A 137,560-nucleotide genomic window follows, 5' to 3' on the forward strand; every position below is an offset into this window, starting at 1 on the left:
GTTAATATGTTTGGTTTTGTTCTCTGTCTCCCCCTTCTAGACTGTGAGCCCACTGTTGGGTAGGGACTGTCTCTATATATTGCCAACTTGTACTTCCCAAGCGCTTAGTACAGTGCTCTGCACACAGTAAGCGCTCAATAAATACGATTGATTGATTGATTACTACTCTATTTACTTGTACGAATCTATCCTATTTATTTTATTTTGTTAATATGTTTGGTTTTGTTCTCTGTCTCCCCCTTCTAGACTGTGAGCCCACTGTTGGGTAGGGACTGTCTCTATAGGTTGCCAACTTGGACTTCCCAAGCGCTTAGTACAGTGCTCTGCATACAGTAAGCGCTCAATAAATACGATTGATTGATTCCCAGAATGAGCCCCTTCCTTCCTCTCCCCCTCGTCCCCCTCTCCATCCCCCCATCTTACCTCCTTCCCTTCCCCACAGCACCTGTATTTATGTTTGTACATCTTTATTACTCTATTTATGTATTTTACTTGTACATATCTATTCTATTTATTTTATTTTGCTAGTATGTTTGGTTTTGTTCTCTGTCCCCCCCCCCTTTTAGACTGTGAGCCCACTGTTGGGTAGGGACTGTCTCTATGTTGCCGACTTGTACTTCCCAAGCGCTGAGTACAGTGCTCTGCACACAGTAAGTGCTCAATAAATACGATTGATTGACTCCAAAGCCCGTGCTCTTTCCACCGAGCCACGCTGGCACAGTGGAAGGTGTAACTGAATCCGTGGGTTTTGGGGTGGTAGGTGTAACTGAATCCTTGGGTTTTAGGATGGTGTTAACTGAATCCTTGGGTTTTGGGGTGGTAGGGTGTAACTGAATCCTTGGGTTTTAGGGTGGTGGTGTTAACTGAATCCTTGGGTTTTGAGGTGGTGGGGTGTAACTGAACACTTGGGTTTTAGGGTGGTGGTGTTAACTGAGTCCTTGGGTTTTAGGGTGGTAGGTGTAACTGAACCCTTGGGTTTTAGGGTGGTAGGTGTAACTGAACCCTTGGGTTTTAGGGTGGTAGGTGTAACTGAACCCTTGGGTTTTGGGGTGGTAGGTGTACCTGAACCCTCGGGTTTTGGGGTGGTAGGTGTACCTGAACCCTTGGGTTTTGGGGTGGTAGGGTGTTATTGAACCCTTGGGTTTTGGAGTGGTAAGTATAACTGAACTCTTCGGTTTGGGGATTGAAGGGTGTAACTGAACCCTTGGGTTTTGGGGTGGTGCCTGTAACTGAACCCTTGGGTTTTAGGGTGGTAGGTGTAACTGAAGCCTTGGGTTTTGGGGTGGTAGGGTGTAACTGAAAGCTTGGAATTTAGGGTTGGTAGGTGTAACTGAATCCTTGGCTTTTGGGGTGGTGGTGTAACTGAATCCTTGGCTTTTGGGGTGGTGGTGTAACTGAATCCTTGGCTTTTAGGGTGGTGGTGTAACTGAACTCTTGGGTTTTAGGGTGGTAGGTGTAGCTGACCCCTTGGGTTTGGGGAGTGGTAGGGTGTAACTGAACCCTTGGGTTTGGGGGCGGAAGATATGATTTCAAGGTGGTTTTCGGGACCAGGCTTGATGAAACCCCCTCCATTTGGGTGTGTCAGGTCCGAACATAATCAGCCTGGGGTCGGTGGGCCATTAGCCCCCTTTTTACCCCTCGAACCGGGCAGGGCTGCCCCGGGGAACGGCCCCTTTAAAAGGGCAGGGCCACCGGGGATTGGGCCTGGACAGGCCGGGCCCGGCCGTTCACCAAGGAAGGAAGGTGACATTGACATTCAGAGCTCCCGACACAAGTGTTACTCGTCACAATGGAGCCATTACTCGGCAGGGAGGGAAACAGACATATAACAAGGGGTGTGGGCGGGGAGGGGAGCAAGGGGACCACAGGGGAAAGGTGTCTTCCTCGAGAAGGTGCAGAAAAAAGGCCCTGAAACTGGGCCTCGATTACTGACTGTGTCACCTTCAGGATTTGGAAAGTGACCGCCACTCGTTTTAATAAGAAAGTTAATTAGACTGATAAAAAATGACTTGGCTTCTCCTTCTGTTTGGGGAGAAATCATCGTTTGTCTTTTAAGTTCGGCACAAGATGTATTTTAATATCGATTTTTCTTTTTTACTAAAGAGAAAATCCAGTGAAGGATTTCCTGGTAATACAAAGTACTCTTCGAGAAGTTTCATTTTCAGTTTAGGTTAAAGCTAATTGGAAAGGGTGGAGGGGGAAGTACAGTTTTTGAATTCATGTTTGTTAGCTACAATAAAGTTTTCTTTTTTATAACTATTACTGTAGTGATTTTATTTATCACAGCATTTTGCTCCTAATGCTGGTGTTCTTTCGGGGTTTTTGGACAAAGCACTGCTAAACTGGGGTAGATAGAAAATCAGATTGAACACTGTGATCTTTAATTCATTCATTCAGTCGTATTTATTGAGCACTATATTATTGAGCACTTACTGTGTGCAAAGGACTGTACTAAGCGCTTGGGAAGTACAAGTCGGCAACATATAGAGATGGTCCCTACCCAAGTACGGGCACTTACTCTAAAAGGGGGAGACAATCTGAAGTGGTAATACACAACCTTAAGTTGTCTCTGCCTCAGCACTTAGAATGGTGCTTGATACATCGCACTTCAATACCATACGAATGATCATAACAGAAAGGAAATTTAGTACTTATGGTTCAGATTTAAACACCTAAACCAATACTTCCAAACTGCAGAATTTACATAGCAATGTTTCTTTGGTCAAGTGCTTGGTACCTAAACATCTCAGAGTTCCAAGTAGAATATGGCTGAATTCTCAATATCCTGAAATGTTACAACTCCTTTTGTTGCCCAGAGGATTACAAATTCCTTGTGCTGCTCTTGTCTTCCACCTCTTCACTCTTCCATTAAGTTATATTTTGCCCTAATAACAGTGGTTTTTTAAAGTTATTCTGAAAAGATCCATAACCAATTTTGACCAGATGAGGGCAGTTTGATTTCCTTATCTTGGAAGAAAATTTGGGTGTTTGATACATTACGTGGGGTTTTTTTAATGGTATTTGATAGGCAGTTACTATCAGACTCTGTACTAAGTGCTGGGGTAGATACAAGCTAATCGGGTTGGACGCAGTCCCTGCCCTACATGGGGCTCACAGTCTTAATCCCTATTTTACAGATGAGGTAACAGGCACAGAGAAGTTAAGTGACTTGTCCAAGGTCACACAGCAGATGTGACAAAGCCAGGATTAGAACCCTTCTGATTCTCAGGTGCACACTCTATCCATTAGACCACACTGCTCCCCGTGGGCAGGGAATGTGCGAGCCACCTCTCTTTTATTGTTCTCTCCCAAACGCTTGCTCCACACCCAGGAAGCTCTCAATAAATATGATTGAGAAGGAAGCATCAATTTTGCAGTCTTAAGCAGTCATGAAATTTTGCACGTTTTTCTTTTCGTGGCTAAATCTTTAAACCTCATTTCAGACAGCTAAACTGTATTCTACTAGGTTATAGTTTGGCTCTTAATGAATGACTCAGGTGAGCAGTTGTAGAGACGATTTTATAATTTATAGCTGTACTACTTTCCCCATAAAGTCATTTTGCGAATATTCAGTTGAGTGGGGATATTTAAAATGCTGGTAAAGGTAACCAAGGGATTGCTTTTCATAAGTGCTCAGGAGAGAGTTTTAGCAAAAATAGGACCACAGTTGTCCCAGCTCGTCCTCTTCCCCCAAATATAGCTTAGCCCAGACCTCTGAGCACAGGGATCCGGTCCACTTCGTCACTTGTACTCTCCCAAGTGCTTAGTACGGAGCTCTGTGCACAAAAATGCCCTATAAACTACCGTGGGTTTTAATTGAGGAACAAATCAGTGAATTACTATTTTGGCAGGTTCATGATAGGGCTGGGATTAGATTTATTGAAGCTTTTGTGCTTCACAGGGATATTAGCATTTATATACACTGTAAGCTCGTTTTGGGTAGGGAGCTTGTCTGCCAATTGTGTTGTATTCTCCCAAGTGCTCAGAATAGTGCTCTGCATATAGTAAGCACTCAATAAATACCATTAATGATTTAAAATGAGGCAATTCTTGAAATGCAATACTATGTGATCAGTTCAATATGTGCAGATCTATTGAAATAAAGTGCACCATGCACTGTATTAAGATACGACTGGCTGTTGTGGGCAACATTTCTGTGTTTTTCAGAATCTTGTTGGGTAGCAGAAGATAAAAGCAATTGGAAAACACATTAAAGAGAAAATATTGTTACGTACCATCGGGTAGTTTCGAATTCATAGCGACCACAAGGATGTACTTTCTTCAGAGCGCCCTGTCCTCTGCCATAATCTGCAACATTTCTATCTTTTCTTCTGTTGTTGTTATGGTCTCCGTCCATCTAGCTGCCAGTCTGCCTCTTCCTCATTTTCCCTGGACTTTTCCCAGCATTAGTGTCTTCTCCAGAGAATGAATCCTCCTGATTATGTGTCAAAAATATGCTAATCTGTCGACTCATTTGGCCTTCCAAAGGCCACCTTGGCTTAATTTGCTCTAAAATTCATTTGTTTGTTTTTCTGGCAGTCCATGATGTTTGTAAAAGCCTTCTCCACCACATTTCAAAAGAATAGATGTTCTTTCTATCCTGCTTTTTCACTGTCCAGCTTTCAGATCCATACATTGTCACTGGAAACACCATAGAATTGACCATTTATATTTTAGTGGCAATTGTTACATCAGTACATTTCATGACTTTTTCCAGGCTCTTCATAGCAAGTCTCCCTAACATTAATCTTTGGCATTTTTCTTGGCTACTAGTTCTTTTATTATTATTATCGATCCCAGGAGAGAAAAATTGTCAACTATTTCAACCTTCTCTCCATCTACTACAAATGTGTTAAAAACTTCCAGTTGTCATGATCTTTGTTTTCTTGACATTCATATGTAGGCCCATCTATTTGCTCTATTCCTTAACTTTTAATAAGCCCTTCAAATCCTCTTCACTTTCTGCTTAGTAGGGTTGTATCATAAAAAATATGAAACTTAAAGTATTATTCAAAAATCGTAATATCCAAATATGAGTGTTGTTGAAACTGGTAGTATTTGTTTTTGAAAAGTTTGAGAGGACTCAGGAATCAGTTGCATTTATTGAGCACTTGCCGACCAGTACACAAAGTGCATGGGAGAGTGTGAGTGTCAGACAAGATCTCTCTAGACTGTAACCTCATTATGGGCAGGGAATGTGTCTGCTAATTCTTCTGTATTGTACTCTTCTCTAAGTTCTTAGTACAGTACTCTGTACATAGCACTCAATAAGTGCAATTTATTGATCCTTGACCCTCAAGATCAATAGTATAGAACAGTTGTTTTTCCATTTTAGTTTTTGTGGCGTAGATAGATAAACTTGAAATATTTGTATATATTTCTGTTCTCATGTCCTTACCAAGTGAGGAGGGGAAAAAAACCTCAACTTCCAGAAGTCATTCTTCTTTCTTCGAGAGCATTGGATTATTGGCTTTTGGCCATAGGATGACTGCTGCATGTGAAGGAACAGCTGTTTGATTGGTATGAAGCCAAGAGTCCAAACTGCTAGGTCAAGCCATTTAGTGACTTCTGCCCCCTCTGGATCCATCATTTCAGCATGTCATCCTGTTTGAGATTTACCACTCTTTAACATGAAAAAACCATGGACGCAAATACTGAGCCAAGTTAATTACGGACCTGGCAATTCCAAGATATGTAATCGTTTTAAATCACAATCACAACCCTAACCAAGTGTCTGGGGGTGCCCTAAATATAGTAAACACTGAGGAGGTTTGTTCAATTCCTGTGTCCCTCCCCCAACAGAATAATAATAATAATAATAATAATGACATTTATTAAGCACTTGGTGCAAAGCACAGTTCTAAGCACTGGGGAGGTTACAAGGTGATCAGGTTGTCCCACGGGGGGCTCAAAGTCTTAATCCCCATTTTACAGATGAGGTAACTGAGGCACAGAGAAGTTGTGACTTGCCCAGAGTCACTCAGCTGACAATTGGTGGAGCCAGGATTTGAACCCATGACTTCTGACTCCAAAGCCCGTGCTCTTTCCACTGAGCCACGTTGCTTCTGTAACAGAAGAACATGGAATGCTGTCTTAGGTTCTTGATAAATGAAAAATTCAGCCAACAGATAAGAAAAGTTACATTGGGTTGCGAATCTTGGGCAACTATGCTTTTCTGGAAGGATTGAGGGAAGACAAAACTGGGAATGTTTTTAGTCTATAAAAAGAGTGGTATTTAAGTGCTAACCAGGTGCCAAGCACTGAAGGAGATAAAAGATAATCAGTTCAGACATGGTCCCTGTTCCACATGAAGTTTACAGTCTAAGTAGGAGGGAAAACAGCTATTTAATCCCCATTTTACAGATGATGAAGCCGGGGCACAGAAATAAAGTCTTTGAAGAATGAAGTTGGGATTATTTTGTCCCTCCCGTTTTATAGCATTTTTTTGTAATAATATTTGTTGAGCGCTTCCTATGAGCAGGCACTAATAATAATAATTGTATTTGTTAAATGCTTACTGTGCCAGGCACTGTACCAAGCACTGGGGTGGAATCAAACCAAGCAGGTTGGACACAGTCCCTGTCCACATAGGGCTCACCCTCTCGATCCCCATTTTACAGATGAGGGAACTGAGGCACAGAGAAGTTAAGTGACTTGCCCAAGGTCACTCAGCAGACAAGTGTCAGAACAGGGCTTAGAACCCAGGTTCTTCTGACTCCCAGAGCCGTTCTCTGTCCACTAGGCCATGCTGCTTCTCTACCAGTGTTAGTTGATTCCCCTGGCAGTTGTCAGTTGTATAGTGCTTTCTGGAAGAATAGAAGGTTACTGGTGTCAGGGTCCATCTCACAATTCAGATTTAATTTGTTCACCTTGATTTGTAAGTTCAGTTGCGGGTGTCCTTAGACTTTTCTTTGTAAAGTTGTCCTTAGAAGCTTGAAGCCCTGTTGTACACACCATTTCATAATTCTGTCTTAACTATGCACATTTTGGTTTCTCGATACCTTAATTGTGAGTAAATGTCTGAATACATTTATTTATTCATTCAGTCATATTGAGTGCTTCCTGTGTGCAAAGCACTGTACCAAATGCTTGGGAGAGCGTAGTATAGCAATTGACACATTCCCTGCCCAAACAAGTAGTTTGAAGGGTTTTGGTTAAAGGTTTGGTTAAGTGTTCCATTTTTAGTGGTTTTGGAGATTAGTCTGCCGTCTTAATAATAATTCTCAGTAACAAGTGCACTACCAACTCTGCCCATTTGCCCCATCCCAAAAGGGGTGAATTTCAATTCACCCATTTTATGCAAGATTTTGGGTTGTCCATTCGAGTTCTTGGACTTGAGTTCATTGCCTGTCTTATGTAGCTTCTGACAAAACAAAAATGAGTCTGTCCCAAAGAGCTGTCCATTAATTTATCAAGGCACTTAAAAGAAAACAGACCAGCTAACCCAAGGTGGTAAATGGCATTTATTAAGCTCCCATGTGCAAAATGCTATGGACCATGGGGTGAAAATTAGACATGATCCTTGGTTCGCCAAGGGGATCACAAGATGGCCCAGTGTATTTTAGAGAAATGGGTACAGGTATGTTTGTTGTGGCAGAATAAAACCAGAGTTTGGCACGCTGTAGGTGGGAAATATAAAAAAAAATTAGGGTTCAGAATCAGATTGGGGGTTGAGCTACCTAATTCAGTTCTAAACATTTTGTAATCTCAGAATTTCTCTCTTATGCCATATACCAAGTTCTGGAAGAGCTGGAGAGATAGTACAGAGAAGGTTGGTGGTTGGGAAGAGGTGGGAAAGCAGCAAGAAAGACTTGGCTCGTTCAGGGAGATGAGTAATGAGTCTTCACTGTTAGGGCATACTAATATGGTGGGCTAGGAAACAATTCTGGCATTTTCAACAAATCCACTGTTTCCAATTCATGACTCAGAAACGGGATCTCTACCTAAATTATGAATATTTATGCCCATCGTGACTATAAAAAATAGAAGCAAAAGGCCTAATGTATTTTTCTCTCACTTTTTGTGTTCTTTCTGTTTAGCTGTTCAGACAGCTCGTTGCTATTCCCATGGGTCACATGAGACAGATGAGGAGTTTGATGCTCGCTGGGTGACATACTTCAACAAACCAGATATTGATGCCTGGGAGCTACGGAAAGGTATGGAGGCATGGGAAGGGAAAACCACATCATCTAGGATTGCAAATTGAGTTTGGAGGGGTGGGGGTTTCTATACAATCTTGACCCAACAGCTTCCAAGTGGTTGGCCTGGAGGAAAATACCATCATGGTTGCTAAAGACTACGAGGATGAGAAGCTGAGAAAATAAGTAGCTGAGAACTTTACATGTGGCTACTTGCCATAGAAACCGGTCGCTGCATTTTTTTGGTTTTGTAGTTTTTTTTGTTTTGCGGTTTTTGTATTTTGTTGTGGGGTTTTTTTATGGTATTTAAGTGCTTACTATGTGCCAGGCACTGGGGTGGATACAAGATAATCGGGTTGAAGACTGCCAATGCCCCACCTAGGGCTCACAGTCTTAATCCCCATTTTACAGATGAGGTAACTCAGGCACAGATAAGTGAAGTGAGTTTCTCAAGGTCACACAGTAGACAGGTGGCAGAGCCAGAATTAGAACCCAGATCCTTCTGACTCCTAGGCTTGTGCTGTATCCACTAGGTCAAGTTGCTTCTATCTTGACTTGCCTTTGGTTGACATGAAACCTCGGATTGGAGTGCATTACTTCTAAATCAAAGAAGTCACTCTCTTTTCAGCCCGGGTAATTTATCTTTGGCACCGAGTCAAGGACTGTGTATTTGACATTATATCAAGTTCTTTGAAGAAACATTTGAGACTTCTGTTACACCCCAGAACCAATCTGAGTGGGAATGAGTTTTCATTCCAATAATCTTAATGGGTTTTGTCTAGTGCCAAAGTGCACAATAACTTGTGTAGAATTTGCTGTTTCAAGAGCCATAAATGAGACCTAAGAGTTCATTTACCGCCACTTACAGTAATGTCATAATGGCTCCATTTAAGGCCTAGCAGTTGTGGTTAGACTCAAGTTAGTCTGACCTGACTGGTGTTCTCTAGAGGGTAAAACTGCTTGTATGAGAAATTAAAAGGATATGAGGTTGGGATTGTAAATCATCTTGATTTCTCATGAGGTGTAACTACTTGGGGAGGTTAGGGTTGAAATGACCTTCAAAGATTGTACAAGAGAAGAAATCAAGGACTTTTGTTCTGGACTTCTTAAAAATCTTGTTATATTTAAGGCTTATTTGATGTCAGCAGAGGTGCCTGGAAATTAAAATAGAGATGATTGAAGCCTAGAGGTAGTCACTCTTCAATTGTCCCTCTTTTACATCCAACAGGTATGAACACGCTGGTTGGTTATGACCTGGTTCCAGAGCCCAAAATCATCGATGCTGCTTTGAGGGCATGCAGACGGTTAAATGATTTTGCTAGTGCAGTCCGCATTCTAGAGGTTGTTAAGGTCAGTGAAATGGATATGCTATCGGGGGGCTTTTCATTGGATGGTGACTTAATGGGAGAGTGCAGCTTGTAAAATAAGCTTGTAAAAGCTTGTAAGGGGAATACCAGAGTTTCTTTATGGGAGAGAACAACAGATTGTATAGAATCTGTCAAACTCTGCCGTTCAGCGCTAAGGCATCTTAGAAGTCAGCTGTCCCTGAAAAGACTTCAGTGACATTTCTCAAGAAGTTCACAATCTGTAGGGGAAAGAACATGTAATTGCGTAATTTTAAGTGGAGGAGGTAATTAAGGGATCTGTGGAGTATCAGTCCATTCAACACTGATGTTAGTTAATTGAATTTGGTGCTTGAAATTGGAGGGAAAATGAAAATACTTTTCTTCAAAACCAGTTGTTGATAGTGATTGCTGGCAAATTTGACTGCTCTCACAAGCTGTCTTTTCTTCAGTCATTCCCTTATTCGCCAGTTAAATAGCTTTGAATGGTGAGGTTTTTTTTTCATCTCAGGCGAGGTATATTCTGAATGGCGAAACTATTGATAGGATAGAGCAAAACGAGTGGCCATTAAATAAACATCTTGAAAAAGCACCAAAATATTGGTTTCTACTTTGAGACCATTTATTAAGATCATTCAGAAGCAGATTGGGTTGTCCTAGTGCTATGGAAGATGGAAACTTATGCTCTGCGTGCAGAAGATGCGCAATAGATAGTAATTGGTTGATTGGATGTTCTGGAGTGTGTTGAAAGACTAATTTGGTTAATGTGTATTGGTTCTCATTTAATTAAGTGTTTTTTCCCCTCTTACATCAGGACAAAGCAGGACCTCATAAGGAAATCTACCCATATGTTATCCAGGAACTTAGACCAACTTTAAATGAATTGGGAATCTCCACTCCAGAGGAATTGGGCCTGGATAAAGCATAAATATCAGGGGTAAGGCATAGAGAACGAGATAAGCAGTTCTCCTACAGTGGCACATCATAACCTGAAGTTGGGCTTGGCAGTCTTTTCTTTGCAGAAGGGCCTAATGAAATGAAAGATGTATGCAGAGAGCATTATGATGTATGTCCCCTCCACATCACATGGAACATGGTAGCAACAACTGTTGCCAACAGGGAAGGGAAAGGGGTGGCAGATCATTCATTCATTCATTCATTCAGTCGTATTTATTGAGCACTTACTGTGTGCAGAGCACTGTACTCTGGTGCCCCCCCACCCCACCCCCAAAAGCCCATGAGATGGGGCCCATGGCGGTTACCTATTTAGACTGCACTGTGCTGGCCGGAGCCAGCAGCTCCGTTCTTTGTGCTAGACAGTGGCAACAGTGTTGTGTAGGGCATCTGGCCCAAAGCACTGCTCAGGAAACTCACTTATCTCCAAGAGGAGCTGGATTTGGTTCTAAAGCCATGGGTTGTAGAACTCTGCCATAAAATTCATTCACTCATTCATTAGCATTTATTGAGCGCTTACTATTGACAGAGCACTGTACTAAGCGCTGGGAAAGTACAATTCAGCAACCGAGACAATCCCTACCTTAAAATATCGTGTTCGTACTATGTATCACTGTAAATATGCGGAAATCACCTCACGGGACGGGGTCTAGACAAACACATTACATTTGCTGGACTTATAAGTAAAAAACAGAATAGGGTCTTACAGTTCCCTTTCTAGGATGGGGCTTTGATGGGCAAAAATGGGATTTGAAGAGGGGCATACCAGATTTTAAGAGTGATAATTGCTCTTCACTTGCCGTGATGTGTGAATTAAACTGCATATTTAAATTTGAAGGAATTAAACTGGGTTTTTACAAAAATGGGAGCCACTGAAATGACTAAAGGAAGCATTAGTTGTGTCATAAAACGTCTTCACTACATGCTTTGTTTAGAACAAGATTAAGGGATTAGGAAAGTTCTTGGAACAATGCGACTTGAAAAATCCTTGCAGGTAGGGAATGTGTCTACTAATTCTGCTGTACTCTCCAAGCAGTTAGTAAAGTTTCTGCACACAGTAAGTACTCAATTAATACCACTGATATTTGGGCAGATTTGGGCTCAGAGTGCCATGGGAATGTCTCCCTCTTCCTCCTTTCACCTGGAGAGATCCTGGGGTGTCTTCCCATTTCTTAGCCCACTATACCTCCTCTTTGTTTCTGCTGTCAGCATCACTTCTGCCCTCTACAAGTACGGATAATCTAAAGTTGACTCTTCTTTATTACTTCCATTCCATGTTCTCGCAGGAGGCTGTAGGGTAATGAGCCCAGGTCTGGAAGTAGGAGGACCTGGGTTCTAAATCTGGTTCTGTCCCCTTGTCTACTCGGGGACAAGTCACTTAACTTCTCTCCCTCGGTTTCTAAATCTCTTTCCTTCTTAGGAAATAAATCCCTTTTAGGACAGGGACTGTCCAGCCTGATCATCTTGTATCTATCCCAGTTCTTAGAACAGTGTTCGACACTATTATTATTATGCACTTACCACATTATTATTATTATTATTATTATTATTATGCACTTACTATGTGCCAAGCCCTGTTAAATGCAATGGGGTAGATGTAGATACAAGTCAATCAGGTTGGACACAGCTCCTGTCCATATGGGGTTCACAGTTTAAATAGACAGGAGTAGGATACTACCCCCATTTTTTAGAGGGGGTAACTGAGGCACAGAAAAGTTAAGTGACTTGCCCACAGTCAACACAGCAGACATATGGAGAAGCAGCGTGGCTCAGTGGAAAAAGCCCGGGCTTTGGAGTCAGAGGTCATGGGTTCAAATCCCGGCTCTGCCAATTGTCAGCTGTGTGACTTTGGGCAAGTCACTTAACTTCTCTGTGCCTCAGTTACCTCATCTGTAAAATGGGGATTAAAACTGTGAGCCCCCTGTGGGACAACCTGATCACCTTGTAACTTCCCCAGCACTTAGAACAGTGCTTTGCACATAGTAAGCACTTAATAAATGCCATTATTATTATTATATGGCAGAACTGGAAATAGAATCCAGCCCCTCTGTCTCTCAGGCCCATGCTCTTTTCACTAGGCCACCCTGCTAAGCATTTAATGAATGCTATTATTATTTCCTGACCAAAACCCAAAATTTCCAGTTAATAAGTATAGCTGCTGTAGTGTCCTTACTGATGGTTAGAAGGACAAAAATAATCTCTGGGGATTTCATATTGAACGAAGCTATTTAGAGGTCAGAATTAAGGTGGGCAGTAGTGGATCATTTCTTTAGGATGTATTATGAAACGAAATTTGGAAATTGGTGATAAAGTTGCTGGAGACATTACTGAATGACTGAGGAAAATGTGCTCGAAGTAAAGAAACTGAAGTGCTGACACCATTCATATTTAAGCTAATTTCCAAAAATGTGCTCGAAGTAAAGAAACTGAAGTGCCGACACCATTCGTATTTAAGCTAATTTCCATTTTTTTCTCTTCATAGACGGGCTTCTGAAGGATTCTCTTGTTGTTGCTACATGACTACACAATCACCTGGAGATGCTGATGACAAATTATTATCTTATTTGAACATGTTTTCCCTTATTGAGACCCAATCTCTGTAATGTTAACTTGGACCTTAATAAAAAGGGGAAACTGGTTTCAACTGAAATTAGCCATTTCTACCTGAGCATTGAACAATGAAGCAGAAAATGCACTATTTCAGTCAAGGGAAATGACTGGTTAAAATATGCATTTCCACCTCTTTTGGATTGAGGGCTGCGTTGTCTGCCCGAGTCATCTGACAAGAAGACAGATTGTTAAATTTAAGTACCCAAACGCTTAATAATGTCTTTGGATGCTGAAAGTGTCCCCCTAACATATTGCAAAGCTCTCTTTATTTCCTCCTTAAATATTGGGCCTGGCTCCTCTGTGTAAGGTAGGATTTTACAAATCTAGTCCCCTTGGACTCACCTTCAGTTTTAATCTGCCTTTTGTCTGATGCCACTATTTTTCCATGATATGGCGTAGCCTTCTCAAAAAAAAATGATTTAACCCTTCCCTATTAAACTGCAATTTTTAAAACATCCCCTCACTGTTGATTTGGAAGAGCTGAGTAAAGGGATTCCCAAAAAAGTACTGGCAAGTTTACCAGTGCTGGTAATGAAATACAGCTGATCACCCTGAAAAATCCAGATATATAGTTCTGTTGATAGGTTGAATAGAGAGATAAAATAAGCATGAGACAGAAGTAGAGGCTTTGAAACTATTTCTTTTAGCTAGTCATGTTCATTCCATGTCACTCCCCCCCCCCCCTTTTTTTTCCTGTTATGTCTTCTCCCAACACTTCTTCCTTCCCTACCCTGTTTGGGTACATACTTCCTTCATGTTTTGAATCTCATTCTTCTACTTTTAGTCAGTAGAAGAAAAAAAAAGGGAAGAAAGTTGGCACTAGAAACCTATCCTAAAAGTGTGGACCTTATGGGGAGGAAGTGAAAAGGAAATTTCCAGTGGTGACTGTCCAAACCCTTGTGTAGGACTTCTTTGTAATGAAATTGTACCTTTTAAATTGTTGCCCCGATTTTTAATTTTAGCAGTCTTCAAATACCACTATACTATTCTACTGTAATAATGTTTGTACTATGTCCCAAGAGCTGGGGTAGATACAAAATAATATGATCGGACTCCGTCCCTGTCTTACATGGGGGGGCTCAGTTTACGGGGGAGTAAGAACAGGCAGCAAACCACCACTTTATGAATGAGGAAACTGAGGCATGGGAAACTCACCAGTCAGACAGTAGGATTGAAACCCAGGGCATCTGATGCCCCGGATCTGTGCTCTTTCCAATAGGCTGATCTCTAACGTGTAGAATTAGTGCTTAGATTACTAACGAAATGTTTCCTTCAGTGTCTCCAGAGTTCCACATTTTTAGTTTGTGACTGGACAAAAAAAAAAATCTGTCTCAAAGCTGTTAAGCTGGGAATTTTGTAATCACGGTAGTATCATCACTACCAAAAAAAACTGTGATCCATGGCTGAACTCTAGAGCCAAAGCGAAATGCAGGGTGGTGGTGAAAGATTATAAAAGTCAGTTTAGGCAATTTATATCTTTTGGGAGGCCTCTTTCTGAGGCCTCTATCTGGGCTTCTGGGGATGGCGATAACAAGGATCTTCAAAAGCTAAGCACACCTGTTCCAAATCTGCTCTTGAATAGCAATTAATTTCGGTTCTTTCTGTTATACTTCCCGTTCCTGTTCTTTTCACTCTGGGCGATTCTAGCATCAGCAAAATGGCAAAAGGGTGGACAGTAGGGGAGATAGGTAGCATGGGGTCTGACAATCCAGAAATTGGATTCAAAGCTTTTGAATAATGGAGAGTGATTTTGTATTTCTAGAACTTGGTGGGCATTAAGATCACCCTACTGGAGCAGAATGTCACTGGTTGATCATTTCCCTCTGCCAGAGTACAGAAACAGAGTCCTCCTCATAATAATGATGGCATTTACTAAGCGCTTACTATGTGCAAAGCACTGTTCTAAGCGCTGGGGTAGATACAAGGTAATCAAGTTGTCCCAAGTGGGGCTCACAGACTTAATCCCATCTTCCCTGCTGAGACTTTAGGCCTCACCTCATTCAGCTTTTAGACTGTGAGCCCACTGTTGGGTAGGGACTGTCTCTATATGTTGCCAATTTGTACTTCCCAAGCGCTTAGTACAGTGCTCTGCATACAGTAAGCGCTCAATAAATACAATTGATGATGATGATTCAGCTCCTTTCTCTCCCATCTGCCCATTGTTCCTGTTGGTTTTGGCATTTTCTGAAGTGCCTTCCAGCTGGAGGCCATAAACTGAAAGCACAGTTATTAACAAGACATTGCCTTATAGCTGCCGTAAGCCCATAATGGTACTGTATTTCCCTGCCGGTGTTCTTGAATTGTTGAAATTTTCCACAGTTCACCAGTGTCAGTCTACTGCTGCCATTTTGCAGAGAAGTTATCCAACTGCTTCTGTTCAGTTGATCATTTATTGAGTACCTACTGGGTGCAGAGCACTGTACTAAGCACTTGAGAGAGTTCAAGAGAGATGGTAGACATGTTCCCTGCCCACAAGGAGCTTTCAGTCTAGCTCTTCAGTCCATCTCTTTTTCTGTAATTGGATGGGATGTTCTGGTTAAAGCAAAATCACTCTTCTCCCTTTTTGCTTCCCAGGCCAGAGACTAGAGTGGCCATCCATCCAGTTTTACAACAGTCTAGCCCACAGCAGGTGTGCCCTGTATTTAATATGAAGACAGAACCAGGTTCCGTTATGTGCAGGATTTTAATTTTCAGTGCCCATTCTCCCTTACCCTGTAACTCCTGATGTTAAGCACTGTTCTAAGTGCTGTGGTAGATACAAGTTAAAGGGCCTGTCCCCTCTGGGACTCACAGTCAAGTAAGAGAGAGAACAGGTATTGGATCCCCATTTTATGGTTGAGGAAACTGAAGCACAGAGAAGTTAAGTGACTCACCCAAGGTCACACAGCAGGCAAGTGGCAGAGCTAGGATTAGAACTCAGGTCCTCTGGCTCCCAGGCACATGCTGTATTCACTAGGCCACAATCCAGGCCCATAGTTATCAGTTTAAATAGACAAAAGTTTCATTACAAGAATAATGCATTTGTGTAGCTTTAAAAAAAAATGCACACGGCAAGAACTTAGTAAATAGAATATTAGGCTCTTAAAAAATATATAAAAGTAAAAGATGATCCCTGCCCTCAAGAGACTTAAAATATGAAGGGGTGATTGAGTGGGCTGCTGATAGATAAAATGCCAATATAGATGAGTGAATGGGGGCAAATAATAAACACTAGTGGGAAAGGGCAAGACAGTGATATTTTTTCTTAGGAGAGCTTTTGAAAGAAACATAGAGAAGGGCACTCCAGTAGGGGACAAGGGCATCAAGCGCTTAGTACAGTGCTCTGCACACAGTTAAGTGCTCAATAAATACAATTGAATGAATAAGCAACAGGAGAATCAACAGCCAGGTGCAATTTGAAAGAGAGCTGAGTGTAGCAATAGAAGAGTGGGTAGGAAGAGGCAGTTTATGCCCATAAGTTCTATGCTTGTTCAGACCCAAAGTGTATTGAAAACACTGGGCCAAAGTCCAATGCCATGCACTACAAAATGACTAGTTTCTTGAGAAGCATGATGAATTTTGACAGTTTTTCAAGGGAATGAGTGTAGATGGAGTAGAAGGGGACCCAGGACTGAGCAGGCATGGGGCTCCCACCATTAGTGGGTGGGAGGCAGAGGAAAAGTCCATGAAAGAGACAGAATGAGCAGCCAGAGAGATAGGAGGAGAATCAGGAGAGGACAGTGTCAGTGAAGCCAAAGTCGGTTAACATTTCCAGAAGGGGTGGTTGTCAGTGTCAAAGACAGCTGAGAGGTCAAGGAGGAGTAGGATGGAGTAGGGGCCGTTGAGACCAGGCTTGGGAGTCAGAAGGACCTGGCCTCTGCCACGTGTGACCTTGAGCAACTCACTTTACTTCTCTGGGATTCGGTTATTTCATCTGACAAATGGGGATCAAGACGGGACAGGAATTGGGTCCAATCCAATTTGCTTGTATCTACCCTAGTGCTTACTCTAGTGCCTCGCTCATAGTAAGCATTTAACAAATACCACAATTATTATTTGGCAAGGAGGACATCAACGGTGACTTTTGAGAGTGCGATTTTGGAGGAATGAAGGGGACAGAAGCCAAATTAGAGGGAGTCAGGATTGTAGGAGAGGAAGTGGAGACGGCGGGTTTATGGGCAAATTACTCAAGGAGTTTGGAGAGGAATGGTAGGAGGAAACTAAGCCAAGTTGCCTGAGTTCTGAGCAAATAAGGGAAGAAGTTTAGTACCCAAGGATACTCACAGTAGGCAATGGGCAGAGCTAGGTTAAGAACCCAAGCCTTCTAACCCCAGGCCTGTGCTTTTTCCACCTAGTCCATTCTTTTTTAGCAGTTTTTGCATTGTTACCGTAACCCAATTTGAAGCGGTGGAACTCGGTAAGGGATAGATTTGGGGATTTTTCCCTCCCATTCCCCTGGCATTACTGCACAATGGGCCAACAGCTCCTTGTTTATCCTTTACAGCTGTCTCCTTTTCACCCAGTCACTTGCCGTCCGTGGGCTACTGAGCCCTGATTTGATAGCCTCGCCATCCAGCTGCTGCTGCCCCAGAAAGGGTGGCCCGGACACCTGGCACCCCTGGAGAGTTCAGGGGAGAGAAGTTGCTCCAATTCAGATTCAGGGCAGCCGTTCGTTCAAACTGGATCATAACCTGGCCTATAATGTATCTGTCAATCAGTCAACCAGTCCATTTCTGTATCCCTCTTCTTGCCCGGCCCCAGTCCCGCATCAATACTCCTGCTGGACTCAGGGGCCTGGTAAAGCAGGGCTGGTCCTGTTGTCTGGACTGCCGGGGTCATGTCACCCAGAGGGCAGCCCCTCAATCAACACTATTGACAGAGCACTTCGTGCAGAGTTCTGTACAAAGCATTTGGGAGAGGATAATATATTGAATTAGACATGAAGTCTGCCCTCAAAGAGCTTACCCTCTAGTCCAGCGCTTTGTACAAAAGCAGGAGGCAGACTGATATTAACTCCAGGTAGGGAGAAGCGATGGAGTGTAAAGGTAGTACCCAAATTCTTAAATGATGTGAAAATGCTGAAGTGGCAGTCGGGCGTGTGGGTGGGGTGGGGGAATAAGCTGAGGATATGGGAAATTATTCGGGGAAGGCCTCCGGGTGGAGATGTGATTTCTGAATCAATCAATCAATCAATCAATCGTATTGAGCGCTTACTATGTGCAGAGCACTGTACTAAGCGCTTGGGAAGTACAAATTGGCAACACGTAGAGACAGTCCCTACCCAACAGTGGGCTCACAGTCTAAAAGGGGGAGACAGAGAACAGAACCAAACATACCAACAAAATAAAGTAAATAGGATAGAAATGTACAAGTAAAATAAATAAATAAATAAATAAATAGAGTAATAAATATGTACAACCATATATACATATATACAGGTGCTGTGGGGAAGGGAAGGAGATAAGATGGGGGGATGGAGAGGGGGACGAGGGGGAGAGGAAGGAGGGGGCTCAGTCTGGGAAGGCCTCCTGGAGGAGGTGAGCTCTCAGCAGGGCCTTGAAGGGAGGAAGAGAGCTAGCTTGGCGGAGGGGCAGAGGGAGGGCATTCCAGGCCCGGAAAAATATGGAACGCTTCACGAATTTGCAGATGTGAAATGGGAAGGGAATTCTAGGCAGAAGGGAAAGTGTGATGGGTCAGCAATGAAAGCAAAGGGGAATTAGCAATAGTGAAAAGATTGGCATGAGAGGGGCAAAGAGTGCCAGCTGGGAGTGTAGTAAATTCCTCACTCGGCTTCAAAGCTTTCCATGCCCTCGCCCCCTCCAACCTCACCTCCCTTCTCTCCTTCTACAGCCCAGCCCGCACCCTCTGCTCCTCTTCCACTAACCTCCTCACTGTGCCTCGTTCTCACCTGTCATCATCATCAATCGTATTTATTGAGCGCTTACTATGTGCAGAGCACTGGACTAAGCGCTTGGGAAGTACAAATTGGCAACATACAGAGACAGGCCCTACCCAACAGTGGGCTCACAGTCTAAAAGGGGGAGACAGAGAACAAAACCAAACATACTAACAAAATAAAATAAATAGAATAGATATGTACGAATAAAATGAATAAATAAATAAATATATGTATATGTCCCATCGTCCACCCTTGGCCCACATCATCCCCCGGGCCTGGAATGCCGTCCCTCCACTCGTCCGCCAAACTAGCTCTCTTCCTCCCTTCAAAGCCCTACTGAGAGCTCCCCTCCTCCAGGAGGCCTTCCCAGACTAGCCCCCCCTTTTCCTCTGCTCCTCCTCCCCTCCCCATCGCCCCTTCCCCTCCCACACAACACTTGTGTATATTTGTACATATTTATGACTTTTATTAATGATGTGCATATAGCTGTAATCCTATTTATTCTGATCAATCATATTTATTGAGCGCTTACTATGTGCAGAGCACTGTACTAAGCGCTTGGGAAGTACAAATTGGCAACATATAGAGACAGTCCCTACCCAACATTGGGCTCACGGTCTAAAAGGGGGAGACAGAGAACAAAACCAAACATACTAATAAAATAAAATAAATAGAATAGATATGTAGAAGTAAAATAAATAGAGTAATAAGTGATGGTATTGACACCTGTCTACCTGTTTTGTTTTGTTGTCTGTCTTCTCCTTCTAGACTGTGAGCCCGTTGTTGGGAAGGGACCGTCTCTGTATGTTGCCGATTTGTATGTTCCAAGCGCTTAGTGCAGTGCTCTGCACACAATAAGCGCTCAATAAATACGATCGAGTGAATGAATGAAACCGGGGTTCGGTGAATCAGCTCCTGGTTTTCCCAGCCCTGGAATGTCATCTTTGATCTAGGGCCTACTCAACCCCAAAGCCCCAGGAGCGGAAAGGGATTCTTGAGGCAGGCACCAAAGCAGCATGGCTTGGTGGAAAGAGCCCGGGCTTGGGAGCCAGAGGTCATGAGTTCTAATCCCTACCCCACCACTTGTCAGCTGTGTGACTTTGGGCAAGTCACTTCACTTCTCTGGGCCTCAGTTCCCTCATCTGTAAAATGGGGATGAAGACTGTGAGCCCCACAGGGGACAATTTTGTTCTCTGTCTCCCCCTTCTAGACTGTGAGCCCACTGTTGGGTAGGGACTGTATATGTTGCCAACTTGTACTTCCCAAGCGCTTAGTACAGTGCTCTGCACACAGTAAGTGCTCAATATGATTGATTGATTGACAATTACCTTGTCTCCCCCCCAGCGCTTAAAACAGTGCTTGGCACATAGTAGGCGCTTAACAAACACCATCATTATAAGCAGCCTAAATTAGTGGAAAGAGCCCGGATTTGGGAGTCAGAGGTTGTGGGTTCTAATCCCAGCTCTGCCACTTGTCAGCTGTGTGACCTTGGGGAAGTCACTTAACTTCTCTGTGCTTCAGTTACCTCGTCTGTAAAATGGGGATTAAGACTCTAAGCCCCATGTGGGATAACCTGATCACCTTGTATCCCCCCCAGCGCTTAGAACAGTGCTTCGCACATAGTAAGCGCTTAACAAATGTCATTATTATTATTATTACTACCTTATATCTACCCCAGCGCTTAGAACAGTGCTTGGCACATAATAGGCGCTTAACAAATACCATCATTATAAGCAGCCTAAATTAGTGGAAAGAGCCCGGACTTGGGAGTCAGAGGTCGTGGGTTCTAATCCCAGCTCTGCCACTTGTCAGCTGTGTGACCTTGGGGAAGTCACTTAACTTCTCTGTGCCTCAGTTACCTCGTCTGTAAAATGGGGATTAAGACTCTAAGCCCCATGTGGGATAACCTGATCACCTTGTATCCCCCCCAGCGCTTAGAACAGTGCTTTGAACATAGTAATTGCTTAACAAATGTTACTATTATTATTATTATTACCTTATATCTACCCCAGCGCTTAGAACAGTGCTTGGCACATAGTAAGCTCTTAACAAATACCGTAATTACTTTCTAGACTGTGCGCCCGTTGTGGGGTAGGGATCGTCTCTATCTGTTACCGAATTGTGCTTCCCAAGCGCTTAGTACAGTGCTCCGCCCACAGTAAGCGCTCAATAAATACGACTGAATGAATGACTAAGAGAAAGCACCTGAGCCAGGCGGGGCCATAGAGGCCGACGCCTAGAAGGGTCCGTTGGAGGCCGGCATTCCGTCACGCCGCTCGGGTCTGTCTAGCTGACTTCCGGCGGAGGGCGCCAGCTCGCCTCCTCCGGCGCGAGGAGGGCGTGACGTCAGCGGGCGGGGGCGGGCACGTGGGGGTGAAGCCCCGCCCCCTCCCGCGCTCATTGGTGATGCCGGGGAGGGGAGGGCCGTGCGCACGCGCGCGGGGCGGGGCCGGGCCGGGTCATGGCGGCCGCGGCGCCTGAGGCGGGAGGCGCCGCCGGGACCCTCGTGGCGCCGCCGCCGCCTCCGCCGCCTCCTCCTTGGCGGCCCCGGGCGGGCAAGGCCCCCGGCAGCGCGGTGAGGAGACGCCCCTGACCCTGCCCCTGCCCCCCTGCCCCTTCCCCCCTGGCCCGGGGGCTTTAGTGAGGAGGCAGGAGCGCGGGGGAGGAGGGGAGGAGGGGAGGAGGCTGGCTTTGGGCGTCACGGGGACAAGATGGCCTTGGGTCTGTCAAAAGGCTCCAGTCCTCATATCCTGCCCTCTCCCTTCCCTTCCCTCTCCCTTCCCTCTCCCTTCCCTTCCCCCTTCCCTTCCCCCTTTTCTTTTCCTTCTGTTCCCCCTTCCCTTCCCCTTTCCTTTCCCTTCTCCCTTTTCTTTTCCCTTCCCCCTTCTTTCCTCTCCCTCTCCTCTCCCTACCCTCCCTTCCCTCTCCCTTCCCCCTTTTCTTTTCCTTCCATTCCCCCTTCCTTTCCCCGTTCTCTTCCCCCTTTTCTTTCCCTTATCTTTCTCTTCCCCCTTTTCTTTTCCTTCCCTCTTCCCCCTTTTCTTTCCCTTCCCTCTTCCCCTTCTCTTTTCCCTTCCCCTTTTCCCCTTTTCTTTCCTCTCCCGTTCCTTCCCCTTTCCCTTTCCCCTTTCCCCTTCTTCCCCCTTCCCCTTCCCTTCCCCCTTCCCCCTTCCCTTTCCCCTTCCCCCTTCCCTTTCCCCTTCCCCCTTCCCTTTCCCCTTCCCCCTTCCCTTTCCCCTTCCCCCTTCCCTTTCCCCTTCCCCCTTCCCTTTCCCCTTCCCCCTTCCCTTTCCCCTTCCCCCTTCCCTTCCCCCTTCCCTTCCCCCTTCCCTTCCCCCTTTCCCCTTCCCCCTTCCCCTTCCCCCTTCCCCCTTTCCCCTTCCCCCTTCCCTTTCCCCTTCCCCCTTCCCTTTCCCCTTCCCCCTTCCCTTTCCCCTTCCCCCTTCCCTTTCCCCTTCCCCCTTCCCTTTCCCCTTCCCCCTTCCCTTCCCCCTTCCCCCTTCCCTTTCCCCTTCCCCCTTCCCTTTCCCCTTCCCCTTCCCCCTTCCCTTTCCCCTTTCCCTTCCTTTCCCTCTCCCTTCCCCTTTCCCTTCGTCCTCCCTTCCCCTTTCCCTTCGTCCTCCCTTCCCCTTTCCCTTCGTCCTCCCTTCCCCTTTCCCTTCGTCCTCCCTTCCCCTTTCCCTTCGTCCTCCCTTCCCCTTTCCCTTCGTCCTCCCTTCCCCTTTCCCTTCGTCCTCCCTTCCCCTTTCCCTTCCTCCTCCCTTCCCCTTTCCCTTCCTCCTCCCTTCCCCTTTCCCTTCCTCCTCCCTTTCCCTTTCCCTTCCTCCTCCCTTCCCCTTTCCCTTCCTCCTCCCTTTCCCTTTCCCTTCCTCTTTCCCTTCCTCCTCCCTTCCCCTTTCCTTCCCCCTCCCTTCCCCCTTCCTTTCCCCCCTCCCTTCCCCTTCCCGTTCCCCTCCCTTTTCCCTTCCCCCTTCCCCCTCCCCTTTCCCTTCCTCCTCCATTCCCCTTTCCTTTCCTCCTCCATTCCCCCTTCCCTTTCCCCACTCCCCCCCTTCCTTTTCCCCTTCCCTTTCCCCCTCCCTTCCCCCTTCCCTTCAGTGTCCACCACTTCAGAATCCAACCTTTGACCTGGAACCTCTTCTGGGAAAAGATCCCCAGCAGGCCTTTCCCAAACTCGACCCCCTTCCTTAGAACAGTACTTGGCACATAGTAAGTGCTTAGCAAATACCATCCTTATTATTATTATTATTATTATTATTATTTCGCAGGACAGGGTTGCATAAAGCAGCTTGGCTTAGAGAGAAGTAACATGGCATAGCGGAAAGAGCCTGGGCTGTGGAGTCAGAGGTTGTGGGTTATAATAATGATTATAGCATTTGTTAAGCGTTTACTATGTGCCAAGCACTGTTCTAAGCGCTGGGGGAGATATAAGGCAATCGGGTTGTCCCACGTGGGGCTCACAGTCGTAATCCCCGTTTTCCAGATGAGGTAACTGAGGCACAGAGAAGTGAAGTGACTTGCCCAAAGTCACACAGCTGACAAGTGGCAGAGTTGGAATTAGAACCCATGACCTCGGACTTCCAAGCCCGGGCTGTTTCCACTGAGCCACGCTGCTTCTAATCCCGGCCCCGCCACTTGTCACGTGTGTGACTTTGGGCAAGTCGCTTGACTTCTCTGTGCCTCAGTTACCTCATCTGGAAAATGGAGAGCCCCACATGGAACAACCTGATTACCTTGTATCTACCCCAGCGCTTAGAACAGTGCTTGGCACATAGTAAGTGCTTAACAAATACCAACATTATTTAGAGAAGCAATGTGATTTATTGGAAGGAGCACCAGCTTGGGAGACAGAAGGGCTTAGTACAGTGCTCTGCACACAATAAACGCTTAAATTCAATTTAAAGAATGAATGAAAGGTCGTGAGTTCTAATCCTGACCCCACCACTTGTCAGCTGTGTGATTTTGGGCAAGTCACTTAACTTCTCTGTGCCTCAGTTCCCTCATCTGTAAAATAGGGATTAAAGTGAGCCCCACGTGGGACAACCAGATAACCTTGTATCTACCCCAGCGCTTAGAACAGTACTTGGCACATAGTAAGCTTAACAAATACCATTATTATTATTCCACTTTCCTTCCAGAATGGCATAATGGAAACAACTCAGGATGGGGAGTCAGGAGGCCTGAGTTCTAATCCCGGCCCTGTTCCTTGCCCTCCCTTGGATGAGTCATTTAACTTACGTGCCTCAGTTTCCTCCTCTGTGAAATTGGTATTAAATACCTGTGCTCCCTCTTCCCGAGGCCGAGCCTCATGGGGGACAGAGACTGTGTCTGATCTGATTACACTGTATCTACCCTAACGCTTAGCTCATACTAGGTGCTTAACAAATACAATTGTTATTGTTTTCCCTTCGCCTTCCACTTCTGCCGTGGTTTCCGAAGGGATGCCCCAGAGGTTAGAGGACAGTTTGGAAGATCATCATCATCAATTGTATTTATTGTGCGCTTACTATGTGCAGAGCACTGTACTAAGCGCTTGGGAAGTACAAATTGGCAACATATAGAGACAGTCCCTACCCAACAGTGGGCTCACAGTCTAAAAGGGGGAGACAGAGAACAAAACCAAACATACTAACAAAATAAAATAAATAGAATAGATACGTACAAATAAATTAAATAAATAAATAGAGTAAAAAAAATATGTACAAACATATATACATATATACAGGTGCTGTGGGGAAGGGAGGGAGGTAAGATGGGGGGTTGGAGAGGGGGACGAGGGGGAGAGGAAGGAAGGGGCTCAGTCTGGGAAGGCCTCCTGGAGGAGGTGAGCTCTCAGCAGGGCCTTGAAGGGAGGAAGAGAGCTAGGAAGATGAAATGAATAGATACCTGTGGGGGAGAGCTGGCTCTGGAAATACACCCAGATCATTGGCATCAGTCGAGTTTCTAGTTCTGGCCCCTTGTAACTCTTCCCACCTTGCTGCTTCTTTCCCTGGCAGACTCAGAGACTGGACAAGGCAGCGGCCGTGGAGAAAAGGGGACCGTACATCATGGCCCGGCCACCTTCCATCCATGCCAAGCTACGTGAGTGTTGGCTGGGCTCAGACTTCCGTTCTTCCTGGCGTAGAGCCTCCAATACCACCAATTAATCAGGGTCTTAGGGAGCTTGTGAGTTGCCCATGTAATAAGGGAGAGGGACTTGGGCTTGTTCGGAGTGAGCACGTGGGCCTCTCGCCCTCCATAGCCTTAGCTTAGCTGGAAATAGGGCCTCCGTTTTCACCCCCAAAAAGAGGATTATAGAAGAGAGCTCTCACCCAGGCCGTGTGTGCTGCCAGAGCTACATAAATCCAGGACCACTTCTGCACTTTGAATCTGATCTCTCCCTCCATTTAGTTTGCCAGGTGCTAGAAAAGTTGAGCTCAGACCCTGTTTATTCTATTTCAGTTCAAATTTCACTTCTCTTGTACAGAGGCGGCAAAACATACCCAAGGCCATTTTGGGTGTTTTTGCCATGCAGGGTGAGCTGGGAATTAGTTCATAAGCGGCCCTCCTTAGGGATAAAGTGAGATTTCAGTGGGAGGGAGGGTCTTTCCATTGACTAATCCTGCCTCTTTTGGTTTTTCAGAGAAGCACCGGGACCTGGCGAAGGCTGCCCTGCGGAGGAAAGGAATATTGGGAGGTGCCGCTCCATGCAATCCAAAATCTTCAGGAAAAAGGTCCCAACAGACTCCTGGTTTGCTCCACTTCGAAGCTTCCCCTCAAAATGTCAAGGGTCTAGTTAAAAAAAAATCAGAAGACTCGGGTTCTGATTTGAGGCTCTGTCACTGATTACGTGGCCTATCGGTGCCTCAGTTTACCCAAATGTAAAATTGGAGATAATCAGTAATTTTTTTTATGTCTGCTCACTCTATTGATGGTATAACAAATACTATTATATGGAGAAGCAGCTTGGCTCAGTGGAAAGAGCACGGGCTTTGGAGTCAGAGGTCATGGGTTCAAATCCCAGCTCTGCAAATTGTCAGCTGTGGGACTTTGGGCAAGTCACTTAACTTCTCTGGGCCTCAGTTCCCTTATCTGTAAAATGGGGATTAAAACTGTGAGCCCCCCCGTGGGACAATCTGATCACCTAGTAACCTCCCCAGTGCTTAGAACAGTGCTTTGCACATAGTAAGCGCTGAACAAATACCACCATTATTATTATTATACCCTCCCAGCTGCTTTGTACAGTGCTCTGTACAGAGTAAGCACACAATGATTACCATTAATTGATTACTGTGTGCAGAGGACTATATTAAGCACTTGGAAGCGTACAATAGAGTTAATAATAATAATCATTAGTATGGTCTTTGGTTAGTGCTTACTATGTGTCAAACATTGATCTAAGCGCTGCAACAGATATAATTTGATCAGTTTGGGCACAGTTCCTGTCCCAAATGGGGCTCACAGTCTAAGTAGAAGGAAGATCAGATATTGACTCCCCATTTTATAGCTGAGGAAACTGAGGCCCAGAGAAGTTGAGCGATGTGCCCACTTGCCACGGGAGGCAAGGATGGGAGCTGGAATTAGAACCTAGGTACTCTTTCTGCTAGGACATGTTGCTTCCCTAAGAGTTAGTGGACACACGCCCTGCCCACAGGGAGCTTACCATCTAGTCAGGGAGACAGACACTAAAATAAACTACAGATGTGGAGAAGCAGCAGAGCATAAATTCACCAGGAGTGGATGTGAGCACCAAGGGCTTCTCCCCAAAATGCTGAAGTGGCATTTGGGGGTGATATAGGTTGGGAAGATCAGAGATTCATCAGGGCAGGCCTACTGGAGGAGATGTGCTTTCCAAAGGAGTTTGAAGATGGGGAGAGCTGCTGCCTGCCAGGTGTTTAGGGGGAGAAAGGGAGTGAGCAAGAGGTTGGTCGATGAGAATGAGGCACAATGAGTAGGCTGGCTTAAGAAAAAATGGGCAAATTGGGGTGAAGCGGGGGAAGAAAGGATAAGGAGAGAGGATAAGAGGTGGGGAGAGAGAAGATTGCCGACCTCCATGTCACTGGGATAATGGAATGAGATGATAGATGTGAGAGCCCTTTGGAATCACAGTACTAAAAATTATAATGATTTCTCTAGCAGGTCAAGGAGGAAAGGAGCTGCAGGTACTGATATTTCCTTTCTTGTGCACTTGATACTCACCCCCAACTCCACAGAACTTGTGGACATATCCTTATACTCCTGTTTCCACTATCTGTAATTTATTTTAACATCGCCCCCCTGCTAAACTGTTGACTCCTTATGGGCAGGGGTGGTTTCTACCAAAACTGTAGAGTATTCTCTCAAGCGCTTAGTACTGTGTTCAGCACACAGGAAGTGCTCAATAAATAAATGGCTCGATTGACTGTGGGTCAGGGTGGAGACTTTTTGCTGGGGGAAGTTGGGGAAAATTTTTTTCTGTTACTTTCTGTACTTAGGTGTCCCTGGTTTGTGAAAAGGGCTGAACTCTCCAGGTTTGGAAGTTTTCCCGGAAGGCGGGATACTCTCCTAGCCTGGGAAAGTTCTCATTGGTGTCTAGATCCTGGGGTCCAATCAGTTGTCTGACGGTAGTCCAGGGGCAGGTTTACGCGATAAGGCGATGGAGTGGGGCAGAGGAAAATACGCTACAGTCGATCCGCCGGGGTCAGCACGCTCAGATTTTGGCCTTTCATAGGTTTCGACACCGTTTCATATTGCTGTCTCTCTTGTCCCTCTGTCCCCTCAGGTCAGTGAAGTTTAACAAGGGCTATGTCCCTCTCAGCCAGAGTGCAGATGAAAACCTGGTGTCTCTCGATTCAGACAGGTGAGCACCGGTGGAGGCTACCACAGTCCTGTTCGTTTGGGATCGAAACCCAGGCTGGGAGGCCATTTTACTGAGACTTCTCCTGAGGTCAGACCCTTTTAACACAGTAACTAGGTCTGATAATACAATAATTGTGGTTCTTAAGCACTTACTTTGTACCAAGCACCAAATTATGCGCTGGGGAGGATGCAAGATAATCAAGTCAGATACGGTCCCTCGTGGGGTTCAAAGCCTAGAGTTCCTCAAGTCCTGGTGGGTAACTTCACTTCCTGGGCCTCAGTGTTCCCAGCCTTATCCTCTACTGATATCTGAACCATGTGATTGTCACGCAAGATTACATCCTTAACCTGCCAGGGCTAATCTATATCAAGTGAGAGAGTAACTCTGAGTTCCTCTTTAATTGGTGCCCAGAGCACAGATGAGTTGGTGATTTGGTCATCATCTTTCCTGAATAGTCGAATACCCCTATGCTTTAAGATTCTCTCCCCTCTCTTCCTAGCATCCTCCATTCAGCCGCAGTTAGTTACTCCCTCCCACACCCTACCCCTGCTCACTTTCCTGTTCTTCTCCTAGTGACGGGGAGCTGGAATCCAGGAACTCCTCCGGTTACTCCTCTGCTGAGGCAAGTCCAGAGTTTCTTTCTGTGCTTAGTTCCCTTCCCCGGCAGAACTCTGCCTCTGTCCTTGCTTCCAGCCCCTTAGTGTCTTAGCGTTCCCTGGAGGGTGTCTACTCAGAAAGGGTGATAGGGAACCATGGGCACCAGGAAAAGTGGAAAATGGATGTTATGAGAAAGGAGAACTCAGGCCCTAGGAATCTCTGTCTTGTACTTCTGTTTTCCTGGTCATCGAGCCTGTGACACACTCTCAAGAGAAAATAGGATGCATTAGAACAAAAGAAAACGTCATTTTTTGAGGTTCCTGTCTTTAGAAGGGGAAAAGAGGATTTTAAGAAAGACAATCCAAAGGGCTAACTCTACTTCTTGGTCTCCTTGGGTGTTTCTAGTGTTTCCCTGGGTGCCATTCACGTGTATGTGGAAATTATTTTCCTCAGGGGATGGGGAGATAACTTTAGAGTGGTGAAACTGTAGAAGACCATGGGCTATGGGGAGCCACATCCTTTCCTTTTTAGTGCCTCCATATGGCATGTTTACATACTGCCTTTTGTTTAAAGGTACTTGTGAAACCTGGCTGGCAGGTTTTATTCTCATGTTCCTTGGGTTTCCAGCAAAAAGGAGAAAGTTTCCACTGTAAAAAAAAAAAAAAAAAAAAAACAAAATAAAGAGGAGGAGGCAGGGACACTTTCTCCTCTCTTGGTTCTGTTGATGGGACATCCTGGCCTAGTGGAAAGAGGATGGGCCTGGGCATCAGAGGACTTGGGTTCTAATCCTGCATAATAATAATAATGATGGCATTTATTAAGCGCTTACTATGTGCATAGCGCTGGGGAGGTTACAAGGTGATCAGGTTGTCCCATGGGGGGCCCACAGTCTTAATCCCCATTTTACAGATGAGGTAACTGAGGCACAGAGAAGTGACTTTCCCAAAGAGACAGCTGACAATTGGCGGAGCCAGAGTTTGAACCCATGACTTCTGACTCCAAAGCCCGTGCTCTTTCCACTGAGCCATGCTGCTTCTCTGCCACTTGCCTACTGTGAGACCTTGGGCAACTCATGTAACCTCTCTGCCTCAGTTTCCTCAGCTGTAAAATGGGATTCGGTCTCTTTCTCCCCCCTAGACTGAGCGCCCAATCAATGTAGGACAGGGACTTTGCCCAACCTGATTAACTTGTATCTACCCCAGCAGTTGGAATAATACTTGACATATAGTAAGTGTTTAGCAAGTATTATTATTAATATAATTATATCAGTGTAGCAATGCATTGTATTAATATAAAGCATATTATTAAAAATAAGAACTATTGTTCATTTCAGTGCAGGTATTGAATCCCTATTTTACATTTAAGGAAACTGAAGCACAGAGAAATTAAGCGACTTGCCCAAGGTCACAGAGCAAGCAAGTGGCAGAGGTGGGATTAGAATCCAGGTCCTCTGACTCTTTTACTTTGCTCACTTAAGTAGTTGACTTTCTCCTCCACAGGCCAGGTAAGAAACACCCCATCTAGAGTTAGAGGTGGCATTCAGAGCAGCAATCAGGCAGTCGAGGCACTAATTAAGGGCACCTCTGCTGCTTTGGGCTGCCTCGAGCTCTCACCCTGACAGCCAGGGTGCTGGGAGGTGAAAGCACTTAGAACAGTGCTTTGCGCATAGTAAGCGCTTAATAAATGCCATTAAAAAAAAAAACCACCAGGTCACCCCTTGTAGGTTCCCAGGACCTCTTGTGTCATCGAGGCAGCTGGCGATCTCTAATGACCGAACAGCCCCGGTGATGGGCTTAGAACCAGAGATGGCAGGGTTTGGGAGCCGCGGTTCTGCTTAGGCAGCGGTCATCCCAGCCAGCTTCCAGTCCATTCACCTTTGTTCCTCTTCCCTCCTCTCAGCAGGTGAACCAGGATCTGAGCCGGCAGCTGCTTCAGGACGGGTATCACCTGGATGAGATCCCAGATGACGAAGACCTGGACCTCATTCCCCCGAAGCCCATGGCTACCGCCTCCTGCCCCTGCTGTGGCTGCTTTGGAGAGTCCTTCTCCTGCTCCATCCAGTAGGCGTTGCTGGGTAGGGTGGGGACGACCCAGGATGGGGGCCGGCCTCTCGGCAGGGCCCGAGAAGCCCTGGCCATCTCCTTCCCCGACCTGTTTCAGATCTCTCGGTGGGGACGGCTATTAATACCAATCTCATCCGGAGCCAGAGAACCCAAAGAGGCCAGTCAGAGTGCTGCAGGGAAATGGCTTCATGAGGCCAAGAGCTTCCAGAGCAGAGCTGGGAGCCTCGGTACCTTGTGTGCATAGGGTATATCCCTTCACTACTGCACCTGAGGTGCGGGAGGCCTTTCCGTGGTTCAGCAGGTTTAGGGAGCTGCAAGGACGTGAACTAGAAACCCTTCCAGAAGGCACTAAAGATAGCTCATATTTCATTTGAGTTTCATTAACCAGTTGCTTAGGGTGTTGGGGAACAGGTTATCTGGGGGGCAGTGGTTAGAGCACCCGGGCAAACGCCTTTGGGGACCCCATTTCAAAGGAAGCTTCGCTGTGCTTCCTTCCCACTTGGAGTCTTGGAGTTGCAACTTTGGTCTGCAGCAGAGATGTGCATTCTGCCGTAGCTGGGCTCTGCCCCTTCCTCCACCCCCAGGTTTGACGGGGACGTTAAAGCGGAATGTTTCGGGGAACACGCTCTTCCGCGCCCCCACATTTCCTTGACTCCCAAAGAGTTTGAGGTGGTTTCAGATCCATTAGCTCTGGCATTTCTGCGGAATAAATTGCTTAATGGTTTTGACTGGAGTTCCGATGTCAGTGCCTTTCAGGACTGACAAAATCATGCTGTGACTTCTATCCCCGGAACACCTAAATTACCGCCGGCCTCCCATTTCCTCCTAAGAGGCTGGCTTCCAGGAGTCAGCCTGGCCCCTTCCCCTGCAGTTCCTGGAGATCACCTAATTGCCGAATCCTGGGATTTTTGATTGATTGATTGTTTCACCTGGTCACTTTTCTTAGCCTGGTTCTTGCCTTCCTTCCTCAGTTTCCTTTCTAGGGAGGCAGATAGCACATGGGGTGATCAGCAGGAATGCAGTTTCAGGGGGGAAGCAGTAAAGGGAGCCTCAGGGAACCACTCAATCCCGTGCCCTAAAATGGGTCGTCCCCACACAAGTAGTAGAAAAATAATAATGATGGCATTTAAATGTTTACTATGTGCAAAGCACTGTTCTAAGCGCTGGGGATCATAACCATCATCATTAATGGTATTGCATGCTTTCTATGTGCAGAGCGCTACACTAAGCGCTTGGGGGAATACAGTGCAACAGAGTTGGAAAACAGGTAGTAGTAATTCATTCAATGGTATTTATTGAGCGTTTACTGTGTGCAGAGCACTGTACTAAGCGCTTGGGAAGTACAAGGTGGCAACATATAGAGACGGTCCCTACCCAACAACGGGCTAGTGATAGTGTTTATTAAGTGCTTTCTATGTACACAGCATGCAGTGGGAAATCAGATCTATCGAGGGTCTCCCGCTCTGTGAATATTGGTGGGGAAAGTCCTGGAAGGACATTTTTATGCTGCTTTGTGGACTTTGGCCTAACCGTAGTTAGCGGACCCGGACCCAGAGAGGGTGGATTAGGGGACCTGGCTAGCCGGGGTCTGCCTCAGCCTCGGTCCCCGTCGTCTGGTGCCATGCTGCCTGACTCTCTCCCGGCCGGCTCAGCACAAGCCTCCCAATTTACGCAGCACCGGGCTCTGCTGCGGGCCATCGGAGCAGCTCTGAGGCCAAAGGCTCCATCCAGGGGACCTTGTATAATAATAGTACTAATGGCATTTATTAAGCGCTTACTATGTGCAATGCACAGTTCTAAGTGCTGGGTATAAGAGACCAGTAGTCTGGTTCTGCAGGAGCCAGGTTTGGGAGACCCAAATGGACCCAACCCGAGCCTGACGAGCCCTGAAAAAGTCCGGTTGCCATCTACGTGCATCCAGGTTCTTTTGAGAAGCAGGCCGGGGAAACTGGACTTTGGTTTTGGACGCCGTGGCTGCCCTGCCGGCCCAGCCTGGTGCCGGCCATCGCAGGGAGATAACAGATTTATCTGTCCTCTGCTTAGTGGAGATTGCAATTCAGGTCCCTTTAGCTTTCATGTCTCTCCCAAGCCCCCTGCTTTCTCTTGCTGCTTAGCCCCAAATGAGGCAGACAGGGGGCTGTCCAAGCCAGCCTGAATCCCCAACTAGACTCAATTCTGTGCCGGCCCACCCCAGCTCCCAGGCTTGGGTTCCTTGGGACAGAGTGGACCCAAACCAGAGTGGCCGTAAACTCTTCCAGTTGTCCCTTGCCGATCGAGACAGCACTTTAGAAAACCCAATTGCTGCTTACCCTCTCTCTGAGTCTCCCGGAAGGGCCTGATCCCTTCCTGTGGTTTTTCCAGCCAGCTAGTTGGCAGCTCATGGGATCCGGAACAGGGCAGGATGTGGGAAGTCCAGTGCCCACTGAAAAAGGAGAGCATGGGCATGCACTGCAGGCTAAGAACCTAGCAGGGCCCGTTGGCACTTTACACCCAAGTTGTGAAGACCCCTGGGGCTTCCTTCAGTTCCGTGTCCTGCCCTTTTCTTGGGAGTCCACTCATTCAGCCTGCTACACAGATGGTCCCTTCAGCACCTGCCAGTTTCTGGCTACTCCCAGCCGAGATGGTGGTCAGATAGAAGTCAAAGTCCATTTCTTCTGAGGGCAGCCGTGACTTGATGTACTGCTCCAAGGCCAGAGCTCTGCCAGAGAAGCTTGTCAGATTCCGGGATGAGGAAGAGGGGCTGGGAAAGAGAGGGCCGTGGAGACTGGGGAGGGCCAGATGGCAACAAGCCTGCTTGTGGGACTGTACCCTTCTCTGGCCCCAGTTCTTTTAAGAGCTTATTTCTCCAGTCAAAGTATCTCCAGTTCTCAGGTTGAAAAGAAGCAAAGAAAGCACTGGTGTCTGCTAGGCGGCTTTGGGGACTAGGCTGGGCAGCTGGGTTGTAACACCACACTAGTGACTTAAGATGTGGGGAACCGGTCTTGACACTACTATAACACTTAAAGAACTCCGTTCAGGTTCTTCTCGGGCATCTGGTGACTGGTGGAACCCCGGCTCCAGCTTTGAGTGAAGGATTGGAAACTTGATTTTCCCTTTGGGTCTTAGCCAGAGCCCCTCTGGAGGGTAGTCTGTACGGAGCTCTGTCACCGGGGTCTGGGCAGGAGGGCCCCGTTTTTGGGTTCCATGGAGAGCTGGGAAAGGGGCCAGGGAAAGGAGGGCAGCAAATGGGCGGGTAAAGAAGCCGCAACCAGCTGCCTTGAGACTCGTTTGCCCCCTTATGCTGGAGATGAGGGGTGTAGGAAAGGAGGAGTGAATAATGGGAGATGAGGGGAAGTTTCAGAATGGATGCAAGCAGAGGCACATGCTGAAGGATTCCACTACTAAAGAAAGCTACCCGGTGGGGGGCCGGCCAGCCAGCCAGCCCCCTGCTTAAACTTATCCCTGGGAGTCAGGCTTGAAGTGGAGGCATCGAGCTGGCCCAGGTTGTGTTTGAAAGCGGACACTGGAGCATCCTCCTGCAGCCATGTCATCAGTGTGGTGCTTGTTGATCGCTCACAAGGAGCCAAGCACTGTACTACTAAGTACTGGGGCAGAGACAAAATCATCAGGTCAGACACAGTCCGTGGAGAACCCATTTCATGAACAAAGCCAAGAGGAACCCAGTGGTTGTAGGAAACTAGCCCAGTGGCCAGGGCGGGGTGGACTTCAAGAAGACAGGGGAGGGTAAGCACTTATTGAGCGCTGGGGCCAGCGGGATGCCAGCAACTTGGAGCTAGTGCGACAAAGGATGTGTCCACTAGCCGCTGTAGCTCGGTATGTCAGCAGGGTGCTGGGAACTGCAAGTCACCAGTAACACAGCTGCCTTAAGTCCCACTGCCTCTCAGGCTCTGCAGATGACAATCAGCACACAGAGAAATGAAGCTATTTATCTCAATTAGATATGGCACATATATATGTAGACACGTATGTCTGTGATTGGGGTCTGTGAGTACTGTATATATTCAGAGACATGTACGGCTTAAGTTTTCTATTCCTGGCAGAGTTTATAATATATTATCAATAAATTTTCTAGTGCTACAGAAGCATGTTTCTTTCGGTGCCGTGGGGGCTGCCGTTCCCTGGGTCGCAGGGAGAGGCTTTGAGAGGCCTGGACGTGAAGGTCTCTGAATAATGAATGTTGCAGAGAAGCGGCATGGTCTAGTAGAAAGGACATGGGCCTAGGAGTTGGGCCTTGGGCTGTGTGACCTTAGGTAAGTCACTTCATTCCTCTAGGCCTCAGAGTCCTCATCCGAAAATGATGATTTTCCCCTTCTTGTTCTCCCTCCCCCTTAGTCTGTGAGCCCCATATGGGGTAGGGACTCTGATCCGATTTTATTGGGCCTATCCCAGCATTTAGCACAGCACCTAGTAAGAGCCTAGCAAATAGCACAATTGTAATTCCTCGAACCCAAGCAGAAGCAGCTTTTCTCTTTTGATTCTAAAATCTGGAGACTAAATTCCCTCCTATGACTCAGTTTCTTTCTGCTTCTGTACCCATTCCCTTCACAGAACTGTCAGCCCCGGCCTGCTCGGCAACATTCTCTCCCCTCCCCACCCTCGCTGGTAAATTCTTCAGAGTTTGGAGCATCCCAGAATGGGAAATCCCAAGACCAGGGAGGTGGAGGAGGGACTGTCCTTTCCTTCTTAGTTTTTGGCATAATCTAGCTGTGTTTCAGAAATCCCAGCTCATTTCTCAAACCAATGGATCAGCTTCTTTTCTTTAAATTAGCATTAGTGCCCCACATGCCCCCCAGGCTCTAAGTGAATTTTTAATAAAGCACTAGATTATCCCATGGTCCTCCCCACTCTCGAAACGCAAAGCTATTAGAGTGGCTGTGGAGTGCACCTATCGTGTCGCTTTTATCACCACCTAAATTTGCGATACTGGGCCCTTAGCCCTGGAAGCTGAGCAACAGGAAGAAATAATAATCGTGGTTTTTGGGAAACACTTCCTGTGTGTCAAGCACTATACTAAATGCTGGGGTAGATAGAGGATCATCAGGTCCCTTATGGGGCTCAGTCTAAGCAGGAGGGAGAACAGGTATTGAATCCCCATTTTGCAGATGACGTCGCTGAGTCCCAGAGAAGTGACTTGCCCAGGGTCACTCAAAAGGCAAGTGTCAGAATCAGGATTAGAACTCACGTCCTCTGATTTTCAGCCTGTGTTCTTTTCATAAGGCCACGCTGCCTCTCACTGTCATTGGGGTGTGGAGACCTGGTCTACCCAGACCAAAGTGATCTCACAGAGGCCACTGGCTTCAACTCCCCTAATAATCAACTCAAACCTTTGGCCCTTCCAGCCTATATCTAGCAATCTGACTGGAGATGAGGAGGCAGCCTATGGCTCAATATCTAACAAAAACTCTTTTCCATTGGCTTTAAGGCACTCCAGTCAGCTCTTCCCCACCTTCCTCACCTCACTAATTTCCTATTAGAACCCAGCCTGCACACCTCACTCCTTTAAATGCCAACCTATTTCACTGAACCTCCATGTCATCTATTTTGCCACCAACCCCTAACCCCCATTATCCCTCTGGGCTGGAACTCCTCCCTTTATATCCAACAGACCACCACTCTCCCCCCTTTTAAAACCCTCCTAAAATTATATCTTCTCCAAGAGGCCTGCCCTAAAAGCCCTCATGTCCCCTCCCCTCTGCATCATCTACGCACTTGGCCATGTATCCCATAATTAATACATGGTTCTTGCTTATCCCATAATTAATACATGCTTGGGAGAGTACAATGCAACAGAGTTGGTAGATATGTTCCCTGTCCTCAAGGAGCTCATTGTATTATGAATTTTGAAGTTCACCCTAATAATTGTGATGTGTTAGACACTAACAATGTGCCAAGCACTGTACTAAGTCTGGGATAGGATAATCAGGTTGGACACAGTCCCTGTCCCACATGAGGCTCACAGTCTAAGAATCCCTGTGTGGCAGGAACAGGCGGGAAAGAAATTGGGGATTGCAAGGTCACACTTCAAACTTTCTCAAGGGAGAAACACCATTGGTGTTAGTCCAAAGGAGTCTGGATTCAGACAAGGTATCTACACAGCTCTTTACAAAGTGCAGTTCTCAATTTATAGAACAGAGGAACCAATGTTCCTTCCAAGCAACATGTCCTACATCTAGAGGAAACCTGATCCGATGATCCAGGAGGATGGGAGTGAGTTTCAATCGTGTCCTTGGAAATGAGCCCCTACACCAAGGCTAACCTGGTGGTAGTGTTTGACTATCTTTCCAAACTTCCTGATAAAAAACTTAACTGTAATCATTCAATCGTATTTATTGAGCCCCTACTCACTGTACTAAGCGCTTGGGAAGTACAGTTCAGCAACAAATAGAGGCAATCCCTACCCAACGATGGGTTAGTTCTGTAAATAACAGAGCTCATCAAGTGAATGGTCAGTAGCTGAAATCAGTTATCAGTGGTGTTTAGCCTCAACTGGAGTATTTTCTTTTGGCCCTGACAGGTACCTCTTTCCTGACTTTGGGAGCGAATGAGGCAGTTGGGCTCTTTCCAGCTTGGGCATTTCCTTGTTATAAATCTACATGCGCATAACAACCAGTCCATCAATCAATGATATTTATTGAGCATTTACTGTGTGCAGAGCACTGTACTAAACACCTGGGAGAGTATTTTACAACAGAGAAGACAGACATTATTCCTGCCCACAATGAGCTTCCCATCTACAGATCAGTCCACATTCTTTGTAACCCCTTGTTATAAGCTTGAGGTTCTCTGCCACCAAGCTAAAATTGTTTTTTTACATCAAAGATGAGAGTACATTTAGCTAGCACCATTCACCTTGGGATTTCCTCACTTGATTTCTACCTAGAGGGAGAAACTGAGGTAAACAGGAGGCGACCGTGCGCAGCAACTCGGGGAAACGTCGCCTGATTTTCTATTCAAACCTACATCTTGGCAGGCTCAGGCCTGGCAGGGGTACCCTTGTTGAGGTCTACAGATTAATCCTAGGGGCAGAGGCCCAAGATGCTCAAATGCTGGTTCTGGAGTGAATAAGTCTCAGGAGTGTGGCAGAAGGGGGAGAATTGAAGGAAAACAGGACGGAGGCTGCTATTATTTCGATCGGCTCCTGTCAGATCCAGGAGTCCCTGGAAAAGACTGGAGACGGAAGGTCTATAAGGAATAGGTGTGATCCCTTTAATTTGGGCTACCTAAGGCGCAGTCCTGCCGAGACATGGGGGCGGACAATGTCTCTCCAGGTAGTCGCTAGGCTCTGAGCTCAAATCCATCCTACCGCAAAATTCAAATAAGGTTTCAGGTTGATGATAAATAATAATAATATAGTGGTATTTTTTAAGCACTTACAACATGCCAAGCACTGTACTAAGCGCTGGGAAAGGTACAAGATAATCAAGTCCCACAGGAGGCTCACAGTCTAAGTAGGAGGGAGAACAGGGATTGAATCTCCATTTTGCAGATGAGGTAATTTAGGCATAGAGAAATGAAGTGACTTGTCTACGGTCACATAGCAGGTAAGTGGCAGAGCCGGGATCAGAACCCAGTTCCTCTGCCTCCCAGCCCCTGCTCTTTCCACTTGGCCATGTCGCTTCTGTAATCACGACTAGGCCAGAGGGGCGAAAGGACCTGCAGACCCTTCTGCAGGGCTCAGGAAAGGATGGTGAGGAAGGTGGGGGGCAGGGGGAAGGCTTTCAGCGGGAAATAGGACCCACCCATCCCTGTTTCCCACACAGGCCCAGGGACCAAGCAAATCTCAACCAGAGGAGCCAGGCACTTGGAGAAACCTAGTCCCTTAATCCCTAGAGACTCTTCCTCTATTCTCCGTCCTTTCCCCGATGCTTTCCCAGGGAGGTGAGGTCTCCAAGATGGCGCAATGAAAACCAATGCCAAGATGCTTCTACGTCTCCTATTCCACCCCAAGGCCAATTGACCCAGGATCTCCAAAGCGCTTGGTACCGTGCTTATTAAATATCACTGACTGATCAATTGGTGACCGGGACCGGGTGCGGGGACCGGGGCTGCCGCTGCTCTGAGGCACTTGTCTAAGTCCTGGTCATGGGGACATACCACCCGAGGAGGGGGGACATCTCCAAGGGGGGCAGGGGCGAGGACACGGAAGACTACAGCAAGCAGCAGGCCCGGAACATCAGCAGGCTGCCGGATGAGGTGATCTGAAGAGAGACGCTCTCGTTGGCCGCGATGAAGAGCACCACGCCGCGTCGCAGGGCTAGCTCGGACTGGGCCGCGGTTGAGGTGCCCACTGCTTCTCCCCGCACCACCAGCAAGATGCTGGCGGAATCCAGGGCCGAGACCGCGTACGGTTTGGCGGAAGCGGGGACCTGCCGGGGGAAGACGGGAAGAGCGGCTGAGCTGGGTTGGCGGGGCAGACTCCTCCTCAAACACTTGTTCCCTTTCCTCGAGTTTGCCAGTGACCCCGATCCAGAAGGATAATAATAATGGCATTTATTAAGCGCTTACTATGTGCAAAGCACTGTTCTAAGCGCTGGGGAGGTTACAAGGTGATCAGGTTGTCCCTCGGGGGGCTCACAGTCTTCATCCCCATACAGATGAGGGAACTGAGGCCCGGAGAAGTTAAGTGACTTGCCCAAAGTCACACAGCTGACAACTGGCGGAGTTGGGATTTGAACCCACGACCTCCGACTCCAAAGCCCGTGCTCTTTTCCACTGACCCACGCTGCTTCTCTATAAAGGAGGCCGCTCAAAGCGACAGATTCCTCCTAGGCTCCAAGGCCAGCACCCCAGGACCTGGGAATTCCCTTCGCTCTGAGGCATGGAATTGGGAGAGACAACTCTCCCTTGTCGTCTGCTGCTGGTTCAGTCTCCTGGCCAGATTTGAGGGGAATCCTCCAACTTCATATGTGAGCAAACTGCTACGCTATGTACTAGGCGCTTGGGAAGTACAAGTTGGGAGGAACTTGTACTTGAATGAGAGGAATGGCAGAGATCCTACAGAGTGATGGGTGATTGAAGAAGATAGTCTGCCCACCTGGCTCCCCTTGTCCTTTCTCTGAAGGCCAGGGTCCGTGAGCTTTACATACAGTAAGCGCTCAATAAGTACGACTGAATGAATTCAACCTCCTCCAGTGACTCTTGACTCCCGCTCAGCCTGCCGGGAGCAAGCGCCTCATGGTTGGCCTCATTCTGGCAGCAGACCGAACCGGTCCCAACTGAAACCTCTCCAAATCTTTCTGCTTTGGAAATTTTGGTGGAAAACAGTAGAGAGCTTCCTGTCTTCCCCTGACTCACACTTAAATGGTCTGCGACACTGAGTGGAAATGATTTTCTTCCAGCTTTTTTCATTTTCTCCCAAGTTTCATTGTACTGTGAGAGGAATTAAGGAGGAGGGGAAAAAGTCTTCCCATCAAGCAGGGAAGGGGGAGAGAATATAGTTGCTGGCAGAACAGGCTTTGGCTTATCTATCTCTAGTTCAAACTGGAGTAGAAGGAACTGAGAAGCCAGGAACAATATGTCTTCAGCTTGTGCTGCCTCCCTCCAGCTTAATCACTTATCTTTCCTCGGAATTTTCTCTCCCACCCTTTCCCCCCTGGACTCCTAACTTACTAGCTGGGCCTTGCTCTCTGCAAAAAGAAGGGGAGATAATAATAATAATAACGGCATTTGTTAAGCGCTTACTATGTGCAAAGCACTGTTCCAAGCGCTGGGGGGATACAAGGTGATCAGGTTGTCCCACGTGGGGCTCACAGTCTTCATCCCCATTTTACAGATGAGGGAACTGAGGCTCAGAGAAATGAAGTGACTTGCCCAAGGTCACACGGCAGACATGTGGCGGAGCCGGGATTCAAACCCATGACCTCTGACTCCTGGGCTCTTTTCAAGCCAAATAGTACCCCCCTCACCACTCGCTTTTCATTTTTTTAAGGAGGAATGGAGCCCCTTATGTGGGAATTGTCATTTTTTCACTCTAGCCATTGCTGTCACTGTCGCAAAGATCTCTGTATTGGAAGGAAAATACTTACAGGTCCCAAGGAGAACTCGCTGGAAGGGAGCAGTGAAAAACTACTAATGCCTGGTCGACACCCTACCCTTGCTGCTTAAAATCAGCTTGGAGGCTAGTGCTTTGGGGGCCCGTGGCTAGACAGACTGCCTAGCCATGGGGTCCCTGGCTCGGCTCACCTCTATCTTCATGACGGTGAAGTCGGGCACGGGCGGATCGTAGGTGAAGACGCAGGGGTCCAGGCGGTCTTGCACGGGGGTGAACAGCTTGGCACTACTGGGGGCGGGCGTGTAGTTAAGCATCTCGCAGAGAGTCAGCACGTCGATGAACTTGGGCGTCAGGCCGGCCCGCACCGTGTTGTCTGAGCAGGCCATGCACTCCACGCAGTCTGTGAGAAGGAGGTGAGAGTGAGGGTGAGCACATCGACCCGAGCTGCCCTGCCCCAATCCCAACTGGGCCCCCCGGTTGCCGCCAGCCCAAAGACCACATCTCCTCCAAGAGGTCTTCCCTGATTAATCCCTTTTTCCCCCAGCTCCCTCTCCCTTCTGTGTCGACTGTGCACTTGGATCTGTGGCCTTTGAGCATTTGACATTCCCCCTGCCCTCAATCCCACAGCATTTATGAGACTAGAAACGATACATTATAAATTATTTATTCATATTAATGTCTCTCTTCCTCTCTAGACTCTAAGCTTATTGTGAGCAGGGGACACGTCTACCGTCTGTGAACTGTACTCTCCCAAGTGCTTAGTACAGTGCTCTGCACAGAGTAAGCGATCAATAAATACCACTGATGATGATGAAAAACCCTCCCATCTGGCTTCCTAAAGGGGACCCCTAAGCCCCAGTGACCTGAGATGGTAAACAGGTTGGTCAAGATCTATGGTGACCTTTCCCTAGGGTCTCCAGGCTTCTCTGCTCGATTTTCCTGAATCCACAACAGGGAAAAGAGGGAGAAAGAACTGAGAAGGTTAAAACCCTTTACGGACAATACTAATGGCAGCAAAAATCAAATGTTAACTTGGAAACTTCCTGGGAGAGACAGAGAGGTTATAGAAATAAATGGAAGGCCTGGGCATTCCTCCCGGGAGTACTGTCCAGCAATCCGAGGTGCCCAAGGCCCCTCCATCCACTTTGGTGTTGGGTGGCGGGCGGCAAGAAGCACAGGGGACTTCCCAATTCCTGGACTGGGCGTGGGGGATAATGGCATTTGTTCATTCATTTATTCATTCATTCATTCATTCATTCAATCATATTTATTGAGTGCTTACTGTGTGCAGAGCACTGTACCAAGCGCTTGGGAAATACTAATCAGCAACATCTAGAGACGGTCCCTACCCAACAACGGGCTCACAGTCTAGAAGGGGGAGCCAGATGACAAAACAAAACAAGTAGACAGGTGTCAGTACCATTTGTTAAGCAGTTACTATGTGCCAAGCACTGTTCTAAGCACTGGGGTAGATTCAAGATTATGAGGTTGTCCCACGTGGGGCTCGCAGTCTTAATCCCCATTTTACAGATGAAATAACTGAGGCTCAGAGAAGTGACTTGCCCAAAGTCACACAGCTGACAAGTGGCGGAGACGGGATTAGAACCCATGACCTCTGACTTCCAAACCCGTGATCTTTCCACTAAGCCACGCTGTGAGGGTAAGGGTCGGTGGTAATGTCTTAAAGTTATTTTTCTGTGTCTCGTCTCCCTGGATTTTAAACTCCGTGACGGCAAGGGCTGCCTTCAATTTAAATGCTTTCTGTATAATTCCAAGGGGTTAGTACAGTGTTCTGCACAAAGTGGAACTCAACAACAATAATAATGATAACTGTGGTTTCTGTTTAGTGCTTACTAAGTGCTGGGTAGATACAAGACAGGTTGGGCGCAGTTCCCATCCCTCAAGAGGCTCACAACTCTAAGGAAGAGGGAGAACAGGCTAAGTTACTTAATTCTCTGTACTTCAGTTTTCTCAACTGTAAAATGGGGATTAGATACCTGTTCTGCCTCCTATTTAGACTGTAAACCCCATGAGGGACGGGGATTGTGTCCAACGTAATTAACTTGTACCTACCCCAGTGCTTAGAACAGTGTTTGACACCTAGTAAGCGCTCAACATATACCATCAAAAACAAACAAAAGCAGATATTTTCAACCCCATTTCACAGATGAGGAAACTGAGGCAGGGAGAAACTGCCCAAGGTCACCCAGCAGATGGGGGGCAGAGCCAGGATTAAAACCCACGTCTTCTGAATCCAAGGCCCATGCTCTATTAGTCCACGTTACAAATATTAATAATAATAATGAGTATTCCTTCATTCAGTCGTCTTTATTGAGTGCTTACTGTGTGCAAAGCATTCTACTCAGCGCTTGGGAGAGTACAACAATAAACGGGCACATTCCCTGTCCACAACGAGCTTACAGTCTACAGTATGCAAATGGGCTCAGGGAACACCACATCTAGGTGAGGCCTTGGAGAAAATGTTCAGGAAAACCACGGACCCCGCGGACGGAGCCACCCGTTCCAAGCACCTGGCTGTGCCGGAGAAGGACTCCCTCCGACTCGCAGCCCCTTCCCATCTCACCTCCGTTCAGGTAAGCGTGGGGCTCGTTGGCTTCCAGGAACATGGCCTCCCCCGGCCGCAGCCTCATCAGGTTCAGGAAATAGATGGCAAAGCAGCCAATGTCGCCCGGGTACTGAGTGTGCAGCTGCAGCAGGAGCTCCCCGTTGCTGGCGGACACATTCTCTCCGGCGGCCACTGTCCGGGGGAAGTTGGAGGATGAGTCGGACTGAGGCAGGCCGTAATAATTATGGTATTTGTTAAGCGCTTACTATGTGCCGAGCACTGTTCTAATCGCTGGGGTAGATACAAGGTAATCAGGTTGTCCCACGTGGGGCTCACAGTCTCAATCCCCGTTTTCCAGATGAGGTAACTGAGGCACAGAGAAGTTTAGCGACTTGCCCAAAGTCACACAGCTGACAAGTGGCGGGGCTGGGATTAGAACCCACGACCACTGACTCCCAAGCCCGGGCTCTTTCCACTATGCCACGCTGCTTCCCAGCCATCTCCCACCCCTGCGACTTCCAGCCCCCACCAATGGGCCTGAGGTCTAGGCGAGAGGAGAAAAGGAATCCGCTCGGGTGCGAGCCCATGGTCAACGGACTATGGAAATGGAATGCCAAGTGGTCCAGCTCTGCTTAATGCCTGACTCCTCCCTCACCCCAAGGAAAGGGACCACAAGGGAGACCCGGGCCCCCTCCCGCCCCTCCCCAGGCTCACCTTCCTGGGAGATCCGCCTGACGAGCTGATTGAGCTGCTCCACAAACACCTTCTTCTCACTCTTCATCATGCTGGTGAAGCAGATACGCAAGGCGGAGGCCACCCCGCGGGGATCATCCCCCACGCTCCGCTCTAACTGTTCGGCCGCCGCGTTGCCAATCAGGGCCCGGAATTCAGGCACCTCTGCGGGGGGACAAAGCCGGGCTCACTCTCCCACCGGGGCTGGGCCGGCCGGGCCATCTGCCCTCCTTTCCCGCCCACCTACCGCCTGGGCCAGTGTTCCCTGTACGGGGCTGAGGGGCGCAATGCCCTGACCCTAGTTTCAGGGAGTTAAGGCTACGAAAAACGGGAGGCAAATGAGGTACTTTCCCCACCACAAATCGAGTCGTCCTCTGTCAATGGAAAAGATCCATCTTCCTCTTCCTCTTATTGAAGCTTTGCAGAGAAGTACGAACAGCTACCTATCCATAGGCAATTTCCCTTTCAGTGCCCAACTTATTTACCTACCTAGCCGAGACATAGAGTCAATATAATCAAGGCCACATTCCTTATTCTTCCCTTCTACACATTGTAATGGGCTCAGTACAAGGTAAGGCATTTCTGGCTCCTCCCCGCAGCTTCCCCTTCTAGAAAATGGACAGAAACACCACCTGTTTCCTCCCTGCCTCACTCCAGCTATCCTCTTCTCTCTTTGACACTGCTTTCCTCTCCATGCCTTCTCAGCTTTCTCCTCACTCCTCTCCCACTATAACCCAGCTCACACACTTGGCTCATCTGATAACTTACTCCCTCACCCTCCCTCCGGCCTGGAATTCCCTCTTTCTTCCCATTCAACAGACCACCATTCTCCCCAACTTCAAAGCCCTACTAAAATCACATTTCAGGAAACCTTCCCTCATAATCTCTCATCTCCCCCTCTATTTCCCTCCCTTCTACATCATCTGTACACTTGAGTCCTCACCCCCTAAACATTTAGTCACCCTTTTTACCCACAGGAAGTTGCTTCCCCTATCTTTAATTTTTTTTACTGTCTGTCTCCCTGCTAGATTAGAAGCTCATAGAGGGCAGGAATTATGTCTATTTATTCTATCACACTGTCCCAAATGCTGAGTACCATTGATTCAATCAATCAATCAATCGTATTTATTGAGCGCTTACTGTGTGCAGAGCACTGTACTAAGCGCTTAGGAAGTACAAGTTGGCAACATATAGAGACAGTCCCTACCCAACAGTGGGCTCACAGTCTAAAAGGGGGAGACAGAGAACAAAACCAAACATATTAACAAAATAAAATAAATAGAATAGATATGTCCAGGGATTCATTCCCTGACTGACGCTGGCATGAAAAGTGACAAAGAGAGGAAAGTCAATTATCCAATAGTTGATTTTCCCAAGGACCAGTTAACCAAGGCTAGTGAGAAAAACCCCGAATAAAAGTTTGTGTAATACTAAAATTGGGCCTGTGTCTTTCAGAAAGAGCCAGATCATTTTTCGTTTGTTTTTTAAATGGTATTTGTTAGGTGCTTACTATGTGCCAGATACTGTACTGAGCTCCGGGAGAGATATAAATTAATCAGGTTGGACAGAGTCCCTGGCCCACGGAGTGCTCACAGTCTAAATCAGAAGGAGGAGGATTTAATCCCCATTTCATAGATGAGGTAACTGAGGTACAGAGAAGTTGTGACAAGCAGCAGAGCCAGAATTAAAACTCAGGCCCTCTGGCTCCCGGGCCCTGCTCTTTCTACTAGGCCATGCTGCTTCCCAGTTGTATTTTTTTTATAGTATTTGTTAAGCGCTTACTATGTGCCAGAGACTATACTAAGCGCTGGGGTAGATATAAGGTAATCAAGTCGGACACAGTCTTAATCCCCAGTTTACAGATGAGGTAGGTGAGGCATGGAAAAATGAAGTGATTTGTCCAAAGTCACACAGCAGATAAGTGGCGGAGCCGGGATTCTGACTCCCAAACAACTTTCAGTTATTTGGACTTTCAATTTTATGAAAAAGCCTTGGCTCAATTTACAAGTTTCAGTTCAAAGGAAAACTCTGCACAGCAGGCGACAACCATATGAAATTCCGCATCGTAGGAGGAAAATATCAGTAGACTCAGAAGGGTTTGGATAAACCCGTGGATGAGAGGTCCACACGATGGAGGCGGCATGGCCTAGTGGAAAGAGCATGGGCCTGGGAACCAGAGGAACTGGGTTCTAATTCCAGCTCTGCCAATTGCTTTCTGTGCGATCTTGGGCAAGTCACATAACTTCTCTGTGCCTAAGTTTCTTCAACTGCAAACTGGGGATTCAATACCTGTTCTCCCTCCTACCGAGACCATGAGTCCCCTATGGGACAGGGGCTGTGTCCAACCTGATTAACTAGTATCTACCCCTGTGTTTAGACCGTGTTTGAAACATAGCAAGTGCTTAGCAAATACCATAATAAAAAAATAAATTAAGTGGGAAAATTAGGGCTGAGAGGGAAAAAGTTAGGGATTTTAGGTGGCACACGTCAAAGATGGCTACAAACACCCGTCTTTTTGACGCTGTTGGAGAGGGAATACTGGGATGGGGAGACCTCAGGTCTGATCTTGTGTGACATAACCTGCCTTCTTTTGGACAAATTCCAGGCATTCTTATTATCAAAGTCCTCACACTCCTTCACTGTGGGTCATTCACTGACACCAACCAAACCCCCGCAACGTTTTGCTTCCACGCTTCCTCCTCCCCACGAGTCTACCCATCCCTCCGGAGCCCGGCCCCACCTTACTTTGAAGAAACTCCACGATCTCCTGAACAGGCCGGAAGCCACAAAGGCCCTGGAAAGGGGTGAGGGCAATGGCTAGCTCGGGCTTATGGTTGGCATCTGGATAGTGTTCTGGGGCCTGAGCGTGCAGCTTCTCTGCCAGCTCCTACCAAGGAGGAAGAGAAAGGGTCACCGTTAGGTCTCCCAGGCATCCCTCTGCCAAGGTGCAGGACCCTTAGTTTAGGAATATCCCTGACCCACCTCGGTGGCACCAAGAGTTTGGGGCCCAAGTGGATGGATCCTTAAGTTTTGTTTCCCAATTTATTCCTTGTGCCACATGTGTGGTTCTGTGTAAAGTCTCCTCCCTCCCACCTGGGAACAATCCTGTGGCAAAGAGGGTACTGATCAACAGGGCCTTGGGGCACTGATGGGGCACATGCTCAGCTAACAGCCTGCCTACGCCCGGTCGGATCAAAGACGATGGCCTGTAAAACTTCTCACGGCCTCCCAGGAGCTTACTGGAGCACTCCAGCTGGGAAGTACTACCCTAGATCCCACTGGGGGTAAGAACTGAACTGGGGCAAGCACCTCACTCTGTGCCTAGCAGAGGGGTGCAGCAACGGGTTGGCACAAGAAGAGTTTGCCCAGGCCTGCCCATTCTGGCTGGGCAGGGTTCCAGGGGCTCCAGGGCCAAGAACAGCCTTTACCAAGACACAGTGAGAAACTTCTGTGTTGGTCTGCCTTGGCACCACGGCCCAGAGAGGACAGAGAAAGGCAGATGAGCTCATTATTGGGACAGCTCATCAGGGCCGTACAATATGCTCAAAATGCACAGCCCAGAGAGGACAGAGAAAGGCAGATGAGCTCATTATTGGGATAGTTCATCAGGGCCATAAGATTTGCTCAAAATGCATCTGAGCTTAGGAGAGAATCTCCCTTCTGAATCCCTCAGCACTGTGGCCTTGTCTGCTGTGTGGTCACTGGGGGAGACAGAAGGGAGCAAATGACAAACCAAGGTCCTTAAGGGTCCAGAGCAGCTACTGGGGATTGCCCTGGTGCCACGCGGGGCCTTCGCTGCTGATGACTGAGCTTTGCTCCTCCCAATGGCAGCGCCCACTGGCAACCTCATCCCAGCTGCCAGAACTCTGAGATGGGTTCAGGAGGCAGGTGAAAGGATGCTGGGGTGATCAGGGCAGCCCCAAAGGACAGCCCAACTGACACGACTCAGCCGCATTCCTACCGAGCCGCCCAGGCACTGGGGCTCCTGACAGGCAAAGTCTGGCGGGGGAAAGCTAAATCGGGAGTTGTCAAATAGTTCCGGATTTAGCTTCGGGCTCAAGTCTGGGGAGGGGCTGGGGCCACCAGGAGAATCCAGAGTGGGATGGGGAAAAGTGAAAAGAGGAAGGGAAAGTTCCAAGGCCAGGACACTCACTACATAGACCCTAAATCTTCTCGATTGACTGAAGACCACCCTTTCCCCTTCTCCTCCTCGGGTCTCATCCCCTTACCTTGTTGGGATGCGCCTGGATGGATAGGGCTGTGTTGACTGACAGCACTTTGAACAGGAAGGGCAGCTGGCTCTGGAAGGCATCTTTGACCTTTGACCCCAAGCAAGTGGGGTTGTCGGAGATCCACTGCCCTAAAGTCTTCTGGGCGATGCGGTTGTCAAGGATCACAGCGTCCCCCCGGGGGTGGGTGCCCATCCAGAGCTGGCAGGGGTAGAATCATCAACCAGATAACTAGTACCTACCCAATGCTTACCACAGGGCTTGGCACACAGTAAGTACCTAACAAATACAATTCTAACAATGATACCATATTAATAATGATAATCATCCGCTGAGCCGGAAGGTCTAGGAAGACCAGTAGCTTTGCCAGACGGGAGACAATCTTTCCCCAGTCCAGACCACAAGGGTAGGGGGAATTCAATCCATTTACTTAAATTGAACTCAACAAAAATCACTTTCTCTGCTGAACTGGGATTCTCTCCTCCTCCCTGTTACATCCCCCGAGAAGAACATGGCTGGGCAGGTCCATTCCTGCATATCCCGGGATTCATAAAATAAGAAGCACTGACAAGTCACGGGCTGGTTGCCCCCATGACTATATTTTGTCCTCCTCTGCAACTGGTGCCACACCCCAGAGACCCAGGGGAGAGAGAAACCAGAATACCCAACTTCCTGAACAGAGTCACCCCCGGGGGATTCAACAGATTCTCCTTTCCCCAAGTCTTGGGTCACAAGTAGCTCCCTTCCCTTAGCAAGATGTGGTCTCGGGGGAGAAAAAAATATGCGCCCAGCAACGTATTTTATGGCCCTGATCTGATCCCTGAAAACTGTTTGGTGCCTCAGTATCACCCCTCTCAAATAATAACAAATAATAAGAATAATAAAAAAATATAAATACTATATATTTATAGTCATTCATTCAATTGTATTTACTGAGCACTTACTGTGTGCAAAACATTGTACTAAGTGCTTGGAAAGTACAATTTGGCAACAGATAGAGACAATCCCTACTCAACAACGGGTTCACAGTCTAGAAGGGGGGAGACAGACAACAAAACAAGTTACATATACTTATATTTATACTTACAAATATAAATTTATACTAATAAATACATGCTATATTCATACTTATGAATATATTCGTATAATATATATATTATATAAATATATGCTATATGTATACTTATGAATATATTGATATACCATATTATATAAATATATAATATATTTATATACTAAAATACTATAATAAAAATACTTTCTATGTGCCAAGCATTACTCCAAGTGTTGAGGGAGATACAAGATAATCAGGTTCCACTTTGGGGCTCACAGTTTAAGTAGGAGGGAGAACAGGTACTGAATCCCCATTCTGCAGATGAGGGAACTGAGGCACAGAGGAATTAAGTGACTTGCCCAAGGTCACACGGCAGAGAAGTGGAGGAGACAGGATTAGAACCCAGGTCCTCTGACTCCCAGACTCTGGCTCTTTCTACCTGACCACACTGCTTCTCTGCGAAGAGAACAATCTTTTCCCGTCCCCATTTGATTGGGCTGGGGTTGGTATGTTTGGTTTTGTTCTCTGTCTCCCCCTTTTTTGACTGTGAGCCCACTGTTGGGTAGGGACTGTCTCTATATGTTGCCAATTTGTACTTCCCAAGCGCTTAGTACAGTGCTCTGCACATAGTAAGAGCTCAATAAATACGATTGATGATGATGATGACCAGCTCCGTAGGGACTGTCTCTATATGTTGCCGAATTGTACTTTCCAAGCGCTTAGTACTCAGTACGAGCTCAATAAATACGACCGAATGAATGAAAAATGGTAAACCAGAAATCTTTCTGATGTTTATTTGCCTTACACCCCCAACTACTTTATTATTAAACATTCCCCTACCCTGCCCGCATTGAGTAAAATGCCTCCTGTCCTTCTGCAGTTTTGGAATTACACTGCACGCTCTTAATGTCTGTTCAGATTTTCTATCGGTAACTGCATATAGAGATGCTTAGCCTAGTCCATATGATATGACCGACTGACTGTTGCCAATTTGTACTTCCCAAGCGCTTAGTACAGTGCTCTGCACATAGTAAGCGCTCAATAAATACGATTGATGATGATGACCGTTCTTCAGATTAACAGCTGGCCTGTCTAGTAATGAAAAGAGAGCCCAGGCGCAGGCAGGAGGGTAAAAGACGGGAAAAGTGACTGGATCTTACCTCTGCATATGGCTTGTCTTCCTCAATCTGGGCCAGTGGATCACCACTGGTCAGCAGGTGGGCCACCTCGCTGTCGGACCCCAGTTTGCCCCACGCATAATGCTGCACCTTGCACGACAGCGGGAAGACTGCATGCAAGACACGGAGTTAGGGGACTCCTGTGGGTCTCATCTCCCCACCCTATTTCCCCTCATCGGCACCCCCATAATCAATCAATCAATCAGTCGTATTTATTGAGCGCTTACTGTGTGCACAGCACTGGACTGAGCGCTTGGGAAGTCCAAGTTGGCAACGTATAGAGACGGTCCCTACCCAACAGTGGGCTCACAGTCTAGAGGGGGGAGACGGAGAACAAAACAAAACATATTAACAAAATAAAATAAATAGAATAATGTAGAAGTAAAATAAGTAGAGTAACAAATACGTACAAACATATATACATATTTACAGGTGCTGTGGGGAAGGGAAGGAGGTAAGGCGGGGGGGATGGAGAGGGGGAGGTTGAAAGGTTTTGTATTTTATCCCATACCTCCTAAGCACCTGCGTAGACCGGGCTGGGTTTCTGTCCCTCTCTTTACATTCCCTATATGTTGCTGAATTGTACTTTCCAAGCGCTTAGTACAATGCTCTGCACACAGTAAGCACTCAATAAATACGATTGAATGAATTAATTCTCCTGCTTCCTCCTACCCTTAATTTGTTTTAACGTCTCTCCCCAGCTAGACTATAAACCCCTTGGGGGGCAGAGATCAGGATCGACTACTGAACCCTCCCAAGTGCTTAGTGCATTCATTCATTCATTCAATCGTATTTGAATGTACTAAGTACTGAGTGCTTACTGTGTGCAGAGCACTGTACTAAGTGCTTGGGAAGTACAAGTCGGCAACACATAGAGACGGTCCCTACCCAACAACGGGCTCACAGTCTAGAAGGGGGAGACAGACGACAAAACAAAACATGTGGACGGGTGTCAGGTAGTCAGAACAAAAAGAATTAAAACAAAATGCACATCACTAACAAAATAAATAAAATAGTAAATATGTACAAGTAAAATAAATAGAGTAATAAATCTGTACAAACATATATCCAGGTGCTGTGGGGAGGGGAAGGAGGTAGGGCCTACTGAGAGCTCACCTCCTCCAGGAGGCCTTCCCAGACTGAGCACCCCCCATTCCTCTCCCCCTCCCCATCCCCTCCGCCCTACCTCCTTCCCCTCCCCACAGCACCTGGATATATGTTTGTACAGATTTATTACTCTATTTTACTTGGACGTATTTACTATTCTATTTATTTTATTTTGTTAATACGTTTTGTCTGTCTCCCCCTTCTAGACTGTGAGCCCGCTGTTGGGTAGGGACCGTGTCTATATGTTGCCAACTTGTACTTCCCAAGCGCTTAGTACAGTGCTCTGCACACAGTAAGCGCTCAATAAATACGGTTGAATGAATGGAATGAATGAAAATGAATGGAATGAATGAAAAAAGGGGGCTTTACTATGTGCAAAGCACTGTTCTAAGGACGAATGAAGGAATGGAAGGCCTCCTGGGGGGTAGGAACCGTCTCTATAGGTTACCAACTTGTACTTCCCAAGCGCTTAGTACAGTGCTCTGCACACAGTAAGCGCTCAATAAATACGATTGAATGAATGAAAAAGGGGGCTTTAGTATGTGCAAAGCACTGTTCTAAGTACAAATGAAGGAATGGAAGGCCTCCTGGGGGGTAGGGACCGTCTCTAGATGTTGCCAACTTGTACTTCCCAAGCGCTTAGTACAGTGCTCTGCACACAGTAACGGCTTAATAAATACGATTGAATGAATGAATGAAAAAGGGGGCTTTACTATGTGCAAAGCACTGTTCTAAGTACGAATGAAGGAATGGAAGGCCTCCTGGAGGGTAGGGACCGTCTCTATAGGTTACCAACTTGTACTTCCCAAGCGCTTAGTACAGTGCTCTGCACACGGTAAGCGCTCAATAAATACGATTGAATAATCATCATCATCAATCATATTTATTGAGCGCTTACTATGTGCAGAGCACTGGACTAAGTGCTTGGGAAGTACAAATTGGCAACGTATAGAGACAGTCCCTACCCAGCAGTGGGCTCACAGTTAAAAGGGGGAGACAGAGAACAAAACCAAACATACTAACAAAATAAAATAAATAGAATAGATATGTACAAGTAAAATAAATAAATAGAGTAATAAATATGTACAAACATATATACATATATACAGGTGTTGTGGGGAAGGGAAGGAGGTAAGATGGGGGGGATGGAGGGGGGACGGGGGGGAGAGGAAGGAAGGGGCTCAGTCTGGGAAGGCCTCCTGGAGGAGGTGATTGAATGAATGAATGAATGAAAAAGGGGGCTTTACTATGTGCAAATCACTGTTCTAAGTACGAATGAGGGAATGGAAGGCCTCCTGGGGGGGGAGGGACCGTCTCTATGGGTTACCAACTTGTACTTCCCAAGCGCTTAGTACAGTGCTCTCCACACAGTAACTGCTCAATAAATACGATTGAATGAATGAAAAAGGGGGCTTTACTATGTGCAAAGCACTGTTCTAAGTACGAATGAGGGAATGGAAGGCCTCCTGGGGGTAGGGACCGTCTCTATAGGTTGCCAACTTGTGCTTCCCAAGCGCTTAGTACAGTGCTCTGCACACAGTAAGCGCTCAATAAATACGATTGAATGAATGAATGAATGAATGAATGAATGAAGGGTGCCGGTGGCCCCCAGCCCCCTCCCCACCCCCCAGGCCTGGTGGCTAGCAGGGGAAGGCTCACCTCTCTGATCCGCCATCCTGTCCCCTGCCCCGCAGGCCACCGTCCAGGCCGGGCACCGTCAGCGGTCACCTGCCCGCACACCGGGCATTCCGGGAAATGAAGTCCTAAATTAACGAGGGCATTTTTATTAGGCGCTTACTACGTGCAAAGTACTGCTCTAAGCGCCGGGGAGGTTGCAAGGTGATCAGTTTGTCCCACGGGGGGCTCAAAGTCCTAATCCCCACTTTACAGACGAGGTCACTGAGGCCCAGAGAAGTGAAGTGGCTTGCCCAAAGTCACCCAGCTAATTGGCGGGATTTGAACCCATGACCTCTGACTCCAAAGCCCGGGCTCTTTCCACTGAGCCGCAATGCTTCTCTTCAATTGCCACCCTGGGGGGAGGAGGAGCCTGCTAATGTGTCATATTGTCCTCGCCCAAGCGCTTGTGATAGTAGTAATGATGGGATCTGTCAAGCGCTTACTATGTGCCAGGCGCTGGGGTGGGTAATAATAATAATAATAATAATAGTAATAATAATAATAATGATGATGGCATTTGTTAAGCGCTTACTATGTGCAAAGCACTGTTTTAAGTGCTGGGGGGGATACAAGGTGATCAGGTTGTCCCACGTGGGGCTCCCAGTCTTAATCCCCATTTTAATAATAATGATGGCATTTGTCAAGCGCTTACTATGTGCCAGGCGCTGGGGTGGGTAATAATAATAATAATGATGATGGCATTTGTTAAGCGCTTCCTATGTGCAAAGCACTGTTCTAAGTGCTGGGGGGGATACAAGGTGATCAGGTTGTCCCACGTGGGGCTCCCAGTCTTAATCCCCATTTTAATAATAATGATGGCATTTGTTAAGCGCTTACTATGTGAAAAGCAATGTTCTAAGCGCTAGGGGGGATACATGGTGATCAGGTTGTCCCACGTGGGGCTCACAGTCTTAATCCCCATTTTCCAGGTGAAGTAATTGAGGCACAGAGAGGTGAAGTGACTTGCCCAAGGTCACCCAGAAGACAAGCGGAGGAGCCGGGATTAGAACCCATGACCTCTGACTCTTGAGCCCGTGCTCTTTCCACTGAGCCATGTTGCTTCTCATTTGTCCGCTGTGTGACTCTCGTCGAGACACTTAACTTCTCCGTGACTCAGTTACTTCATCTATAAAATGGGGATTAACACTGTAAGCCCCATGAGACAGGGACTGTATCCAACCTGATTAGCTTGTATCTACCCCAGTCTTTAGTACAATGCCTGGAACATAGTAAGCGCTTAATAAATGCCATAAAAAATGGGGTTGATAGGCCCCATCCCTGCCCATGAGGAGTCTATTGGGGGAGACAGACATTAAAATAAAATGCAGCTAGCGGAAATAGTAAAGTATAAGGTCATATACATAGGGGCTGGTTTACCAAAGTGCTTAAAGGGTGGATAGCCAAGTGCAAAATGTCAGCTCAAAAGTACAGTCCTAGTTAGGCTGATCATCATCAATCGTATTTATTGAGCGCTTACTATGTGCAGAGCACTGTACTAAGCGCTTGGGAAGTACAAATTGGCAGCATATAGAGACAGTCCCTACCCAACAGTGGGCTCACAGTCTAAAAGGGGGAGACAGAGAACAAAACCAAACATACTAACAAAATAAAATAAATAGAATAGATATGTACAAGTAAAATAAATAAATAAATAAATAGAGTAATAAATATGTACAACCATATATACATATATACAGGTGCTGTGGGGAAGGGAAGGAGGTAAAATGGGGGGGATGGAGAGGGGGACGAGGGGGATCCACTGATCCACTGATCCACTGCAACACAATTTGCCAGGCGGTTATCTAATTAATTAATCGTGGTATTTGTCAATCACCATGTGCTAAACCCAATACGATCAGATCAGACACAGTCCCTGACCCACAGGGGACTCACAGTCTAGGGAGGAGGGAGAACAGCTACTGAACCCCCATTTTGCAAATGAGGAAACTGAGGCCCAGAGAAGTCGGGCGATTTACCTAAATTTAGACAGCAGGCAAGAGGCAGAGCCGGAATTAGAACCCGGGTCCTCTTTCCAAAGAAGCCTTGCTTTTTAGACTGGGGATTTTTGTATTTCGATTAAGGTAGCATTCATAAAACGTTCTACACTCGGTCCCAAGATGCTCCTTAGCTAAAGGACATCAGGCAAAATAATTTGCCGCTACAATCTATGTCGCTAAATGCTGATGAATTCAGGTTTCAGTCTTTCGAGTAGCCACACACTGAACAATAATTTCTGCCATCTGAGAGTTTGCAGATGGAGGGTGGCAGTAAGTTTTCAAAAGTTTGAGGGCTATGGGGGCTTTACACCCATTTACATAACCATCGAGCTATTCTTCCTTTTGATTTGACTAGTCCGAGCTTCGGAAACGTCGCTAGCCTTCAGGGTCATAATCAAGGACATAAATCAAGAAGTTGGTTAGGAGCCAAAAGGGGAAGTTGTATTCTGCCCTGCGAGTCTTTCGCATCGGTAAAAACAGTTGCGGGGCTGCAATTTACCAAACAACTGGCCTGTCAATCAAGCCCAAAGGGGCAAAATGCCTGCCTCACATAATTTTTGGGGAGAAAGGTGTGAGGCAGAGCATGAATGGGCAGGTTGAACCCCTGGGGAAGCTGTGTGACCTTGGGCAAGTCACTTCACTTCTCTGTGAAGCACCTCCGCGTGGTTTAGTGGAAGGAGCCCGGGCTTGGGAGTCAGAGGTCATCACTTAATAATAATAATGGCATTTATTAAGCGCTTACTATGTGCCAAGCACTGTTCTAAGCGCTGGGGTAGATACAAAGTAATCAGGTTGTCCCACGTGGGGCTCACAGTCTTCATCCCCATTTTACAGAGGAGGGAACTGAGGCCCGGAGAAGTGAAGCAACTTGCCCAAAGTCGCACAGCTGACAAGTGTGGGATTTGAACCCACGACCTCTGACTCCAAAGCCCATGCTCTTTCCACTGAGCCACGCTGTCACTTGTCAGCTTTGTGACTTTGGGCAAGCCCCTTTACTCCAGGCCTCAGTTCCTTCACCTGTAAAATGGGGATTAAGACTGTGAGCCCCAAGTGGGACAACCTAACTGCCTTGTGTCTACCCCAGTGCTTGGCACATAGTCAGCACTTGAGAAGCAGCATGGCATAGTGGAAAGAGCCCAGGCTTGGGAGTTAGAGATCGTGGGTTCGAACCCTGGCTCTACCACTTGTCAGCTGTGTGACTTTGGGCAAGTCACTTAACTTCTCTGTGCCTCAGTTACCTCATCTGTAAAATGGGGACTAAGACTGTGAGCCCCATGTGGGCCAACCTGACAATCTTGTATCTACCCTAGCGCTTAGAACGGTGCTTGGCCCATAGTAAACGCTTATCAAATACAATCATTATTATTATTCAGCGCTTAGAACAGTGCTTAGCACATAGTAAGCGCTTAACAAATGCCATTATTATTATTATTATTATTTCTCTGGGCCTCGGTTACCTCATCTGTAAAATGGGGACTAAGTCTGTGAGCCCCATATGGGACAAACTGATTACTTTGTCTCCACCCTAGCGCTTAGAACAGTGCTTGGCACATAGTAAGCGCTTTAACAAACATCATCATCATCATCATCAATCGTATTTTTTGAGCGCTTACTATGTGCAGAGCACTGTACTAAGCGCTTGGGAAGTACAAATTGGCAACACATAGAGACAGTCCCTACCCAACAGTGGGCTCACAGTCTAAAAGGGGGAGACAGAGAACAAAACCAAACATACCAACAAAATAAAATAAATAGGATAGATATGTACAAGTAAAATAAATAAATAAATAGAGTAATAAATATGTACAACCATATATACATCATCATCACCTCGGTTTAAGACCCCTCTGTCCTCCAAGAGCTTGGGGGAGGAGGGAAATCAGGTGTGCATGCGTGTATATATATATATATATATACATATATATATATATATATACACATATTTATTACTCTATTTATTTATTTGTTTACATATCTATTCTATTTATTTTATTTTGTTATGTTTGGTTTTGTTCTGTCTCCCCCTTTTAGACTGTGAGCCCACTGTTGGGTAGGGACCGTCTCTATATGTTGCCAACTTGTACTTCCCAAGCGCTTAGTACAGTGCTCTGCACACAGTAAGCGCTCAATAAATACGATTGATTGATTGATTGATTGATTTAAAGGGGAGGGAGCAGCGAATCAATGAAACCGCGCATGCGCCGAAAGACGGGGGCGTGGAGAGGGAGGAGCAGTAACTTGATGAAACTGCGCATGCGTCGAAGGACGGGGGGCGCGGTACCTCGATGAAACCGCGCATGCGTCGAAAGACGGGGGGGCGCGGGGAGGGAGGAGCGATACCGCGATAAAACTGCGCCCCCCCCATCTTTCGACGCATGCGCAGTTCCATTAAGTTACTGCTCCCTCCCCACGCCCCCGCCTTTCGGCGCATGCGCGGTTTCATTGACGCGCCGCTCCCTCCCCTTTCAATCAATAAAACTGCGCATGCGTCGAAAGACGGACGGGGGCGCGAGGAGGGAGGAGCCGTACCTCGATGAAAGTGCGCATGCGTCGAAAGACGGGGGGGCGGGGAGGGAGGGGCGATACCGCGATAAAACTGCGCATGCGTTAAAAGACGGACGGGGGGGCGCGAGGGAGGAGCCGTACCTCGAAAGTGCGCATGCGTCGAAAGACGGGGGGGCGGGGAGGGAGGAGCGATACCGCGATAAAACTGCGCATGTGTCAAAAGACGGACGGGAGGGGGCGCGAGGAGCCGTACCTCGATGGAAATGCGCATGCGTCGAAAGACGGGGGCGCGGGGAGGGAGGAGCGATACCGCGATAAAACTGCGCATGCGTCGAAAGACGGACGGGAGGGGGCGCGAGGAGGGAGGAGCCGTACCTCGATGAAAGTGCGCATGCGTCGAAAGACAGGGGCGCGGGGAGGGAGGAGCGATTCCGCGATAAAACTGCGCATGCGTCGAAAGACGGACGGGAGGGGGCGCGAGGAGGGAGGAGCCGTACCTCGATGAAAGTGCGCATGCGTCGAAAGACGGGGGGCGGGATGAGCGTTACCTCGGTGACGTCACAAAGCCCCGCCCCCAAGCGCGCCTGGTTCCTGCGCAGGGCCGAGGGCCTCCCGGAAGTAGCGTGAATCCCTGGGAGGTGGCGGAGCGCGGGTGCAGGGGGGCGGCAGCGACCCCTCAGCTCGTCGTGTCCTCCCTCCCCGAGCCCGCCCGCCCGCCCACCATGTCCGCCTTCGACACCAACCCCTTTGCGGACCCGGTGGATGTGAATCCCTTCCAGGTACGGGGACTCCGCCCGGGGCGCCCCTTCGCGGCCGCCGCCGCCCGGGCCTCAGCCTCCGGGAGACGTGGCGCCGGAGGGACGGGGCCGCCGGCCAATGGGAGGGCCGGGGGGCCGAGCGCCGGCCAATGGGAGGGCCGGGGGGCCGAGCGCCGGCCAATCGGAGCGCGCGCGCGGGGGGGGGGCGGGACCGCCAACAGGTGGCGCGAGAGAGGCGGGGCGGGGGCAGCAGTTGGGGACACCCCAGTGGGAAGAAGCCTGATGATTATCATTAATAATAATATAAAATAAATATAGAGAAAGCAGCGTGGCTCAGTGGAAAGAGCACGGGCTGGGGAGCCTGGGGTCGTGGGTTCTAATCCCGGCTCTGCCGCCTGTCTGCTGTGTGACCTTGGGCAGTGCTCAATAAATGCGATTGAATGAATGAATGAATGTACATATTTATTACTCTATTTATTTTACTCGTACCTATTTATTCTATCTGGTTCATATGTTTTGTTGTCCGTCTCCCCCTTCTAGACTGTAAGCCCGCTGTTGGGTAGGGACCGTCTCTAGATGTTCCCAACTTGTACTTCCCAATCAATCAATCAATCGTATTTATTGAGCGCTTACTATGTGCAGAGCACTGTACTAAGCGCTTGGGAAGTACAAATTGGCATCACATAGAGACAGTCCCTACCCAACAGTGGGCTCACAGTCTAAAAGGGGGAGACAGAGAACAGAACCAAACATACCAACAAAATAAAATAAGTAGGATAGAAATGTACAAGTAAAATAAATAAATAAATAAATAGAGTAATATGTACAACCATATATACATATATACAGGTGCTGTGGGGAAGGGAAGGAGGTAAGACGGGGGGATGGAGAGGGGGAGAGGAAAGAAGGGGCTCAGTCTGGGAAGGCCTCCTGGAGGAGGTGAGCTCTCAGCAGGGCCTTGAAGGGAGGAAGAGAGCTAGCTTCCCAAGCGCTTAGTCCAGTGCTCTGCACACAGTAAGCGCTCAATAAATGCGATTGAATGAATGAATGTACATATTTATTACTCTATTTTATTTATTTTACTTGTACCTATTTATTCTATTTGGTTCATATGTTTTGTTGTCTGTCCCCCCCTTCTAGACTGTGAGCCCGCTGTTGGGTAGAGATGTTCCCAACTTGTACTTCCCAAGCGCTTAGTCCAGTGCTCTGCACACAGTAAGCGCTCAATAAATGCGATTGAATGAATGAATGTACATATTTATTACTCTATTTTATTTATTTTACTCGTACCTATTTATTCTATTTGGTTCATATGTTTTGTTGTCCGGCTCCCCCTTCTAGACTGTGAGCCCGCTGTTGGGTAGGGACCGTCTCTAGATGTTGCCAACTTGTACTTCCCAAGCGCTTAGTCCAGTGCTCTGCACACAGTAAGTGCTCAATAAATGCGATTGAATGAATGAATGAATGTACATATTTATTACTCTATTTTATTTATTTTACTTGCACCTTTTTATTCTATTTGGTTCATATGTTTTGTTGTCCGGCTCCCCCTTCTAGACTGTGAGCCCGCTGTTGGGTAGGGACCGTCTCTAGATGTTCCCAACTTGTACTTCCCAAGCGCTTAGTCCAGTGCTCTGCACACAGTAAGCGCTCAATAAGTGCGATTGAATGAATGAATGTACATATTTATTACTCTTATTTATTTTACTTGCACCTTTTTATTCTATTTGGTTCATATGTTTTGTTGTCCGGCTCCCCCTTCTAGACTGTGAGCCCGCTGTTGGGTAGAGGACCGTCTCTAGATGTTCCCAACTTGTACTTCCCAAGCGCTTAGTCCAGTGCTCTGCACACAGTAAGCGCTCAATAAGTGCGATTGAATGAATGAATGTACATATTTATTACTCTGTTTTATTTATTTTACTTGTACCTATTTATTCTATTTGGTTCATATGTTTTGTTGTCCGGCTCCCCCTTCTAGACTGTGAGCCCGCTGTTGGGTAGAGGACCGTCTCTAGATGTTCCCAACTTGTACTTCCCAAGCGCTTAGTCCAGTGCTCTGCACACAGTAAGCGCTCAATAAATGCGATTGAATGAATGAATGTACATATTTATTACTCTTATTTATTTTACTTGTACCTATTTATTCTATTTGGTTCATATGTTTTGTTGTCTGGCTCCCCCTTCTAGACTGTGAGCCCGCTGTTGGGTAGGGACCGTCTCTAGATGTTCCCAACTTGTACTTCCCAAGCGCTTAGTCCAGTGCTCTGCACACAGTAAGTGCGCAGTAAATGCGATTGAATGAATGAATGTACATATTTATTACTCTATTTTATTTATTTTACTTGTACCTATTTATTCTATTTATTTTATTTGGTTAACATGTTTTGTTGTCTGTCTCCCCCTTCTAGACTGTGAGCCTGCTGTTGGGTAGGGACCGTCTCTAGTTGTTCCCAACTTGTACTTCCCAAGTGCTTAGTACGGTGCTGTGCACACAGTAAGTGCTCAATAAATGCGATTGAATGAATGAATGAATGTACATATTTATTACTCTATTTATTTTACTTGTACCTACTTATTCTGTTGATTTTATTTTGTGAATATGCTTTCTTTTGTTGTCTGTCTCCCCCTTTTAGACTATGAGCCCACTGTTGGGTAGGGACCGTCTCTATATGTTGCAAACTTGTACTTCCCAAGCGCTTAGTACAGTGCTCTGCACACAGTAAGCGCTCAATAAATATGATTGATTGATTGATTCTCTGTGCCTCAGTTCCCTCATCTGTCAAATGGGGATGAAGACTGTGAGCCCCACGTGGGACAACCTGCTTACCTTGTAGCTACCCCAGCCCTTAGAACAGTGCTTGGCACATAGTAAGCGCTTAACAAATACCAACATTATTATTATTATATTGAGAAGCAGCGGGGCTCAGTGGAAAGCCACTTTAGTGTTAATATGTTTTGTTTGTTAATATGTTTCGTTTTGTTGTCTGTCTCCCCCTTCTAGACTGTGAGCCCGCTGTTGAGTAGCGACCATCTCTAGATGTTGCCAACTTGTACTTCCCAAGCGCTTAGTACAGTGCTCTGCACACAGTAAGCGCTCAATAAATGCAATTGAATGAATGAATGAGCACGGACTTGGGAGTCAGAGGTCGTGGGTTCTAATCCCGGCTCCCCCACATGTCTGCTGTGTGACCTGGGGCAAGTCACTTCACTTCTCTGGGCCTCAGTGACCTCATCTGTAAAACGGAGATTAAGACTGTCAGCCCTACGTGGGACAACTTGATCACTTTGTTTTCTCCCCAGTGCTTAGAACAGCGCTTTGCGCATAGTAAGTGCTTAAAAAATGCCATCACTAATTAATTATTGATAATATATAATTAAAGTCTACTAATATTAGACTTTTGGCTAACAAAAGTGGTAATTGTAGTAATAAAAGTAATAAAAAAAAGTAGACACCTGTCTACTTGTTTGGTTTTGCTGTCTGTCTTCCCCTTAGCCAGTGAGCCCATTGTTGGGTAGGGATTGTCTCTATATGTTGCCCATTTGTACTTCCCAAGCGCTTAGTCCAGTGCCCTGCACACAGTAAGCGCTCAATAGTAATAATAATGATGATGATGGCCTTTGTTAAGCACTTTGTGCCAAGCACTGTTCTGAGCACTGGGGCAGATACAGGGTGATCAGGTTGTCCCACGTGGGCCTCACAGTCTTAATCCCCATTTTACACTGGAGGTAACTGAGGCACAGAGAAGTGAAATGACTTGCCCAAAGTCACACAGCTGACAAGTGGCAGAGTCGGAATTAGAACCCATGACCTCTGGCTCCCAAGCCCGGGCTTTTTCCACTGAGCCACGCTGCTTCTGCTTGTTTTGTTTCATTGTCTATCTCCCCCTTCTAAACTGTGAGCCCGTTGTTGGGTAGGGACTGTCTCTGTTGCCGATTTGTACTTCCTAAGCGTTTAGTCCAGCGCCCTGCACACAGTAAGCGCTCAATAAATACGATTGAATGAGTGAATGAATAGTAAGAGGGTGGAGGGGTCCCCCTTCTCTAGACCCCCCTCCTTAACATGTCTGTCTCAACTGCTATGGTCTGCCTGCAACCTCAGTGCTTAATCTTCCTCATAGTTCTCTTTTTTTTAATCAAAAAAAAGAATTTAAGAGTTGACTATGTGCTAGACACTGCATTGGGGTAGGTACCAGGTAATCATATTGGGCACATGTTAGTATTGATGTCATTTGTTAAGCGCTTACTATGTGCAGAGCACTGTTCTAAGCGCTGGGGGGGATACAAGGTGATCAGGTTGCCCCACGTGGGGCTCACAATCAATCCCCATTTTATAGATGAGGTAACTGAGGCTCAGAGATGTTAAGTGACTTGCCCAAGATCACACAGCCGTCATGTGGTGGAGTCGGGATTCGAACCCCTGACCTCTGACTCCAAAGCCCGTGCTCTTTTCACTGAGCCACGCTGCTTGGTGCTTACTATGTGTCAGATACTGTTCATTCATCCAATCGTATTTATTGAGCGCTTACTGTGTGCAGAGCACTGTACTAAATGCTTGGAAAGTACAGTTCAGCAACAAATAGAAACAATCCCTGCCCACAACGGGCTCACAGTCTAGAAGGAGGAGAGACAGAAGGAGAGCTTAATTCTAAGCGCTGGGGTAGATTCAAGACAATTAGGTTGGACACAGTCCCTGTCCCATATAATAATTATAATTATGGTATTTGTTAAGCATTTACTATGTGCCAAGCACTGTTCTAAAACCTGGGGTAGATACAAGGTAATCAGGTTGTCCCATGTGGGGCTCACAGTCTAAATCCCCATTTTACAGGTAAGGTAACTGAGGCCCAGAGAAGTGAAGTGGTTTGCCCAAAGTCCGACAAGTGGCAGAGTCGGGATTAGAACCCATATCCTCTGACTCCAGAGTCTGTGCTCTTTTATTCATTCTTTCAATCGTATTTTTCAGTGCTTATTGTGTGCAGAGCACTGTACTAAGCGCTTGGGAAGTACAAATCGGCGGCATATAGAGAGGGTCCCTACCCAACAAAGGGCTCACAGTCTAGAAAGGGGAGACAGACAACAAAACAAAACAGGTGTCAATACCATCAGAATAAATGGAATTATAGCCATATACACATCATCAATTAAATAAAGTAATGAATGTGTACAAATATACATAAGTGCTGTGGGGAGGGGAGGGGGGTGATGGGGAGGAGGAGGAGAGGAAGAAGGGGGGGCTCAGTCTGGGAAGGCCTCCTGGAGGAGGTGAGCTCTCAGTAGGGCTTTGAAGGGAGGAAGAGAGCTAATTTGGCGGATCATCATCATCATCAATCGTATTTATTGAGCGCTTACTATGTGCAGAGCACTGTACTAAGCGCTTGGGAAGTACAAATTGGCAACATACAGAGACAGTCCCTACCCAACAGTGGGCTCACCGTCTAAAAGGGGGAGACAGAGAACAAAACCAAACATACTGAAGCTGAGAGTGAGGAGTTTTTGCTTGATTCGGAGGTTGATAGGAGATTTTTTGAGGAGGGGAGTGACACGCCCCAAACGTTTCTGTACAACTTGCCACTGAGCCACACGGCTTCTCATAGCCTGAATCCCCATTTTACAGATGAGGTAACTGAAGCACAGAGAAGTTAAGTGACTTGCCCAAGGTCACACAGCGGACAAGTGGCGGAGTTGGAGTTGGGATTAGAACCCCTGACCTTCTGATTCCCAGGTCCATGCTCTGTCCACTAGGCCATGCTGCTTATGTCGCATAGGGCTCACAGTCTTAATCCCCATTTTACAGATGAGGTAACTGAGGCACGGAGAAGTGATTTGCCCGGGGTCATTCAGCAGACAAGTGCAGAGCTGGGATTGTAACCCAGTGCTTTTTTCACTAGGCCATGCTGGTTCTTTGGATGTTGGGGTTCTAACCTGCCATGATCCAACTGTCCCCCCCAGGTCGCAGCCAATCAATCAGTTAGTGGCATTTATTGAGCACCTAACTGCATGCAGAGCACTGTACTAATTGCTTGGGAAAGTAGAGTTCATCATCAATCGTATTTATCATCAATCGAGTTGCACAGCTCTCTGGGACAGGAGGCACATCTTTTAACGTCTGTCTCCCCTTTAAGACTGTAAACTCCTTGTGGGCAGGGAACGTATCTACCGATTCTGTGGTATTGTGCTTAATTCAGTGCTTTGCCCACAGTAAATGCCCAATAAATGCCATGGATTATGGAAGAGAGCGGGGGCAGTAAGCCGTGAGTTCTCCGTAACTAGGAACCCGGCTCTGGTAACACGATGTTATTAGTAATTGCAGACATGAAGACACTCGTTTGAAATCTTCCCCCTTTGTTCTGATAGCACCCAAAACTATTATCTTAGGACTGTGGGACAAGTTCCTTTCTCTTGTTGGCTTAGTGGCTTTCAGCTTAAAGTGATGATCTCTGGTCACTAGTTCGGATCCAGTTCTAGGAGAGTAATGGCATCGTGTGGGGTGAGGCACTGTCATTCAAGGAGACTGATTCGGGCACGCCTCACAGGGGACTCAATCTAGAAACGGGGGAACAGACTCATAAGGGAAAAATAATAGTGCTCTCTTCTAGGAACGGTGCGCACTTACTGTTTCCAAGGCCCTGTACTAACCGCTTGGGAGAATACAGTACAACAGAGTTGAGACAAATTCTCTGCCCTCAAGCACTTACAATCTTGAGAAGAATAATAGTCAGGACCCTCACCAACCCATTCAATCAATGGTATTTATTGAGCGCTTACTGTGTGCAGAGCACTATACTAAGCACTTGAGAGAGGACGTACATTAAAGTTGGTAGTCATGATAATTTTTTTTTTAATTGGCATTTGTTAATAATAATGATGGCATTTGTTAAGCGCTTTCTATGTGCCGAGCACTGTTCTAAGCCCTAGGGGTTTACAAGGTAATCAGGTTGTCCCACTTAGGGCTCACAGTCTTAAACCCCATTTTCCAGATGAGGGAACTGAGGCATAGAGAAGTTAAGTGACTTGGCCAAAGTCACACAGCTGACAAGTGGTGGAGCCGGGATTAGAACCCATGACATCTGACTCCCAAGCCCGTGCTCTTTCCTCGGAGCCACGCTCCTTCTCTAAATGCTTGTTAGCATTTACTGTCAGGTTGGACACAGTCCCTGCCCCACATGGGGCTCACGGTCAAAGTAGGAGGAAGAACAGGTAGTTAATCCCCTTTTTACAGGTGAGAAAAATTGAGGCACGGAGAAGTTAAGTGACTTGCCCAGGGTCACACAACTGGCCATTGGCAGAGTTGGGATTAGAACCCAGGTCTTCTGACGCCCTGGCTCTTTCCTGTGGGCCCACACTGCTTCTCATCCCTGCATACAAGGAATTTACAATCTAGGCAGGGAGGGAGGCATTAAAATAAATTACAGATAAGGGAAAGGGCAGGGCAAACATTGGTCCAAACTTGGGAAGCTTTTCCAGTTCACTACAGGTATTCTGTTTTATTAGCCATCCAAGGGCTCTGTAACTTTGGAAAGTTCACTTTCTGTGTTTTCTGTGGTGTCGAGTCTTAAAGCCTTGGCTTCTCAGAAGTCTCCTCAGACCTTAAAGGGAGCTTCTGGGGTTGTCGACAGAGCTGTCCTTCAAGGGGACTCCAGATTTAGGCCCTGGAGGCCTAGTATTTTCTCAACTCCCAGCTTCCCTGTTCTCAGCCCCTCTCTGAGGTGCAAAACTTTCATTCCTACATTCATTCAATCGTATTTATTGAGCGCTTACTGTGTGCAGAGCACTGTACTAAGCACTAGGGAAGTACAAGTTGGCAACATATAGAGACGGTCCCTACCCAACAACGGACTCCCAGTTTCAGAACTTTCGCTACCCGGATCAGTCAGTCTACTTTAGCAAAGGGAGGAGGAAAACATCTCATTCTCAATTTCGGACTCAGGCAGTTTACTAACAAGAAACTGCTCATTCTTAAAGGAACATTGTGGCTCACTTTATCTTCTAGTCGCTCGGTATTGTGAGAGTGCAGTGCATTTATCCAACATTTTTTGGCAGATTTATAAAAATAACCTTGGAAATAGTCGCTCACGCTTCCCAAAGCGAAAAATGGGGCTTTGCCAGGCAAGTAAAAGGTTGCCGCTTTCATTCGTTTGCCTATCACGGTATCTCTCTCTGAGACAAATTTATGTGAGCTAGTATATTTTTTGTACTTGGTTACCAGAGTGCTCCTCAGTGTCAGATTTTGAGTTGCCTTTTTAGGAGGGTGGGACCAGCCAGGGAGTGATAAAGTGCGATGATCCGGTTGATTTGTTTGTTAGTCGATGAGGTATGTTTAGAAAGAATTGTTTCCTGTTTTTGAAAAGCTGGCTGACCAGAGACACAAAGCCTTCTATTTCTGGTCTCGGTGGTGGGCATGATACGGAGGGGCAGACATCCGCCCATCTCTGGATCCCACCCCGTGCAGGCCTTAGAGACATGATTCCCCCCCTCTAGACTGTAAACTAACTGTGGACAGGGACTATGTCTGTTTATTGTTATATTGTACTCTCCCTAGCGCTTAGTAGAGCACACAGTAAGCGCTTAATAAATGCGATTGACGATTCCTGGATCCCAGAAGACTAATACTGACTCTGACATTTGTGAAGCACTTACTGTTTGCTAAGCACTGGGGTAGATACAATGTAGTCAGATCAATCAATGGTATTTATTGAGTGCTTACTGTGTGCAGAGCACTGTATTAAGCACTTAGGCAAGGAGAGTACACAGAGTGGTAGACCCTCCTGTCAGCCGAACACAGGCCTTGTCCAACGACAGCTTACAGTTTAAGGGACTAGACCGGAATCTTAATCATGGAGACCACTGGCCACTGACTTTAGGCGGCTGCATTATCCTGAGAAGCTGGAAGTCATCTTCCCGTTGGCTGTGCAAGTGTAAGGAAGAGCCAGCCCGGGATAGGAAGTGAGGCCAGGCAGGAAACACCTGGAGTGTTGTGGACGTTAGCATCTAGCAGGGACCCTGCTCTGCAGACAAGAGAGTTCTGGGTTCCAAGTCTTAATGTCTTCATCCATTTGGGTTTTGATGAGAAGCTCAATCAGTCCCCAGCCGGGCAGTCCTGTCCCTCTGTCCTTTAGGTCTGCTCTCCAAGACTGTGGATTCCTCCACTTTCCCTTCGCTGCCAAGATTATTCTGGCAGGGCAGTGCCGGGCTAAGGCACATTTACTCAAGGTGTTGGCAGGCAGCTCATAGTGAACAATTAAACTCTGACCTTGAACGACAAAATGATGTTCAGGCCGAATTCTTTGAGTTCTAATCCCGGCTCTGCCCCACTCCCGCCAGGTAACTTTGGGCAGGCAGTCAATTCGTTGGGTATTCGTTGGGTCCTTACTATGCACAAAGCCCTGTACTAAGCACTTGAGAGAGTACAACAGAGTGTGTAGACACCTTTCCTGCCCACATCAGTTTACAGTCTGCGGGGGGAGACAAGCGTTAATATAAATGAATAATTTTTATGTCAGAACTTCTCCATGCCTCAGTTTCCTCATCTGTTAAAAAATAGGGATAAGCGGATTGTTCGTCCTTCCCTGTAGACTGTGTCTGACCCACATATCTTGTATCGACTTCAGTGCTGGGCTCATAGCAAACACTCAACAGATACCACAATTGTTGGTTTTTCTTCCCTAGGCAACATGCAGTGATAGTCTTTGGAGAATGAAAAATTTTAAACTTCCTACTCCCTTCCTCTTTTACTCTCTGGGGGCAGTGTGCTTTTACAACCCCTTCCTCAGTTGCTGGAGTTATTAAAAATAAAAATAATAATGGTAATTCTGCTATTTGCTAAGTGCTTACTATGTGCCAAGCACTATTCTAGGGGATAGATGCAAGCTAGTCAGGTTAGACACGGTCCCTGTTCCACATGGGGTTTACAGTCTTAATCCGCATTTAACAGATGAGGTAATTGAGGCACAGAGAAGTTGAGTGGTGTGCCCAGGGTCACCCAGCAGACAAGTGGCAAGGCCAGGATTAGCACCCATGTCCTCTGACTCCCAAGCCTGTGCTCTTTCCACTTAGCCACGCTGCTTCTCATTGGAAGTCTTTAGGCAGAGGAGGAAAAGATTACTGTGGAGTAAAATTTGGAGGCATTGTGGGACTCCAATTGTGGGGCTCCGGTGTCGGGTAGGAACCGTCTCTATATGTTGCCGACTTGTACTTCCCAAGTGCTTAGTAAATACTATTGAATGAATGAATTAACTCCAAACTAGAAAGGAAGTTGCAAGTAACAGGGTGAAGGTTTCACAATTCACGCCCTGGACGCGAAGTAATCACTCCTTTAGTTACAGCTCCCTGCTCGTGTGTCCCATAGTCCCTTCCCCCCTTGTCATTTTTTTCCCCCACCCCGACAGAGTGGAAGACTTCTTTGGGTTGAATGGGGTTCCTTTGCTTGTCTAATTCCCACTCAGGTGACATTCAGGGCGCTGCATTGGCTTGAATATCTGAGAAATTTTTTTTTTTCCAGTAAGCAAAAACAGTTCGGGTCACCCAGCCCGGAGCTAGGGCCCATTTTTTAAAACCTAATGTTCCTGCTAGACTGCCCCAGAAAGCTGCAGCCTCAGTGAAACAGCCTGAGGTGGGGGTGGAGTCTGTCCTGAATAAGTAATGCTCTCAGATCCTCCACATCGTCAACATCATATCCTTTTCTCCCATTCCACCCTCACGGTTCCGATCATTTCGGTCCTGGCTCCGTTCTCGAGGGACTCGAAACGTTTTCTCACCACAGAAGCCACGAGTGGCATTCCTTGGGGAGGCGAATAGCGAAACAGTTTCCTGTGTCCGACGCGTCTTTCCGGAGAAGTTTTGGCTTCCGTCAAGCTGGCCGGCCGGTGTCGAGTGAGAGGAGAGGCCCTGCCCCGGAGTTTGAGAACCAGGGGACTCTGGGAGCGGATTAGCCAACCCCGAATGTAAAATTAACCAACAGTTTCTGCCCAAGTGAGGTGTGGAAATACGTTCTTTGGTGTGAAGTCTGTGTGTCCCGGGTACGTCCAGTCATTTTCGATGTTGGAAGGTACCCGGCAGATTTCTAAACGCTCCGTGGCAGTGAGTCTGCTCTCCTTCAGCTTCCTCTTCGCAAACTTCATCCCCCAAAATCATCATCGTTGTCGTTCACACCCACACATATATTGAGTGTTGTGAGGGTCTTCCACGGTGGGGCTTTCCATGCCCAGTTGAGACAAGGCCGGTTTTCCCCATCAGAGAGATGGGGTTCAGGAGTGCCGACCATGTTGGTTTATCTTATTCACACCCACGCTTCACACGCTACTATCATGGATAGTAATAACTATCATTATACTTATATAATGATAAGTATTAACGTATTAATGTTTTATAATGTATAGTAATGTGGTGTTTAAGGATGTACTATGTACCAAGGACTCGGGGAAATACAATATAATCAGATCAGGGAAGCAGCGTGGCCTCGTGGATAAAGCATGGGCTGGGGGGTCCGAGGACCTGGGTTCTAATTCCGGCTCCAGTATTTGCCTGCGGTATGATGTTGGGCAAGTCACTTCATTTTTCTGTGCCTCAGTTGCCATAACTGCAAAATGGGGGTTCGACACCTATGATCCCCATATGGGACAAGGTCTATGTTTGACCTGATTAACTTAGATACCAGTGCTTAGAACAGTGCCTGACATGTAGTAAGCGCTTAAATGCCGTATTTTTGTAAAAAATCAAATATCAGACACAGGCCCTGTCCCTCAAGGAACTCACTGTGGAAGAAGGGAGGGAGTCTAAGTATTTAATCCCCATTTTACAAGTCAGCCAACTTGCCCAAAGTCACACAGTTGGCACGTGGTGGAGCTGGGATGATAACCTAGGTCTTCTGACATCCAGTTCCCTGCTCTTTCCATTAGGGAAAGCCACTTGATGTAACTGTCCTTGATAGCCGAGGGTTTGGTAGTGCGACATCCTTGAATCTGGATTTCTGTTGCAACAGTGAAGACAGCCAGGCCCTCCCTGGCAGCCTTGAGCTCTGAAAAGCAGCATGGCCTAGTGGAAAGAGCCCAGGCCTGGGAAGCGGAGGACCTGGGTTCTAATTCCAGCCCCGCCCATTATGTTATGTGATCTTGAGCAGGTCACTTTCTCTGGGCCTCAGTTCCCTCATCTGCGAAATGGGGATTCAGCCCCCGTTCCCGTGTGAGACCTGCTGATCTTGAGTCTATCCCAATGTTTAGTGCGGTGCTTGCTACATAGTAAGCACTTAACAAGTACCACAGTTATCATCATCTTCATTATTAATTATCATTATTCCTCTTTCGCCTCTTGCTGGTTATGTTTTCCTCGGAGCTGGGTCTGGGGATTACCTTGGAGAAGATTATCCCTCGACAGGGGCACAGAAGTGTTTAACCAGGAGACACAGACAGGAACTGGTTCTTATCCAGAAGAGGTGGAGCGAGGGCGACGTGAGGGCCCTCTGACCGGGTTTTGGCAGGACTCGACTGTCTACGTGGTTTCCCATCAAGTTTCTGCTCAAGGCACCAGGCCTGCGAGACTGAGCTTTCAGAATGTTCTTCCCACCTCCTGGCTTCTTTTTTTCTTTTCATCTTCCTCCCCAATGACTTGACAGCCTGGGCTTGGTAATCCAAAGGCCTTCTCCCTTTTTAAGTCAGCCAGCCAGAGTCTTTCATCCTCCTTGAAGAAATTCGTTGGTTTAGGTATCTTACTGTAATGCCCAAGGCCCTCTCTGTGGACCAGACCAGAACCCCATTTGGCTGAGTGTCTATAGAGCCCTAGTGCCAAGCACTGCTAAGTGCTGCGGTAAATATATGACAATCAGCTCAGGCACCATCCCTATCCCACAGTCTAAACTGGAGGGAGAACAGGTATGTAATCCACATTTTACAGACGAGGAAACTGAGGCCCCGACCAGTGAAGTGACTCTCCCGAGGTCACGCAGCAGACAAGGGGCTGAGTTGGGATTAGAACCCAGGTTTCCTGAATTTCCTGATTCCCAGGCCTGTGCTCTTTCCATTAGGCCACTCTGGCCCTCCTTATTCATTAGCTTTCGCAGAAGCGCCTGGGGGAAAGGAGAGACAGTCAGTCTTGACGGGATTCATTTCAAGGCTTTCTCTCCTTCATGTCCCACAGTCCTCCTTTTGGGTAACTCCTTCACGAGGAGAAATAATGCTAAATGCTGGTAATGTTCAGTGCTTGGAAAGCCCCCTGACTTCATTCATTTTAATCAATCAGTCATATTTATTGAGTGCTTATTATGTGCTTAGAAGAGTGCAGCAGAGTTGGTAGGAAGAAGTTGGTGCCCACAAAAAGCTTAGTGTACAGGGGGAGAAAGATATTAAAATAAATTACAGTTAGAGGAAATAGTAGAGTATAAAGATGTGTATAGAGTATAAAGATTATACTAGCAGCATGTTATATTGTGCCTAGAGCACAGGCTTGGGAGTCAGAAAGCCATGGGTTCTAATCCCGGCTCCGCCACTTGGCTGCTGTGTGGCCTTGGACAAGTCACTTCATTTCTCTGTGCTTCAGTTACCTCATCTGTAAAATGGGGATTAAGACTGTGAGCCCCAAGTGGGACGGGGACTGTGGCCAACCGATTTGCTTGTATCCACCCCAGTACTTAGTACAGGGCCTGGCGCACAGTAAGCGCTTAACAAATACCACAGTTATTGTGTAGAAGCAGCATGACTTAGTGGAAAGAGCCTAGGCTTGGGAGTCAGAGGTCATGGGTTCTAATCCTGGCTCTGCCACTTGTCTGCTGTGTGACCTTGGGCAAGTCACTTCTCTGTGCCTCAGTTCCTTCATCTGTAAAATGGGGATTAAGACTGTGAGCCCCATGTGGGACAACCTCATTACCTTGTATCTACCCCAGCACTTAGAACAGTGCTGGGCACATAGTAAGTGCTTAACAAATGCCATCATCATCATCATTATTATTATGTGGACATAAGTGCTGTGGGCCTGGGATGAGAATCAAAATTCTTAAGGGGTACACAGCCAAGTGAGTAGATGACACAGAGGGGTGGGTAGGGGAAAGAGGGCTTAGTCAGGGAAGGTCTCTTGGAGGAGATGTGATTTTAGGAGGGCTTTACTCCCTGGGACCCTTCTGTGACACCACTGGAGGAGATTTTGTGGGCTGGTCATTTTTGGTGTGTGTCTATTCGCAAGGCTCCCTTAAATGTGCAACCTCAGCATCCTTCCAGGGGTCAGGTGGGGACCCCCATCCCAGGAGGTGATCAGAAGCAGTGCTCCAGACCGAACGTCCAGCAGGAAGCACCGTCACACCCAGGGAAGCGGCTTCTTCTGTTTGGAAGAGGCGCACATCTCTGGAATCTAGAGTCAGGCAACTCCGCCCTGTGAAAACCAAGGAGGGCCTGCTTCATGGCCTCCACCTAGGGGCCCCTTTCCTGAGGAATTCAGGCCTCTGGAAGCAATCTCTCTAAGACCCCTCCCTCCCCCCAACTGACCTCCCACCCTCTCCATAAACCCCCACCTTTTGGGGCAGGCTGACCAGGCTGAAAGCATGCTACCTGTCTCTTCCCAGGGTCAGGAGGCTTCCGCCCCGCCCCTCTAACTCACTCAAGTCCTTGTGAGTCAGGAAGCTAAGTAGCAGGGTGGAGGATGACGGGTCTTCGGTGCCGCAGCCAGATTCCTTGGCATCATGGACTCTGGGAGCAAAGCTGAGCAAAGCAAAGCTTCAGTTTCAGCCCTGCAAGAGGCAGGTGTAGCGGCCCTCTGGGAAAACCCACCCGGCTTCTCACCGAACCAAAGGCCAGACCAGATTTTCCACTCTGAGATCCCTTGCTCCCTTTCGGAGGAGCAGCTCCGTCGTGGGAGTTTGGCCTTCATTCTGCAGCCCTTCAGCAGCCGGGGCTCTTCTGCCCCAAAGCCTTTCAGCCCATCGAGGCGGTCCAATCCCAGCTGATCGGGGCAGTCCAGTCCTGCGGTGGCTGGGCTCCCACCACCCAGATCAACCTGGCGGGGGGACAGTGCTCCTCACCGGCTGTGGGGCGAAGCGGTCAGAGGGCCGTGGCTTCCTGGTTTGGTGGCAAGAGCACTGCCACCGAGAAGCAGAGGCCTGGTAAAACCAAGCGTGCCTTTGGATTGAGTCAGATAGTTGGGTTTAGACTACCCACTCCTCCTGCCGCTGCTGTTCCTCTTTGGAGCAAAGAAAACAGGTGAGCAGAAAGCCCCCTTTACCATGTCCTGGGAAGAACAGCCAAGATGCCGCTAAAGCAGGAGCTGCTCGTCAGGGAGCAATCGGAAATACGGACCCAGTGAGCAGAGGTAGAAAGGGAATGACAGAGCCTCTGGCAGAATCGGACCCAAAGGGCGTCTCGCAGCCCACGGCTTCACACGGTTTCTTGCCTCGGCAGCGCTCTTGGCAACTTTCGCTTTACTCGCTATTTTTCCTTGAGACTCAGCTTTTTTTTTAATGGTATTAAGCACATACTATGTGCAAAGCACTGTTCTAAGCTCTGGGGAGGTTACAAGGCGATCAGGTTGTCCCATGGGGGGCTTACAGTCTTAATCCCCATTTTACAGATGAGGTAACTGAGGCACAGAGAAGTTAAATGACTTTCCCAAAGTCACACAGCTGACAATTGGTGGAGCCGGGATTTGAACCCATGACCTCTGACTCCAAAGCCCGGGCTCTTTCCACTGAGCCACGCTGCTTCTCCACTGGGCTCGAGCCAAGGACCCTGTGATTTAGGGATCCATTTCAATGCATCTTGGGCTTCGGGGGCATTAATCAGGCAGTAGATCTCCTCCACTAGGGAAAGGTCAGCCCCAAGCGAGCTGTGGGAAACTGGAGTGTGGCTACTCAGTAAGCGGACCCTCCTCCTCTGCACCAGCCAATCAAGCAATGGTATTTATTGAGCACTTACTGTGTGCAGAGCACTGTACTAAGCACTTGGGAAAGTACAGTATAACAGATTTGGTAGACATTAATAATGACTATGGTGTTTGTTAAGCACTTACTGTGTGCCAAGCACTGTTCTAAGCACTGGGATACATACAAGGTACACAGGTTGTCCCACATGGGGTTCACAGCCTTAACCACCATTTTACAGATGAGGTAACTGAGGCACAAAGAAGCTAAATGACTTGCCCAAAGTCACACAGCTGACAATTGGTGGGGCCGGGGTTAGAACCCACGACCTCTGACTCCCAAACCCGGGCTCTTTCCACTGAGCCACGCTGCTTCTCTATGGCCAGACATGCTCCCTGGCCACAACTACCCATGCAAGAATAGCCCATGCTCTTGGAGAAAACTCCTGGGAGCCAAAAAATCCGGTATTTGGTTGCGGGGTGGAAGAAGCTCTGTGCCGACTGCAGCAATGGGGTGGTCGTTTTGGTGGCATTTAGCAAAGGCAACAATTGCCCTGATGTATGCAGAAAGTCTCCCCAGGTGGCTTGGAACTGTGGTCCCTCAAGCTGCTCATGGCATTGGTCTGGAGCCCTTTCCCTTGGTCGAAAACAGCGAAGCAGATTGGAAGAATTATTGGTCTCAGGGGGGTTCTTGGGGTTTAGGTACTGGGCTTGGGGTTGGTCTGGGGTCCTGTGACGAGGAGAAGGGGTGGGAGAGAGCTGCTGTGAGCGAAACCAGCTCCAGAAGGCCCAAAAACAGTCCAAGATCACCCTTAGTCGCCGGACTCCGAGGAAAAGAATGACCTTGCTCCGCTGCTCATGGAGCCGTTGGGTCCCGCCTCCCTGGACTGTCCACGGATCTTAGGTATGTCTGTCTTCTCTTCTCAGGATCCCTCGGTGACCCAGTTGACCCATCCGCCACAGGGTGGCCTGGACGAATTCAACCCTTTCTCGGAGACTCCTCGGCTGGTGAGAATAATAATAATAATAATAATAATAATAATAATAATAATAATAATAATAATGGCATTTATTAAGCGCTTACTATGTGCAAAGCACTGTTCTAAGCGCTGGGGAGGTTACAAGGTGATCAGGTTGTCCCACGGGGGGCTGAGGCCCAGAGAAGTTAAGTGACTTGCTCAAAGTCACACAGCTGACAATTGGCAGAGCCAGGATTTGAACCCATGACCTCTGGCTCCAAAGCCCGTGCTGTTTCCCACTGAGCCACGCTGCTTCTCTGGGAAAGCCCGGCCTGCGGGACAGAGCCTCGGCAGCACCCAGTCGGGGCGGTCAGCCAGGGTCGTCTTGCTCTTTTCATCCATCGCTCATCTCCTCCCTCCACCCCCGCCTCTGATCCCTGGACCCCACTGCCAAAGCACAGGGGGTTTCTTGCTGTTTGCCCGCAGAGAACTGGGTGGGTGGAACTCGGCCCAGGCCAGACACCTCCAGCGAAGAGCTGCCAAAGTGTGCAGTCTCCAAAAGCTGCCCTTTGATGTCAGAAGACCCACTCGAGGCTCAGGAGCCCGAGTTCCGTCACCGTATTGCCCCTGGTCTATGGGGACAGTCCCCAAAGGAGAGCTGCGGGCCACAGATGGCCCAGAGAGCTGGGATGGTTTCTGGCGTGGGGGAATAGCCCGAACCCTCTCAGAATGGCGGTGTTTGGCCCGCCCTCAGCCCGACGCTCCCCCAGGCCCACGGCTGTGATGGAGCCGGGAGGGAGAAGGTGACCGGGTGGGGCTGCCTCCTTCAGAGAAGCCGTGTGGCTCAGTGGAAAGAGCACGGGCTTGGGAGTCGGAGGTCGTGGGTTCTAATCCCCACTCCGCCGCTTGTCAGCTGTGTGACTTGGGCAAGTCACTTCTCTGGGCCTCAGTTACCTCATCAATAAAGTGGGGATCAAGACTGTGAGCCCCAAGGGGGACAACCCGATAACCTTGTACCTACCCCAGCGCCAAGAACAGTTCTTGGCACCTAGTAAGCACTTAACAAATACCATCATTATTATTATTATTCGGGCCTTCTGAAGAAGCAGCTTGGCTCTGGGACTCCCGTTGCCTTGGGCCCCATCCCCGACCAAGCGGAAGGCCTCCCCGAGGCTTCTGTCTTCACCCTGTCTTCATCTCTTCCCTCAGACCAATGTGGCGCCAACAACCGTTCCTATCGCCCAGCCCACTGCGCCCTCCCAGCCCGCGGTGCTCCAGCCCTCTGTAGAACCTACCCCCAAGGTACCGTCACCCTCTTGCTGTCTGTTGTCTGCCTGCACGTCTACTGGGTTTTCCCTGCTACCTTGGGAGGGAGTGGGCCGGTGGGTTGTCGGGGCCTGTCTTTTGTCTGGGGAACTGAGCTTTACCAGAGAAAGTGTGAGCCCTCACCAGAAAAAGGCACCACGCCAACGGGGAAGTCCAACACCCCCCAACTTTGCTCTGAGACCCAGATCAGACTCTCTCCAGGAGCATGAAGGACTGGGGGCAGAGACCTTCATGGGCCTCTGGAGAGCAGGGCTTCTCCCAGTTTTTCTCCCACCCCGGCCACTACGGTCAATCCATTGTTCCGCAAGCGGAGCGCCCTACTAGGCACTTGGAAGAGGGCAGTAGCCGTAGTAGACAAGATCTCTGTCCTCAAGGTGCTTAGAGTCTAACGGCGGATTAAACCACCTCCCACTCCACGTTCTTGTGCCCTGTCCCACTCTCCTGGCCACACCCACCCTGCCCCCGACCCGCCCTGGCCTGAGCGGGGTCGGTCACAGTGCAGTTGTGTGTTGCAGCTGCTGCTTAGACAGGCCGGCAAGTACCTGCCCCCCAAGTTCCTGGCAGAGAGCAAGCTCTCAGAGAGACAGAGGTTGCTAGGAGGAGATAATGTTCAGAGTGACAGCCACAAGCGAGCGAAGGTAGGCGGAACAGAGCTCAGAGGGATGCAGGGCCCTCTCCGGGAATCCCGGGTCCCAGGCTGCCACAACGGCTCGGCGTCCCGGGAAATCTCCCTCTCCAACCGTCGCCCCGCCTTCCAAGCCTCCCTGGGACTGCTGGAGGGGCCCATCTGGGACCTGCTGCACCCCCCTTCCCTCCCTTCAGGAAGTTTTGTTTAACTTGCAGGCAAAAGCCCATTTTAGAAAATGCAAGGTCTTCCTGATTCTCTGTTGGTTGTGTGAGCCCAGGCCAGGAGACCTGGATGCTGATCCCTGCTCGGCTGCCGGCTGCTGGGATCCCAGACGGCTGCAGGAGGGTTCAGGAACACAGAGCTGCAGCAGCGGAGTAGAGGAGGGGGTGCATCGGCTGCCCACTCGGGAAAATCACTTGGTTTTCAGGAGAAGGCTGGCACCCACAGCAGGAATACACAGATGTGGCTCAAGTTCCTCCCTTTGCCCCCTTTATGACTTCCACCCTGGGTTCAAGGGGAGAAGCATAGAAGCTGAGAAGTCCTGGGCCCTAAGAAAACAGTGTTAGTTGAAGAAGCCAACATAATCCATCTCTGGTAGTTACTGAGCGCTGACTGTATGCGAAGCACTCTACTAAGTACTTGGGAGAGGACAGTAGAGTATTGCCAAATTGTCCTTTCCAAGCGCTTAGTACAGTGCTTTGCACATAGTAAGTGTTCAGTAAATGATTGACTGAACCCCTGCCCTCCAGGAGTTTACAATCTAGTGGGAATGGAAAGGGGGATGTGAAGCCTGGGGGACTTGTCTGGTGAAAGCAACAGTTCCCTTTCTGAGGACATTTCCCCTTCTTCACGGTTTCCCCACTCTTTCCTCCCCCCTCCCCCCCCACATGCATGTGCACACACACACGTGTACGTACACACACACACACACACCTCCCTTTGAGATGGTGCTCTTGCTTCCTGCTGAATTTCAAGCTTGTGGCAGGGAACCAAAAGCTCTGAACAGCTGCTAAAGCCTGGCAGAAGGATGGCATTGGTCTAACCTAGAGGGAGGAGAGGACTGAGGGAAGAAACCACCTTCCAGTTTCTCTAAAAAGAGATCAGGAAGTGGTGAGAGGAAGACCAGAGGGGCCAAGTGACTATGGTGGCTAGTCCAGAGGGAGAGAATAAGAGAGGGAGAGTCCAAGGGAATCAGAGGGACACCGCCGCAGTCTCTCCAAACCGTGGAGAAAGGACCAAGTGTCACGCAAGCTCTTTAGGAGCCCCCGCCTGAAGGCTCATTGTGTCCGTGGTTGGGTCATGGGTGAGGGAGAGGAGGGAGTCTCTCCTGACCTTTCCTTTGGGCTGAGCATCTCTCCTCCGCCCCCACCCCAACTAGTCGGTAGCATCTGCAGCCCAGGCCGGGCTGCTCCAGCAGCAGGAGGAGCTGGAGAGGAAAGCGGCAGAGCTGGACAGGAAGGAGCGAGAACTAAAGAGCAGCGCAGCCAACTTGAATGGTGAGTGGGGGGCCTCCGGAATGGGAATGTGGGGTACAGCGGCCCCTGCCTCCTGTCTCTTTGGGCTGGCGCTGTGCCTGGGTCACCTCGGGGCAGTGGGGTAGATGCCAAATCCACCTAATCCACTCTGGGGCCAGTGTTAGGCCAGACCGAATGCCTTAAACTGGAGCAGACCGGTCCCTGGGAGTGAGGATTGAGGGCCATTATGTTTGCTGTGGGCCCCGGGGAAGGGAGCTGTGTGGAGAGAGGGTTGCAACTTTTGGAGCCTGTCTCCCTCCTTTTCCACTGTCTCCATCCCACCTCCCGACCCAGCCTTCCGGTAACCTCCCGAAAGTTCCCAGAGACCCAAAGGTGCTGTTGGCAAGAGCAAGGACCATCTGAAGGTCCTTGCCCTGGATTCCAGGTGTCTCTTTAAGGGAATCCCTCCCCTACCCTGGCCACACTTCATCTCCCTTCCTGTGGCATTAAGCAAGCCAGCAACCCGTCCAGCCCCAAGGGACTCTTCACCTTTTCTTCCTTCACAGTGAGACAGAACAATTGGCCCCCCCTGCCCCAAAAGTTCCCCATCAAGTCCTGCTTCTACCAGGATTTCTCTGCAGACATCCCAGCCGATTACCAGCAGACGTGCAAAATGCTGTATTACCTCTGGATGTGTGAGTGCGGCGTGGCCTCCCTCCCACCCCTGTCCTGGTTGTCACACTGCCCAGACGGAGCGCAGGAGCTGGGATGGAGTTGGGCACAAGTTGTTTCAAGACCCTGGGGCGGTGCCTCTGATGGGGACACGGCGCTCTGGGCCTTGAGCTTCCTGATTGGGTTTTCTGAAAAGCACTGAGAAGCAGCCTGGCCTAGCGGAAAGAGCCTGGGCCCAGGAGGCAGCGGGCCTGGGTTCTAATCCCGCTTTTAGACTGTGAGCCCACTGTTGGGTAGGGACCGTCTCTATATGTTGCCAACTTGTACTTCCCAAGCGCTTAGTACAGTGCTCTGCACACAGTAAGCGCTCAATAAATACGATTGATTGATTGATTAATCCCGGCTCTGCCACGTGCTTGGTGCCTGCTGTGTGACCTTATGCAAGTCACTGTACTTCTCTGGGCCTTAATTTCCTCAACTGCAAAATTGGGATCCAAAACCTGTTCTCCCTCCTACTTAGAGTGTGATCCCTATATGGAACCTGGTTATCTTGTCTACCCCAGTGCTTAGCCTCTAGTAAGCGCTCAGCAAGTGCCACAGATATGGCCATTATTATTCCGAGGCCCAGACAGAGAATTGCAGGCTCTGTCAGGACTGTTTCACGTTCACAGTGGCTCCCCAAAATACCTGGACTCCCATAGGCAGAAGTACGTTGGAACAGTCAGGGTCTACCCCGAGTGGAATGGGCCCTCTAAACCTCAGGAGTCCTGGGGCAGTCGCTCCAGTTTTTCCAACAAAAACCGTGCTAGAGAACGGCCTCAGGACTCTGATTTAAGTGGGTGGATTTGCTGGGATGGCAGCTGAAAGGTCTCCCTTCTCTTCACCTTCTCTCTGGCATCTCACCAGTGCACTCTGTGACTCTGTTCCTGAATCTGCTGGCCTGCCTGGCCTGGTTCTGTGGCGACAGTAGCAGGGGGGTCGACTTCGGCCTGTCAATCCTGTGGTTCATGCTGTTCACCCCCTGCGCCTTCCTCTGCTGGTACCGCCCCATCTACAAGGCTTTCAGGCAAGTGGAAGTTGCGGCAGGATGCGAGATTTGGTACGGGGGCTTGGGCCTTGAGCCGCTCAGAGAAGTGGGTGCAAAGCGAGCCTGCAATGGCAGACAAGAAGCCCTGTCAGACGCTTTTAAAAACACACTCCTGTGTCCCTGTCGTAAAAAAAAAAACCCTCCCTCGACCCCCTGGCTCCCTTTAGTTAGCAACCCCAACTCCCTCCTACCATTCTTCTCCTTCCCTTCTTCATAGGGAAGCAGCGAGGCCTAATGGAGAGAGCCCAGGCTTGGGAGTCAGAAGGACCTGAGTTCTAATCCCCACTCTGCCACTTGTCTGCTCTGTGACCCTGGGCAAGTCACTTCATGTCTCAGTGCCTCAGTTACCTCAGCTGTAAAATGAGGATTAAGATTGTGAGCCCTGTGTGGCACAGGGACTGTGTCCAACCTGATTAGCTTGTGGTAGTACAGTGCCTGGCACACAGTAAGCACTTAAAAGTACCATTATTATTGTTATTATTATTCTCCACACTCATCAAGTTGTCTACAGCCATTGTTTCAAGTTCCCCTCCTCCAACTGTCTCTTTGACCCCCTCTAATCTGGCTTCTGTCCCATTCACTCCGAAGAAACCTCCTTTTCAAAGGCCACCAATGATCTAAACTGTAAGCGTGTTATAAGCAGGGAATGCATCTGTTTATTCTTGTGTTGTACTCTCCCAAGTGCTTAGTACAGTGCTGTGCACACAGCAAGAACTCAATAAATACAGTGGAATGAATGCCAAATCTAATAGCCTCTACTCCATCGCAAACCTCCTCAACCTCTCAGCTGCCTTTGACACTGTCTATCACCGCCTTCTCCTGGAAACATTGTTCAACTTTGGCTTCACTGAAACCCTTCTCCCCTGGTTCTCCCTCTGTCTTTCTGGTCACTCATTCTCAGTCTCTTTTGCAGACTCCTCCTCTGCTTCCCATTCCCTAACTGTGGACGGCACCACCATCCTTCCTGTCTCACGAGCCCATAACCTTGGCATTATCCTTGACTCCTCTCTCTCATTCAGTCGACCTGTTCAGTCCGTTGTCAGTCCCACCGTCACAACATTGCTAAAATCCGCCCTTTCCTTTCCATCCAAACTGCTAGCACATTCATTCAGTCACTCATCATGTCCCTCCTGGATTACCGCATCAGCCTCCTTGCTGACCTCCCAGCCTCCTGTCTCTCCCCACTCTAGTCCATACTTCACTCTGCAACTGCGGATCATTTTTCTACAGAAACATTCAGGACATGTCTCCCTACTCCTCAAAAACTCCAGTGTTTGCCCATCCACCTCCACATCAAACAAAAACTCCTCACCATTGGCTAATGCTAACCTCCTCACTGTGCCTCAGTCTCATCTGTCTCACCACTGACCCCTCGTCCACATCCCCTCTCTGCCTGTAACTCCCTCCTTCCTCAAATCTGAGAGACAATTTCTCTCCCTCCTTCAAAGCCTTACTGAAGGCACATCTCCTCCAAGAGGCCTTCCCTAAGCCCCCCTTTCCTCTTCCCCCACTTCCTTCTGCGTTGCCCTGACTTGCTCCCTTTGTTCTTCCCCCATCCCAGCCACACATCACTTATGTCCATACCTGTAATTCATTTATTTATTTATTGTCTGCCTTCCCCCTGTGGGCAGGGAATGTGTCTGTTTATTATTGTATTATACGTTCCCAAGCTCTTAGTTCAGTGCTCTGCACATAGTAAGTGCTCAATAAATATGATTGAATGATTAAAGGTTCAGTTCTGGGTCCCCTTCCATTCTCCATCTGCACCCAGTCTCTTGGAGAACTCATTAGCTCCCGTGGCTTCAACTTCCACCTCTTTGCGGATGATTCCCAAATCTACATCTCCAGCCCCGATCTCGCTCCCTCTCTGCAGTCTCACATTTCCTACCTTCAAGACATCTGTACTTGGATGCCCTGCTGTCACCTCAAACTTAACAAGTCCAAAACAGAGCTCCTTACCTTCCCACCCAAACCCTGCCCTCCCTCTGACTTTTCCATCACTGTAGATGGCACCACCATCCTTCCTGTCTCACAAGCATGTAGTCTTAGGTGTTATCCTTGACTCCTCTCTCACATTCAAGCCACATATTCAATCCATCACTAAATCCTGTCGGTTCGACCTTCACGACATCGCTAAAATCTGTCTTTTCCTCTCCATGAATTATTAACTCACACGCTTACTGTGTGACAGGCACTGTTCTAAGCACCGTCCCGTGTGGGCTCACAATCTCAATCCCCATTTTACAGGTGACATAACTGAAGCACAGAGAAGTGAAGCGACTGTCCCAAGTTCACACAGCAGACTAGGGGTGGAGCTGAGATTAGAACTCATGATCTTCTGACTCCCAAGCCCGTGCTCCGTCCATTATGCCATGATGCGTCACAAACTGCTACCACGTTAATCCAAGCATTTATCCTGTCCCACCTTGATGACTGTATCAGCCTCCTTGCTGACCTCCCTGCCTCCTGTCTCTCCACACTCCAGTCGATAACTCACTCTGCTGCCCAGATCATTTTTCGACAGAAATGTTCAGTCCATGTTTCCCCACTCCTCAGGAACCTGTAGCCTTTGCCCATCCACCTCTGCATTCAGCAGGAACTCCTTATCATTGGCTTTAAGCCACTTAATCACCTTACCCCTTCCTCCCTCACCTCTCTACTCTCCTGCTACAACCCAAAGCACACACTTCACTCCTCTAATGCCAACCTACCACTCTACCTCGATCTCTTCTGTATCATCATCATCATCATCAATCGTATTTATTGAGCGCTTACTATGTGCAGAGCACTGTATAACCACCGACGTCTTGCCTCTGGCCCAGAACACCCACCTTTTTCATGTCCAACAGACACTCACTCTCCCCAGCTTCAAAACCTTATTGAAGGGACATCTCCAAGAGGCCTTCCCTAAGCCCTCATTTCCTCTTTTCCTCCTACCTTCCTCATCACCCCAATTTGCTCCCTTTATTCACCTTCCCACATGTCCCCCAGCACTTACATACATATCCATAGTTATTTCTTTATATTAACGTCTGTGTCCCCTTTTTGACTGTAAACTTGTTGTAAGCAGGGAATGTATCTATTCGATTGTTGTGCTGTACTCTCCTAAGTGCTTAGTACAGTTTCCTGGACAAAGTAAGCAGTCAGTAAATATGAGGGATTGAAAGGACTAAGGAAATGGTGGTTGTGGTACAATGTGAGACTCTCTGGGCTCGCTGCTGGATGATTCCAAGGGAGATAAAATCAATGGAGGAGGGAGCCCTGAATCAATTGTATTGAGCGCTTATTGTGTGCAGAGCACTGGACTAAGCACTTGGGAGCATATAAGACAATGGAGTTGGTAGGTACGTTCCCGGCCCACAGTGATGGGGACTTGACTCCTGGAATCGAGTCTCCAATCGGTAGTATTTAATGAGCACTTATTATGTGCAGAGCACTGTACTAAGCGCTCAGGAGAGTACAATAGAGCTTGAAGAAATGACCCCTGCCCTCAAGGAACTTACAATCCAGAGGGGGAGGCAGACCCTAAATAATTACAGAAAGAAGGAAAAAGAGAATGGAACAATGGATATCTAGATGAGTAAGTGCTTAAAATACGCAAGTCTAAATGTGTGGAACGTGCCTTGACTGTAAGCTCTTTGAGGGAAGGGATTGGGTCTACCAATGCTATTTTCCTCTCCTAAGCGTTTGGCACGGTGCTCGGCAGGCAGTAGGCGCTCAATAAATTCCATTGCTCAGTGGCTGTGAGTGTTAAAGTGCTGAGGTGGGAGTTGGCCCCTTGCCCCTTCGGATCTCACGTTTTCGTGGTTGAGATGCTTCGAGCCCCTTGAAAGCAAGGTACCCATGTGATTACTGAGTTCTGCCCAGAGCCCACACGTGGAGGACCTCCACTGCCGGACCCCTTAGGGGCATCACCCAAGAAGGGAACCCCGGAGCTCCCTCTCTGTCTTGATTGGAAGGTCCCAGAGGTGGAAGCCCTGGATGGACTCTGGCTGGGGCCAGGTCAGCTGTCCCACTGGTCCTTGTGCTCTCCCCGCACTTTCTCCTCCCGTAGACTATACAGAGCCAAGACTCCTGCAACTGGCGTCTAGTTTAACTGTGTGTGTGTGTGTGTGTGTGTGTGTGTGTGTGTGTGTGTACACATCTGGTTGCCGGTTAGAGCACACATGTGTGGGTGTGTACATTTGGGTGCTTGTAAGAGCCTGGATGTGCTTTGCACATCAGTGTGACGAGAAGAACCCAAATGTATATGTGTGTGTGTATATATATATGTATATGTGTGTGTGTATATATATATATGTGTGTGTGTGTATGTGTGTGTGTGTGTATCTATATATATCTATATAGATATATATACATCTATATATCAGGGTGTGTACAAGAGCCCAAGTACGCATGTGCATACGTGTGTGTGTTTTTTGCACACCAAGAATTCAAGCTGATCCTCCCTCTCTTTTCTTCCTCTCTCCCTACAGGTCCGACAACTCCTTTAGCTTCTTTGTGTTCTTCTTTGTATTCTTCTGCCAAATCGCTATCTACATCATCCAGACTGTGGGGATCCCCGGCTGGGGGGACAGGTGAGTTCACGGGGCTGTCAGGCCCAGGAGCTCGCCGGGGCCGCAGGCCCAGGAGCTCTCGGGGGCTTCTCCAGATTTTTCCAGAAGCTCTCTCCACTCTTCCTTCTCTCCCTGTCACTCAGCTGAGACTCTTCTCCTCTGGTCCTACCCTAGCCGAGGCCCACCCCACTTCTTGTGTGTCTTCCCTCTTCCAGCCCCGGAGCCCAGTGAGCCCCCTCTCCCCCACCCCCTTCCTCCCAGCCCTGCTCCTCCTGGAGGAATCTGTGTATGTGAGTTTTCCGGTTCATTGGAGACCCAGATCTGCATTTTCTGCATCACGGCCTCTCAGTTCCTGTGGCGAGAGGTCCGCCCAGCAGCAGGCCTGGAGACCCTTCTAGGGCCCGCAGAGGCCGGGGGGCGGGTCAGGCCGAGCCGGGCCCCCGGGCGCTCCCCAGGCGGTGGGCTTGAAGGGGTTCCTGGTTGGAGAAGTTGCTTCAGCCTTGCGGGCAGCACGGCCAGGCGGGCCAGGGGAAGGGGCACTGGCTTAGCACCAGGCCCTGAGAGGAACTGCCGACCGAGTCCTTTCCTTTCTGCCCTAATGCACACGGGGAACGGCAGAAAGGTCAAGCTGAATGCTCTGCCTGGAGAGGGGCCGAGAGCCAGGAACCATATGCAGACTGTTTTGGCTCATCCCTGAAAGGGCCTCCCGGCTCATTCCAGAAGCATCGGTGAAATCTGGGGCAAGGGGTGGTGCGGTTCTGGGACTCACCCACCCACTGAACATAGGCAAACGTCTTCCGTTCCCATCCTTATCCCCTTGCTTTGCTCTCGCTAACCCCAAGCCTAGTCCATTTTCTACCCAGGAGTCCCCTTGTTTGCACAGTCTTCTAGACTGTGAGCCCACTGTTGGGTAGGGACCGTCTCTATATGTTGCCAACTTGTACTTCCCAAGTGCTTAGTACAGTGCTCTGCACACAGTTAGCGCTCAATAAATACGATTGATTGATTGATTGACTGACCATAATGGCATCCCCGGTGGGAAGAAGGAGAAGCAGCGTGGCCTAGTGGATAGAGCACGGACTTGGTTTCTAATCCAGGTCCTAATCCGGGCTCTGCCACCTGTCTGCTCTGTCACCTTGGGCAAATCACTTAACTGCATGAATGATATTTATTGAGCCCTTATTGGGTGCAGAGCACTTGGAAGGACTAGGGTTAAGGACCGGTGCTTTCGAGGGTCCCCGCTTCTCTGCTCCCTCCATCCCAGCAGTCTCCCCTTTTCGGTCTGGCTCCCTCCCTCCCTCCCTCCCTCGCCACCACCCTGACAGTTCACCTCCTGTGTTGCAGTGGCTGGATTGCGGCCCTGTCTGTGCTGAACCCGAAAATCTCCCTGGCAATCCCGATCATCATGATGGTGGTGGCCGGCTTCTTCACCCTGTGCTCCATCCTCTCGCTCTTCCTCTTGAAGCGGGTGAGTGGGGTCAGGCCCCTGGTGGCCCCCGGCTGGCTGCCTCCCATTTTCATAGTATGGTTTTTCTTTAAGAGCCTGACTATGTGCCAAACTCTGGGGGGAGATACGAGCTAAACAGGTCGGACGCCCTCCCTGTCTCGCATGGGGTTCATCATCTAAGTAGGAGGGAGAACAGGGACCGAACCCTCATTTTACTGATGAGGAAACCAAGGCCCAGAGGAGCGAAGTGACTTGCCCAAGGTCACGCACAGGCAAGAGGCAGAGTCGGGATCAGAACCCAGGTCTTCTCACTCCTAGACCCGTGCTCTTTCCACTATGCCAAGCTGCTTCTCGAGAAGCTAAGTGGGAACAGGGAAGTGGGGTGGGACAGGCAGGCTGACAGGAGTGGGAGCCAACTTGATGGCATTTATTGAGCGCTTACTGGGTGCAGAGCGTGGTGCTGAATGCTTGGGAGGGGACCCTGCAGTAGAGTGAGTAGATACGATCCCCACCCTCAAAGAACGTAGCATTTAGCGGGGAGACGGACACTAAATGAATTAGAGGTCACAGGGGAGCAGTAAAGTATTAAGATTGGGACATAAGTTCTTCCACCGAGAGGAGGCAAGTGCTTAGCGGTTGCAGAAATGCTGAGGTGGCAGTAGGGTGAGAGGATAAGAGATTAATCAGCTTCTGAGGCCTTTTCCCTCCCTTCCCCCAAGACATCCCCAGGAACCCTGAAGACCCTGGAACCCAACTCAGGCTCTTAACTGTAAAGCGGAGGTGTCCTGGTGGCTTGGGCCAGGGCATGTGGTGTCCTGGTGGCTTGGGCCAGGGCATGTGGAGTGGCGGCCTGACAGGCCGTGAACCAGGCCGCATGGGGAGCCGGAGGGGCTGGCCGAAGGTTCACGGGCCTGTCTTTCCTCCCGTAGGTGCACGCACTGTATCGCCGGACTGGTGCCAGCTTCCAGCAGGCCCAGGAGGAGTTCTCCCAGGGCATCCTCACCAACAGGAACTTCCGCAATGCCGCCTCAGGCGTGGCCGCGTCTGCTGCCCGGGGGGCTTTCCAGGGGAACTAGGCCCTCCCTGGCTCCTCCTCATTCCCTCCCCACCTCTCCCCCACCACTGCCGCCGCCCCTCCTCCTCCTCCTCCTCCCCCTTCCCCTCCCATTCCCACGATGCACTTTTCACCGGTGCCTTGCTTCCTCGGCCCCAGCCTCGGCCGGGAGTTGCAGAGATGGATCTGGCTTTGGCTCCCCCCTTGACGTTTCTTGGCGACCAGCACTCCCTCCCACCCGATGTGCGGAGGAGAGACAGAGCACTGTCTCGTAGACAAAGAAATTAACTTGGACCTCTTCCTTCCTGTCTTTCTTTTTTGTTCCTTTCTCCCTCCTTGGACAGTGAAACTCAATTGCTCACCTCTCGGCTGGGTGGTCCGTCTAGACGCTCATGAAGTCACTTATTTGAAAGCCTTGGTGCCCACCCCAAGGCTGAGAGCTGAAGTGGGGTCTCCGGGGCAGCGGGTGATCTGCGGAGAGTCTCCAGCAGGCCAACCACCGGTCCTGGTTGGCCCTTCTCCCTAGGCCTGGGACTGCCTGAGTTTTCCATCCGTGCTGGGGGCCCAAGGTGGGCAGAGCCTTCCCTTTTCAGGCCTGGGCACATCCGTCCCCTCCCCACCACCTCTGCCCAGGGCCGCCACACTGCACCCAGACGGGTTTGGATGGAGGGGCAGCAGGAGGTGAGCAGCGCCCACAGTCAGCTCTGAAGGTCAGCGTTGGACTTTCCAGAAGAACCTTCTCAGGGCGATGGTGGCAGTTTCGGAACCCTAAATGTGTCTCCTACCTGGGACACATCCCCCTAGCCCTCTCCCCTCCAGCTATAGCCTAGAGGTTCTCCACAGACAGCCAAGTGTTCCCACCGATTCCCACACCCTCCTTCCCCTCCCCTCAGAATAGCTATATCTCTCAAAGTCACTGGCCTTAGGCAAATCTATCTTAATTCCACCCCTTCCAACCTCAGGCTCCCGAGCCATTTCTTTTCTCCGCAGCCTTAAGATAACAAAATAACAAACCCCTGGCTTTGGATCTGGGGATTGAGAGGATGAGTCCCGGCTGGCTGGGTTTTCCTTGTGCAACTGAGTGAATGTGCAGTGGGGTCAGTCGGGGATTGGGGATTGAGGGGAGGGGTGAGACAGTGTAAGTTCAGCCATCAAAGCTGCTGCTGCTTAAGAAAGAGCCCATCACCTAGGGAAGAGGGGGTGGGTTTGTGTGTGTGTGTGTGTGTGTGTGTGTGTGTGTAACTTGTGTGTGTGACTTTTCCAACTTGTAAGAAAACTAGTTTCGATGGCCACTTGGCCAAATTTCTCTCCTGCCACAGCCTTCCTCTTGCGAGGCACATCAGCTGTTCTCCCCACCATCCCCTTCTGTTCCAGCTTCTAGCCCCTGCCTGAGCCCCCGGGGGTGCCGAAGGAGGAGATGTTCCTAACAGAAGCTGCTAATTGCCAGACGAGGAGAGGAGCCAAAGCCAGGGACTGCTTCTAAAGTGCTCCGCTATATCGTTTGAGCGGATTCCCCCCGAGCCACCCCCAGCTCTGGATCTCTGGATGAAGCTCCACTGTGAATCAAATTGCTACCAAGGACCGCCTGGCTGCAGCCCTTACATTCCTGCCTCCATCCTTGCCTCACCTCCCGCAGGGCAGCCTTAGGTGAAAAGCATTCAAACGGTTCCAGTGATGGGAGCAGAGCATTCCGGGGATGGTTTGGTTAGTCATGGTTCCAGCGAGTTTTGCGGGGGGATAGGCAGCACTGGCCTGGAACTGGGCTATGGCTGAATTGGGGACGGGCTTAGTCAAGAGGGTGGATGGTCAAAGCCCAAGGATCCTTTACACCTCAGAGATGGGAGCTCACTCTCACTCTCTCCTTCCCACTCCTCTCACCTGTCTTTTAGCCTGAATCTTTGGCCATCTTGGGGCCTGCAACTCTTTGTCTGTCTTTCCCCTGAATGTCCCTATGTGTGGTGGCAGAAAATTCCATTTTTTTTTTAACCTCCCCCACCCAACCATTCTGAATGATCTTCTTCCCATGTAAAAATGTATATGTCACATTTCAACTTCCGTGCTGGAATAAAAACCAAACAAACATGCAAAGGGGCCACTGTTCCACCCAGTACCTGCTTTGGTCATTCCATAGGCAGGTGCTGGAGGAAGGGGGCAATGCCAGTGCTGGCCAAAGGGCAAGTGAAGGAGAGATAGAGGTGATACCAGTTCCTGCTCTGGCCGGGTCTTGCTTCTCCCCCTACTCATTCATTCAGTTGTATTTACTGAACGCTTACTGTGTGCAGAGCACTGGACGAGGCGCTTGGAAAGTACCATTCATCGATAGACAGTCCCTGCCTACAACAGGCTCACTGTTAAAAGGGGGGAGACAGACATCAAAACAAGTAGATGGCATCAATATAAATAAGTAGGATTATATATATACATCAAAACAAGAAAACAGGCATTAATATAAAGTTATAGCTATGTACATACCTACATAAGTGCTGTGGAGCTGTCGGCGGGTAGAGCAAAAACGGAGCGAATTGGGGCAGTGGGGAGGGGAAGAGGAGCTGAGGAAAAGGGATTAGTCTTGGAAGACGTGAGCCTTCAGTAGGGCTTTGAACGGGGGACATGTGCTAGTTGGGCAGATGTGAGGAGGGAGGACGTGTTGAAGTAAAAGCAACATCTTCACCTAAGCCAACAAGGACACTAATAAAAACAAAAATAGCAGTATATCACTGGCAAAGCTGGCCCGGGATGAAGGAGGCCAGAGCGAGCGTGTCATCTTGGCGGCTGAGAGGACTTTGGATGGGGCTGCTAGCTCCTTGGAAATCGGGACTGGAATTTGAAATGACAGACTGGAAAAAAAATGTTCAGCAGGAGGATGGAGTGGAAATGGGACAAATGCCTCAGGAATGACAAAACCACACGCTAGATGGGGGAAGGCCGCTGAAAGCTAAAATACAGCAGGAAGTAACCAGGGATCGGCCATAACGGGCAGCTGAATACGAGTAGGCCGTGTTGCAAGGTACTTTAATGGCTACTAAATAGCAAATGCAGTTCTGAGCTGTAGCAACAGGAGAGGCAAAGACCTGGAAGTAATCCTTCCTCCTGACTGTGCATGGGTAAGATGCTCACTGGCTTGATGTTTTGATTGTTGCCTCTTTACAAAATGATAACAGAGGAATGAAGAAGGGTCTGTGATGTTTCTGGGCATTTCTGAGGTTGGGCACCTGGCTAGAAACCTCTGCCCAAGTCTCCCCCTTCTAGACTGTGAGCCCACTGTTGGGTAGGGACCGTCTCTATATGTTGCCAACTTGTACTTCCCAAGCGCTTAGTACAGTGCTCTGCACACTGTAAGCGCTCAAATACGATTGATTGATTGAAGGATAGGGATTCTTGGGGCTCTGCTCATGTACTCTGAGGCTGCCCCTGTGTCAACTTGTTGCCCCCATCCCATGATTTTGGTTTGGGTCCTGCACCCTCAAAACTGGCTGCTGAAGTTTGATGGACTGCCTAATGCCCCCCCGCCCTTCCTGGAATGGCAACCTTCAAATGTGCATGACTCCTTTGGGCACTTTGTGGTTATAAGCAGGTGAAACTATCCCAGAGACAAGGGAGGTTACGTCCTTGGAGATCTTTATGGAAAGAAGGGGAAAATGTGTTTGCTGGATGCCCTACTTGTTCATCTCCTCTGAGGCAGAGGCCTGCACCAGCTGACCCATTAGATTGTAAATTTATTGAGGGCAGGGAAATGTGATCTTGCTACTGTTTTAATCCATTAATCGATGGTATTGAACGCTTACGAAGTGCCGAGCCCTATGCTAAGCGCTTGGAAGAGTACAGTGCAACAGAATTACCAGCATATTCCCTGCCTGTAACAAGCTTATAGTCAAGAAGGTTGTAGGAGATGAGTTTTACTCTTCCAAGTTGTAGTACAGTGCCTAGCTCTCAGTAGACACTTCACAAATGACACTGATTTATTACTATGAAAATGTCAAATGCTGGCCCGGGAAGCCTACTTAAAGTAGCAGTCATAGTGGTATTTATTTAATGCCTACTGGGGTCAGTGGTCTGTATTAAGTGCTTGGGGCATATAAGAAAATCAAGCAACATTCCCTACCCACAAAGACCTTCCACTCTAATGGGAGAGACCTACTTTAAAGTATTTACAAGCAATTAGCAAAATAAGTAAATAACTGAACGGATATTCAGTATACAATTGAATGCATGTATATTCAAAAGCGCTGAGGAGGAATAAAAGTAGGTTCGTAAGTGCTAGAGGTGGTGAATGGATTTATATGACGGGATTAATCAAGGAAGGCTTCTTGGAGGAGGTAGGTTTTGACCGATTTGGGTGGGGCGGGTGTTTCTAAAGTAGGGATAAGAGTGAGTGGGAGGATAGAGGCAGGACAGTTGAGAGCAAGGTACATTAAGAAGGTTGGCTTGGGAACAGAAAGAGCAAGTGGGAGAGGAGCAGGTGAAGAGAGTGGATAAGTAAAGTGGGGTGAGTTGATGGAGAGCCTTAAGGCCAAGTGTGGGGAGTTTTGCTTGATGCAGAGGGACACGAAGAGCCATTGGAGAATTTTGAGAAGTAGAGCTGAGTGATGCTTTAGGAAGATAATCCTCATAGAGAGAAGCTGGAGGGAGGGAGATCAGTAAGAAGGTTGATATAATAATCTGTATGACTTGGGCTTGTATCAGGGTGATGTTTGGGTGGAGGAGAAGGGGCAGATGTGGGAGATAATATGTGGGAAGAACTGACAGAACTTGGCAGTAAAATTACATGCCTCTGTGTGGAAGCCGTGCCAGTTGTTGACAGAGTATTCTTCCAGGCGAAGAAAGACAGAAGTGGCTGCAGAGCAGAGACTAGGGCAGCACTGACCAGTTGCAGTTATCAGATGTCTACATGCACATGACATTTGCATGTGTTTTGCTGGGCACACAGCATAGCATAATGATGTCAAGGGAATATCGTGAGTCAGAGCACTTACTGTATGCGGAGCACTGTGCTAAGTGCTTGGGTGAGGACAATTCAACAACGTAACAGACACATTCCCTACCCATAATGAGTTTACAGTCTAGAGGGTAGGGATCATGTCTACCTAATCTACTGCACCCTGCCAAGTGCTTAGTACAGTGCTCTGTGCACAGTAAGATCTTGATAAACACCATTGAGAGGTTGATTTGAGGAAATTTGCTGGTACCCAGGAGATTTTTCCAGAGGGCCCCAGAGCCCTCCCGTCTCCTTGCTCCTGAGCTGTTGTATTTCCTTCCCAGGTCTCAGGGAACAAGGGTGCTGCTTCAAACTCCTGGACCTGCCAGTGGGACCTGACGGGGAGGGAGACTGATCACTGGAAAACACAAAGCAGGATGTAGAAGTGCTTGGTATAAAGCGGGAAAAACGGTCACCCTGGGTGAGGGAGAGAGGTGGGAGATAATGGCCACTTACAAAGATGGTAATAATAGTAATAATTGTAGTAATAATGACGGTTTTTGTTAAGCGCTTACTATGTGCCAAGCACAGTTCATTCATTCAGTTGTATTTATTGAGCACTTAACTGTGTGCAGAGCACTGTACTAAGCGCTTGGAAAGTACAATTTGGCAACAGATAGGGACAGTCCCTACCCAACAATGGGCTCACAGTTCTAAGCGCTGGGGTAGGTAACCAGGTTGTCCCATGTGGGGCTCACAATCTGTCTCCATTTTACAGATGAGGTAACTGAGGCACAGAGAAGTTAAGTGGCTTGCCTAAGGTCACACAGCAAAGTGGCAGAGCCAGGATGAGAACCCACGTCCTCTGACTCCCAAGCCCGTGCTCTAAGCCATGCTTTTTCTCAGTTATTTGTTTTCTAAGACCTACAGTGATTGGTTTGGTACTTGATGAAGACACAGGTAATTATGAGGAGGGCAAGCAGGAAACCACCGATGCACAGGTCACCCAGCTGGACTACTGGCCAGGATATCCCCTGTCCCAGGCTAAGTGAAGGGGGACTCAGGACCACTGTTTTGCAGAAGCTATACCACAGGTGTTTTTTATTTTTAAATGGTATTTGTTAAGCATTTACTAGTGCTCTCTTGGCACACAATCAACCTCCTGCAAGCTTTGCTTTTAGTTCGAAGCAGTGCTGGGCTGTCACCCCCTTCCCTTTAGACTGTGAGCTCGTGTGGGATCAATAATATGTCCAATTGATCATCCTATATTTATTCCAGCGTGTATTCATTCGTTCATTCAATCGTATTTATTGAGCGCTTACTGTGTGCAGAGCACTGTACTAAGCGCTTGGGAAGTACACGTTGGAAGTACAAGTGTAGCACAGTCCTTGGCTCAGAGGACTTAACAAATTCCACAATTATGAGGAGGAGGAACCTAACCTTAGCCTGGGGTCCAGAGGCGGCAGGGGAAGACAAGAACGCCAACCCTGGCCATCAATTCAGGGAACCAAGCTCTTCAAAAGGAGTGAGGGGAACCAAGGCTTCGGGGTGGGCCCGACCCGACTCAAATCCAGCCTTACAAACTCCAAACCTATGCCCCAATTCCGACCCCCTCCAATTTACAGTCCGGAGGCGGCAGCCGCTGCCAGGGGACGGCAAGAAGCATCACTTTCAATTATTAATAATAATAATAATGGTATTTGTTAAATGCTTACCATGTGCCAAGCACTGTTCTAAACACTGGGGGAGATACAAGGTTATCAGGTTGTCCCACATGGGGCTTGCAGTCTAGAGCCCCATTAATTAATTAATTAATTCCCATTGATTCGTTAATTCATTCAATCGTATTTATTGAGCACTTCACTGTGTGCAGAGCACTGTACTAAGCACTTGGGAAGTACAAGTTGGCGGCATATAGAGACGCTCCCTACCCAACAACGGGCTCACAGTCTTCATCGCCATTTTACAGAGGAGGTAAATGAGGCACAGAAAAGTTGTGACTTGCCCAAAGTCACACAGCTGAGAAGGGGGGGAGGCGGGATTAGAACCCACGACCTGTGACTCCCAAGCCCGGCCTCTTTCCACTAGGGAGCGCCGCTTTGAATGCCGAGGCGCCGTTGGCCGCTAGAGGGCGGCAGGGAGCGCCGCTTTGAATGCCGAGGCGGCGGCGTTGGGCGCTAGAGGGCGGCAGGGAGCGCCGCTTTGAATGCCGAGGCGGCGTTGGCCGCTAGAGGGCGGCAGGGAGCTCAGCTTTGAATACCGAGGCGGCGTTGGCCGCTAGAGGGCAGCAGGGAGCGCCGCTTTGAATGCCGAAGCGGCGTTTAGAGGGCAGCAGGGAGCGCCGCTTTGAATGCCAAGGCGGAGTTTAGAGGGCTGCAGGGAGCGCCGCTTTGAATGCCGAAGCGGCGTTTAGAGGGCAGCAGGGAGCGCCGCTTTGAATGCCAAGGCGGAGTTTAGAGGGCTGCAGGGAGCGCCGCTTTGAATGCTAGGCGGCGTTGGCCGCTAGAGGGCAGCAGGGAGCGCCGCTTTGAATGCCAAGGCGGCATTGGCCGCTAGAGGGCTGCAGGGAGCGCCGCTTTGAATGCCGAGGCGGCATTGGGCGCCAGAGGGCAGCCGCTTTGAATGCCGAGGCGGCGTTGGGCGCCAGAGGGCAGCAGGGAGCGCCGCTTTGAATGCCGAGGCGGCGTTGGGCGCCAGAGGGCAGCAGGGAGCGCCGCTTTGGATGCCGAGGCGGCGGCGTTGGGCGCTAGAGGGCAGCAGGGAGCGCCTCTTCGAATGCTGAGGCGGCGGCGTTTAGAGGGCAGCAGGGAGCGCCACTTTGAATGCCGAGGCAGCGGCGTTGGCCGCCAGAGGGCAGCAGAGAGCGCCGCTTTGAATGCCGAGGCGGCGTTGGCCGCCAGAGGGCAGCAGAGAGCGCCGCTTTGAATGCCGAGGCGGCGTTGGCCGCCAGAGGGCAGCAGAGAGCGCCTCTTTGAATGCCGAGGCGGCGGCGTTGGGCGCTAGAGGGCAGCAGGGAGCGCCTCTTTGAATGCCGAGGCGGCGGCGTTGGGTGCTAGAGGGCAGCAGGGAGCGCCGCCGCTTTGAATGCCGAGGCTGCGTTTAGAGGGCAGCAGGGAGCGCCGCTTTGAATGCCAGGCGGCGGCGTTGGCCGCTGGAGGGCAGCAGGGAGCGCCGCTTTGAATGCCGAGGCGGTGTTAAGAGGGCAGCAGGGAGCGCCGCTTTGAATGCCGAGGCGGCGGCGTTGGGCGCCAGAGGGCAGCAGGGAGCGCCGCTTTGGATGCCGAGGCGGCAGGGGGCAGCGGGGAGCGCCGCTTTGGATGCCGAGGCGGCGGCGTTGGGCGCTAGGGGGCAGCAGGGAGCGCCGCTTTGGATGCCGAGGCGGCAGGGGGCAGCAGGGAGCGCCGCTTTGGATGCCGAGGCGGTGGCGTTGGCCGCTAGAGGGCAGCAGAGGGCGCCGCTTTGGATGCCGAGGCGGCGGCGTTGGGCGCTAGAGGGCAGCAGGGAGCGCCGCTTTGAGTGCCGAGGCGGCGGCGTTGGGCGCTAGAGGGCAGCAGGGAGCGCCGCTTTGAGTGCCGAGGCGGCGGCGTTGGGCGCTAGAGGGCAGCAGGGGGCGCCGCTTTGGATGCCGCGGCGGCGTTGGTCGGCAGGGGGCAGCAGGGAGCGCCGGCCCGGGCGGTGCCTGGTGGTCGTTGCCCGTTGCCCGGTGGTCGTTGCCGGGTGCCCGTTGCCCGGTTACCGTTGCCCCCCGCAACGCTTGGTGGCTGTGGAGGGGGATGTGGGGCGGGCCGGGCTGGGGCCCCCCGCGGCTGGAAGGCTTCGTGCTCACCGAGCGGCTGGGCAGCGGCGCCTACGCCACGGTGTACAAGGCCTACGGCAAGGTGCGGGCCCGGGGAGGGGGAGGGGGGGGAAACTGAGGCCCGGGGGGGGAAACTGAGGCCCGGGGGGGGTCTGTGCGGGCCCCCCCCCTGCAGCGGTGCCCCCCTCCCGCCCCGCAGGAGGCCCCCCGGCAGGTGGTGGCCATCAAGTGCGTGAGCAAGAGGAGCCTCAACAAGGCGTCGGGGGCCAACCTGCTCACCGAGATCGAGCTCCTCAGGGCCGCCCGACACCCGCACATCGTCCGGCTGCACGACTTCCAGGTCAGTCAATCAATCAATCAATCGATCGATCGATCGTATTTATTGAGCGCTTACTGCGTGCAGAGCACCGGACTGAGCGCCTGGGAAGGCCAAGTTGGCCACACAGAGAGACGGTCCCCACCCAACAGCGGGCTCACGGTCGAGAAGGGGGAGACAGAGAACAAAACCAAACATACTGACAAAATAAAATAAATAGAATAGATAGGTACAAGTAAAATAAATAAATAGAGTAATAAATATGTACAAACATAGATACATAGATACAGGTGCTGAATAACTAAATAGAGTAATAAATATGTACAAACATCTATACATATGTACAGGTGCTGTGGGGAAGGGAAGGAGGTAAGATGGGGGGGTGGAGAGGGGCACGAGGGGGAGAGGAGGGAAGGGGCGCAGTAATAGAATAGATAGGTACAAGTAAAATAAATAAATAGGGTAATAAATATGTACAAACATAGATACAGGTGCTGTGGGGAAGGGAAGGAGGTAAGATGGTGGGGTGGAGAGGGGAGAGGAAGGAAGGGGCGCAGTCTGGGAAGGCCTCCTGGAGGAGGTGAGCTCTCAGCAGGGCCTTGAAGGGAGGAAGAGAGCTAGCTTGGCGGGTGGGCAGAGGGAGGGCATTCCAGGCCCGGGGGAGGACGTGGGCCGGGGGTCGATGGCGGGACAGGTGAGGAGATTAGCACCTGCCGTGTGCACAGCACTGGACTAAGCGCCTGGGAAAGGACATGTTGACATAGAGAGAAGCAGCGTGGCTCAGTGGAAAGGACCCGGGCTTTGGAGTCAGAGGTCAGGGGTTCCAGTCCCGGCTCCGCCACTTGTTGCCTCACTTCTCTGGGCCTCAGCTCCCTCATCTGGAAAATGGGGATGAAGACTGTGAGCCCCCCCTTGGGACCACCTCATCACCTTGTGACCTCCCCAGCGCTTAGAACGGTGCTTTGCACATAGGAAGTGCTTAATAAATGCTATCATTATTATTATTAATATAGAGAGACCACAGGGCCTTGCCAACCACCTGTCCCACCATAGGCCCCTGTCAATCAAATCAATCAATCAGTCGTATTTATTGAGCACTTATTGTGTGCAGAGCACTGTACTAAGTGCTTGGGAAGTACAAGTTGGCAACATATAGAGACAGTCCCTACCCAGCAGTGGGCTCGTCGTCCTCCCCCTGTCCCCGAATGCCCTCCCTCCCCACATCCACCAAACTCTCTTCCTCCCTTCAAAGCCCTACCGAGAGCTCACCTCCTCCAGGAGGCCTTCCCACACTCAGCCCCCTCCTTCCTCTCCCCCTGCCCTACATCCTTCCCCTCCCCGCAGCACTTGCCTATATGTTTGTAATAATAGTAGTAATGATGGCATTTACTAAGCGCTTACTTTGTGCAAAGCACTGTTCTTTGTCACAAGGTTACAAGGTGATCAGGTTGCCCCACGGGGGCGCTCACAGTTTTAATCCCCATTTTCCAGATGAGGGAACTGAGGCCCAGAGAATAATTATAATAATAATGGCATTTATTAAGCACTTACTATGTGCAAAGCACTGTCCTAAGCGCTGGGGAGGTTACAAGGTGATGAGGTTGTCCCACGGGGGGCTCACAGTTTTAATCCCTATTTTCCAGATGAGGGAACTGAAGCACAGAGAATAATAATGGCATTTATTAAGCACTTACTATGTGCAAAGCACTGTTCTAAGTGCTGGGGAGGTTACAAAGTGATGAGGTTGCCCCACGGGGGGCTCACAGTTTTAATCCCCATTTTACAGATGAGGGAATTAGAGCACAGAGAATAATAATAATAATGGCATTCGATAAGCACTTACTATGTGCAAAGCACTGTTCTAAGCGCTGGGGAGGTTACAAGGTGATGAGGTTGTCCCACGGGGGCTCACAGTCTTAATCCCCATTTTGCAGATGAGGGAACTGAGGCCCACAGAGGGCCACGTGAGGCCCTCTGTGAGGCCCACGTGAGGGCCACGCTGCTTCTTGTACAGATTTATTAGTCTTTCTACTTGTACATATTTGCTATTTTATTTATTTTGTTAAAGGTGCGCATCTAGGAGAAGCAGCATGGCTCAGTGGAAAGAGCCCGGGCTTTGGAGTCAGAGGTCATGGGTTCAAATCCCAGCTCCGCCAACTGTCAGCTGTGTGACTTTGGGCAAGTCGCTTCACTTCTCTGGGCCTCAGTTCCCTCATCTGGAAAATGGGGATTAAGACTGTGAGCCCCCCGAGGGACAACCTGATCACCTTGTAACCTCCCCAGTGCTTAGAACAGTGCTTTGCACATAGTAAGCGCTTAGCAAATACCAACATTATTATTATTATTATTATTATTATCTAGCTTTAATTCTATTTGTTCTGACGATTTTGACCCCTGTCCCCATGTTTGTTTTGGTCATCTGCCTCCCCCTTCTAGACTGTGAGCCCGTTGTTAAGTAGGGACCGTCTCTATCTGTTGCCGACTTGTACTTCCCAAGCGTTTAATATAGTGCTGTGCACACGGTAAGCGCTCAATAAATACGATTGAATGAATGAATGAATACGGTGCTGGGGAAGCGCTTACTGTGTGCTGAGCGCTGAGAGACTACAGGGCCGCAACCAAATGGTATTGGGGAAGCGCTTACTGTGTGCAGAGCGTTGGGCGGACTGCTTGGATACAACAGTGAGGCAACAAAATAGTATTTGGGAAGTGCTTACTGTGTGCAGAGCGCTGGGATACTACAATGAGGCAACAAAATGGTATTTGGGAAGTGCTTACTGTGTGCAGAGCGCTGGGATACAGTGAGGCAACAAAATGGTATTTGGGAAGCACTTACTGTGTGCAGAGAGCTGGGATACTACAATGAGGCAACAAAATAGTATTTGGGAAGTGCTTACTGTGTGCAGAGCGCTGGGATACAATGAGGCAACAAAATGGTATTTGGGAAGCACTTACTGTGTGCAGAGCGCTGGGATACTACAATGAGGCAACAAAATAGTATTTGGGAAGTGCTTACTGTGTGCAGAGCGCTGGGATACAATGAGGCAACAAAATGGTATTTGGGAAGCACTTACTGTGTGCAGAGCGCTGGGATACTACAATGAGGCAACAAAATAGTATTTGGGATGTGCTTACTATGTGCAGAGCGCTGGGATACAGTGAGGCAACAAAATGGTATTTGGGAAGCACTTACTGTGTGCAGAGCACTGGGATACTACAATGAGGCAACAAAATAGTATTTGGGATGTGCTTACTGTGTGCAGAGCGCTGGGATACAGTGAGGCAACAAAATGGTATTTGGGAAGCGCTTACTGTGTGCAGAGAGCTGGGATGCTACAATGAGGCAACAAAATAGTATTTGGGAAGTGCTTACTGTGTGCAGAGCGCTGGGATACAGTGAGGCAACAAAATGGTATTTGGGAAGCACTTACTGTGTGCAGAGCACTGGGATACTACAATGAGGCAACAAAATAGTATTTGGGAAGTGCTTACTGTGTGCAGAGCGCTGGGATACAGTGAGGCAACAAAATGGTATTTGGGAAGCACTTACTGTGTGCAGAGCGCTGGGATACTACAGTGAGGCAACAAAATAGTATTTGGGAAGCGCTTACTGTGTGCAGAGTGCAGGGAAAGTGCAGTGCGGCAACAGAATGGTATTTGGGAAGCGTTTACTGTGTGCAGAGCATTCATTCATTCATTCAGTCGTATTTATTGAGTGCTTACTGTGCAGAGCACTGCGCTAAGCGCTTGGGAATTACAAGTCGGCAACATCTAGAGACGGTCCCCACCGAACAGCGGGCTCACAGGCTAGAAGGGGGAGACAGACAACAACACAAAACGTGTTGACAGGTGTGGCCATTATGCCAGGTCTTCCGACTGGCAGGCCCAGCTTCTTTCCATTAAGGCCGGGCTGCTGTTTGGAGTAAGTAAACACACTGCCTGCCCTTAAGGAGAGAGAGTTTACAATGAATGACTGATAGGGAAAAATGATTTGAGTGTAGGGAAATGATTTGAGTGTAGCAATGTTTGCATTAGAGACACAACAGGGCCTAGTGGAAAGAGCACAGACCTAAGAGTCAGAGGACCTGGGTTCTAATCCCATCTCTTTCGCCTGTCTGGGCAAGTCACTTAAGTTTTCCATGCGTCAGTTTCCTCAACTGTAAAATGGGAATTCATTACCTGTTCTTCCCCTCTTTTAGACTGTGAGTCCCATGTGGATAGGGACTGAATCGGATCTGATTAACCTGTATCTAGCCCAGTGCTTAGAACGGTGTTTGACTCATAGCACGTGCTTAATAAACACCTTAATTATTAGTTATTCGTCTTCATTGGTGGTATTTATCGGGTGCTTTCAGAGCACGGCGCTTGGGAGAATCCAGTACAGCAGAGTTGGTATTCACTCAGTTGTATTTATTGCACACATAATAATAATAATAATGGCATTTGTTAAGCGCTTACTGTGTGCCAAGCACTGTTCTAAGCGCTGGGGGGGATACAAGGTGATCAAGTTGTCCCACGGAGGGCTCACAGTCTTAATTCCCATTTTACAGATGAGGTAACTGAGGCTCAGAGAAGTTAAGTGACTTGCCCAAGGTCACACAGCAGGCATGTGGCAGAGCCGGGATTTGAACCCATGACCTCTGACTCCAAAGCCCGTGCTTTTTCCACTGAGCCACGCTGCTTCTAGGCTTCTATGCTTAATGTGTGCAGGGCACTGTACTGAGTGCCTGGGAGATTACAAAATAACCAAAACACATTTCCTGTATTTATTCCAGACTTCAGCTGCCCTGTCCGGCACTGGCATGGTGTTAAATACTTGTTTGTCCCATATTTTTTAATTTCAGCTTTCATCCCTCCACCTCGGCTCCTGCTGCCGAGCCTCGTAATTCGGATGTGTATATGTTGCCAATTTGTACTTCCCAAGCGCTTAGTCCAGTGCTCTGCACACAGTAAGCGCTCAGTAAATACGATTGATGATGATGATGATGATGATGTGGCGACTGCATGCTCAGTGACCTGGGAAGGGGCTACGGCACCTCTGGGGAAAGTTGGGGGAGCACCTGGGGTCCCCACCTGGAGAATTCATTCAGTCCTATGTATTGAGCGCTTACCGTGTGCAGAGCACTGTTCTAAGCGCTTGGAAAGTACAATACAGCAGTAGAGACAATCCCTGCCCACAGTGGGCTCACAGTGTAAAGGGGGTGAGACAGAGATCAACATATGTAAACAGGCATCAAAATAAGTAAATAAAATTGTAGGTATATACATCAATCGTATTTATTGAGCGCTTACTGTGTGCAGAGCACTGTACTAAGCGCTTATATACATATATACATACATATATACAAAAGTTCTGTGGTGGGAAAGGAAAGGGGCTTGGGAGTCAGAGGGTCATGGGTTCTAATCCCGGCTCCTCCACTTGTCTGCTGTGTGACCCTGGGCAAGTCACACTTCCAGGTCTCTAGGCCTCAGTGACCTCATCTGTCAAATGGGCATTAAGACTGTGAGCCCGACGTGGGACAACCTGATTACCTTGTATCCACCCCGGCTCTTAGAACGGTGCTTGGCATATAGAAAGCGCTTAACAAATACCATTGTTATTGTTATTATTATTATTATTATTTTAGGGAGCGAGTCGGGGTGACATGGAAGGGAGTGGAAGTTGAGGAAAAGCGGGACTTAGTCTGGAAAGGCCTCATGGAGGAGGTGTGCCTTCGGTAGGGCTTTGAAGGGGTGGCTCTTTGTAGAGAATGGCTCTAGGTGTGGGCGAGCTTGACGGACTTCCATATAACAGCGCATATGACGTCAGCATGTTCCTCCATGTGCTCGGCATGCTACATGTGATGTCACCCGCGTGCCTCCCTGTCCGGTATTCCTGGGAGCCATAATAATAATAATAGTAATGATGGCATTTATTAAGCGCTTACTATGTGCAAAGCACTGTTCTAAGCGCTGGGGAGGTTACAAGGTGATCAGGTTGTCCCACGGGGGGCTCACAGTCTTCATCCCCATTTTCCAGATGAGGTCACTGAGGCACAGAGAAGTGAAGTGACTCGCCCAGAGTCACACAGCTGACAATTGGCGGAGCTGGGATTTGAACCCATGACCTCTGACTCCAAAGCCCGGGCTGTTTCCACTGAGCCACGCTGCTTTCTGCCTCTGCCCCTTGGACCCCTTCCCTCGGGCCCACCCCCATCTCTCTCTCTCTCCTCCGGCAGTGGGACAGCGCTAACATCTACCTGATCATGGAGTTCTGTGCCGGGGGTGACCTGTCCCGCTTCATCCACGCCAGGAGAATCCTCCCAGAGAAGGTCGCCCGCATCTTCTTGCAGCAGCTGGGTAAAGCTTCCCTGCCCCTTACACCTATGCCCGGGGCCAGCCGCCTAACCTAGGAAAAAGAGCACAGAACTATTGCTACGTGACCTTGGGCAGGTCACTAAACCACCTTAGGCCTCAGTGTCGTCATCTATAAAATGGGCATAAACTACCTGTTCTCCCTCCCTCTTCGACTGTAAGCGCCGGGCGAGGAAAGGTCTGTGTCTGTATCTTGCGCCTACCCCAGAGCTTGGCACATAGTAAACGCTTAATTAATACCACATCGTCGATTTTATTATTATTATTATTATTATTATTCTCTCCCCCACCCATAACTACCCTCTCCTGGCCCCAGCACCTCTTCCCCATCAAAGAGACCATTGTCTTTCCCTTTTGAACACACCAGGCTTCCCACCCGCTGGTTTCTAATCCCAGCTCTGCCACTTGTCTGCTGCGTATCACTGAACTTCTCTGGGCCTTAGTTCCCTCATCTGCAAAATGGGGACTCATTCCTACTTCCACTGTGAGCTCCATAAAGGACCTGATTATCTCGTCTCTACCCCAGCGCTTAGTACAGTGTGTCACGTATAGTAGGTTCTTAAATACCGCAATTATTGTTGCTATTGTCGATCACCGCCCCCCGGGGCAGGAGGTGCCCTCACCACAGCTGTTTCCAGCTGCTTTGTCTCCTGGCGAGAGGGGCAGTCGGTTTCTCCTCCGTCTCTGTGCCCGTCCGTGTCCACCCGTTCTCCTTTCCGCAGCCAGTGCCCTCCAGTACCTGCACAGTCGCAATATCTCCCACCTGGACCTGAAGCCGCAGAACATCCTGCTGAGCTGTCTGGAAAGGCCGCATCTCAAACTGGCAGGTGGGCGAGGGGCCTCCCCCACAGCCCCGCCCAGGGGGTCCTGTGAAGCCACCTATTTCAGCGCCTCCGGGATTTTAGGGTCGACAAGGGGGACTGAGTCCCGTCTTCAGCTTGTCGTGGGCAGGGAGCGCGTCTTCTCTCCCAAGTGCTCTGCCCACCGGTAAGCGCTCGGTAAATACTCCTGATGGATCGATTGATCGGCCAGGTAGGAGTGACTGCTTCTGGGCTGGGCGAGGGCCGGTTTCAGGTCCCGGGATTTCTCCCTCCCCATCCCTGAGAGCTGCCACTCCATCTCTCCCTCTGTCCCTCCGTGCGTCTCTCTCTCTTCCTCCCTGGGGCCTGAGCCCAGCCCTTTCCATCCACAGACTTTGGCTTCGCCCAGCACATGGTCCCCTGTGCCGAGCAGCACGTCCTGCGGGGCTCCCCTCTGTACATGGCCCCCGAGATGGTGTGCAAGCGGCAATACGACGCCCGTGTGGATCTCTGGTCTGTGGGCGTCATCCTGTACGGTGAGAGCCGTGCCCCTCCGGGGGGCCCGAGGCAGTGTGGCTGGGGGAGCGGGACCGACTCCTGATGGCCATCGGTGATCACGGGAGACGGCTGCTTCAGAGGTCGCTGTCGACAGGGATGGGGTGGGGCAGGGGTACGGCTGTGGCTACAGATCTCAAAGCTCCCTCCAGCCACAGCTGGGAGCGGTGCCCAGGTAAATGAAGGCTGGGGAGGAGAACGTAGTGGGTTTGGAACCAAGTGGGGAAGCAGCCTGGCCATGGGGAAAAAGCCCAAGCCTGGGAGCCAAAGGACTTGGGTTGTAATACTGACTCAGCCGCTTGCCTGTTGTGGGACCTTGGACGAGTCTCTTAACGGCTCCGAGCCTCATCTCTGAAATTGGGATGAAATGCCTGTTCTCCCTACCCCTTCGACTGGAGCCCCAGGTGGGGCAGGGGTTGTGTTTGATTATCTGGTATCTACCCCAGGGCTTAGGGCGATATTTGGCACACAGCAAGCACTTGACAAAATCCACTCTACAATTACAATAGCGTAATTACTGTTGTTATAATCCCGCCCCCTGAACCTCCGGTCCCAGCCTCGGGGCAAGCCGCTTTGCAGCAGAGGCCCTGGGCCCATTGCTGACTGCCCCCCTCCGCTTCTGTCTCTCCCCAGAAGCTCTGTTTGGGAGGCCTCCCTTCGCCTCCAGGTCTTTCACGGAGCTGGAGGAGAAGATCCGCAGCAGCGACGTCATCGAGGTAGGGCCCCAGTCGGAGTAGCAGTAGAAGTGGCAGCAGGAGGAGGAGCAACAGTAGTAATAGTATTTATTAAGCTCTTACTATTTGCAGAGCACTGTATTATGCGCTGGGAGAGAGTATACAGATGGGCATTAGACCCAGACTCCATTCAGTCGTATTTATTGAGCACTTACAGTGTGCAGAGCGCTATGCTAAAACACCTGGGAGAGTATAATACAACTCTGAACAGACATGTCCCCTACCCACAACGAGCTTACGGTCTTGAGGGGGAGACGGACATTAATATAAATAAGTAAACTACAGGTATGTACATAAGTGCTGTGGGGCAAGGAGGGGGAATGAATAAAGGAAGCAAGTCAGGGTGACGCAGAAGGGAGTAGGAGAAGAGGAAGGAAAGACTTAGGGAAAGCCTCGTGGAGGAGATAGGGTTTTGAAGGGCGGGTGAGTAATTGTCCGTCCGATTTGAGGAGGGAGGGCATTCCAGGCCAGAGGCAGGACATGGGGGAGAGGTCAGTGGCGAGATACATGGGATCGAGGCACAGTGAGAAGGTTAGCAGTAGAGGAGCAAAGTGTGTGGGCTGGGTTATAATAGAGTTTGGGGTGAGGTGGGAAGGGGGCAAGGTGATGGATTGTCCCAGGTGCAGGGCGAGGGGCCTGGTTGGAGAGTGGGGAGGGGCTGGGAACCCAGTGAGAGGGAAAGGCTGCACAGCCGCGTGTCTGTGGATGAGCTTTAGCACCATGTTTGGGGCTCTGGATCTGCCTCTAGGCTCAGACGGCGACACCTGAGGGAGCAGCCTGATGGACTCCGGCTTGCCACTGGGGGACCGTGGTCAAGTCGCTTAAACTTCTCTTTGCCTCGGTCGCCTCCTCTTTAAAACGGGGTAAAGACCAGTGGCCTGTCCCTTCTTCCCAGGGAGCTTTGGGGCTAAAGATGAGACAAGGACATTGAGGGAGCTGGGGGAGTCGCGGTGTGTCTGGCGGCTAGGCACCGAGGAGTTACCCCTCCCCTTTCCCAGCTCCCCGCACGACCTCAGATCTCCCGGAACGGCCGGGACCTCCTTCGGCGCCTCCTGGAGCGGGACCCCGACCAGCGCATCTCCTTCCAGGACTTCTTCGCCCACCCCTACGTGGACCTGGAGCATATGCCCAGCGCAGAGAGCCTGGAGCGGGCGGTGAGGGGATCGTGGGGCGGGGCAGGGCAGGACCAGAGCCCACCCTAGGTGGCCCTCTGCCTGGGGTGGAGGACAGGCCCGGGGCTCCGGGACAGACTGACCGTCCCCCGCCCCCATCTCCTCTCTCCGCCTCAGACAGCTCTGGTTGTGGAAGCGGTGAAGAAGGACCAGCAGGGTGATTATGGGGATGCCCTCTCCCTCTACTGCAGGGCCCTGGACTTTTTCGTCCCTGCTTTGCACTGTAAGTAGTTAGTGAGAACCCCCTGGTTTCCGTCCTCCCCAGGCCCCTCTCGGGTCCCTGCAGCCAGAGAGCAACTCTGACCCTCCCCTCTGCAGTGGGTTGTTGTGAAAGGAAAAGGTCTGCTTCAGCCCCACCCCGGAGGCCACGGAGCATTCCTTTGGGCCCCCGGACAAGGTAGCAGGAGCCCGGAGGCAGGGGGATGACCAGGATTTGGGCAGAACCCCTTCCCCTCTTTGAGGCTGGATTATTTTGGTTCCCCGGGAAGGGAGCTGCACTGACCTAGTGAACCCCCACTTCTGCTCCTCCCTTAGACGAAGTGGATGCCCGGAGGAAGGAAGCCATCAGGGTCAAGGTCAGTGAGGGGCGACTGCAATGAGAGGAGGGGTCGAGGGAGGCTGGGCAGGGTGAACCCTTGTGGCACCGAGTGTGGGGAGTAGCACCCCTCCCCACCCCACCCCCGAGCAGCCTCAGCACTGGGGGACGCAGGGTCCGCCCGGAGTGCGTCCGGTGACCATCCTCAAGGTCAGTCAGTGTCCCCAACCCGAAACACCTGCAGAAAGCTGGGCGAGTTTGGTTCGGATTGAGAGCCCCAGGCTCCTTTGTAATGGGGCAAGCGCCATCGTGGCGCTCTCCCTGGCCCCCTTCAAACTGGGACCTTCCAGTGCCCCCAAAGCCTGCAGCCAAGGGAAGGGGTGCGGTTTCCCCCTCCCTACGGGACTGTCTCCCTACCAAGAGACAACCTCCGAGGGGACCTGGACTGCAGTAGCCCCGAGTGGTGAGAAAGAAGGAGAGGCCAGTGAAGAGGCTTATGGGAACGGGGAGACACTTTTAGTCTGGAAACTACTTGAGGGCAGGGATTGTGTCTGCCAGCCTTGATGTACTGTGCTCTCTCGAGCTCTTAGTACAGTGCTCGCTCTGCACACAGTAAGCGCACAATGAATACTGTGGATGGGTAGTTCATAGGGTGGTTTGTGCCCGGTGTCTCCCTCTCCCCGTCCTCCCCTCAGGTGGGGCAGTACGTGTCCCGGGCCGAGGAACTGAAGGCGCTGGTCAACTCCTCCAACCGGACTCTTCTGCAGCAGAACAGCTCTACCCTTGACCTCCTCAAAGGTGCTGGGTGCTTTGAGGCCTTTGCTCCCGTGTCTCCCATTGCCCTCTCCTCCCTTTCCTCCTTGCTGTCTCCCATCACCCCTGGATTGGGCTTGGCAGGAAAGCAAGAGGGCTCCAGGCCAGTGGGAGGTGGGGACTTGGTGAGCAGCTCGGGGTGGTCTAGGTCCCCCCCTGCTATTAGACAGTAGGATCCCTGAGGGCAGGGTTTGTGTCTACTAACTTTATTGTAATCGCCTAAGCACTTAATATAGTGCCCGGCACCAAAAAAGCACTCAGTAATTCAGTCCATCAGGGGTTTTTGTTGAACGTGTACCATTCTGTACGAGGCGCTTGGGAAGTTACAGTACATTGTGAGCAGGGAACACGTCTACCAACTCTGTTATATTGTACTTTCCCAAGCAGTACAGTGCACTGCACACAGTAAGTCATCATCATCATCATCATCATCAATCGTATTTATTGAGCGCTTACTGTGTGCAGTGCACTGTACTAAGCGCTTGGGAAGTACAAGTTGGCAACATATAGAGACAGTCCCTACCCAACAGTGGGCTCTCGGTCTAAAAGGGGGAGACAGAGAACAAAACCAAACATACTAACAAAATAAAATAAATAGAATAGATATGCACAAGTAAAATAAATAAATTAATTAATAGAGTAATAAGTATGTACAAGCATATATACATGTATACAGGTGTAATATGCAGTAATATGCTGTAATATACAGTAAGTGTAATTGATAAACACGATTGAGCCCTACCCATATGGAGCTCAATGAATACCAATGCCTGATTGATTGGTTAATTGGTCACCGGCTCCCTGGAAGCCGGTGTGAGCCCACTGTTGGGTAGGGACTGTCTCTATGTGTTGCCAATTTGTACTTCCCAAGCACTTAGTACAGTGCTCTGCACATAGTAAGTGCTCAATAAATATGATTGATTGATTGATTGATTGATTGGAACCCAGTGTAGGCCTCTGGCCTGTTCCTTTATTGTATAGCCCCCCACATGTCCTGATACCGTGCAGAAGGAGGCCCTAATCATAGCAGGCAGTGGACTAGCAAGACCCTTGAGGCTACTGTGACACCAGTGCCCACCGAACCCATTCATCCCACCCTCTGAGTCTGAGCACCAACCCTGTTGTTACAGAGATGGCTCGTGACAAACCCCGTCTGCTTGCCGCCCTGGAGGTGGCCTCCTTAGCCGTGGCCCAGGTGAGTGTCTCGGGTGAGGGAGCCGTGGGCGGGAGGCAGTTGGTGAAGGGGGAAGGGGGTGGGTGTCTCTGCCCCCCGTTGTGACCCTGAGGACCCCTGGTTCCACCCCTATTCCCTAGGATTATTCCTGGCACGTGACCCCAGTCTTAACTCTCCCCACCTCCCACTGCTTGCTCACTTTGTGTCTCCCCGCACCCCCGCCCCCGGCCCCCGGGTCGAAACAACCAGCCCCTCCCTCTGATCCAGAATGGTTTAGTGGATAGAGCAAGGGACTGGAAGTCAGAAGGACCTGGGTTCTAATCCTGGCTCAACCCCATGTCTGCTGTGTGGCCTTGGGCAAGTCACTTCTCTATGCCTCAGTCACCTTTTCTGTAAAATGGGGATTAAGAGTGTGAGTCCCAAATGCAGGACAGGTACTGTGTCCAACCTGGTTAACTTGTATCTACCCCAGGGTTTAGAACAGTGCTTGACACGTAGTAAGTGGTTAACAAGTGACATAATAATAATTATTATTATCATCCAGTGGACCACGGCCCCTCCCCGTAAAGTCCCCCTGAAAGCCCATCTCCTCCAACAAGCCTTCCCTGATGCGTTCTCCATATCCAGGTCTTGGAAATCTGTCAGCACTTGTGGGTCTTATATTTCTCTTCTGGGTTTATGTAGATACGTGATGTCAGTTATGTACGTTGATTCCTTGGCAAATGCTTTTTGGCCTGTGTTCCCCATTAGAGTGGAAGCTCCTTGCAGCTCCTTGCTGCAAGCAAGGAGTGAAGCTCCTTGCTCCTCCTCTCGGGCCCTCAACCTCTCAACCTTCCCTGTGGTTAGTGTAGACAGGGGACGAGGTTTCCACTGACAAAAGGCCAGGACAGCTGCCACAACGCAATGGCACTTGCTTGTTTTGTACATACCAGGCACTTAATACAGTGCACCGTGCCCAATAAGTATGACTGTGACTACTGCCGCTGACCTCGGGCTGTCACCGTTAATTCCGAGGGACTGGGATTTGTTCTAGGAGGAAGAAGGCAAGGACAATGGCGACACCCTGGATCTCTACCAACAGAGCCTGGGGGAGCTGCTTCTCATGTTAGCGGGTGAGTCTCAGCACGCACCGCTCCCTGCCCCCAGTCCAAGAGATCAGCTCGTTGGCACCCCGGGCCAGGCCGGAGCCCTCACGTATCAGCGTGGCTCAGTGGAAAGAGCTCAGGCTTTGGAGTCTTTTGTGTGACTTTGGGCAAGTCCCCTAACTTCTCCGCACCTCAGTTACCTCAGTGGGGATTAAAATTGTGAGCCCCTTGTGGGACAACCTGATCACCTTGTAACCTCTCCAGCGCTTAGAACAGTGCTTTGCACATAGTAAGCGCTTAATAAATGCCATCATTATCATTCTTCTAGACTGTGAGCCCGCTGTTGGGTAGGGACCGTCTCTATATGTTGTCAACTTGTACTTCCCAAGCGCTTAGTACAGTGCTCTGCACACAGTAAGCGCTCAATAAATACGATTGAATGAATGAATGAATGAATGAGTCAGAGGTCGTGGGTTCAAATCCCGACTCCACCAATTGTCAGCTGGGTGACTTTGGGCGAGTCACTTAACTTCTCTGGGCCTCAATTCCCTCATCTGTAAAATGGGGATTAAGACTGTGAGCCCCCCCATGGGACAACCTGATCACCTCGTAACCTCCCCAGCACTTAGAACAGTGCTTTGCACTTAGAAAGCGCTTAATAAATGCCATTATTATTATTATCTCCCCTTTGCCTTGCAGCTGAACCCGCTGGGAGGAGACGGGAGCTGCTGCACGCCGAGGTGGGTACGGGGGCAGGGGACGTCCGACCGGGACTCGAGGACCCCGGCCAGGCGATAGGCAGTGATAAATCTCTCCTGTTGACAGGTTCAGACCCTGATGGGCCGGGCGGAATATCTGAAGGAGCAAAACAAGGTACAGCTAGGCTTGGTGGGGACAACCATAAGAATCTCATTATACTGGGGGAACTGGGGGAGGGTGCCAAGTGCTTAGTACAGTGCTCTGCACATAGTGAGCACTCAGTAAATACCATGCCTTGATTAGTTGGTCGTTCAGGGCCAGGGTGATCTTGACATAAAGTTGTTGTCTCTGCTTCTTTCTCCACCTTTCCCCCACCGTCTCTCTTTCTGTCACTTTCTCCCTCTCTCGTACACACCCACACAGATGAGAGAGTCCCAGTGGGCAGCAGAATCCGCAGACAAGGAGAGTCTCTCTGAGTCCATCCGGAGCTGTGAGTATGCCCTCCACCCTGCCTGGAGGCGAGGGTCTTTTGGGGGGATAGAGGGCAGATATGGGAAGCAGAGGAGGGGCCAGCCGCAAATTGGGTCGGAGAGAGGACTGGGGACAGGCAGAACCCTCCCCATAAAGAGCCCTGGGAACTTCAGTCCCTGTTGTCAGGGGAAGGGAAGCAGCCAATTTAGGGGAGCTACTCTCCGGTGTGGAAGACATGTAGGGATCAGAGGGATGCACGATCTAGTTGTCCCCTCCCATGCCCACCACACTTCCCCCTTTCAATCCCCCAAACCAGCTCCCGCATACAAGCCCAAGGAAGCTTCTCCAACTCTGACGACTCCGGCCTGGGTCTCCCCGGCCACAGGCCTTCATGGGGGCCTGAGCCATGCTCACCCTGAGTAACCAGGGCCCCAAAAAAGTGGATAAAGTGTGTGAGAGAGGCCCTCTCAGTGACGCTTAGCAGGCGCAGGTGCTGTCTCCCCTCGGCGGTGATGTCTTGGAGCCAAAGGGGACGTGTCTGCTACAGGGAGGCCAGAGTGAGTGATACGGGGTGGGGCCAGTGACACCTCCCAGCTGTTTTGCAGGGAGAAGGATGCAACTAGAAAAGGGTTTCTGTCAGGTTTTGTCTGCCAGCATGAGGTTAGAGGATTCCCACTCAAGGCTTCTGCGTCTCCCACTGCCCTCAACTATGTCCTTCCCTAACTTGATGGTTTTCAATTAAATCCCAAGAGGGGCAGAATTTCTGCTAGCCGCACCCCCAACCACCATTCCTCTTTTAAAGTTCCACCAGTTTAGGGATGTCTCAGAGCAAACAGCCACCCACCAACACACTGCCAAATCCTCTCTGCCTGTGGCCTTCCCCTCTCGGGCCCTCAACCTCTCAACCTTCTGGTTAGTGTAGACAGGGGATGAGGTTTCCACTGACAAAAGGCCAGGACAGCTGCCACAACACAAGTTTCCTTTGGAGATGCAATCCCTCCTTCCTCCCGGCCCAAGCCCTCCCCAGCCTGTGTCTCTCCCGGCCAGGGGCTGTGGAGGGTGGAAGGGTGACGCAGGCTCCTAGGTCCAGGTCCCCTAATTCCTTCTTCCTCTGTTTCCCTGGCTCAGCTTGCACACTGCAGTAACTCTTCAAAGGCCTGGAGTCAAACTGTCGGCAGGAAGAGCAGCCCGGGGCTGCCACCCTCACCCAGGAAGGCCTGTCCTTGTACTCAAGAGGGAGGAGATGGAGGGGACGGGGATGGAACGGATGTCCTGCCTAAGCCGTAAGGGTTGTCCTCCCCCTCACCTTTTCTATTCCCCCGAGTGCACGTCGTGACTTGTATTTGGTTTCTCTTCCACGTTCACTGGATTAAAGCAGCAAGGACTGATGAGCAGAGCTATGTAGGTGCCCTGACCGGGGACTTGGGAGCTTGTAAGAATTGGGGGGCTTTGGGAGCCAGCTAAGGAATAACAGGTCTTGGGGTTGTGGAGGGATTTCCCCGCAACTGTGGGGGCATAGGGGTTGGATTGAAGGCCTGGTTTCTGAACAGGAGTCTTCTTTCACCAGAACCCCTTGCTTGCTTCCATGGGGCCAAGTGAGGATCTTGTCTTGCGGGGCTGAATCCTAGCCCTGATGTGGGATTGAAGAGATCCTTTGGCTTCTGCCCACATGCCTCTGGCTAACCGCAATTTCCCTCATAATTGAGTTCTGGCAGGATTTTCCTGCTCCCAGATTTGTGACTTGCTGACTCTCCGCAACCCTCCCTGATCATCAGGAATCCAGTGCCCTTGTTCTCAGGTGGGAATGGGGGAGCGGGAGAGGTCTCTGACCTCCCTCACAATTTATCCCAGTACCAACCCCATGGGCCTCTCTGGTGCTGCCCCACTCCTCAGGCTTGCTAAAACCATCATCCCCTCAGACTCCCCTCGGGGAATGGTGCTGAGTCAGACAGGTTCCCAGCAACAGACCTGAGTGCAGAAATGTGGATACTTTTTTTCACCCCTGGCATGCAGTCAGGCTTCTATCTGAGTATTTTCTGCGGCAGTATTCTGCACAGGGCAGAGCCAAGCATGATGAAACTAATTCGGCAGGAAACACTGTCGAGGCAAAGTGGGACGGAACTGTGAAATGAACTGGCCCATTCTACTGACCGAAAAGGGAATCAAATTGCCTAGAAGCAACAGAGTTTGACTTAGATATTAAGCATCTGGTATGGGGTTAATGTCTTCAGGATGGGACCCCCCCAAACTTCTTGAAGTCCAACAACCCTTCATTTCCCAGCCCAGCTTGGGAGACTTGCCCCCTCTCACCAACAAGATCCCGGCTTCCAGCCTCCATCCGTGGCATGGTTCCTGCAGATGAATAAGATTGAAACTGGTATCATTTACCTGCCCCAGATCCCCACTTGGGTTTGTTTGCGCCTGTGACCTTCTCCTCTGTGGCCCAGACAATCTTGAGGGGTTTTGTTTTGTTTTTAAATCCTTTAGGCTTAAAAAAACTCTCTAGTGTCACATGATTGAGGGACTCATCTCTCCAGAGGAAACTCGATTACTGTAATATTTTAATTTATGATCTCCTTTCTGTCCATTGGGCTTTAAGCATAGGGTTGCCATTGAAGATTCTAGCCTGCTAAGGCTTCTGAAGCTGGAGAGGGAATAGGGAATTCCTTCCTTGGAGTAACCTGTTCATCTACTGTCTTCTTGACTTTTCTTACTCCCAATCACACAGGATTATTAGAGAAACTAAAAGGTTTATGTGGGGTGGGGAGGGTGGTTAGGGTGAGAAAGAGGTAGCCAGAGACCAACTTGGAGACTGGGAGGCAGACCAGAAGGCCAGTGAGAGTGAGCTTTAAATTGGTGTCACAGTGTTTTGCGACAATCTTTTGGCTTTTCTTTTTTGAACTGGGAAAACTTCAGGTCCTTTAATCCTGCAGCCTCCCCCACACCACCTGGCAAGAGATTTAGGGGGCAAATCTCTTGTAGACCTCACCACCTCTTACTAGTTAAAATGATGTGATCTATTTATTGCCTTCTGTATTAAATTATTTTCTAAATCCACTGCTCCTCTTTTTTCTTTCTCCTAGAGTTTGGTTGCTGACCCAGGCTGGGTCACTTTCCCAAGTGAGGAATGAGGACCCTATTTGAAAAGAGAGTGAATTCAAGGGCTGGGCTACAATAGCAGTGGCACTTGTTAAGTGCTTACTATGTGCCAAGCACCGTACTAAATTCCGGGATAGATACAAGATAATCAGGTGAAAACAGTCCCTATGCACTTGGGGCTCACTGTCTAGAAGGGAGAAGGATTTAATCCTCATTTTATAGATGAAGAAATTGAAGGAACAGAGAAGTGAGATTACACAGTAAGCAAGTGGCAGAATCAGGATTAGAACCCAGCTCCTTTGACTCCTAGGCCTGGGCTTTTTCTGCCATGTCACACTGCTTCTCATTACTGTGAACCCAATGTTGGGTAGGGACCGTCTCTATATGTTGCCAACTTGTACGTCCCAAGCGCTTAGTACAGTGCTCTGCACACAGTAAGCGCTCAATAAATACGATTGAATGAATGAATGAATTACTGTGGGTTCCTACTGGCTCTGTGTTCCCTTCTCCCTGACCTACCCGCAGCTTCAGTCTCCTTTCAGAAACCACATTTGGGTGACGTCCCTGAACTACGATTGCCATTCACTAATATTAGGAAGTACATGTGTGTGGTGTGTTCTCTGTGCAGAACATTGTACTAAGCTCTTGGAAAGTACAATTCGGCAACAGAGACAGTCCCTACCCAACAATGGGTTCACAGTCTAGAAGGGGGGAGACAGACAACAAAACAAGTAGACAGGCATCAATGGCATCAATATAAATAAATAGAATTATAGCTATATACACATCACAGTGGAAAGAGCACTGGTCTGGGAAGCAGGAGCCTGGGGGTTCTAGATCTGACTTGCCTGTAGCAGACTAATGTGGGAAATCAATCAATCAGTGGTATTTACTGAGCGCTTACTATAATAATAATAATGGCATTTGTTAAGCACTTACTATGTGCAGCGCACTGTTCTAAGCACTGGGGGGAATAAAAGGTGATCAAGTTGTCCCTCGTGGGGCTCACAGTCTTAATCCCCATTTTACAGATGAGGTAACTGAGGCTCAGAGAAGTTAAGTGACTTGCCCAAGGTCACACAGCAGACATGGTGGAGTCAGGATTCGAACCCATGACCTCTGACTCCAAAGCCGGTGCTCTTTCCACTGAGCCACGCTGCTTCTCAGCCACGCTGCTTCTACTATGTGCAGAGAGCTGTACTAAGTACTTGGGGGAGTACAATACGGCAGAATTAGTGGACGTTAGCTGCCCATCACGGGCCTGCACTCGAGAGAAAGGACCTCATGTGTTCTTTGAAATGTGTAGCTCCCCTGCCTGCCTGTTTGCTCAGCGGAAGCATGACCGGCAGGAACAAGAGAAGCCAAGTGGTGCTGGGCAAGCCAATTGCACCAGAATCAACTCCTCCATGCTGGTTTCCCCACCTTCGGGACTGACGCTCGTCCATCAGCCCTGATGGGGGATTCCATAGTAGGTGGCCTGTTGAAATAATATTAATAATTAGATATTTGTTGTTTACTCTTTGCCAAGAACTCTAGTTAGCACTGTGCTCTTTTCTTATGCCGTCAAGTCATTTCCGACCAACAGCGACACCACGGACACATCTCTCCCAGATCGCCCCTCTCTCCATCTGGAATCGTCCTGGTAGTGGATCCAGAGAGTTTTCTAGTTTAAAAATACGAAAGTGGTTTACCGTTGCCTCCTTCTGTGCAGTAAACTTGAGTCCCCGCCCTCAACTCTCTCTGGTGCCACTGCTGCCCAGCCCAGGTGAGTTTTGACCCATAGCAGATTGCCTTCCACTCACTAGCCACTGCCCAAGCTAGGAATGGAATGGGTAGGCCTCTGCTTGACTCTCCCTCCCCTAGCCGAGACTGGTAGACTACTGGAAACTCTCCAGGTGTGACCCTGAGAAGGGAGCACTGTGGTAGATACAAGACAATCAGGCCCCAGATGGGGCTCACAGTCTAAGAAGGAAGGAGAACAGGAATTGAATCCCCATTTTGCAGATGAGAGGACTGAGGCACAGAGAAGTTAAGTGACTTGCTCAAGGTCACAGCAGGCAATTGGCAGAGCTGGGATGAGAACCCAGGTCCTCTGATTCCCAGGCCCATAGTCTTTCCACCAGACCACACTGCTTCCTGGTGGAAGTGTGAGAGGGCCCCAAGCAGAAAGCTAGTGCTATTGCATTCACTCACCTCGGGTTCATTGCCTTTTGTCCTACAACCCCTCAGCTGGCTGGCAAAGCATTTAGCTGCTTACCGTCACCCAAGTAAAGGTGCCTTCTCAATCCCAGAGCCTTCCACCCTCTGCTGTAGATGAGCTACTTCTGGATGCAACCCCTGCTGTCTCCAAGGTAAGACTAATTCCTTCAGCCTCCTTCTCTATCAGAAATGGGGTAAGAGGTCACCGGGAATGTTGGCAGACTTAACCGCATGTGTCCCCTGTGGCTAGACCAGTGGCTTCACTATCCCCTTCAATCAATCAATCGGTGGTATTTATTGAGCACTTAACTGTGGGCGAATCACTGTACTAAGCACTCGGGGGCGTAGCATGGACATGATGCCTGTCCACGAAGGACTTACGGTCCAGTGTGGGAGACGTTAAATTAACGATAGGAGAAGGGACAGTGTATAGACATAAGTGCTGTGGGGCTGGGATAATGCTTAAGGGGTACAGACCTAACTGCATAGGTGATGGCAGAGGAGAGGTGAATAGGTTAGGGAAAGAGGGTAGTCAGGGACAGCTTCGTGGTGGAGGTGCGATTTTAAAAGGGTTTTGAAGATGGGAAGAGTGGTGGTCGGTCAGATAATAAGGGGAAGGGAATTCCAAGCTGGAGAGAGGACATGAGCAAGGGGGAGGCAAGAGCATGGCACAGTGAGTGCTTGGGGATCGCTTAAATTCCCTCCTCTCTTCCTTTCGGGATCTTCTAGACTATAAGTTCATCCTCTAGACTGTAAACTCTGTTACATTATACTCTCCCAAGTGCTTAGCACAGTGATCTGCACACAGTAAGTGCTTAATAAATACCAATTGATGGGGATGATACCTGATTGTAGATCCCGGCATCTCCTCCCTCTCCCCCTGAATAGGCCTTTAGCTGGGGCAGGGTCATTCATTCGTTCATTCAGTTGTGTTCATTGCATGCTTACTGTGTGCAGAGCACTGCAGTATGCTTGAGAGAACAATACAACAATAAACATTCCCTGCCCACAATGAGCTTACAGCCTAGAGACAGACTTTAATTAAATGAATAAATTACAGATACGTACTTAAGTGCCGTGGCTGGGAGGGGGGGATGAACAAAGGGAGCATGTCAGGGCAACGTAGATGGGAGTGGGAGAAGAGGAAAGGTGGGGGCTTAGTCAGGGAGGGCCTCCTGGAGGAGAAGTGTCCTCAATAAGGCTTTGAAGGGGGACCCAGGGCCAGCGGGAGTCTTTGGCAGCAACCTTCATGCCCTTATGGGACCAGGTCTCAGTCCCCTTTCCCTGACTTTGTCCTTCCCCTAAAGCACCAAAACGGGGAAGGGAGATGTGACTCATCCATTCTCAGTCCCCAGGTGCTTCCCTCTCCCATCCTTCACCCCCCACTTCCCCACCTACAGGTTTGTAACACATGCTCCCAGATTTCCAGCCTGGCCCAGTTGAATGAAACCATTGTTCCCCAGGCACCGGTCCTGATGCTGAAGCTTTTTTTATTTTAGAAAAGGACTTTGCAGCTCTCGCCAGGCGCTGTGTTGGAAAGGTCCCCTTGATCGTGCTGCTCTTTTTTTTTTCAACATAAATTAACACCCCAACCCTTCATTTTTGTTCATTCTTTTGCCAGAAAATAAAATCCTAGCCCTGTACAATATTCATGAAGGGCCCGAGGAGCAGTGGATAGAGCATGGGCCTGGGATTTGGAGGATTTAGGCTTTAATCCTGGCTCTCCCACTAAACAATTAACAATACTTGTCTGCTGTGTGACCCTGGGCAAGTCACTTCACCTCTCTGGGCCTCAGTTTCTTCATCTGTAAAATAGGTATTTTACAATTCCAATTCCCTCTAGACTGTGAGCTCATTGTCAGGGATTTTCTCCATTTCTCTATTGTACTTTCCCAAATAATAATAATAATAATAATGAAGATATTTGTTAAGCGCTTACTATGTGCCAAGTACTGTTCTAAGTTCTGGGATAGATACAAGGTAATCAGGTTGTCCCACATGAGGCTCAAAGTCTTAATCCCCATTTTACAGATGAGGTAACTGAGGCCCAGAGAAGTGAAGTGACTTGCCCAAGGTCACACAGCTGACAAGTGGCGGAGCCGGGATTAGAACCCATGACCTCTGATTCCCAAGCCCGGGCTCTTTCCACTAAGCCACACTGCTTCTCACTTACTTTACTGTACTTAGTACAGTGCCCTGCACATAGTAAACGCTTAATAAATAAGAATGAATGCATGAATGAATGGGAATTAAGACTGTGAGCCCCAGGGAATGCATCCAACCCAATTTGCTTATATCCACCTAAGCGCTTAATACCACTATTATTATTGTTGTGGTTGTTATCCAGTGCTTAGAAGAGTGCTTGGAACATAGTAAGCGCTTAACAAATGCCATCATCATTATTATTATTATTATCATCATTAATAAAGTCGGCATCACCATGGGCTCTTTTGTGGGAAATAAGCCCAGGCCCCCGTCCCTGCCTGGTTAGCTGGCCAATGGAGCCGCTTCCCAGCAGCCATGCTAATCCCTGGATTCCCATCCTGGAGCCTGCGGACTCTGGCTGCAGGAGCTCTGTTTGCCCACTGACCTTTCTGGTCTTGGCAGCTCCTAGTTCCCAAGCCCAGGGCCTATGGATTGGGCCCGGCACCCGACTGCCCCACCACTGTCTCTACATGGAATCCCCCAACCTCCTGCGACCTGGCCGGGAGAAGGAGGAGAACAGGTCTGGGGACACCCCTGCTCCCCTCCCTGCAGCCCTGGTCCAATAATCCCATAATACTAAAGCCTAAATCCTCCAAATCCCATAATAAACCTCCCTGCACCGCTGAGGAGACGGGCCCTGTAGACTGCCCCTCCTTCCCCAACCTTCCCTCATCTCCTCGCTCCCCACTTGGGAGTCAGAGGATGTGGGTTCTAATCCCGCCACTTGCCTGCTGTGTGACCTTGGGCAAGTCACTTCATTTCTCTGTGCCTGTTACCTCATCTGTAAAATGGAGATTAAGACTGCGAGCCCCACATGGAACAACCTGATGACCTGATATCTACCCCAGGGCTTAGAACAGTACTTGGTAAGTGCTTAACAAATACCATAATTATTATTCCCTCCCTTCTTCCCTCTCCTTCCCCCTCTTTCCTCTTCTCTCCTTCATTTCCCTCCCTGAGGGGCCAGGGCCCATAGACTGCCTCTCCCTCCCCTTTTCTTCTCTTTCCCTCTCTTCTCAGCCAGCAGGACCCAGAACAGCTTGGATTTAGACTTAAAGTCAAACCAGCCTCCTGTCACAATTCCTTTACCTTTCTGAAGAGTTAAGCCTCAACTCATCCTCTGCCTCCCTGTAGTTTCTGTCTGCTCCACTTTCCTCCCCCTGGGCTTGTTTTCCTAGTTGCAAGTTGAGAGCAGCAAGGCCCCTACGATACCCTGGGTGGCCCACTGCTCCTGCCCCTGGCCCCAATAATAGCAGTAGTAGTAATAATAACAGTCATTCATTCAATCAATCCTATTTATCAAGCGCTTACTGTGTGCAGAGCACTGTACTAAGCACTTGGGAGAGTACAATACAATTGATAGACTCATTCCCTGCCTACAAATGAGCTTACAGTCTAGAGTAGTAGTAGTGGTAGTAATAGCATTTATGAAGCACTTACTCTGTGCAGAGCACAGTACTAAGCACTGGGAGAGAATACATAGGTAGGAAGTAAACATGGTCCTTGTCCCTTGGGGGTGCTGGAAGCAAACGCATCGGGAATAATGAAACATTTAAAACCCAACATGGGCAAATGCACAAAATAAAATCAAAACCAGTGGGGTGGGGTGGCTAGAGGAGCAGAATTTCTGTTCCTCGGGGCTCAGAGTTCAAGGCACATTCACTGCCACTGATCCTCCTGGGGTTTTGTAGAGGCCTCATGCTATGAGGTCACATGGGATCAGCCTTATTTCCCAGCACAGAGCATGCCGGCAGCAGGGCCCTTGGTGGCGGGAGGGAAGGTGGGGGAAGGTGGCAGCTACCACGGCTGCTTTTCTCAGCGGTGATGGAGGGCCTGGCATTGTGATTTAGCAAGGAATAGCTCAAGAGTTGGTTGGAGGCAGCACAGGGAACCCTGCGCTTGAAGGAGCAGAGGGGCCAGACACCCGGTCCTGAACAAATTTTCCAAATGCTGCCAGACTGCCAGAGGCATCTGGGCTGTCAGCTGGCACTCAAGTTCACTGGGAGGGGGCCATCTGGTAGTTGGGGAGTGGAGGGGAAGGGGAAAGGAGCCTGGACTGGGGTTGGGGAGGGTTGGTGGGGAGAGAAGCTCTGAGCTCTTCCAAACTGCCCAGTTTATTGTGGTGTCCAGAATCAGGGTTGGGGGAAGGTTAGGAAATGAAGAGCAGCTCAGTTTCACCCTTCTGAATCACCAACTCTCACTTTGTGACTGATGGGCAGAGTGAGGTCTGATCGATGGGGATCCTGGCATCTCTTGCTGGCACCACCCTGCTGACTCAGTGGGTGTAGACTGTAAACTCATTATTGGGTAGGGAATATCTGCTATTTCTATTATATTGTACTCTCCCAAGCACTTAGTAAAGTATTCTGCTCATAGTAAGCACTCAATAAATACCATTGATTGGTTGATTGACAAGTCATTTGCCCTCTCCCGGGTTTCATCGTTCCCCTCTGTAAAGTGGGGCTTACAATGCAATGATCAACGTTGGAGATGCTGCAGTGGGCTTTCCTGGAGGCAATGTCCCTGATAAATTGCTCTCACAGCTCTCCAGAAACTGTTTTGCCTTGGAGATTCAATGCTCTGCTTCCAGTTTTCAGTCCTCAAGGTGCTGTGGGCCGTGCTGTGGAGGGAGCCAATGGGGAGCCATTGGAAGATTTTGAGAAGGTAAGGAGATGTGCTCTGAATGTTTCAGGGAAATAATCCGGGCAGCAGTTTGGAGTATGGACTGGAGGGAGGAGAAGTTGGAGGCAGGGAGGCCCGAGAGGAGGCTGATCTGATTTGGCAAGTCATTAAACCAGCATAGTAGTGGCTGGAAGGAATCATAGTGAGTGGAAAGGAAGGAGTGGCTTCATGAGATGTTTTTAGCAGTAGTTTGAAGCTGGGAGAGCAGGATAACGTTGAGGATGATGCCAAGGTGGTCAGGTTGATAATAATGATAATAATAATAATAATAATGGTATTTATTAAGTGCTTTCTGTGTGCCAAGCACTGTACTAAGTGCTGGGATGAATACAAGCAAGGTCTATAGTGTCAGAGGCAGCCAAGCGGTTGAGGAGGATTTGGACTTGGAGTCCACTGGACTTGGCCATGAGGAGGTCAGTGGTGACTTTGAAGCATGCGGTTTTGGTTGGGTGAATCGCTGGATGGAATCAGTGACATTTCCGGATGAGAAAAGGGGTAACTAATCTGCCTGAGCCAGTGACAAAATAAATAGAAGCTGATTTGTATATCATTCACCTATTAATCAATCCATGGTATTTATTGGGCACCTACTGTGTACAGAGCACTGTACTAAGCATTTGGGAGAGTTAGAAGCAGCATGGCCAAGGAAAAGAGCATGGTCCTGGGAGCCAGAGAACCTGGGTTCTTTTCCCTGCTCCACCACTTGTTTGCTGTGTGATCTTGGGCAAGTCACTTCATTTCTCTGGGCTTCAGTTCCCTCATCTGCAAGAGCTCTATGTGGGCCAGGGACGGTATCCAACCTGATTGTTATGTCTACCCCAATGCTTAGTACAGTGCCTGACACAAAGCGCACACTTAATACCATTTAAAAAGAACCCTATTCCTAGAAATGTCAAATTTCCAAGAAGTCATTCTAGTTCCTACACCTGTCAGATCTCCCAGAAGCTCCCACAGCCTCTGGGATGTCAGAAAGAGCTGGTCTAGGTTGCAAGTCTGACTGGCTCTTTCCACCCTCTCCCCCTCTAGACTGTAAGCTTAGTGTGGGCAGTGAACATTCCTATCCACTCTGTTATATTGTATTCTCCCAAGCACTTAGTCAGTGCTCTGCACACAGTCAATAAATATCAATCAATCAATCGTATTTATGAGTGCTTATGGTGTGCAGAGTTCTGTAATAAGTGCTTGGAAGAGTGCAATATAAGACAGGCACATTCCCTCACACAATGAATTTACAGTCTACATAGGGACAGACATTAATATTAATAATGCATTACAGATATGTATTTCAGTGCTATGGGGCTGAGTTAGAGGTGAATAAAGGTTACGAATCCAAGAGAAGAGTGACACAGAAGGGAGTGGGAGAAGAAATGAGAACTTAGTCAGGAAAGGCCTCTTGGAGGAGATGTCCTTCTAATAAGGTTTTGAAGGTGGGGAGAGTGATCATCTGTTGCATATGAGAAGGAAAGATGTTCCAGGCCAGAGGCAGGATGTGGTCAAGAGGTCAGTTGTGAGATAGAAGAGATTGAGGTACAGCGAATAGGTCATCATTAGAGGAGTGAAGTGTGTGGGCTGGGTTGTAGTAGAAAATCAGAAAGGTAAGGTAGGAGGGGGGTGATTGAATGTTTTAAAGCTGATGTTAAGGAGTTTCTATGTAAGGTGGATGGGTAACCACCTATGTTCCTGAGGAGTGGGCCAGGCTCGCATCTCCTCCTGCCTTCAGGACATCTCCATCTGGATGTCCGCCCGCCACCTAAAGCTCAACATGTCGAAGACTGAGCTCCTTGTCTTCCCTCCCAAACCTTGTCCTCTCCCTGACTTTCCCATCTCTGTTGACGGCACTACCATCCTTCCCGTCTCACAAGCCCGCAACCTTGGTGTCATCCTCGACTCCGCTCTCTCATTCACCCCTCACATCCAAGCCGTCACCAAAACCTGCCGGTCTCAGCTCCGCAACATTGCCAAGATCCGCCCTTTCCTCTCCATCCAAACCGCTACCCTGCTAATTCAAGCTCTCATCCTATCCCGTCTGGACTACTGCACTAGCCTTCTCTCTGATCTCCCATCCTCGTGTCTCTCTCCACTTCAATCCATACTTCATGCTGCTGCCCGGATTATCTTTGTCAGAAACGCTCTGGACATATTACTCCCCTCCTCAAAAACCTCCAATGGCTACCGATCAATCTGCGCATCAAAACAACAATTGAACAGTTTTGTAGAAAAATGATCCCGGCAGCAGAGTGAAGTATGGACTGGAGTTGAGGGGAGACAGGAGGCAGGGAGGTCAACGAGGAGGCTGATGCAGTAATCAAGGCAGGATAGGATAAATGCTTGGATAAATGGGGAAACAGCATGGCCTAATGGATAGTGCATTTGCCTGGGAGTCAGGAGGTTGTGGGTTCTAGTCCCGGCTCTCCCACTTGTCTTCTGTGCGGCCATGGGTAACTCACTTAACTTCTCAGTGCCTCAATTACCTCGTCTGTAAAACGGGGATTAAGATTGTGAACCTTATGTGGAACAGGGACCCTGTCCAACCCAATCTGCTTGTATCCACCCCGGCACTTAGTATAGTGCCTGGAACATAATAAGCACTTAACAAATACCATAATCATTATTATTAATGTGGTAGCAGTTTGAATGGAGAGGAAAGGATGGATTTTAGTGACGTGAAGGTTGAACTGACAGGATTTGGGGACAGACTGCATATATGGGTTGAATGAGAGATGAATCAAGGATAATGCCAAGGCTATGGGCTTGAGAGACGGGGAGAATGGTGGTGTTGCCTGCACTGATGGGAAAGTCAGAAGGATAGGTTTTGAGTGGGAAGATAAGGAGTTCAGTCTTGGACATTGATTGATTGATTGATTGAACTGCAGCCCTGGCTCCATCACATGCCAGCTGTGTGACCTAGGGCAAGTCACTTCACCACTTAGAGAAGCAGCATGGCTCCATGGAAAAAGCATGGGCCTTGGAGTCAGAGGTCATGGGTTCAAATCCTGGTTCTGCCACGTCAGCCGTGTGACTTTGGGCAAGTCACTTAACTTCTCAGTACCTCAGTTACCTCACCTGTAAAATGGGGATTAAGACTGTGAGTGCCACGTGGGACAACCTGATCACCTGGTAACCTCCCCAGCGCTTAGAACAGTGCTTTGCACATAGTAAGCGCTTAATAAATGCCATTATTATGATTCCCTGAACCTCACTTTCCTCATCTGAAAATGGGGATTAAAACCTACCCCCTCCTACCTTGTCTGTGAGCCCTATACGAGACAGGGACTGTGTCCAACCTTATTTTTATAAATCTATCCCAGTGCTTAGAACAATGCTTGGCAAATAGTAAGTGCTTAACAAAGACCGTAATTTATTATTTTTGAAAATCAGCAGGAACTCTCTCCTAAGTATATAGTTGTTTTTTTTCTCTCCAATGTCTAGGAGGTGAGAGATCTGTAGGATAAGCTGCCTTGGGATTTCCTTTGGGCTGTGCTACCCAAAAAGAGCCCACCCTCTTCCCCCCCGTGCCACTTTCTGCCTGCATTACACACAGACATACACAACTGACAGTCCCGCTATGCCCCCTCCCCACTTAGAGGGTAAGTCCAGCGTACCCCATGTGGACTCAGTGACCCAGGATCTAAGAATAACTACTCGCTTCCTGCCCCCGGCTAAGCTCAGCCCCTGCTCAGGCTCCCGGGTTGACAGGCTGGCTTGCACAGCTGTTGGTGTTTGTGTTTGGAGGTCACGCTGCTCTCAGCGCCCCAAAATCCAGAGAGGGCGTCACGTGGACCAGACAGTTAGGGCCGGAAAGGAACCTGAGCAGCCTGGGATCAGTACAAAGAAGAAGAAGCAGCGTGGCTTATTATTAAATAAATAATTTATAATATGTAATTTATAGATATATACGTGAGTGCTTGTGGGGTTGAGGGTGGGGAGACTATCAAATGCCCAAATGACACAGATCCAAGTGCAGAGATGATGGCAGAAAGGAGAGGGAGCTGGGAAAAAGTTCCAGGAACCCTTCCAGGACCCCTGGGATTCCCCTATCCATTCAGGATTCATGGGGTGGCTGGCCCCCAGAGAATACAGAGAATGAATCCTCATTCTTCTTTGCTGGGAGCCCCTGTCCCCTCTTCTGGGGAGAGAAGCTGCCCTAGCTTTGATGTGTCCTTTGGACTGTATAGGACACTGGCTTGCCATCCATCTCCCAACCCCTCCCTTAGAGCAGCTTCTCCCTGTCAAACCACCTCCCTTTCCCTATTCAATCCAGGGCTCCCCTTCCCCTAGGATACCACGGAGGATCAAAGGGAGCCTCCCCTAACCCCCAAACATCCCTAACATTATGTCACTCTCCTTCACACCCACACACACCCCCTTGTCTCCCCTACCTTCCAATTAAACTAAAAAACAAACATGGAAGAGAAGGTTATCTGTCTTGATTCATTAAACCGAAAACCCCTCCAGGGCAGAGACCCCCATCTTTCTGCTCCATAAATTTTCCAATTATCCCAGTTGGACTCTGGGAGCAGTTGGTGAATGTCAGAGGTTGAAACACTGGAGGCTGAATCCAACCCAGTCCCACTGTAAACCCCCCGCCTCGCCTGCTGCAAAACTAGCGAGCTTCTCACTTTGAGAATGGACATCTGTACAGCTGTTGGCAGGAGGCTGAAACCTCTCTGTCCTTGCCTGCTCCCTCCCAGATCTCGTCTTTTGGCCTGGGGTGATCCCGGGCAGGGAGCAGGAGGCCCGGAGTTATTGGGTGAGCCAAGCTATCATCTTATTTCAAATTGGAGGGCCAGACCTCTCCAAGAAGGTTTCCAGACATGCATTCTGGCTGATGTGCTGCCTTTTCTCAGTCCTTTTTTAAAAAATTATGGTATTTTTATGGCATTTGCTAAGCGCTTACTATGCTCCATGTGTTACTAAGCATTGCGGTCTGGTCTTGTTTAATGCTGTCGAGTCATTTCTGACCCATAGCGACTCCATGGGCATATCTCTCTCAGAGCACCCCACCCCTTCTGGTAGGGTATCCATGGAGTTTTCTTGGTAAAAATATGGAATAAGTGTCCCATTGCCTTCTTCCATGCAGTAAACTTGAGTCTCTACCCTCTACTCTCTTCGGTGCCTCTGCTGCCCAGCTTAGATAAATACAAGATAATCAGGTTGGACATAGTCCATGTTCCACAAGGGGTTCACAGTCTTATTCCCCATTTTTACAGATGAGGTAACTGAGGCATAAAGAAGCTTGACTAAATCACACCTAAGATCACTCAGCAGACAAGTAGCAGAGTTCTCTGACCCCAGGGTCCATGCTCTTTCCTCTAGACCATGCAGTTTCTTCTTTAATTTACTTTACTGTCTTCCCTGATAGACTGTAAATTGTAAACTCCCCAAGGGTAGGAATCTTCTCTATTAATCCTATGGTGCTCGCCAAAGCAATTTAGTGCAGTATTTTGCACATAGTAGGAGCTCACTAAATACCATCGATGGGTAGCTTGAAAACGGCAGCCCAGGAAGAGGAGAGGGTGGAGGGGAAGGTCTATTCTGAGAGTTTTCCTGAGGGTGATGGGAGGTTACCTTAGGCAAGTCACTGCACTTCTCTGTGGCTCAGTTACCTCATCTGTAAAATGGGGATTAAGACTATGAGCCCCGTGTGAAACATGGACTTTGTCCAATTTATTTAGCCTATATATACCCAGTGCTTAGTACAGTGCCTGGCATTTAGTAAGCACTTAACAAATACCATAAAAAAAAGAAAGGTGGAGAGAGAGGCTGAGGAGGATGGTTTAGGTTGATAGATAATGAGAGGTGGTTTGGCTTAATGGAAAGAGCACAAGTAGTAGTAGTGGTTTTTATTAAGGATTTACTATGTGCAAAGCACAGTACCAGGTACATAAAATATATATACTGTGATATTTGTTAAGTGCTTACTGTGTGTCAGGCACTGTACTAAGTGCTGGGGTAAAAATAAAGGTGTCCCACATAGAACACAGACATGTGAGATAGAAGGATCTGAGTTCTAATCCTGACTCTGCCACTTGTCTGCTGTGTAACCTTGGGCAAGTCACTTAACTCTCTGTGTCACCATTACCTCATCTGTGAAATGGGAATTAAGACTGAGCTCCATGTGGGACAGGGACTGTATCCAACCCAATTTGCTTGTATCCACCCCAGTGCTTTGTACAGTGCCTGACACATAGTAAGCACTTAACAAATACCGCAATTATTATTATTATTATTATTATTATTGGGGCTCACAGTCTTAATCCCCATTTTACAGATGAGGGAACTGAGGCATAGAGAAGTTAAGTGACTTGTCTAAGGTCACACCTTAGGTCACACAGCAGACAAATGGTGGAGACAGGATTTGAACCCAAGTCCTTTTGACTCCCAGGCTCCCTAGGCCATGCTGCTTTTAGGTGAGAATTAGACATGATCCCTTGGCTCCCAAAGGAGCTCACAGTCTAAGAATAATGGGGAGAAGGCACTGGCAACAGACACCTAATGAAAAATGAAATAATATAAATATGAGAACATACACAGAAAATAAAATCAGCCAATAGAGTACTGTGGCTAGATGTATGAGAAGAAGGGAAGGTGGGTGGGGCAGAGAGACAGGGGACCTGGGTTCTAATCCCAGCTCTGCCACTAGCCAGCTATGTGATCTTGGGCTAGTCACTTACACTCCCTGAGTTTCAGTTACCTCATCTGTAAAATGAAGATTAGATATCTATGGCATAGTGGATAGAGTGCGGCCTGGGACTCAGAAGGTTGTGGGTTCTAGTACTGGCTCCCCCAATTATCTGCTGTGTGACCTAGTCATTTCACTTCTCTGTGCCTCACTTACCTCATCTGTAAAATGGGGATTGAGACTGTGAGCCCCATGTGAGACAGGGACTGTGTCAATCCAATTTGCTTGTATCCACCCCAGCGCTTAGTACAGTGCCTGGCACATAGTAAGTGCTTAACAAATACCACAATTATTGTTATTATTTTATGGTATTTGTTAAGCACTTACTATATGCTAAGCACTGTACTGAGCACTGGAGGAGATGCAAAGGTAATTCATTCATTCCATCATATTTATTGAGCGCTTACTATGTGCAGAACACTGGATTAAGCGCTTGGGAAGTACAAATCAGCAACATATAGAGACAGTCCCTACCCAACAACGGGCTCACAGTCTAGAAGGGGGATCATTTTGGACACAGACCCAATCCCACATGGGGCTTGCATTCTTAATCCCCGTTTTCAGATAAGGTAACTAAGGCACAGAGAAATTAAGTGACCTATCCAAGGTCATACAGTAGACAAGTGGCAGAGTAAGGATTGGAAACCAGGTACTTCTGACTCCCAGTCCTGTGCTCTAACCATTAGGCCATGCTGCTTCCCTCTTACATTGTAAGAACATGTGAAACAGGGATTGTGTCTGACCTACCCCAGCCCTTAGCTCAGAGTAAGCTCTTAATAAATTCTGTGGTGATTATAATTGGTAGCCTCATCCTAGAGTAGCAAACTCAGCACCCCATTCACCGGTGCCCCTTGCCCCCGTGACTCACACACACACTGAGACACTGCTCTTCTCCTCAGTGCTCCCCTGGAGAGACAATTCCACTCTCCCCCGACCCCCAAAAGAAGTTTCTCTCCTCCTTTCTCTTTCGCCTCCTACACACAACAGCAGATGGGCCCCCTAAGAGCCAGCTTGCCTCTCCCCCTTCCCTAGACACAGATCTGTTTTTCCCCAAAGCATCAAAACAACCCTGGTTTGGATCTGGTCTCTACAAAACTCAGAAGAGTAGGTGATCCAGAGAGGGCTGGAGGGTGGATTTCCAACCCCAGGAGGGAGGGTTTGAGTAAAGCCTTTGCCAGAGGTGGAAAGGGAGGGGAACTCAATCCCCAAATTCTCTATTCCCGGTGGCAGGTTGTTTCTCCAAACCTAGCAGGGAGTGTTCGAGAAGGTCTTTGCCAGAGGTGCCAAGGGAAGGGAACTTACTCTTACAATTCCCTGCCCTATGTAGCCACATCAATGAACAGGCTTATAACCCTCGTTCCCAGAGTGCTCATTTCCATTTCCAAAACTGGTCTCAGTTTCCTTTCTGTACAGCATCGACTTTCTCTGGGACAAGGGAAGGAGGCGGTGAGGAGGCAGGACAGAGGGAGAAGCAATGAGGTCTAGTGGAAAGATCCTGAGCCTGGACATCAGAGGACCTAGGATACAATCCCGGCTCTTCCACTTGTCTGCTGTGTGGCCTTGGGTAAGCCACTTCATGTCTCTGTGCCTCAGTTACCTGGTGTAAAATGAGGCTTAAGACTGTGAGCTCTCTGTGAAACAGGGACTGTGTCAACCCAGATTATCTTGTATCTACCCCAGCACTTAGTACAAGGGATTTTGAGGCTGACTCACAGTCCAGGTCTGGAACACTAAGCGTCAGTAAAAATAGAGGAGAGGAGAGAATTCTTAGCTGGATTTTATTTACTACAATGGGGCAGTAAATATCAGTTACAAAATAAAAAACAAACTTGAATGGGGAACAGAAATGTTGCATGATTTGGGAAGCCCCCCAGTGGAAACATGTCGGTTTTGTATTCATTTAACCATATTTATTGAGTGCTTACTGTGTGCAGAGCACTGTACTAAGCACTTGGAAAGTACAGTTCAGCATTAAAGAGAGGCAATCCTTGTCCACACCAGGCATCCCCTGACATGATTTGACCTTGGCACCCTATTGGAGAAGACCCTTTGGGAAATGCTCTATTTGCTTTCAGTGTCATGCCCTGTCACAATTTGAGGTTATTATTATGATTATTGTTAATAATCATAATCAAAACATTGTTAAATGCTGTGTGTTGAGAGTTGGGATAGATAACATTTAATCAGGTTGGACACGGTCCCTGTCCCATATGAGGCACACAGTCTAAGTAAGTTGTAGAGTGGGGGGCCTTGTGAAGAGGTCACCCCAACCAGGATGTCTGCCCCTGAGGGAGGCAACCTTTGGAAGTCCAGGACCTCTGAGATTGGACTCCAGCTCTGCTTCTGGGTCATGGGCAGAAAAACCCTTCCTTTGGTCAATCAATCAATTAATGGTATTTATTGATCATTTGCTGTGCACAGAGCACTGTATTAAATGTTTGGGGAAAAGTACAGTATAATAGACCTGATCCTTGTCCACAAGGAGCTTGGGGCTTAGTGGGGGAGACAGACATTAAAATAAATTACAGATAGGGGAAATAGTATAGTATAAGGCTATAATAGTCGAGTATAATGAGGGGGTGAATATCAAAGTGCTTAAGGGGTTCCCAGACAAGTGCCTAGTTGATTGTTGGCCAGGGGGTGGGGGGAATAGAAGAAAAGAGGGCTTAGTCAGTGCCTTCTCCCTAATCCCCCACCTGTGTGGCAAGAAGACTAGCCCTGATCTCCTTCCTCCTCCGTCCTTCCCAGAGCTATTTGGAGGGTAAGTGGGAAGTGGTTTGGGATTTCCAGAAGGCAGTGACTGGGGAGATGCCACAAAGGGAGAGAGAGGGAGGATAGAGACAGAAAGAGAAAGAGAGAGAGAATGAGAGTGAGTGAGTGAGTGTATGTGTGTGTGTGCCTGCTTTTGGGAAAGGGATGGAACCATCACAGAATAGCACATACCATAAAGAGAGGGGCTGAAGTCAGGTTTCTGAGGGATTTAAGGGAGTCCAGGTTTCACTCCCTTCATCAAGGGAAAGGAAACACAGAGGCCAAATGAGGCTTGTTGGGCAGACAGAGAAAAGGGTAGGATGGATGAAAAGACTGAGTTGTTTGCTTTAACCACACCGGTGGAAGGAGGGAATGTGAATTCCTGACCCCACGTGGCACTTAAATATCTTTTACAGTCTGTTGCTTCCTTCCCTCTTTAATTTACATCAGTGTCTTTCCAACTACATTGTCAGCTGTTTGAGGTCAGGGATTGTGTCCACTAATTCTATTGTACCCTCCCCAGTGCTTAGGACCAGTGCTCCACATATAATACATGCTCAATGATTAAATACTATTGACTGAAATGTGTAGGGCAAAGCCCTGGCAGAACAGGGTGGTTGGGTGCCCAAGATAGGAAACCTGGGGATTGGAGGGTGAGGGATATGAGGAGGTGGGCCCCGTCATTCTCCCTGAGCATTTAATTCTGGTTCTCTCCGCAGCTGGATCTGTTTCTTCTGAGCCCAGACTAATTCCCCACACCAGGGGAAGTTGTCCTGGAAATGACAGCATTCTAGGTTTGGAGATGATAAGGAACCAGAGGAGGGGTCGGAGGGATGGTGGTCTTTGGATGAGTTTGTGTGGACAGATGTGCCTGGGTGTGCTGTTGGGGAATCTGTGGGAACGATCATGGCTGTGGGTGGTGGATGTTTCTGTGTTAGCATGTGGGAATGTGGATGGGTGTGGCCCATGGCGGAATAAATGACCGAGTGAGAGTCTGGGGAGATACCCAAAAGCGGGGAAGGGGAGATCTCTGGGTCCTTGTTTCAGTTGAGAAAGGGTGAATTTGTGTGTGCCCAGGGGTCTAAGGAAATTGCAATGTCTTCAATGTGTGTTAGGATGTATAAAAGAATAATTACTGTATTTGTTAAGCAATTATTATATGCCAAGCTTTGTACTTAGTTCTGGGTAGCTCAAACACAGACCCTGTCCCACGTGGGGCTCACAGTCAAAAGGCAAGGGAGAACAGGTATTTCGTCCCCATTTTACAGATGAAAAAATGGAGGCCCAGAGAGGTTAAGTGATCTGTCCAAGGTCATATAGCAGGCAAGTGACAGAGCCAGGATTACAACCTAGTCTTATGCTCGTTCCACTAGGCTATACTGCTTATCTGTGTGTCTGGGTTTGTGCCTAGCTATTAATGATGGAAATTTGTGTCTCGGCCAGTTTAAATGAATGGGTATTTTTATCTGCATCTGTGTGTCAGTGGCCTTCTGTATGCATCTGTATGGGAGCATGGATCCTTGGAGGTGTGTGTCAGTGGCTGAGTCGATGAACTCCTTGAGGGCAGAATCATGTTTACTCTGTTGTACTCTCCCAAGTGTTTAGTACAGTGCTCAGCAAACTGTAAGTGCTCAGGAGATACCACTGATGGTAATGAGAAATAGCATGGCTTAGTGGATAGCACATGAGTCTGGGAGTCAGAAGCTTAGGGGATCTAATGGAAGCAGCGTGGCTCAGTGGAAAGAGCACGAGCTTGAGAGTCAGAGGTTGTGAGTTCTAATCCTGGCTCTGCCACTTATCAGCTGTGTGACTTTGGGCAAGTTACTTAACTTCTCTGTGCTTCAGTTACCTCATCTGTAAAATGGGGATTAAAATGTGAGCCCCATGTGGGACAACCAGATTACCCTGTATCTACTCCAGTGTGTAGAACAGTGCTTGGCACATAGTAAGTGCTTAACAAATGCCATCATTATTATTATTATCTAATCCTGGCTCTGCCACTTCTCTGCTGTGTGACCTTGGGCAAGTCACTTCACTTCCCTGGGCCTCAGTTTTCTCATCTGCAAAATGGGGATAGGGACTGTGTCTAATCCGATTTCCTTGTATCTACCCCAGTGCTTAGTGCAGCGCCTGACATATAGTAAACGCTTAACAAATGCCATTATGATGATGATGATCTGCACTGTAACTTAGGGCCAGAATGTTATGCTCTGAACTGGTGCACCTGGTGATTCAGTCCCCACTTACTGAACATGGCCCCAGCTGACCATTCCCAGTGTAAAATTAAGGTTTGATTGGGAGGCATAGGCTGTTTGCCAGTGGGAGTTTTTATGTGGGCATAAGTGTCTGCATGTGTGTGTCCCTCTGGTAATATCTATGGCAGTTTCATTATCTGATCTCCCTGGAGGCAGGATGACAACAAGCACAAGAGGTGGACAAAACAGTGCTTCCCCTTCTCAGCTATCTGTCCTTGGGGAGCAGAGCCTGCCTGCAGAACTGGGGGGCTTCACTCCAAAGCCCCTTCAGGCCTGTAACAATAGGGCCAGCTCTTCAGAGGTGGGCAGAGTTGGGGACCTCTGTCCGGGTCAGAGTGACTCCTGTCCTGTCACCAAGGAAGGGGATGAGTGTGACTGGAGAATAGACACAAGGGGTCCAGGGGTCAGGTATCAGGGGGTGGAGATGAGGGAGGGTGATGTGATCCCAATGGAAAGGGTGGAGAGAGGAGAGGAGCCGCCAGATGTGGGCTTCAAGGGCTAACTATTCCCACTGTCCAGAGGGAAGACATGTTTTAATCTCTCCCCTGGATGTGAGCCCCAAGCATCTCTGATCACATCCCTGACCCACCAACCCCAGTTGGTCACATGGCAGGACTGGGATCACCGCCCTGGGGGGAATCACATGACCACACACTTCCCAGCCGACTGTTTCAAGTCCTCCAGTGTGGCCTGGGCCCTGTCCTTGATGGAATCAAGGTCCAGGGTGGGAATGCTGGCCAGCTGGCCAATGACTGAGTTCTTCTCCTCCTCCTCGTGGTCCCCCTCAATCATCTTGGCCAGCTCCTTCGGCAGTTCCACGTCACCCCCGGCCAGTTGAATCTGGTTATCGTCCATCTCATTCTGCCAAGAAGAGATTGGGGCAGGGTTGGGGAAGGAGCAAGAAGAGTCAGGAGTAAAGAGGTGAGAGGGTCCTCATTCAGCTAGAAGGGCGGGGGGACCTGGACTGGCTTCTCAAGATTCTGGGCAAGTTGTCTCCCATCGGTGCCTCAGTATCCCCTTCAGGGAGGCAAGCAAACCGCTGACGTCCAGGGAAGGGGGTCCTGCACCCCAGCAGAGCTCAGAGTGGAACCCCCATTCTGTTCATGTTGAGCATTAGATCACATCTCACAGCATCTAAATAGAAGTCTTTGAGAGACCGTTGAAAACTTAGAAAAAGATACTTTTCCCCTTCTCCTGTTCCTTCCTTCCTTTCTTCCTTCCTTCCAGGGCTATCCTAAGGATTTAAGCTACTGCTTTGGGAGACTCTAAAGAGAATAACCAAGGCCCACTGACTCTTCCTTCTCTCACTATCCTCCTATCCCTCTCCTGTTCCCACACACTGGATTTCCTTGGAGGCAAAAACCTCCCATATGTGTGTGCTGTGATGCTTAGGGTTAAAGCATCCATTCAACACCAGAAACCATAAAAGGTAAGTCTGGAAAATCAGTTAAAAATTCTAAAAAATGGGGCTAGGCCTTGAAGAAATTAGGCTGCAAGAAAGTAGCACTTAGACTGCAAGTTCAATGTGGGACAGGGACTGTGTCCAATCTGATTAATTTGTATCTGTCCCGGTGCTTAGGACAGTATTTGACCCATAGTAAGTGCATAACAAATAATAATAATAAAATACAGAATGGATACTCCATCCCACCTCTCTAGGTCTGCTAATCTTGGTCATTAGAAATGACAGCCCTCCTGGAGGGCTGAGGAGGGGCACAGTCAGAGGACTGAGACAGTGTCTTGGAGGCAATGTTGTTTTGATCTCTCTGCAAGAATGGTTAATATGAGTCCAACTCCCAGACAAGCATTCTCTGTAGGCCAGCCTCTCTATGCTTGGGGATGCTCTGGTTGGTGGGAGAGGGAAGGAGAGAAGACCTGGAGGCCCAGGCTGTCGGGTTCTCCCACCATCCCCTGTCCTGCTCACCTTTGGCAGCCGGTACTTGTCTCGGAAGTGACTCCGCAGTGTGGCCCGCTCTGCTTTCCTCTGGGCGAAGTGGGCATCCCGCTCCATCCTGGGGTTACAGTGAGGAGAGGAGGAGTTACAGGGGAAGGAATGGAGTGGGTTCCTGGGAAAGTGGGGTGGATGATATGCAAAAGTCCCCAACCATTTACCACTTGGTCCAGTGGTTCCTTACCCTGCTCCTCTTCCCCTTCACACCCACCCCTAACTTCCCACCTAAAATCTGAGCAACTCCACACCGGATTCTTCTTCCCGAGAGCTGGACAGGGGAGGGGATACAGGTCAGGGCTGGAGGCAGCAGGGGTTGGGGAGTTTGGAGGAGTGAAAGTGATTGGTCCTTCTTTTTCCAATCCATTCTAGCTCCCATATGAGCTCCATAATATTAATAATCGTAATCCTAACCAATATGGTATTTGTTGAGTGATTACTCTAGGCCAAGTACTGTACTAAGCACGGGGGCAGATACAAGATCAGGTCGACCACCGTCCCTACCCAACATGGGAATCATAGTCTAAGTAGGAGGGAGGACATGGGAGCAACTTCATTGTGTTCTGGAACTAAACAGACACAACAATAAAACACCAAAGAAGTAAATTCAGTAGTGTAAAGCAAGATCCATGTACTGCTTTAAGGTCACCTCTTATTCTTACTTACTTAGACTGTGAGCCCCTTGTAGGATAGGGGCTGTATCCGACCCGATTACCTTGTACCTACCATAGTGCTTAGAACAGTACTTGACACATAGTAAGTGTTTAACAAATACATTATTGTTATTATTATTATTACCAAATAACTGAAAATAACCCCCCCCAACTCCCTCTCTTCTTTCAGGGGTCCCTCATTTCCATGCCCATCCCACTAAGACGGGATCTTGACTCTGCACTCCTGGGAAGCGTCCTCGGCTATAGGTATGATGACGGGTGAAGGAATCGAGACTATTTAACACGTTTGCAGAGGATGCTAAATTGGGCAGCATTGCTAACACCCTGGAAGGCAGGGATAAAATTTAAAGTGATCTTGATTGTTTTTTTTAAAAGCTTTCAAAAACTGGATGATATGCAAAAAGACAAGTCTAAGATGGTACTTTAAGGACAGGAATGCAGGGTGGGTAGGCAGAAATATAGCAGAAAAAGATCTGGGGGTCGTAGATGACTACAAGCAAAGGAGTTCCAAAATGATGCCATTTGGATCTGGTAATTCAATGGGATGATGATGACTGGGCTGGACCTCCAAGAGTAGACCCGAAAGTGGTGTGGCATCTGGGCTCTAATCCTGGCTCCACCACTTACCTGCTGTGCGACCTTGGGCAAGTCACTTAAGATCTCCGTGCCTCAGTTACATCATCTGTGAAATGGGGATTAAGGCTGTGCACCCCATTAACTATATCCAACCTGTCTACCCCAATGCTTAGAACAGTGCCTGGAACATAGTAAGTGCTTAACAAATATCATAAAAAAGAGTACCATCCTGGGGAGTTGGGTGGTAATTTAGCGGCACTCTGGATAAAATCAGACTCTTACTAGGGTGCTGGGTTCAATTTTGGTCACTTTTTTATAATGATGTGGAGAAGCCAGAGAGGATCTGGGAAGAGCAACGAAAATAATTTAAAAAAATAGAAAGTGGGTCTTTGAATGAAAGATAAAGGAATTGGGATTGTTCTGCCTAGAGAAGAGAAAGTAAAGGGGCCACATAACCACCTTCAATAATAATAATAATTATGGCACTTAAGCACTTACTGTGTGCCAAGCACTTTTCCAAGTACTGGGGTAGATAAAAGTTAATCATATTGGACACAATATCTGTCCCACATGGAGCTCACATTCTTAATCCCCATTTTACAGATGAGGTAACTGAGATCCAGAGAAGTTAAGAGACTTGCCCAAGGTCACAGCATACATGTGGCAGAGTCAGGATTTGAACACAGGACCCTCTGACTCCAAGGCCCTTGTTCTATCCACTAAGCTATACTGCTTCCCCTTAAAAGTTAGGAAGATTTTTCTGCTTGCTCTCCAGGTCTTCAAAAGACTGATTGAGGGGAATTCAATCAATGAAATTTATTGAGCATTTACTATATGTAGAGCCCTGTATTGAGCACTCATTGTGTGTACAGCCCACTTAGAACAGTGCTTGGCACATAGTAAGTGCTTAACAAATACCATTATTATTATTATTATTTAGTGTTTTTGAGAGCATAATACAACAGCACTTACTGTCTAGAGGGGGAGATCTGGGTGGAACATGGAGAGAATTCATGAACAGGGGTCAAAACTCTGGAACAGGCTATCAAGAGAGGTGGTGAGTCTCCTGAAGATCATTAACGAAAGAACAGTAAACTGTCTGTCCTGGATGGTTTAGTTATTTCCCTTCCAGAAGGCAAGAGACTAATCAATATTAAACCTCTCAAGGGTTCCCTCAAGGAGTCCACAAACTCAGTAGAGTGCCTGCATCTGGCTCCTTACATGAGCCATGAACCCTGTTTCACAGCACCGTGTATCTGTCTGTCTCTCTTTCTCTCAAAAAACCCTTTCCCCCATCCCTCCTTTGATTCCAGGATTGTACAAGTCATCCCAACTGTAATCCTGGGATGATTTAAGCCACTAAAGCATCTGTAATGGAGAACAAATGGGAACTTCGCTTTAGGAAAAATCTAAACTGGGGGAAAAAAAATCCTTCATTAAACTCCAAGGTGACATCTCATTAGACTTCTCCTTCTCACACCTCGAGTCCCTTCAGATGTCCCTCTTCTCTTCCTTCCTGGTAGATCTGGGCAATTTTTTTTAAACCCCGGGAAGCAGTTACTTCATTATATAAATCAGGGGCATTGGTTGTAAGAGTTACCCCTCAGACATAAGTGCAAGTGGTCTTCGGATACATTTTACAACGAAAGAAGTCTGGGTGTCAAGGTCAAGATTGTAAATTCTTTGAGGGCAGAGGCCATGTCTCCAACTTAATTGTACTGTCTTAAGAGTTTCAGTGTTCAATGCACAGTAGGCACTCCATGAATATTATTGATTAATTGATGAAGAATGGATGGATCACCCCCAGGAAATTACTGGGGTTTGCAGAGAGGGGAGAGCAATGGGCTCAGAAGATAGAAAA

At 48.9% G+C, this 137,560-nt stretch overlaps 6 protein-coding genes and 1 non-coding gene across 9 annotated transcripts in view; 4 read left to right on the forward strand and 3 right to left on the reverse strand.

The window, feature by feature from the left end:
* Positions 1-13,085, forward strand: part of LOC119946140 (cytochrome c oxidase subunit 5A, mitochondrial) — a 14,263-nt gene extending 1,178 nt beyond the window's left edge. Inside the window, exons 2-5 of the mRNA XM_038767570.1 lie at positions 8,040-8,156; positions 9,367-9,488; positions 10,296-10,418; positions 12,918-13,085. Of these exons, the coding sequence (XP_038623498.1) occupies positions 8,040-8,156; positions 9,367-9,488; positions 10,296-10,409 (353 nt within the window). The 3' untranslated portion in view covers positions 10,410-10,418; positions 12,918-13,085. The remainder of the gene's footprint in view (positions 1-8,039; positions 8,157-9,366; positions 9,489-10,295; positions 10,419-12,917) is intronic.
* Positions 13,086-21,384: 8,299 nt separating this feature from the next.
* Positions 21,385-31,566, forward strand: FAM219B (family with sequence similarity 219 member B). Its single transcript, XM_038767005.1, has 6 exons — positions 21,385-21,498; positions 24,920-25,004; positions 25,546-25,636; positions 27,664-27,741; positions 28,315-28,363; positions 30,238-31,566. Exons 1-6 carry the CDS (start codon positions 21,385-21,387, stop codon positions 30,400-30,402), a joined length of 582 nt encoding a protein of 193 aa, XP_038622933.1. The 3' UTR covers positions 30,403-31,566.
* Positions 31,567-37,936: 6,370 nt separating this feature from the next.
* Positions 37,937-58,098, reverse strand: MPI (mannose phosphate isomerase). Of its 2 annotated transcripts, none has more exons than XM_038766932.1 (9): positions 57,935-58,098; positions 52,918-53,021; positions 50,134-50,261; positions 47,920-48,120; positions 46,436-46,577; positions 43,673-43,855; positions 42,977-43,150; positions 40,584-40,792; positions 37,937-38,767 (listed from the first exon to the last, which is right to left on the reverse strand). In XM_038766932.1, exons 2-9 carry the CDS (start codon positions 52,931-52,933, stop codon positions 38,549-38,551), a joined length of 1,272 nt encoding a protein of 423 aa, XP_038622860.1. In that variant the 5' UTR covers positions 52,934-53,021; positions 57,935-58,098; the 3' UTR covers positions 37,937-38,548. The 2 variants fall into 2 exon arrangements, with proteins under 2 accessions (XP_038622860.1, XP_038622861.1); XM_038766933.1 differs by lacking the exon at positions 57,935-58,098 and adding an exon at positions 57,462-57,540.
* Positions 58,099-58,109: 11 nt separating this feature from the next.
* Positions 58,110-89,300, forward strand: SCAMP2 (secretory carrier membrane protein 2). Of its 2 annotated transcripts, XM_038766934.1 has the most exons (10): positions 58,160-58,216; positions 74,954-75,034; positions 76,195-76,287; positions 76,827-76,949; positions 78,318-78,435; positions 78,960-79,088; positions 79,972-80,131; positions 84,628-84,729; positions 86,053-86,176; positions 87,085-89,300. In XM_038766934.1, the coding sequence occupies exons 1-10, from the start codon at positions 58,160-58,162 to the stop codon at positions 87,229-87,231; spliced, it is 1,134 nt and encodes a 377-aa protein (XP_038622862.1). In that variant the 3' UTR covers positions 87,232-89,300. The 2 variants fall into 2 exon arrangements, with proteins under 2 accessions (XP_038622863.1, XP_038622862.1); XM_038766935.1 differs by lacking the exon at positions 76,827-76,949 and having other exon boundaries at positions 58,110-58,216; positions 87,085-87,231.
* A 6,510-nt stretch (positions 89,301-95,810) lies between these two features.
* On the forward strand, positions 95,811-113,685 carry ULK3 (unc-51 like kinase 3). Its single transcript, XM_038767176.1, has 16 exons — positions 95,811-96,002; positions 96,120-96,260; positions 102,455-102,575; positions 103,313-103,417; positions 103,783-103,926; positions 104,579-104,661; positions 105,678-105,833; positions 105,969-106,074; positions 106,386-106,426; positions 107,082-107,184; positions 108,330-108,394; positions 109,407-109,485; positions 110,158-110,198; positions 110,284-110,331; positions 110,581-110,647; positions 111,757-113,685. The coding sequence occupies exons 1-16, from the start codon at positions 95,898-95,900 to the stop codon at positions 111,771-111,773; spliced, it is 1,422 nt and encodes a 473-aa protein (XP_038623104.1). The 5' UTR covers positions 95,811-95,897; the 3' UTR covers positions 111,774-113,685.
* Positions 113,686-115,502: 1,817 nt separating this feature from the next.
* LOC119946298 lies at positions 115,503-115,640 on the reverse strand. Its single transcript, XR_005456404.1, has one exon. It is a non-coding gene; the product is annotated as a small nucleolar RNA SNORA7 (small nucleolar RNA).
* Positions 115,641-133,018: 17,378 nt separating this feature from the next.
* The window catches only part of CPLX3 (complexin 3), a 5,746-nt gene continuing 1,204 nt past the window's right edge, over positions 133,019-137,560 (reverse strand). The window contains exons 2-3 of the mRNA XM_038767449.1: positions 134,426-134,513; positions 133,019-133,362 (exon numbers count right to left, since the gene is read on the reverse strand). Of these exons, the coding sequence (XP_038623377.1) occupies positions 133,141-133,362; positions 134,426-134,513 (310 nt within the window). The 3' untranslated portion in view covers positions 133,019-133,140. The remainder of the gene's footprint in view (positions 133,363-134,425; positions 134,514-137,560) is intronic.

This window comes from Tachyglossus aculeatus, chromosome 26 (genome assembly GCF_015852505.1).
Source record: "Tachyglossus aculeatus isolate mTacAcu1 chromosome 26, mTacAcu1.pri, whole genome shotgun sequence".
Classification (NCBI taxonomy): domain Eukaryota; kingdom Metazoa; phylum Chordata; class Mammalia; order Monotremata; family Tachyglossidae; genus Tachyglossus; species Tachyglossus aculeatus.

Excerpts from the sequence above, each read along its gene's own strand:
- FAM219B (XM_038767005.1), top strand. The coding sequence starts at position 21,385 with ATGGCGGCCGCGGCGCCTGAGGCGGGAGGCGCCGCCGGGACCCTCGTG. Across the intron at positions 25,637-27,663 it reads CCAAAATCTTCAGGAAAAAG|GTCAGTGAAGTTTAACAAGG; the intron begins GTCCCAACAGAC and ends CTGTCCCCTCAG. Across the intron at positions 27,742-28,314 it reads GTGTCTCTCGATTCAGACAG|TGACGGGGAGCTGGAATCCA; the intron begins GTGAGCACCGGT and ends TTCTTCTCCTAG.
- MPI (XM_038766932.1), bottom strand. Across the intron at positions 40,793-42,976 it reads CCACGCTTACCTGAACGGAG|ACTGCGTGGAGTGCATGGCC; the intron begins GTGAGATGGGAA and ends TCCTTCTCACAG. Across the intron at positions 38,768-40,583 it reads TCACCGTCATGAAGATAGAG|GTCCCCGCTTCCGCCAAACC; the intron begins GTGAGCCGAGCC and ends TTCCCCCGGCAG.
- SCAMP2 (XM_038766934.1), top strand. The coding sequence starts at position 58,160 with ATGTCCGCCTTCGACACCAACCCCTTTGCGGACCCGGTGGATGTGAAT. Across the intron at positions 75,035-76,194 it reads TCTCGGAGACTCCTCGGCTG|ACCAATGTGGCGCCAACAAC; the intron begins GTGAGAATAATA and ends CTCTTCCCTCAG. Across the intron at positions 80,132-84,627 it reads CCCATCTACAAGGCTTTCAG|GTCCGACAACTCCTTTAGCT; the intron begins GCAAGTGGAAGT and ends CTCTCCCTACAG.
- ULK3 (XM_038767176.1), top strand. The coding sequence starts at position 95,898 with ATGTGGGGCGGGCCGGGCTGGGGCCCCCCGCGGCTGGAAGGCTTCGTG. Across the intron at positions 103,418-103,782 it reads GCCGCATCTCAAACTGGCAG|ACTTTGGCTTCGCCCAGCAC; the intron begins GTGGGCGAGGGG and ends TTCCATCCACAG. Across the intron at positions 108,395-109,406 it reads CCTCCTTAGCCGTGGCCCAG|GAGGAAGAAGGCAAGGACAA; the intron begins GTGAGTGTCTCG and ends GATTTGTTCTAG.